Source organism: Aotus nancymaae, unplaced genomic scaffold (assembly GCF_030222135.1).
Source record: "Aotus nancymaae isolate 86718 unplaced genomic scaffold, 86718_ANA_hifiasm-v0.15.2.pri h1tg000012l, whole genome shotgun sequence".
NCBI lineage: Eukaryota > Metazoa > Chordata > Mammalia > Primates > Aotidae > Aotus > Aotus nancymaae.
Genome location: NW_026988423.1, coordinates 40228982 through 40365968, shown reverse-complemented (window position 1 = coordinate 40365968; position 136987 = coordinate 40228982). Strand labels below are relative to the sequence as shown.

The window sequence follows — 136987 nt, the reverse complement described above, 5'->3', positions numbered from 1 at the left end:
CTCAGTCTAAAATCTCCTGAAACTGAGAAGCAACTTCAGCAAAGTCTCAGGATATAAAATCAATGTGCAGAAATCACAAGCATTCCTATACACCAATAACAGACTAACAGAGGATCACATCATGAGTGAACTCCCATTCACAATTGCTACAAAGAGAATAAAATACCTATGAATACAACTAACAAAGGATGTAAAGGACCTCTTCAAGGAGAACTACAAACCACTGCTCAAAGAAATAAGAGAGGACACAAACAGATGGAGAAACATTCCACATTCATGGTTAGGAAGAATCAATATCGTGAAAATGACCATCCTGCCCAAAGTAATTTATAGATTCAATGCTATCTCCACCATGCTACCAATGACCTTCTTCACAGAACATGGAAAAAACCACCTTAAACTTCATATGGAACCAAAAGAGAGCCCGCATAGCCAAGACAATTCTAAGCAGAAAGAACAAAGCCAGAGGCATCACGCTACCTGACTTCAACCTATACTACAAGACTAAGTAATCAAAACAGCATGGTACTGGTACAAAAACAGAGATATAGACCAATGGAACAGAACAGAGGCTTCAGAAGCAAAACCACACATCTACAACCATCTGATCTTTGACAAACCTGACAAAACAAGCAATGGGGAAAGGATTCTATGTTTAATGAATGGTGTTGGGAAAACTGGCTAGCAGTGTGCAGAAAGCAGAAACTGTACCCCTTCCTGACACCTTACACTAAAATTAACTCCAGATGGATTAAAGACTTAAACATAAGACCTAATACCATAAAAACCCTAGAAGAAAACCTAGGCAAAACCATTCAGGACATAGGCATAGGCAAGGACTTCATGACTAAAACACCAAAAGCAATGGCAACAAAAGCCAAAATAGACAAATTGGACCTAATTAAACTTCAGAGCTTCTGTACAGGAAAAGAAACAATCATTAGAGTGAACCAGCAACCAACAGAATGGGAAAAAAATTTTGCCATCTACCCATCTGACAAAGGGCTAATATCCAGAATCTATGAATAACCAAAACAGATTTACAAGAAAAAAAACAAACAAACCCATCCAAAAGTGGGCAAAGGATATGAACAGATACTTTTCAAAAGAAGACATACATGAGGCCAACAAAAATATGAAAAAATGCTCATCATCACTGGTCATTAGAGAAACGCAAATCAAAACCATATTGAGATACCACCTCATGCCAGTTAGAATGGCGATCATTACAAAATCTGGAGACAACAGATGCTGGAGAGGATGTAGAGAAATAGGAACACTTTTACACTGTGTTTGGGAGTGTAAATTAGTTCAACCATCGTGGAAGACAGTGTGGTGATTCCTCAAAGACCTAGAAATATAAATTCCATTTGACCCAGCAAGCCCATTACTGGGTATATACTCAAAGGATTACAAATCATTCTATTATAAAGACATATGCACACATATGTTTACTGCAGCACTGTTTACACTAGCAAAGACCTGGAACCAACCCAAATGCCCATCAATGATAGATTGGACAAGGAAAATGTGGCATATATACACCATGGAATACTACGCAGCCATAAAAAAATGAGTCTGTGTCCTTTGTAGGGACATGAATAAATCTGGAAACCATCTTTCTCAGCAAACTGCCACAGAACAGAAAATCAAACATCACACGTTCTCACTCATAGGCGGGTGCTGAACAATGAGAACACATGGTCACTGTAAGGCCGGTTGCACGGATGCAGACCCCCCTCTCCACCTTCTTGTCAAAAGCTCGGACAAGCCGGGACAAGCTCAGGCAAGCTCAGACATGCTCAGGCTTTTTGCCTTCTCCCATGCTCACACAGCCTGACCTTCCCTTAAAAGAGCCCAGTATGCAAACAAGGTGTGGTAACCCTAGCATCTTAACAACCAATAGCAGCCAAGTCTTAATAACCAATAGCAGCCGAGTCTTAACAACCAATAACAGCCGAGTATTAACAACCAATAGCAGCCAAGTCTTAACAACCAATAGCAGCCAAGTCTTAACAACCAATAGCAGCCGAGTAATTCCAACCAACAACAAGCCAAGTCCTAGGTAAAGGCTTGTAACTTACCCAATAGCAGTCCTGCTCTCCCACAACCAATTGAGCTGTTTCACTCCCTATAAAACCCCCTGTCTGAGACGAGTCCATGCGACTTCTCTGACCCCTCCTGTCAAGCTGCAGAACCTCGTCCGGGAGCCTGAATAAATTCCTTCGCATCAGATCTTCTTGTGCTGGCCTCAGTTTCTTCACTTTAAACTTGGCGAGAACAGACCTTACAGTCACAGGGAGGGGAGCATCACACACTGGGGTCTGTTGGGGGGAATGGGGGGATAGTGGGGGTAGGGTAGTTGGGGAGGGATAACATGGGGAGAAATGCCAGATGTAGGTGATGGGGGATGGAGGCAGCAACCACATTGCCACGTATGTACCTATGCAGCAATCCTGCCTGTTCTGCACATGTACCCTAGAACCTAAAGTGCAATAATATATATATATATATTTAAAAATCAGCTGTGACTATTGAAGACAGAAACAGAAAAAAATAATAATTTGACAAAGTGAAAACAACAACAAAAAAAACAGTCGAGGGACTCCATGTTTGGATCCCTTCCACAAACACTCCCTTCGTGGAGGCCATCTTTCTCTCTCCTGGATTTCCCCTCTGGAGTCCCCTTCCAGGCACTCCGTTCATGGAAGCCTGCCTTCCCCTCCTAGACTCCATCTCTCTCTATTCCCTTCCACTCAGTGTGGAAGCTGCTTTCCTCTCCTGGATTCCATCTTTCTGGATTCTCTCACTTAGTGTGAGAGTTAGCTGTTTCTTTCTCCTTCTGTTTCTCTCTAAATAAATAAATAAATAAATCACTTTCTACAAACACTTTTGAGTCCAGCATTTACCGCGTACTGCACCGTGGTCCCCTTTCTCATCTTGAGGGCAGGAGGTCAAGAACCTGGAGAAACATCCTCTCAGGGGAGCTAAGGGCACCCTGAACCCCTGAACCCCAATATTACATTTTGGCAAGCCAGCCAGAAGAGGGGTACAACCAGGAAAGGGGAACAGTGAAAGAAGACTTCAAAATCCTAACACCGGCCCCATTCTGGTCTGTCTCTTTAAGAACACCTGAAGCTGCGCATCCAGGCAGGGCTGTGGAGAACCTTAGCAGCGGCGCCTCGGAGGCACGACCCAGCCCCTCTTAAGTGGTGTGGCCCCCCCCCCCCAGAATTAAAAGTGCAGTTTTTTACCTTCAGGCTCTCTCTCTGCTTTCCGTCTTCTTCTCTATCCTTTGGATATTATCTCTGGGACCAAAACCTGAGGGAGCCTGTGGGGCAGAGCAGGCAAGCACACCCCCAGGCCCTTCGCTCCTGGCCCAGGAACAGCCCAGCCCCGGGGCGGCTGCTGTGGGCCGGATTAAACAGCGGGGAGGGGCGAGGTACAACCGGAGCCTGCGGGGATCGGGGAGCGCGGCAGCCTGGCACCTGGCTCTGGCAGGCCTCTCCGGCATTCCCCAGTCCCAGACAGCAGGGTAAAAAGGCTCCCCAGGGCATTTGCCTGCCGGCCACGTGTCCCTGTGTGGGCAGTAGCTCGGGAATTGGCCCAGGCCTGCAAGTGGTTCTGGCGGGGTCAACATGGCAACCGGAAGCAGCGGGGGCGGGGAAACTGACGGCGGCCCAGCAGCGAACACGGCTTTGAAACTGACGCGGCAAGTGGCTGTTTTCCTCTGCAGGTGCATCTCTGAGGGAAAGGAAGCGGCCAAAGCGGCTGCTGGCCATCAGCCCCACCCACTTTTAGGCAGGCCACACCGCCTCAGGGCACAGCATTCTCAATCAAAATGCAGCTCAAGAAAGTTTTCTGCCTTCCTTTAATACAAGTGGCCTGTTTGCACAGGTGGTTAAGGTATAGGGCCTGCAACTGTAAGGTTGCTGGTTCAAATATCTTGTGGAGCCAATCTTGACTACGAAATTGGGGAAATTCAAAAGCTGAAGGCTATGGGACTTTGCGTTTGGTGTATAATTTGTCTTGTTTAGGGTTGGCTCTATCTCTCGCATAACTTTTCCATCTGGAAGATCATGGTTAAACCAGTTCCAGGCCCCAAATAGTCCATGGCAGGTCTCACAACCTTCAGAGCATTTTCCTGCAAGGGAAGATGGGTTAGGGGAGAGGAGGCCCGGGTCCTGAGGGTATTATTCCAGCCTCAACCATGTGGCCTGCCTTCTTTGAGCTGTGTGCTCTAATGGCCCCTCCCTAGAAGTTTACCCTTCTGGGGCAGTTTTATAAATTGGCCTGTGTAAATTGGACTTTTGCTGGGAAATATTGGTACCCATCTCCTGAGCCTCACTGGCCTCATTGGGGCTCATTGGTACATGACTTCCTAACCCAATAGCCCCTGTCTTTCCATGTCTGTGGTAGTGACTGGAGGTCATGCAGGCAGTGACAGTGGTCCTATGAGGCTGGTAGGTCATGACTCAAATCCAGTACGTAGGATGCCCTCTGATAAGATGGATCACGCACCTTGGGCACAGGAAATTTCAGGGTACTGACTGAAAGACGTTTCATTTCAGTACCAATTTTACCTGGGGGATGCCTCGGGTTGAAGCAGCTGTAATTTCTATAACCAGGGATGCGGGCATCCCTTGTGTTCAATTTCAGATGGGTGCTTCTATTCCCAAGCTCAAGTCCCCATTGAAGTGTATACTGGAAAATTGGGACCAGTGTGACACACAGTATTTAAGGAAGAAGTGGCTCATTTTTCTCTGTCAAACAGCATGGCCAAATTACCCTCTGCTGAAAGGAAAACCTAACCCCAAAGGGAAGGGAAGAAAACCCAACAGCTTTCCTAGTGTGACTGCGGGAGGCTTAAGGAAGTACACCTCCCTGTCACCAGACTCCATACAGGGTCAGTTAATACTAAAGGACAAGTTTATCACTTATTCAGCAGCAGATATCAGGAGGAAGCTCCAGAAGCTGGTTTGGGGCCAGAGCAGAGCCTAGAATCGTTACTGAACCAGGCAACCTCAGTGCTTTATAATAGAGGCCAGGAGGAACAGGCTGAAAGAAGTAGGAGAGATCAGCCTTAGTCATGGCTTTCAGGCAAGCAAACCCAGGGGCTCAAATGAGGGAAAGGCTTGGGTTAGCCACCAGCCTGGTAGAACTTGTTACCAGTGTGGTCTGAAAGGACATTTGATAAGAAATTGTCCCCAGAAGAATGGACCACAATCTCATCCATGCCCACTGTGCCAAGGGAATCACTGGAAAGCACCTTGTCCCAGGGGATGAAGGTTCCCAGGGCCTGAGGTATCTGATCAGATGATCCAATGGCAGGATTGAGGGTTCCTGGAACAAGTGCCAGCATGAGCCGTTACCCTCACAGAGCCCTGGGTAAAGCTGACCATAGAGGTCCAGGAAGTTAATCTTCTCCTGGACACTGCATGGCCTTCTCAGTGTTTCTCATTCTGTCCACTCCAATGGCAGTTAAGGTAGTGGAAATTAACTCATGGATTCATCACACTCGGCTGAAGCCTTGGATACCTCCTGAGGAAAGTCATAGACTTTCCACTCCGCAGCCTGAAGTTCTAGGAGACAACCCTTCGTGTCCCTGCGAGCCCTTAGAAGATCTACATCTGCTTCCAACAAGATCCCCAGGGAAATAACCACACATTAAGTCTAATTTATATCCTGGCATTAACAGGACTATAACCCTCAGCTTTGCTCTCTCTCGAACTCTGATTATCCTTTTCATAGTGGGAAGGGAATCTGTCTCTTCCTAGGAAAACTGCTGCTATGTTGTAAACCAGTTAAGTGTTGTTTTAAACATAGAACTCAGGAATCAATCAAACAAAGGGCTCAAGACCTTCAAGAACCTGGCTCTGTTCTCTTCCAGGCTCATTTGTAGCTATTCTATCTTTTTTGGCCTCTGGGCTTTTCATCTTTAACCACCTTGTCACATTTGTTTCTTATAGAACCATGAGGTCACAGATAATCCTGCTGCTGGAACCCCAGATGTCCTTGGCTCGTGGGCTCTATCGTGGACCCCTAGATCAACCTGCACCCCTGAAAGGCTCCCCTCTGGAGGAAACTTCAACTGCAGGGCCCCTTCTATGCCCTATTTCAGCAGGAACTAGTTAAAGAGGATCGACATCCCTAATTCCAACAGAAGTTGGGCCTTCCTGTTCAGATGGGGGGAATGAGGGAAGGTGTTATCATTCTGGGTCCACAAGGGGGCGTAGTTTTAAGGGCAAGAACCTCCCAGCACCATGCCCCACTCCCATCTCTCTCCATCTGGGAGATTTAAAGTTTATGTTTGAATTTCATGAGCATGGGAAGAAACTGAGTCAATCACTCCAGCGGAAGTTCTAAGGAACCCCTTTCATTGGCCAGCGGTCTTAGAGAAGGTGGGGGGTTCCTCCCAGGTTAAAAGTCCCCTTCTTCCACACCCCTTCGAACTCTGTGTTTGGGTCCCCTTCCACAAACACTCATGGAAGCCTGTCTTCCCCTCCTAGACTCCATCTCTCTCTGTTCCCTTCCACTCAGTGTGGAAGCTGCTTTCCTCTCCTGCATTCCATCTTTCTCGATTCTCTCATTCAGTGTGTTAGCTGTTTCTTTCTTTCTTTTTTTTTGACACAGAGTCTCACTCTGTCACCCAGGCTGGAGTGCAATGGCACGATCTCGGCTCACCGCCACCTCCGCCTCCCAGGTTCAAGCGATTCTCTTGCCTCAGCCTCCCAAGTACCTGGGATTACAGGCACGCACCACCATGCCCAGCTAATTTTTTGTATTTTTAGTAGAGATGGGGTTTCACCATGTTGACCAGGATGGTCTCGATCTCTTGACCTCGTGATCCACCTGCCTCGGCCTCCCAAAGTGCTGGCATTACAGGTGTGAGCCACCGCGCCCGGCCTGAAATGGGATTTTTATACACTATACCCCTCTCTTAATGCAGGAATTAAACATCTGCACAACCAAATTCTTCATAAGGGAGACATTCTGTCCAGATTCTTAGCCATGAGCCAAGGGTATTGGATACTTCTGCAACCTATGGGATAACAACAATTTGTATTAATAACTTGCAAAAATTTAGCCCAGACCTTCCATGCCTTGGTTTGTTCTTCATCTGTCTTTCCCCGACTCTTTTAATCAACATCGTATGTTGTTAGCTACCTTTTATGTCCTTATGCTCACAAGCCTCTGGTTAATTTCCCACTTATTCTTACATCTTCATGGGTTTTTATATTTGGCTTATGCAGATTGGCTGCAATTATTGCCTTTCATTCTGTCATTAGCAATTCTTTTTTTCTTGATAAGGCAGGGGAACCCAACCCCTTATGTTGGGCACATGTGTGATTTTCAGCCTCCTATTTCTTTTGTTGTTTTTAATTTTTTTTTAATGAGAGAAAGAAAGAAAGAGAAAGAAAAAGGGGGAGAGAGAACAGGATTCTTGCTCTATTGCCCGGGCTGGAATGCAATCTAAAAATAGGTGTTAAAAACCTCTTTTATGCTGATAATTGTGCTTAACAAAGGAGACAGGAAGGAATAAGGGAAGAAAATAACAAACAGCCAACCAATATTTCATTTAAGTCTGTGAAATGCTATGCAATTGCTGAGGAGTGATTTACTTCCAATTATGTAGTCACATTCAAAATAGGTGTAATATGATACTGAGAAAAATGTATGTTCTGTGGACCTGGGGTGGAGAATTCTATAAATATTCACTAAGTTTACTTATTCCAGGTCTAAGTTCAAATCATAGATGTCTCTATTAATTTTCTATGTCATTGATCCGTCGAATATTAACAACGTGGTGTCAAAATCTCCCGCTATTATTGTGCAGGAGTCCAGGTCTCTTTATAAGTCATCAAGAACTTGTCTTATGTATCTGGGTGCTCCTGTATTGGGTGCATACATATTTATAATCATCAACTCCTGTTGTTGCATTGATCCTTTTACTGTTATGCAATGTCCTTTGTTTCTTCTTTTCAAAATTTTTAAATATTTTGATATTTTTAAAAAATATGTATTTTTACTTTTTTTGATTTTTTCATTATATATGTATTATTTGTTTTATTTTTCTGTTGCTCTGTCACCCAGGCTCAGTGCAGTGGCATGATCTCAGCTCACTACAGCCTTGACCTCCCGGGCTTAAGTGATCCTCCCACCTCAACCTCCTAAGTAGTTTGGACTACAGGTGTGCACCACCACGACCAGCTAATTTTTGTATTTTTTTTTGTAGAGACAGGTTTCACCATGTTTCCCAGGCTGGGCTTGAACTCCTGAGCAAGCTCAAGCAATCTGCTCGCCTCAGCCTCTTAAAGTGCTGGGATTACAGGCATGAGCCACTCTGCCCGACCCAGGACCCTGGCCGAGGTTTCGTTCCATAGCTCTCAGCCATAGGATTCGCACAGTTCCAGCCCATAGTCTCATCCCAGCTTCAAAACACTCCAGCTTTGCTCTCTTTCAAAGACATCCAGGAAAGGGCTTGTCTTCTTTCTGGACTGTCTCCATCCAGATGTATGGGAAATGCCTTGAGAGAACAGGTATCTTGGGTACCTCCACGGGGACTTTCTTCCTCTGCACTGATGTGGGGGATGTGGGAGATGTGGGAAGGCTTGCTGTCTACCCTCAGACCCCAGCCAAGCTGGGTGTGCATGGCCTTCTCAGGGCTCAGCATGCAGGGCTCCAGGTGCAGGCTCCTTTTGGCGCTGCACAGCAGAATACAACTATCTTGTTCTCTTCTCCCATTCTTTTTCATTTGCCAACTGGGAAGCTCTCTATCAAGCCCAGGGGCTGCAGTGGGCAAGGGTGAACTGGTTTCGTCTAATCTGTGGTCTTCTAAACAGGTCACTTACACTTGGACTACAGCCTTTGAACGTAAAGCCCAACTGTGCATTGGTAATTGTGAAGCTGGGTGATGGGTCCTTGGGGGTTCATGACACTATTACTTCTACTCGTGTATGTGTTAGAAATTTTCTATGGTTAAAAAAAAAAAAAGGTTTGAGAAAAATTTCAAAAAGGTAAGAATTTGACCTACAGGTTCTCTAGGTTCCTTGTGAGAACATCCCTGATGGGTGCTTCGTGTCTGACCTGCCCGGACCCTCATAACTTGGACCCCAAGGCGCGACCGAATTAGACCAGATGAAAGAGGAGTTCAGGCTTTATTGGAGAGTCTCCGGGCGGACTGGACTCGTAATGGGGGAAGAGTCAGCAGTCTCGCACCGGCTTTCTTTGTTTGGCGGTTTTTATAGGGGTAGAAGGATTGGGGGAGTGGGAGAGCTGATTTGGCAGGTGGCAATGAGTCAGGTTGGCTGTCGGGGGGGTGGGGGGGATGTCTGCCGGGCGGGGAGCTTGTCGGGCTGGAAGTTACTGGAGAGCTGATGGGGCGGATGGTGATTGGTTCAGTTGGTTGCCCGGCCGGAAGGCTGCTGGAATCGGGCCGAGCCAAGGCAGTAGACAGAGTGAGATAAGGGACCCTCCTTGCGAGGGAGGAGGAGCTTTCGTCATCCAGAAGGCTGCTGGAATCGGGCCGAGCCAAGGCGGTGAGATAAGGAACCCTCCTTGCGAGGGAGGAGGGGCTTTCATCATCCGGAAGTTAGGCACTTTCCATGTGGCGGGGGCGGGGGGGGGTGCCCAAAGGTCCTCCACCAGACACTTCGTACCTAGATTTCTGAATGGGGGAGTCCAGGGCACAAATTAGGAAGTGTGCGTGTGTCTGTGCTTGTGTTTGTGTGTCTGTGTGTGTGCCTATCTGTATCTGTGTGTCTGTATGTGTGCTTGTGTGCATATCTGTGGCTGTGTGTCTATGTCTGTGTATCTGTGTGTCTGTCTGTGTCTGTGTATGTGTCTTTGTATATGTGTGTCTGCATGTGTATCTCTGTGTGTATCTGTGTGTCTCTGTATTTGCCTCTGCATGTCTCTGTATGTCTGTGTTTGTATCTGTGTGTATGTCTGTGTATCTGTACCTGTATGTCTCTGTGTGTGTGTATATCTGTGTGTCAGTGTGTGTTCTCTGTGTGTCTGTATATCTGTGTATGTGTGTATCTGCCTGTGTATATGTATCTGTAGGTGTTGATGTATGTTTGGTGTGCATCTCTGTGAATGTCTGTGTATCTGTGCCTGTATGTCTGTGTGACTCTATGTGTTTGTGTATCTGTGCCAGTGTGTACGTCTGAGTGTGTCTCTGTATTTGTGTGTGTCCTTTGTATGTCTCTCTGTATATTTGTGTGTCTGTGTGTTCTCTGTGTGTGTCTGTAACTCTGTGTGTGTTCTCTGTGTCTGTAAACTCTGTGTGTCTCTGTGTGTGTATCTCTGTGTGTGTGTCAGTGCCAGAACAGGCCCAGTGGAGCACCAGACAGGGCCCCTCTTCCTCCTGTCGCAGCCCAGCCTCTCCCCTGGCCCTGCCTGGCCCTGGCTGACTGCTCAGTGTCCTGGGGAATTGTTCTGAGTCCCTTCAGTCCCTGATTTAGTCCTTGGCCTGCAGGGCTGCCCCCAGCATGGCACTGGGCTTCTGTGTTTCTCACTCCCTCCTCCCAGGCCCCTCTTGGAGTCCTGCCTGCTCTCACCTCCCACCCTCTCTGTGTCCTTGCAGCACCGTCCCCTCTCCCATGGTGACTGTGGGCTATCTCTGTTCTGGAGCACCAGGGCCCTCTGGGAAGCATCTTTGCCCCTTGGCTTGATAGCCGATCAAGGACCCGGAACATTCAGAGCATGACGGGGCCTCCTCACCAGGCCTGCACCCGGAAGCCTCTGACCCATCCTGCGGGTGCTCTATCACGCGGAATCTGACCCTCCCGGAAGCCTGTGACGCCTCCTGCGGGTGCTCTATCACGCGGAATCTGACCCTCCCGGAAGCCTCTGACCCCACCTGCGGGTGCTCTATCACGCGGAATCTGACCCTCCCGGAAGCCTGTGACGCCTCCTGCGGGTGCTCTATCACGCGGAATCTGACCCTCCCGGAAGCCTCTGACCCCACCTGCGGGTGCTCTATCACGCGGAATCTGACCCTCCCGGAAGCCCGTGACGCCTCCTGCGGGTGCTCTATCACGTGGAATCTGACCCTCCCGGAAGCCTGTGACGCCTCCTGCGGGTGCTCTATCTCGTGGAATCTGACCCTCCCGGAAGCCTCTGACCCCTCCTGCGGGTGCTCTATCAAGTGGAATCTGACCCTTCCGGAAGCCTGTGACGCCTCCTGCGGGTGCTCTATCACGTGGAATCTGACCCACCCGGAAACCTCTGACGCCTCCTGCGAGTGCTCTATCACGTGGAATCTGACCCTCCCGGAAGCCTCTGACGCCTCCTGCGGGTGCTCTATCACGCGGAATCTGACCCACCAACCTGCCTCTGCCTCTCTGGCATTGTTGGCTGCTCCTTAAGTAGCCAGGCCCAGTCTTGTGGTCTCTAGGCAGCAGGGGCTGAGGGGTTTGTTGATAGTAGTGTATTTGGGTTCTCCAGAGAACCAGAACCAGTGGGGGTGTGTGTATACATATGCACACGTATGTACATACAGATACACTTATACAACAGATTAACTTATGGACTTGACTCATGTGACTACGGAAGCTAACCCAGTGTAGGCCATCAGGCTGGAGATGCAGGGAGCTGCTGATGCAGTCAAGGCTGAAGGCTTCGCTGCAGAATTCTTTTTGGCTCCAGGGAAGTTAGTCTTTTGTTCTATCCAGACCTTCAGCCGAGTGCAGGGTGATCTGTTTTACTCAAAGTCCATCTATTTAAATGTTAATCTCACCTGAAACACCTGCACAGAAACATCCAGAATCAATTTTCAGCACATTTCTTGGTACCAGGGCCCAGCTGACTTGACACCTACAATTCACACTAGAGCAGCCCTCGACTCCAGAGGCCAGTGCTGGTGGTAAGCACTGAAGCACAGATGGTGTGATGGGTCTCGGTGACCGGCAGGAGGGCCTTCTGGGTGGTCCCCTCTCTTGACGGTCTGCCATACTCCTGGGGCCACCCTCTATGTCCCAGACTGAAAGGACTCAGAACATTTTAGCATCCCCAAACAGATCTTAGCCAAATCACTCCACTGTGCTCCTTCGCTCTAAAATGGGAGCAGGAAATTGCCTCCGGGCTCCACAGTTTGCCTGGGTTTGGTCAATTCCAAGGCAAGGAACTAAGGTTAGCCCTCCCTCCAGAGGCTGCCTGGACGAATTCCTCTGGCGCTGTCCCTGAAGGCTCCTCTGTCAGCAGCTTATGAGTCTGTCCAGTCCTGCCTTCCACTTGCTGGCAGGCGCGGAGAAGTGAGAGCCACTGCAGCCACTTGCCCGTGTCCTTCGGGTGTTTTATGTGACTTCTGAAAGCCACTCGCATTAGCTCCAACTTTGATCTTCTTCCAGAGGGGTGGAAAGTTGTAGCGCTGCTGTGTCTGAGAAATCTGTATGTTTGCTGCTCTGGAGATGAGAGTTCATTGAGCAGGGACAGAGACTCCACTGATCCTTTCTAATCACAGGAGCCTCTGGCCTCGGACATGCTGGCCATGACTTGTCAATAATGAAGAGAATGGAAATCCAGATTGGAATGCCCTCACCCTGCTGCTTTTCCACTGTTTGGGTTTGTTGTTCCTGTTGCTTTATTTACACCCTGAAAAACCATATGCCCTACCTAGACAGCTGTTATTCACTTTCGGGACACTGTCTGGTGGCCTGTTAAGCTCCTGCCCAGAGCTAGGTGCTGGGAACATTGAGGCAAATTAGACACACAGGCAGCGCTGGTGGGGTCTAGTAGGCTCATGGGAGCAGACAGCCTCATGGCTCTGCCCCATCCCCAGGAGCCCATTTTGCCATCGCTGCTGTTGACATGGGACTTTCAATAGCCCACAGCAGCTGCTCCTCAGAGGACTGTTCTAGGGCAACTGGAGTCACTTCGCAAGGAGTTGTCTCAGAGTTTACGTTTCTGCCCTCCTTCTCCAGCCCCAGCTGCCATGAGGGCAGGCCATTCAGGTATGGGATCTGGAAGCACAGCCACTTACCTTAGGGTGGGACAATGCTGAGGCGTAGCTTACCCTCTTGAGTTCCCCTGGGGGGATCAGCCTGAAGCCAGTCTCTGCTTCAGTTTTGCTTGAGACCATTCCCTGGCTTGGATTCCTCCTCTTCTGGTCCTACCCACTTCCCCACCCCTGGCTCCCTCACCATCTTCCCTGGGAGAATATCCTTCATAAATCGCATGTGCGTGACATGACTCCTCCTCTCAAGGTTGGCTTTGGGGAAGTTTGTCCTGAGGCAGTCATAGAAATTTAGTCAGAAAAATATGAAACCATATAACTAAGTTTACGGGGTGCTGGGAGCACAGGTCAAGGACTTGTGTGTATGTGTATGTGTGTGTGTGTGTGAGAGAGAGACACACAGGGGAAGGTGTGTCAGGGAAGCTTTGGTTCTACCGTGATGCTCGTGGAGTGTTGCTGATGGTGGCGGTGCAGGAGCAGCTCAGCCTGCAGAGCCATGGCATTGGTGGTGCGTACACTGATGGCTTCAGGTACATACACTGATGGCTTCAGGTGCGTACACTGATGGCTTCAGGTGCATACACTGATGGCTTCAGGTGCTTGGAGGTGGTGGCAGAGGGTTCATCCCCAGATGGTTCTGTGCTATGTCTTGCTTGTGGTTCTGATTGTGCTTTTCTTCATCCTGTCCACCTATCTAGCTGCTTTCTCTAGCCTTTCCAGTAATTCTGTGAGCTCTCTGACATCCTCTTTCTGTTGCAACAAAGAGCCCTGCCTAGTCCTTGAGTCACAAGTTTGGAGAGGATGGAGGGAGGGGAAAGTGAGTTGCCTGTGAACAGGCACAGAGGTGTGAAAGGGCACCCTCTTGGGGAGCTGCAGGAGTTTGGCATTTCTGGGGATGGAGTTGGGGTGAGCTGGAGTGTCTACGTTCAGGTACTTGCATCAGTATCTGTGAATACTGGATATGGAGATTGATTTACACAGAGGTGTAAATCACAGCATCTCAAACTTATGGATGTCATAGTTTCATTTATTAGTCCCTGGCTGCCAAGGTTAGATCCACCTATATCTGCAAACCCAGAGGCTGATGGTCAGTTTAGACCTGAATCCTTAGCACTGGTCTCAGCCATCTCTGATGAACGCACGTCTTCATCAGGGATGGACAGGGCTGGCAGCCAGTGCAGAAGGGTCCCATGCACTCTGCTATGGAGATGGGACTAGGTTGTTTCAGTCACTCTTTGCTTCAAAATGTCATCCAGATGTGGATATAGGCCTTCGACACTTATGGACCTAAGCTCTTTGACTGTCTAATGCATTGCATGGACATTTCTATAACATCTTCTGCCTCTAACTACCTGGATACATGGATACAGTGCTAACAGTGGAGAAAGGATCTCCATTTATCTGAAATTCCAAGCTCTCTCACACAAGAGGAGCCAAGGCAAGGGGAGGAAAATGGGATATTAAGGACATATAAGGCATTATTACTGCATTAATGCAGAAGCTGACAATGATTACACTATGAAATTTACCTGGCAGCTCAGCAGGGAAATTGCAGCTAATTAATTTTGCCTGACTTTATGGAAGCCTCCTCGTTCTAATCCTCTCTCTGCTTTATGCCAGAACATGAATGAGGGGCCTGTGGATGGATATGTAATCTGTTACTTGCATTTTACCTGGGTATTCCACCACTTACAAAAAGTTAGCCAATTGGTGATTCAGTCTGTTTCTTTTGGGTTGAGTGTTTCCTTAGAATCATCCCTTTGTCATTCACTGAAAAGAAGCTTCCAGAAGTGGTTCCAATCTAGAACCAAAGAGTGGGTTCTTGGATCTTATAGAATTTAGGTCCAGGAGTGGTGGCTCATGCCTGTAACCCCCAAGTACTTTGGGAGGCAGAGGCAGATGGATCACTTGAGGTCAGCAGTTCAAGACCAGCCCGGCCAGCATGGTGAAACCCCATCTCTACTAAACATACAAAAATTAGCCAAGCATGGTGGTGTGCACCTGTAATTCCCAGCTACTCCAGAGGCTGAGGCAGGAGAATCTCTTGAAACCAGGAGGCAGAGGTTGCAGTGAGCAGAGATGGTGCCATTGCATTCCAGCCTGGGCGACAGAGTGGGACTGTCTCAAAAAAAAAAAAAGAAAGAAAGAAAGAAAAAAATTTGGGCCAGTCTGCAGTGCATAGCAAAAGCAACTTCATTAGGAAAGTAAAGGAATAAAAGAATAACTGCTCCATAGCAGCAAAAGATAACCACGTCTATGAAAAAAAAAAAAAAAAAAGAATAGCTACTCCATAGGTAGAGTAGCATGTCAGCTGCTCAGTAAAGGATAGTTAGTTATTGCTTGAGCATATGCCAAACAAGGGGTGGATCATTCAGGAGTTTTATAAGAAGGGGTGGGCAGTTTCCAGAAATGAGTGTTTCTCTTCTTTTTAGACCATTGAAGGTAACTTTCTGATGTTGGCATGGCATTTGTTAACTGGTGCTGGTGAGAATGTCTTTAGCATGCTAATGCATTATAACTAGTGTGTAACGATCTGTGAGGATAATCAGAGGTCACTTTCATTCCCATCTTGGTTCTGGTGCATTTTTGTGTGTTTGCTGCAAACCGTTTTATCAGCAAGGTCTTTGTGAACTGTGTCTTGTGCCAATGTCCTATTTATCTGGTGACTTAGAATGCCTAACCTCATGGAAATGCACTCCTGTAGCCCTATTTCACCCAGCACCTATTCCACATGCAGTTGCTCTGGTTCGCACACCTCTGACATGGCTACATTGTGCTGAAATGTGTCTGGACCAAACTGTAATGTGCTATAAAGGTAAAATACATGGTTACATTCAAAGATTTAGCTTCAAAAATGTATATGCTTTATAAACAATTACATATGAATCACATATTAAAATAATATTTTGGATATATTGGGCTGATTAAATTGTTACAATCAATTCCACCTATTTCTTTCATTTTTCTTTTGAGATAGAGTTGTTCTGTCACCAGGCTGGAGTGCAGTGGTGCGATCCCAGCTCACTGCAACCTCTGTCTTCCAAGGTCAAGCAATTCTTCTGCCTCAGCCTCCTGAGTAGCTGGGATTACAAGTGCCTGTCACCATGCCTGGCTAATTTTTTGTATTTTTAGTAGAGATGGGGTTTTGCCATGTTAGCCAGGCTGGTGTTGAACTCCTGACCTCAGGTGGTCCACCACCGTGGCCTCTCAAAGTGCTGGGATTACAGGTGTGAGCCACTGCACCCAGCCTACCTTTTTCTTTTTACTTTTTAACATTTGACTACTAGAAAATTCAAAGTTTACATGTGATTCATATTTTACTGCAGGGATTACCTCATTTTTGAAATTTCAGGCTGCCTGAACGTATTAGTCCATTTTCACACTGCTATAAACAAATACCTCAGACTGCGTGATTTTTTTAAAGGGTTTAATTGAATCACAGTTCTACAGGACTGAGGAACCCTCAGGAAACTTACAATCGTGACCATGAAGGAAGGTGAAGGGAAAGCAAGGCACATCTTACATGGTGGAAAAAGAGAGAGAATGGGGCCGGCACGGGGGGTGACATGCTGCATTTTTAAACCATCAGATATCTTGAGGGCTCCCTTACCATCACAAGAACAGCATGAGGATAATTCGCCCCAATGATCCAATCACTTCCCACCCGGTCCCTGCCCTGACACGTGGAAATTACCTTTTTTTTTTTTTTTTTTTGAGATGGAGTCTCACTCTGTAGCCCACGCTGGAGTGCGGTGGCATCATTTCAGCTCATTGCATCCTCCGCCTACCGGGTTCAAGCGATTCTTCTGCCTCAGCCTCCTGAGTAGCTGGGACCACAGGCAGCGCCTCCACACTGGCTAATTTTTCTATTTTTAGTACAGACCGAGTTTCACCATATTGGCCAGGCTGGTCTGAACCCCTGACCTCATGAGCCACCCTCCTGGGCCTCCCAAAGTGCTGGGATTACAGGCATGAGCCACCGTGCCCGGCCTGGAATTACAATTTTTTTTTTTGGAGACGGAGTTTCGCTCTTGTTACCCAGGCTGGAGTGCAATGGCGCGATCTCGGCTCACCGCAACCTCCGCTTCCTGGGTTCAGGCAATTCTCCTGCCTCAGCCTCTCGAGTAGCTGGGATTACAGGCATGTGCCACCATGCCCAGCTAATTTTTTGTATTTTCAGTAGAGACGGGGTTTCACCATGTTGACCACGATGGTCTCGATCTCTTGACCTCTTGATCCACCCGCCTTGGCCTCCCAAAGTGCTGGGATTACAGGCGTGAGCCACCGCGCCTGGCCTGGAATTACAATTTGAGATGAGATTTGGGGGGAGCCACAGAGCCAGATCATATTACTGCACAGGATCCGCAGCAAGGAAGGTCATAAAATTCGAAATTTTAAAATACTTGTCGTTATACTTTTTCAGTTTATGAAAAACTATATTACATATCATTTATAAATGTGTATGACCTCATACACAAGGTTAAACGCAAATACCCTCTGGGGTTGGCCTGGCTCAGATCAGGGAAGAAGCCTCCTGCTGTGAAGCGCAGCCCAGGCAGGGGTTCACTCAGCCCGGGGTCTGATCACATTCTCCACGGCTCAGGGCATGAAGGTGGGTCTTGAAACCTCACCCAATCAGGGCAGTGGATTAGAAACTGTGCAGTCAGGCGTGCGGCTGGAGAGAGGAGGACGCTTCCGTAACTTTGTGTGTCCCTTGTGATGCTCCCTATCCCGAGCTCTAGTTCCTCCCTGGCCTGCATCCCCTGCTCCTGGAGGCCAAGCCTCTGGGGCCCTGTGTCCTGCAGGTATTCGCAGGTTTATGGCTAAAGACCGGGACCGCGGAAGCTGAGAAACGGTGGGTGCTGGGCCTGTCACCGTGAGAGGGGGTGGGGGCCGGTCGGCACCGGCTGACAGGGGCTGCAGCAGGACACAAACTTTCTCGCAGTCAGCTCGAAGTCTGAGGACCCAGACCCTCGTTGGCGCAGCTCAGCTCTTAGGCCCCCAGAGCCGTAAGATGGTGCTGGGCAGGGACCCTGGGAGTTCTTTTCAGTCTGCAGCGGCTTCGCCCTGGACTGGAGCGCGCCCTGGGCAGCGCCTCGTCTCACCCACACTGTGCAGGGATGGGAAGGTCGTCTGGGGGGAATCCTGACTCGGGGTGCAGGATTCCTGAGTGGGAAGAGCTGTGGTCCCTGGGTCCATAGCTCCTCATTTTTACCTTTAGAAATGTATGGGAGTCCCCGTAAAAATATTAGAGAGTTTGATCGAAGTGTGATTCAGGAATCATAGCGCGCCCCGCTACGGTTCGCAAAGCAAATCGGGTAACTGGGTTGGCACAGTAAGTAGTTTCTTCACTTGTAAGAGCCAGGTGAATGTTCCTTGCTTATGCCGTCAGAGATTAATTGGCGGTCTCTGGGTGACTAGGCCTGGTTTTTTTTCTTCAATGTTGTAATTTCCAAGAAATGCATTTTTTTTTTTTTTTGAGACGGAGTTTCGCTCTTGATACCCAGGCTGGAGTGCAATGGCACGATCTCGGCTCACCGCAACCTCCGCCTCCTGGGTTCAGGCAATTCTCCTGCCTCAGCCTCCTGAGTAGCTGGGATTACAGGCACGCGCCACCGTGCCCAGCTAATTTTTTGTATTAGTAGAGACGGGGTTTCACCATGTTGACCAGGATGGTCTCGATCTCTTGACCTCGTGATCCACCTGCCTCGGCCTCCCAAAGTGCTGGGATTACAGGCTTGAGCCACCGCGCCCGGCCTTTTTTTTTTTTTTTTTTTTTTTAAAGAGGGAGTCTCGCTCTGTCACCCAGGCTGGTGGAGTGGAACCCACTGCAACCTCCACCTCCGGGTTCAAGCGACTGTCCCACCTCAGGCTCCCGAGTAGCTGGGATTACTGTTGTACCCAAGTGAGTCAAGGATGCGCCACCCTCTGAGAATGAATTATGAGTCCTTTATTAAGCCGGCGACCGAGAGTGGTAACGCCCAAAATTCTCTCGGCCCGAAGAAAAAATTAGCTGGTCCTTTATATAGTTTTAACAGCAACGGGGAAACCTAGCTGAAACAGAGTTTTCACAAAGGCAGAGTAAGCAAAAAGTTAAAAAGAAAAACTGATACATAAGAAATAAAACAAGGCCGGGCGCGGTGGCTCACGCCTGTAATCCCAGCACTTTGGGAGGCCGAGGCGGGTGGATCACGAGGTCAAGAGATCGAGACCATCGTGGTCAACATGGTGAAACCCTGTCTCTACTAAAAATACAAAAAATTAGCTGGGCACGGTGGTGCATGCCTGTAATCCCAGCTACTCAGGAGACTGAGGCAGGAAAATTGCCTGAACCCAGGAGGCGGAGGTTGCAGTGAGCCGAGATCGCGCCATTGCACTCCAGCCAGGGTGACAAGAGCGAAACTCCGTCTCAAATAAATAAATAAATAAATAAATAAATAAATAAATAAAACAGTGCCAGATGTGAGGAGCGCAGCTGTCATGGAAGGCACACAACTTAGGGATAAGGCGGCTCTGGGCGCTCACTGCAGCTGCGTTTCCAGGCTCTGCTGACACCACTTCACTCAGCCTTTTATCAACAAAGGCATTCCTGGGTGCCCAGAGTCAGCCTGACCTTGCTTTATCCTGTAGTTACATACTTAGTGGGGAGAAGGTTACTAAAATGAAGAAGCCAAGATGGCGTCTGTCTGGCTCAAGAAGCTAACATAAAGCCCGAACAGCTTTTAGCCAGGAAAAGGAGAGTTAGTTTTAGCTGGCAAAAAGCAGGTATCACATTACAGGCACTCACCACCACGCCCGGCTACATTTTATATTTTTAGTAGAGATGGAGTTTCACCATGTTGGCCAGGGTGGTCTTGAACTCCTGATCTGAAGTAATCTGCCCGTGCCCGTCTCCACCTCCCAAAGAGCTGGGATTACAGGCATGAGCCACCGTGCCCAGCCAGAAGAGATACATTTGAGTTAGATTTTTTTTTTTAAGTGAGAACCAAGAAAAATCAATCCACTTCAGTCTAATTGCCTGCTGTTTAAATATTTTTACAATCGACAGGAAACTGGTTTTCCCTTGCTTTTTTTTTTTTTTTTTTTTTTTTTTTTGAGACAGAGTCTGGCTCTGTCACCCAGGCTGGAGTGCAGTGGTGCCATCTCAGTTCACTGCAACCTCTGCCTTCTGGGTTCAAGTGATTCTCCTGCCTCAACCTCCTGAGTAGCTGGGATTATAGGCACCCACCACCACGCCCAACCAATTTTTGTATTTTTAGTATAGACAGAGTTTTGTCATGTTGCCCAGGCTGGTCTCAAACTTCTGGCCTCGAGATCTGTCCGCCTTTGCCTCTCAAAGTGCTGGGATTACAGGAATAAGCTATCATACCCAGCAGCATTTTTCAACTGTGTCATTTTTTTTTTTTTTTTTGAGATGGAGTCTCACTCTGTTGCCCAGGCTGTAGTGCAGTGGTGCAGTCTCACCTCATACAACATCTGCCTCCTGGGTTCAAGTGATTCTCCTGCCTCGGCCTCCTGAGTAGCTGGGATTACAGGCCTACACCACCATACCCAGCTAATTTTTGTATTTTTAGTAGAGACAGGGTTTCACCATGTTGGCCAGGCTGCTCTCAAACTCCTGACCTCAGGTATCCACTCACCTTGTCCTCCCAAATTGCTGGAATTAACAGGAGTGAGCCACCACACCCAGCCTCAACTGTGTCTTAAGCAGGGTCTGAAGTCAGCCTTCCTAGTCTCACAGGCTAACTCTGGCTTGTGGTAAAATATGAAATTTCCAGTTTTTTCTGACATTCCCAAATGCCAGCTTTTCTTTCTGACTCACATTATTATGTATTAGTCCTTCCTTGTGTGTGTTCAGAGACAGTAATTGCATTTTTTTAAAAGCATTAGATGATGTTTAGAAAGTGCCATTCAATGCTTTGTGAAAAGTCTCTTGTTTGTAAATATTTCACATAAGAAGAAAGCAGAGGCCGGTGCAGTGGCTCATGCCTGTAATCCTAGCACTTTAGGAGACCGAGGTGAGTGAATCCTTTGAGTCAGGAGTTGGAAACCAGCCTGGCCGACATGAAGAAACCCTGTCTCTGCTAAAAATACAAAAAAAAATTAGCTGGGCGTGGTGATGGGCACCTGTAATCCCAGCTACTCAGGAGGCTGAGGCAGGAGAATCGCTTGAACCCAGGAGATGGAGGTTGCAGTGAGCCGAGATCATGCCGCTGCACTCCAGCCTGGACAACAGGGCAAGACTCGGTCTCGAATTAAAAAAAAGGAAGCAGAGAGTAATCTTCTCACACTGCATTGTAAAAAGTCTTGTGAGTAATGTTTCTTCAGCCACACTTTAGGTTTTTCCTGCTTCTGGGTCTTAATACTGCTTGGGGATAAACCCAGATTCCCACCTGGCCGTGCCTGCTGGAGTGTCTAGTGAATATCATCCCTTGAGTTACTTTTTTAGAAAATACACACAGTATGAAATGTAGCCTTTTAAGAAGGCAAATGGGTGCCCTGGGGTGAGAGCAATCCCCTGGTATGCTCTCCCTGTAAACAGCGAACCCTCTGGGACATTAGAATTGTCTTTACCCAACTCAGCTTCCATTTCATGGAGCCACATGGCTGGTCAGCCAATCAGATGCTAGTACTGAGGAAAAATACAGAAGTTGTTTCTTCCCTCTGGATTCTGTCAGATTTGTGAAGGGAAAAACAAACTATCCCTAAAGACAAGAAAAACTGACCCCAATAAGATGGTGCAAGAATCTCAAAGTAATTGCACCTGGGGAACCCACTGAGGCACAGTGCAGTGTCTCCTGGAATGGGTGCCATTGAGCATTTCGGTGAGCAGGATGCACGTGGGAGACTCTCTCAAGTCACTGGATGGCTTGACTTGACACATGAGTCAGACGCGTCTGTGTTCCAATCAGCACTGCCTCTCGCTGGGTTTGTCACCTTGAAAAGATATTTTCACTTATTCTGACTTAAGTTTTAACTGCAAATTGCTTTTTATCAGTAGAGCTCAATATGTAAGAAAATATTTACAAAGGACATTAAAAGAGGTGAGTTTTAGGAAAAAATTGTCATGTATTCTATTTGTTAAACATTCATATTTATACTTTTTCAGAGTGAATGTAGAAATTTTATCAGGCGTGTTACTTTTTGGCTGCATGATTTCAAACAGTATTCTAAGGTTTAGCTTTGGGAATATTATCAAGGAAAGAATATAAAAAATGTTTCTTCCATTATCTTTTTAGGAAATAAATACATTTGCACAAGAAAATGTGGTAGATAACTGGGGAATTACAAGATTCATCAAAGCATTAGTTTCTCTTTCTGCAAAATTGATATGTGGCAGCAAATACCTCTGTTCCACAGCCTGTTATTCTTATTTTTGAGATGGAGTCTCACTCTGTCACCCAGGCTGGAGTGCAGTGGTGCAATCTGAGCTGACTGCAACCTCCACCTCCTGGTGTTCAAGCAATTCTCCTGCGTCAGCCTCCCGAGTAGCTGGGATTGCAGATGCCCACCACCGCGCTCAGCTAATTTTTTGTATTTTCATTAGAGATGGGATTTTGCTATGTTTGCCAGTTTGGTCTCAAACTCCTGACCTCAGGTGATCCACCCGCCTCAGCCTCTCAAAGTGTTGGGTTTACAGGCATGAGATGGAGAATTTTATTAATCACAGCTATTTGCCAGGATTATCTGTTTATCCTGTCTTTCCCAACCTCTTTTTTTTTTTTTTTTGTCTTATACATTTTTTCTTTTCCATTTGACTGTTTCTGGGTTGCATTTTTTTTGTGTGTGTGTGTGTATGTGATGGATTTTACTTTTTTTTTTTTTTAAAGAAAGAAAGAAAAAGAATAAAGAAGAGGAGGAAAAAGGAAGAGAAAGAGAGAGAGAGAATGGGAGTATTGCTTTCTTGCCCAGGCTAGAATGCAGTTTAGTAATGGGTATTGAAAACCTCTTTTATACCAATAATTATACTTGATGTAAACAGGAAGGAATAAGGGAAGAAAATAACAAACGAGCAGCCAACCAATATTTCATTTAAACCTATGAAATGCTATGCGATTACTGAGGAGTGATTTACTTCCAATTATGTAGTCACTTATGGAATAGGTGTGAGGTGGTAATGTATGTTTTATGTATTTGAAGTGGAGAGTTCTATAAATGTTTATTAAGTTTACTTGTTCCGGGTCTGAGTTCAAGTCCTGGATGTCCTTGTTAATTTTCTGTCTCGTTGATCTATAGAATCGTTAGCGCTTCTTGTTACATTGATCCTTTTGCCATTATGTAATGTCCTTCTTTGCCTCTTTTGCTCTTTGTTGCTTTAAAGTCTACTTTATCAGAGGCGAGAATTGCATCTCCTGCTTTTTATTTGTTTATTTTTACTCTCTGATTGGTTGATAAATCTTCCTCCTTCTCTTTGTTTTGAGTCTTTGTGTATCGTTGCATGTGAGATGGGTCTGGATGCAGCATACCGATGGGTTTTGGCTTTTTATCCAATTAGAATATATATAAGTTTAATACTGGCATTTGATGCTAGCTGGCTGTTTTGCCCATTAGTTAGTGTAAATTTTTCATTGTGTGAATGTTCTTTTCTTTTTGATATATTTTTGGAAAGGCTGATATTGGTTGTTCCTTTATATGTATAGTGCTTCTTTCAGAAGCTCTTGTAAAGCAGGCCTGGTGGTGGTGAACTCTCTAAGTACTTGTTTGTTCGCAAAAGATTTAATTTTTCCTTCGATTATAAAGCTTAGTTTGGCTGGATAGGAAATTCTGGGTTGAAAGTTCTTTTCTTTAAGGATGTTAAATATTGGTCCCCACTCTTTTCTGGCTTGTAGGGTTTCTGCTGAGAGATCTGCTGTAAGTCTGATAGGTTTCCCTTTATGGGTAACCTGACCTTTCTCTCTGGCTGCTCTTAGTATTTTCTCCTTCATTTCAACCCTAATAAATCTGGCAATTATGTGCCTTGGGGTTGGTCTTCTTGAAGAATATCTTTGTGGTGTTCTCTGTATTACCTGGAGTTGAATATTACCCTGCCTTGCCAGGTTGGGAAAATTTTCCTGAATGATATCCTGAAGAGTATTTTCCAACTTGGATTCATTCTCTTCATCACATTCAGGTACACCTATCAAATGTAAATTAGGTCTTTTCACATAGTCCCATATTTCCTGGAGACTTTGCTCATTCCTTTTCATCCTTTTTTCTCCAATCTTGTCTTCTCGTTTCATTTCACTGAGCTGGTTCTCGACTTCTGATATCCTTTCTTCTACTTGATCAATTCGACTATTTAAACTTGTGCATGCTTCGCGAAGTTCTCGTGTTGTGTTTTTCAGCTCTATCAATTCACTTATATTCCTCTCTAAATTGTCCATTCTCGTTAACATTTCATCAAACCTTTTTTCAAGGTTCTTAGTTTATTTGCATTGGGTTAGAACAAGTTCTTTTAATTCACAGAAGTTTCTTATCACCCACGTTTTGAAGCCTGCTTCTGTTATTGGAACACACTCATAATCTATTAAGCCTTGTTCCGTTACTGATGAGGAATTGCAATCCCTGTAGAGGGAGAGGCATTCTGATTTTGAGTATTCTCTGCCTTTTTACGCTGATTTCTTCCCTTCATTATATATTTATCCGTCTGTTGTCTTTGTAATTACCGACTTTCTAACTAGGTCTCTGAGCAGACGTCCAACTCGTTGATTCCCAGCGCTGAAATCTAAGCAGTCCACTGCGCTGGCCAAAATAGCGGTGTTAAGATTGATGGTGCTTTTCTGCCCGGGAATCTCCGGACTCTGCACCAAAAACTGGCACGCTAAGGCACCAGCAAAACCGCCGCGCTGGCCACAAGAGTCACCCTGGTGACCCGTGGGGCTCCTCTGCTGGGAATCTCCTGGTCCGTGAGCAACAAATATTCATCTGAAAGTGTGGCGTCCTCTCGTTCTCTGCGCTTTCACTGAGAGCTAGGAGCCCGAGCTGCTAGTGATCAGCCATCTTGGATCTCTCCTCTTACTTTTTTTTTTTTAAATTGCATTTTAGGTTTTGGGGTACATGTGAAGAACATGCAAGATTGTTGCATAGGTACACATGTGGCAGTGTGATTTGCTGCCTTCCTCCCCATCACCTATATCTGGCATTTCTCCCCATGCTATCTCTTCCCAACTCCCCACCCCCTGCTGTCCCTCCTCTATTTCCTCCCAACAGACCCCAGTGTGCAATGCTCCCCTCCCTGTCTCCATGTGTTCTCATTGTTCAACACCCACCTATGAGTGAGAACATGCAGTGTTTGATTTTCTGTTCTTGTGTCAAATTGCTGAGAATGATGGTTTCCAGGTTCATCCATGTCCCTACAAAGGACGCGAACTCATCGTTTTTGATGGCTGCATAATATTCCATGGTGTATATGTGCCACATTTTCCCTGTCCAGTCTATCATCAATGGGCATTTGGGTTGGTTCCAGGTCTTTGCTTTTGTAAACAGTGCTGCAATGAACATTTGTGTGCATGTGTCATTATAGTAAAACAATTTATAATCCTTTGGATATATACCCAGTAATGGGATTGCTAGGTCAAATGGAATTTCTATTTCTAGGTCCTTGAAGAATCGCCACACTGTCTTCCGCAATGGTTGAACTAATTTACACTCCCACCAACAGTGTAAAAGTGTTCCTATTTCTCCACATCCTCTCCAGCATCTGTTGTCTCCAGATTTTTTAATGATCGCCATTCCAACTGGCGTGAGATGTTATCTCAATGTAGTTTTGATTTGCATTTCTCTAATGACCAGTGATCATGAGCATTTTTTCATATGTTTGTTGGCCTCATATATGTCTTATTCTGTAAAGTGTCTGTTCATATCCTTCGCCCACTTTTGAATGGCTTGTTTGTTTTTTTCTTGTAAATCTGTTTTAGTTCTTTGTAAATTCTGGATATCAGCCCTTTGTCAGATGGGTAGATTGCAAAATTTTTTTCCCATTCTGTTGTTTGCCTATTCACTCTAATGAGTGTTTCTTTTGCTGTGCAGAAGCTGTGGAGTTTGATTAGGTCCCATTTGTCTATTTTGGCTTTTGTTGCCAATGCTTTTGGTGTTTTGGTCATGAAGTCCTTGCCTATGCCTTTGTCCTGAATGGTTTTGCCTAGATTTTCTTCTAGGGTTTTTATGGTGTTAGGTCTTATGTTTAAGTCTTTTATCCATCTGGAGTTAATTTTAGTGTAAGGTGTCAGGAAGGGGTCCAGTTTCTGCTTTCTGCACACTGCTAGCCAGTTTTCCCAACACCATTTATTAAACAGGGAATCCTTTCCTCATTGCTTGTTTTTGTCAGATTGGTCACAGATTAGATGGTTGTAGACGTGTGGTGTTGCCTCTGAGGCCTCTGAGGCCTCTGTTCTGTTCCATTGGTCTATATCTCTGTTTTTGTACCAGTACCATGCTGTTTTGATTACTGTAGCCTTGTAGTATAGTTTGAGGTCTGGTAGTGTAATGCCTCCAGCTTTGTTCTTTTTGCTTATAATTGACTTGGCTATGCGGGCTCTCTTTTGGTTCCAAATGAAGTTTAAGGTGGTTTTTTCCAGTTCTGTGAAGAAGGTCATTGGTAGCTTGATGGGGATAGCATTGAATCTGTAAATTACTTTGGGCAGTATGGCCATTTTCGAGGGTTGCATGTTTTATAGTAAACTGGTTAACATAAGTACAGGATTTTGCTGAATTCTGTGAGTATCTCTATCAAATTATTGAACTTGAGGGAGATCATGGGAGTCCTCAATTTACAGGCAGTAGCTCAGAAGCATAGATGGGTCCCTGGGATTTATGACAGGCATGTGCAGTAAGGGCAATATGGTGAGACTGAGCTGTGAATTATGGTCTGTGTTGACTCTGGGTGGTATCAGGATGAAAATGTCAGGCAAGTTGGTGTTAAAAAATTGCTTGATACCAGCCTGGTTAACATGGTGAAACCCTATCTCTACTAAAAATACAAAAATTAGCCAGGAGTGGTGGTGGGCACCTGTAATCCCAGCTACTTGGGAGGCTGAGGCAGGAGAATCACTTGAACCTGGGAGGTGGAGGTTGCAGTGAGCCAAGATTGTGCCATGGCACTCCAGCTTGGGTGACAGAGTGAGACTCTGTCTCCGAAAAAAAAAAGAAAAAGAAAAAGAAAATGCTTGATGTTTAGCAAACTCCACAGATTTGGTGTCAAAAAAGATGTTACTGAGGCCTGGCCTGGAGGGAAGTCTGGTGTCTGGTAAGGGGAGGCTCTGTCCTGCACACAGGCTGTCACACTGCAGTTTGTCCGGTGACTCTAGGTCTCCTCTCAGGGTGAAAGGGAACTAAAAACTTAGAGAAAAGGAATTGTGATAACACACCTTCTTTCACAGCTGCCACCACATGATTCTCATGCATTAGCTAACATACTCACTAGACATTGATGTGTCCACATTCCTCCTAGGACTAGGCATCACCCCCAAGAATTCCACCACAGCACCTTTGCTTTTACTGTTTCTTGCCAAAATCCCACCAAAGTGGCTGCAAGTTTCCTGGCATATCTCCAACCCCAGACACTGAATCTGCAGTAGCAACCTGTTTCCTCCACCAATGTAGGGTTCTGTACCACTTGACCACACATAGTCTAATCTGCCTGCAGAGACGTAGGAATACATTAGAGTACAGCTCCACATGGACCACTATCTGTAGCACAAGGTTTTTTTGTTTTGCTTTGTTTTTGAGATAGAGTCTTGCTCCGTCACCCAGGCCAGAGTGCAGTGGCACAATCTCGGCTCCCGGATACCTCTGCCTCCTGGGTTCAAGCAGTTCTCCTGCCTCAGCCTCCACAGTAGCTGGGATTACAGGCATGTGCCACCATGCCTGGCTAATTTTTGTATTTTTGGTAGAGATGGGGTTTCACCATGTTGGCCAGGCTGGTCTTGAACTCCTGACCTCAGGTGATCTGCTTGCCTCGGCCTCCCAAAGTGCTGGGATTACAGGCCTGAGCCACCATGCCCAGCTGAATTTTTTTTCTTTTATCTTTTATTTTAGGTTCAGGAGTACATGTGCGGGTTTGTTACATAGGTAAAATCATATCATGAAGTTTTTGTGTTTAGATTATTTTATCAATCCTGGTTTTCTTCATCCTCTGACGCTCCACCCTGAGCTGGGCCTCAGTGTCTGTGATTCTCTTACTTGCATCCACATGTCCTCATTATTTAGCTCCCACTTATACGTGACAACGTACAGTATTTGATTTTCTGTTCCTGCACTAGTTTTCTAAAAATAACAGTCTCCGGCTCCACCCATGTTGCTGCAAAGGACTTGACGTTCTTTCTTGTAGCTGCATCGTATTTCATGGTGTATACGTACCACATTTTCTTTGTGCAGTCTACCATTGAAGACATACAGGTTTCTATTTCTTGTTTTTGCTATTAGAATAGTGCTGTAAAACATATGCATGCATGTATCTTTAAGGTAGAATGACTTACATTCATTGGGTATATTCCCAATTGTAGAACTGCTGGGTCAAATGGTAGTTCTGTTTTCAGATTTTTGAAAAGTTGCCAAACTGCTTTTCTCAATTGTCAAACAAATTTATACCCTCACCAGCAGCATGTAAGCATTCTATTTCTCCACAACCTCACAGCATCTGTTTTTTGTTTTTTTACTTTTGAATCTGATTGTGTTTGTCTGAATTATTTCTTTTTTCTTCATTAGTCTAGTGTATTATCTCTTATTAATTTTTTCATAGTATCAACTTCTGGTTTTGTTGGACTTTTTTTTTTTTTTTTTTTTTTTGAAAAGGAGTTTTGCTCTTTTGCCCAACGTGGAGTGAAGTGGTGCAATCTTGGATCACTGCAACCTCTGTCTTCCAATTTCAAGTGTTTCTCTTGCCTCAGCCTCCTGAGTAGCTGAGATTACACGTGCCCACTAATTTTTGTATTTTTAATAGAGACAGGGTTTCACCACATTGGCCAGGCTGGTCTCGAACCCCTGACCTTGTAATCTGCTTGCCTCGGCCTCCCAAAGTGCTGGGATTACAGGCGTGAGCCATTGTGCCAGGCCCATTGAACTTTTTATAGTTATTTATGTCTCAACCTTGTTAATTTCAGCTCTGATTTTGGTTATTTTTGTATTTTGCTAGCTTTAAAGATGGTTTGCTCTTACTTTTGGAATTCTTTTAATGGTAACATTAGATTGTTAAATTGAGATCTTTCTAACTTTTTGATGTAGATGTGTAGTGTTATACATTTTATTCTTAACGCTGCCTTAGCTGTGACCCAGAGATTCTGGTATGTTGTATTTCAGCTCTAATTAGTTTCAAAATTTTTTTATTTCTGCCTTAATTTCGTTATTTACAAAATAGCCATTTGGAAGCTGGTTATTCAATTTTTATGTAATTGTATCGTTTTGGATGTTATTTTGTATTGAATTTTTATTCTATACATTTTCTTTTAAAATTAATGATAGAGAAATGTAAGAAATGAAAATGCTGTGCTCTTAATCTAAATGCTAAAAATAGTTCAACACTTAGTACCAACTTTCAGGGTGCCATAAAAATTAAATCACAAAATGTGTTATTTTCAGCACAGTGTTCTGTGACATGCTCCTGAGCACATAGTACTTGCTTAATAAACATGTTATTAGTACATGTGTACATTTCCCAAGTGCAGACTTACTCAGACACTGACGCCTTCTATTATCTCTGTAAACTTAAGCCAACAAAAATATAATATTTCAGGATGGAGATTGGTTGTCTTTATTTGTACCAGAAGTATTTGTATTGTGACAATTGTGGTGGGAGTAAGGGACTCTTTTTTGAGACAGAGTTTTGCACTGTCATCCAGGTTGGAGTGCAGTGGTGCGATCTCAGCTCACTGCAGCCTCCACCTCTGGGTTCAAGCGATTCTTCTGCCTCAGCTTTCTGAGTAGCTGGGATTACAGACTAGCACCACCACACCCAGTTGATTTTTTGTATTTTTAGTAGAGACGGGGTTTCACCACGTTGGCCAGGCTTGTCTCGAACTCCTGACTTCATGATTTGTCTGCCTCGGCCTCTCAAAGTGCTGGGATTACTGTCCTGAACCACCACACCCAGCCAGAAACTTATATTGTAATAGTTATGGAGATGCTCATTGTTCTCTCATTGCTTTTAAATCTTTTCAGTTATAAACAACAAAAATGGGTGAATGTATTCTGCAACTCTCAGTCTTTCTGCCCGTGAATGTGTGTCATGGTAGCAGGTGAATATGTTGTGTGTGAAAGGCATATTCTCAAGCTGCAGGTTTGATATGTCCAGAGCATCTTCTCTGAAAATACATTTCAGAGAAAGAGGAGGAAATGAAAAAAAAAATCACTTTTTCTCAGCTGAGCATGTTTGAGATCAAGAGCAGTGTCCACACTGCCTTTTGGAATGCCATGTGTTTGGAACTTGTGAATTTTAACTTCTCTGCTTGTGTTGTCTATCCCTAATGAGTTCATTTCAAATATTTTTTATTTTTGTGATAGTCAAGGGGTTCTGAAAAACATTTTCTATATACCGTAGTGCTCTACACATTATCTTCATCTGGGGTTCTGGTACGCCATGCAGAATACTCACCACAAATTTACGATCTGCAGAATTTAAATGTTCCCATTGTAGCTGTTGAACATGAGAAGGTATGGACACTCAAGATTTCTGTTGGGAAAACACAGTTGTCTTTGGATATGAGTGAAAAGTGAAACATGTCATGTTGAAGTTTCATCTGTGCGCTCTTTTAGTTCCATCCAGAACAGAATTTAGAAAGTGCTCGTTTAAACAGGATGGCATTTATTACCCAGAAAGTTCTAAAAAACTATTAGGAGATACTTACTCTCCAGGGCGCTAAAGAAAGACTACTTAAAATTGCTGTTAAAAATTACAGCACAGGGAAGTTATCTGTATCTTTAACTTTGTATAAAACTTACATTTCTTTATAATTAAATTTATGGCAGGCTTGGTAGCTCACATTTGTAATCCTAGCATTTTGGGAGGACAAGGCAGGTGGATCATGTGAGGTCAGTAGTTCAAGACCAGCCTGGCCAACATGGTGAAACCTCATCTCTACTTAAAAAACTACAAAAATTAGCTAGGCATGGTGGCACACACCTGTAATCCCAGCTACTCAGTAGGCTGAGGCTGGAGAATTGCTTGAACCCAGGAGGTGGAGATTGCAGTGAGCTGAGATCGCACCACTGTACTCCAGCCTGGGTGGCAGAGTGAGACTCTGTCTCAAAAAAAGGAATATATATATATATATATATATAAATACAAAATTATATATATAACTTTATACCTTTATTAAAAAGCCTATATATATAGTATATAATTTATATATATAATTATATATGATATATATAAATTATATATAATTTATATAATATGTATATTATATATAATTATATATCATATATATAACTATATATGATATATACATTATATATAATTATATATCATATATATGATATATAATTATGTATAATATGCAAAATAGTATATAATATATATATTATATATATAAAATTATAGCTGGGCGTGGTGGCTCAAGCCTGTAATCCCAGCACTTTGGGAGGCCGAGGCCGGTGGATCACAAGGTCAAGAGATCGAGACCATCCTGGTCAACATGGTGAAACCCCGTCTCTACTAAAAATACAAAAAAATTAGCTGGGCATAGTGGCACGTGCCTGTAATCCCAGCTACTCAGGAGGCTGAGACAGGAGAATTGCCTGAACCCAGGAGGTGGAGGTTGCAGTGAGCCGAGATCGGGCCATGGCACTCCAGCCTGGGTAACAAGAGTGAAACTCTGTCTAAAAAAAAAAAAAGACATAAAATTATATATAATATATATTATATTATTAAAAATTACATATAAAATTATATAATATATAATATATATAAAATTAGAATTATATATAAATGTATATAATTTTTATATAATTATATATATAAATATATATAATATACATATAATATATATTATATATATATAAAAGCTCTGGAATATAAAGAGAAATGAGATGCTAGCCAATTATTATATATATATAAGTTTTAGATTACAATTTACTTTTCTGAGAGGAGAGAAATATCACAGCAGTAAAGTTGTGTCTTGTGTGCACCAGCAGATAATAAAAATGTGTCCCAGTATCGTTGACAATAATTTTATTCACTTGGTTCAAGATCTCTCTAACATTTTTCCCACTATAGAGTTAATTATTATTCTCTTATTATGTACACTTAGGAAATTTACTAGCCAAAGTACATAAAACATCACATTTAATCTGGAAGCTGTCCTTCATTTTTTAGATGATTTTTGCATATATTTGTCTTTTAAAAATGAAGGCTCTTAGGTTTATTTACAGGTGAGAGAAACTGGGAAAAACCCAGACTCTGCCAACTACTGGATGTTTGACAAACTATTCTTACTAGGCTAGAAACATTGGTGAACTTGCTAGAAATTCAGAAACTCAGACTTTATCTCAAATCTTGTGAATCAAAATCTGCACAAGATCTCTAGTTTATGCACATATAAAGATTTTATAGGTATCTTCCAACTCTTCATGACTGTTCTGAGAAATATACATGACTTATTCTGTATGATGTAAATATAGCACTCAAAAATGGACATGTTGGGCTGGATAAGGTGGCTTACATCTGTAATCCCAGCACTTTGTGGGGGCCAAGGAGGGTGGATCACCTGATGTCAGGAGTTCAAGACCAGCCTGACCAATGTGGATAAATCCTGTTCCTACTAAAAATACAAAAATTAGCTAGGCATGGTGGCTCATGCCTGTAGTCCAAGCTACTTAGGAGACTGAGGCAGGAGAATCACTTGAACCTGGGAGGCAGAAGCTGCAGTGAGCCAAGATCACACCACTGCAGTCCAGCTTGGGCAACAGAATGAGACTCTGTTGAAAAAAAAGAAAAAAAGACATGTCCATGTTAATGCACTTAATTTTATAATTTATCATCCAGAAAATTGTCATATCTGCAGTGATATTGTGGATCTTATGCTATCCTCTTTTCTTAGAGTTGGAGAATACTTCTGTGTATGGTCACGTCGTAAGTGTTTGTGTGTTCATGAGTTTTTTTTTTTTTTTTTCAGGAACTGTTTACATTCAGAGATGTAGCCATAGAATTCTCTTTGGAGGAGTGGCAGTGCCTGGATTGTGCTCAGCAGAATTTATATAGAGATGTGATGTTAGAGAACTACAGAAACCTGGTCTCCCTGGGTGAGGATAAGTTCAATAACAATTCCTAATGTATTTCCTCTCTCTCTTTTCTAAGTTTTTTTTTTTTCGTAATTTCTGCTTTGCATGAATGAATTTTAGGTCTCTGATTTTAGTAAAATCTTGGGGATTCATTGGAGTAGAATAAATTCTTCAATATGTTTTGTCTTTACCTGAACTTTTCCCTTTCCTGAGCTTATTTATGTATCTTTTGCTCTAGGTTAGTGGCAATTTCAAAAATGTCGTAGCATAAAATATCATTGCTCACACCTTAGAATTCATTTACCACCATCAGTTTTTGATGCAGTAGTACTAAGTAGTGAAATTAAGGACCTACAAATTTAAAATATTTATTTTCTAAATATTTAGAAAGTTCTGTTATGAATCAGTATTAATTTTCTAGAACTTTCTATTATAGCTCCTTTACTAAGCATAATACTAGTTTGGTAATTAAAGAATTCAGCAAGATTTATGTTACTTTTTTTCCTTAATAAAACAGGTATTGCTGTCTCCAAGCTAGACTTGATCACCTGTCTGGAGCAAAACAAAGAGCCCTGTAATATAAAGAGAAATGAGATGGTAGCCAAGCACTCAGGTAGGTAAGAGCAAATGAAGCAGATGACACAGATGAGAGGTACAAAAGTCAAGGAGGAAGCCAGTCCTTAAAAAGTGGTCTGAGGAGCTGTGCTTCGATGGAGAGAGTTTCTGAGAAGCCCGAGTAATTTTTTTCTTTTGCTCTTGCATAGGGACACCTTCTGCCCCATGCTTTTAAATTCCTCTAAGGACTCTACTTTTGCTTCAGTAATCTTCCTTCAAGTTCACAGCCTGAGCCAAAGTTTGCTTTATGGCTTATAAGGGAATGCACAAACTAACTACTTTCCATTGCTTTTATGGACACACAAATATCTGCATATTTTTGAGAAACTCTGTGTTAAACCATTTTTAAAATTCTTTTTTTGCATCATATGTAAAATATGTGAGAATAGTAATTTCTGTTTCATTGGTGGTTGTCCATTTTTCTGCATGTGCCATTCTGTTTTTATTACTATAGCTTTGAAATATAGTTTAAAGTTTTTTTTTTTACAAATTTATTTTTTAATCTTTATGTATTAATTTATTTAGAGGCTGTGTTATGAGACTTGCTATGGGGTGATATGCAAGCAGAGTACCTCTTATGTCTTCATTTTACTATGTTGCATACTTTAGATATAGATACGTAGATGGAATTGCTGTATTTGATAATTTTATTTTTAATTATTTGAAGAACATTCATGATGTTTCTTATGATGGTTGCATACTTTTTTCTCATCAACAGCTTACATAGGTTTCAGTTTCTTTACATCATCAACATAGTTGGTGTTTTTTAAAAAAGTTATAGTGGTCATTCTAATTGATGTAAGATAATTTTGTTGTTTTGTATTATTATTTTGTTTTTCATGTTTCTATAAATTACTAACTTTGTGCAACTTTTCAAATGCTTCTTCCCATTTGTATATCTTTTTTCTTAAAATTTAGTTTATTTGTCCTTTTTTTTTTTTTTTTTCGAGATAGAGTTTTGCTCTTGTTGCCCAGGCTGGAGTGCAATGTCATGATCTCGGCTCACGACAACCTCTGACTCCCAGATTCAAATGATTCTTCTGCCTTAGTTTCCTGAGTAGCTGGGATTACAAGGATGTGCCACCATGCCCAGCTAATTTTATATTTTTAGTGGAGATGGGGTTTCTCCATGTTGGTCAGGCTGGTCTTGAACTTCTGCCCTCAGGTGATCTGCCCACCTCGGACTCCCAAAGTTTTGGGATTACACCACACCTGGCTCATTTGTCCATTTCTAAATCAAGTAATTCAATTATTGTTGTCTTGTTCTAGGAGTTTTTTTATATTCTCAGTGTTAACTCTTATCACATGTGCTTTTCAAATATTGTCACCCATTTCTTGGGTGGCACTGTCACACTAGTGTTTTCTTTGATTGCAGAAATTTTGTAGTTTAGTGCAGTTAAATTTGTCTGTTCTTCTTTTTGTTGCTCATGCATTTGTTGGCTTATCTAAGAAAATGGTGCCAAGACTAATGTCATGTCTTTCCACTATTTTTTTCTAAGAGTTTCATTAGTTATTTTTTTTCAGTCTAAGTGTTTTGTTTAAAATATTTTTGTATGTGATGCAATTAAAGCATCCAACTTCACTTTTTCAATGTAGATATCCAGTTTTCAACATTATCTGTTGATTTTTCTCTATTGTCTGCTCATAGAAACCTTGTGGCAGATTATTTGGTCATACACAGAAGAGTTCATTGCTGGCCCCCCTATTTTGCTTTATCATGTCTTTATCTGTCTTTGTGTGAATACCACATAGTTTTTGTTATTGTAGCTTTTTATTATGTTTTGAAATTATGGTGTTTTTCATGTGTGTTTCTCTAGATATAGTTGATAATAAAATTTTAAAATTTTAAAAATATTTAGTAATAAGTATACTTTTGGAATTTTGATACAGATTCCATTAAATTTGTTCACCACTGTGGCTTATATTGACATCTTAACAAATTATTATTTAAATATTTTGACCCTTGAGCAAAAATATTAAATTATTTGACCCCCATGCAAGAATACATTAAAGAGTGTGTTTATTTCCATATATTTTTTATTTGCCACTTTTACTTTTTTGTTTTAGTTTTATTCAGTTTTGGTTAGAAAACATACACTGTATCATTTTGCTCTTCCTAAACATACATTTTTTGAGACAGGGTTTCTCACTCTGTTGCCCAGACTGTAGTGCTGTAGCACAATCTTGGCTCACTGTAGCCTCAACCACTTGGACTCAAATAATCCTTCCACCTTGGCCTCCTGAGTGGCTGGCACTACAGACATACCCCACCATGACCAGCTAATTTTTAATTATTTGTAGAGACAGGGTCTTACTGTGTTTCTAAGGCTGGTATCAAACTTCTTGCCCCAAGTGATCCTTCCACCTTTGCCAAGCACACTGTTGGGATTATACCTGTGAGCTGCTGCACCTGGCTGATATTTTTAAATTTACTAAGACTTATATGTTCTAACAGAATACACCAGGTGCAAATAAGAATATTGTGTATCCACTCTGACTCCCAGATTGGGAGTTCTGGGAGTTCTTGACTGGAGAGTTCTGTACATGTCTGTTTAGCCTAGTTGGTCTATAATATGGTGTAGATGATTGTGCCCTCCATATCTCATGTTGAAATGTAATCTCCAATGTTGGATGTGGGGCCTAATGAGAGGTGTTTGCATCATGGGGACAAATCCGTCATGAATGACTTGGCACAATCCCCTTGGTAATCATAGAGTTCTCACCCTATTAATTCACATGAGAGCTGGTTGCCTAAAGGAACCTGGCTTCTCCACCTCACGCTTGCTTCGTCTTTCACCATGTGATATGTTAGTTTCTTTTTTGCCTTCCACTATAATTGTAAGCTTCCTCATATCCTCACAAGAAGCAGATGCTGGCATATACTTCTCGTAGTCTCCTGAACTGTGAACCAAAGAAACCTTTTTCTTTATAAATTACCCAGTCTCAGGTAGTATTTTATAGCAATGCAAAATGAATTCATATACAATATAATGTTCTTTAGGTTTTCTGTTTATTAATTGATTTATTTGAATTTTTTATTTATTATTGAAAGCGAGGTCTTAATGTTTATAATTTTATGTTGCTATTTTATTTCTTGCTTCATTTCTGTCAATATTTGTTTTACATATTTTGAAGCCCTGATGTATAATGCATATACAAATGGATAGACGTAATAGTTATAGATTCCTAGCAAATGAACTCATTTTACCATTATATAATATCAGTCTTTGTCTCATGCTAGTAATTGACTCATTCGGGTTAAAGGTCCAGTGATATGTCTCTACTAAAAATACAAAAAAATCAACTGGGCATGGTGGCATGCACCTGTAGTCCCAGTTACTCAGGAGGCTGTGGCAGGAGAATTGCTTGAGCCAGGCAGGCGGAGGCTGCAGTGAGCCGAGATCACACCACTGCACCCCAGCCTGGGTAACAGAGTGAGACTCCCTCTCAAAAAAAAAAAAAAAAAAATCTGACTTACACTTGTTTTTTTTTTTTCAATTTGTCCCAAGTGAAACCTAGCGATTTATATTTGAATTAAAAACCACATTTTAATGAATAATACAGAGTGAAAATTACCATCCAAATCGTAAAATGTAAGATTAAAAACAAAAATACAATTAAATAATCAAAAGGAATCTATATGAAAAAAATGCAGTAAAATGGACTTAAAAACAAAAATAAAACATGTTGACCTATAAAATATTAAATATTAGCATATATATATCAGAAAATAATTATTTAAGTAACTACAATTTTCGAATGTGACTGAAATTATGAAAATCTGGCATTTTACTGTCATGCATTGTATTACAGTACAATTTCACAAAACACGCATTATAAGAATTAACAAAAGACTAATGAAAATGCAACCTTTTAATTAGTAAGTATTCAAAAGATACTAGGCAAAGTTATTTATGTTATTAACATATTGGTACTATTACACAAAATATAAGATCTAAACATAATATTGCAAAGCAAAAAATATAATTATATATAAAATAAATATTGGAATTCAATTATATCATTATTTAGGTATAGGTGGAGAGAATAGAATAAAATACTAACTATACCTGTAATGGTGGTGCATGAATTACTTTTAACTCAGGAATAAAAGCTACAAGACAAAAGTATTAAAAATACATATAACTTCAATAATTAGATACACAATACAAAAATTGTAAAGTGTGATATAAGTCATGTATTGAAGAGAGTAAAACCGTTGAGTCTTTCTCTCTTTTTGAGACACAGTCTTGCTCTGTCTCCCAGGCTGGAGTGCAGTGGCGCGATCTCGGCTCACTGCAACCTCTGCCTCCTGAGTTCAAGCAATTCTGCCTCAGCCTCCCCTTGGGACTAAAGGCACCCACCACCACGCCTGGCTAATTTTTGTATTTTTAGTAGAGATGGGGCTTCAGCATATTGGCCAGGCTGGATTCAAGCTCCTGACCTCGTGATCCGCCTGCCTTAACCTCCCAAAGTGCTGGAATTACAGGCGTGAGCCACCAGAGTCTCTTTACACATAGAAGTTGAATTGTTATTATCTTAAGCTAGACTGTTAAAACAATGAGATCTTTTATGTCTCTTGGTAATTAAATGAAAATTTGTAGTACATACAAAAAAGATGAATCAAGCGGCTGGGTGTGGTGGCTCATGCCTGTAATCCCGACACTTTGGGAGGCCGAGGCGGGCAGATAACCTGAGGTTGGGAGTTCGAGACCAGCCTGACCAACATGGAGAAACCCCGTCTCTACTAAAAATACAAAAATTAGCCGTGCCTGGTGTGATGGGCACCTGTAGCCCAAGCTACTCCAGGAGGCTGAGGCAGGAGAATCTCTTGAACCCGGGAGGCAGAGGTTGTGGTGAGCTGAGATTTTGCCGCTGCACTCCAGCCTGGGTAACGAGAGCGAAACTCTGTCTCAAAAAAAAATAAAAATAAATAAACGTATCAGATTTCAAAATACAGAAAAGAAATAATGTCGATGAGACTAAAGACAAGATTCCCAGCTTCATAAACAGTCTAGCAATATCTAAATGAGAAGATTGACAAGTAAGTTGAATTCTCCACAGCTTCACTGGAGAGAATGAGCATGGGGGTTTCAGCAAGGTAAGTATATGGCCAGTGTCCAGTAACTGGTCTAGTGAGGGTAGAATCCCTAAAGTCCCTGTGAAATACAGTTATGCAACAGCCTAGCAGGAAAAACGTGGAACAACCCAGCAGATGCTATCAGGAATGAGTGAGCAGAATAGGGTCAGAGCCACAAAATTGAAGAAGGAGACAAAAACCGCAAGGGGCTCCTGCTCTGTAAATAGCAGCTGTGCCTGCATCAGGACCAGTGCTCTCAGACAGCTGCTGTGAGACGGCTGAGAGCATAGTGTCTTTGCAGCCACACACCAAACAGCAGTGCCTCTATAAACACAGGTCCCAAGACTCTCCTCTCCGTTAACCCTCATTTTAAAGTGATGGATAGGTTCATATTACAACATTGCCATTCAACACTTGTGGGCAAGGGTAATCAGACACGCTTACCTAAAGAGGGAACAAGGAGTAGGGTGAGAATACTGAGGGATGGAGGAGGGTTGCATGCACTTTGCCAAACAAACTGTCCCTACAACCCCTACTTTTCAGAAGAACAGAGCCGGCTGGCGGTGGCTCACACCTGTAATCCCAGCACTTTGGGAGGCCGAGATGGGTGGATCGTCTGAGGTCAGGAGTTCGAGACCAGCCTGGCCAACATGGTGAAATACTATCTCCACTAAATATAAAAAAAAATCAGCCAGGTGTGGTGGCAGGCACCTGTAATTCCCGCTACTAAGGAGGCTCAGGTGATCCACCTGCCTCGGCCTCCCAAAGTGCTGGGTTTACAAGTGTGAGCCACCATGCCCAGCCAAAAGTAAATGTTTCTGAGGACACAGGATTTTAGGGACATCAATTAGTAAGAGGCTACGTGGAAGCAGAAATGTTCCTGGGTGTTTCCACTATCTAGACAGAAAATTTCAACAGATCAGTCCCAGCAAGTTCAGTTACATCCCTGACTGCTTTAGGTGGAGTTTTCCAACTAAAGCAGAGATGTTAAACCTCAGAGGTTTCAAATGACCTCCAAATGATCCACACCTTGAAAGTTGCTCCCACAAAGCTATATAGGTGGAGCGCCATGTGTTCCAGAGAGAGCTGGTCACCATCTATATCTTTGAGACACTGGCCAGTCAGGTCTCAGGTGAGATGAGGCTCATGATTACACGTGTAAAATATCAAAACAATCATCACCTTTAGGTTGATTTTTGGAGGCCTAGCCTCTTCAATGGGTTGGTGAAAATGATTGGAGCTTTCTCCTCTGCTTTTAGCAGGTTCCCAGTAAGCCAATAGCTACTCCCCCTCATGTCTCAACTTCCACTTCCATGAAAAAGGGGTGAGGTTGACATTTTCACCAAACCACACCCGTCACCCACTGCAACGCTGAAGTTGTACACAGGTGGCCCAGGCAGCAAGTTTCTCCCAAACGCTGCTGAACTGGCGCTCTGCCTGGAGTAAGGGGAGGCCGGTGGCACGAAGTACAAGGTCTCAGGCAGGCATCGGGCCAGGTTCCGCAGTAGTTTAGAAAAGCAGGCGGCTCCCTGGGCTGCAGGAAACACCAGCGGGTAAGGATAAAGAGAGGAAGCCGAGCTGCTCAGCCGGAGGTGGGACCCCCTAGATTTGGGCAAAAGCGAGGTGTACTTCGAAGAGTCACACCCTTCTCACTGTCCAGCCCAGATTTATCCCTCATATCCCTCTCCAAACTCACTCCCCAAGGACAGGGGCAGCAGGGGATGAGCTGGCAGCCCTGCTTTGCTAGGTCCACATCACCCTGCCTCTCCCACCGAGCCCGGTGCCTGCTGGAATTGTAGTCCCGGAGCTAGGCTGCCAAAGAGCCGGGAGGCGGCAGAGAGACAACGCCCGCAAGCCCGGCGAGGTACGCAGCGCCCCGCCTCTCCTTATAAGGCTGTGCCCCCGAGCCCAGAATATGCTGGGATTGTAGTCCTGCAGTCCTGCAACCAAGGGACTAGGGGAGGTTGAGAGACTACAACTCCCAGAATGCATAGCGAGGCACGCACCGCCGCGTTTCCAGGGCTTCGCACCGCCCTCAGCCCTGCGCATGCTGGGATTGTATTACTGTCGCCTTACCGCCTACGGGCGAGGAGCAATTAAGAGACTACAGCCCCCAGGATGCACTGATGGCATCCTTTTGGACTCCGCGCCCCCTGCGCGTCTAGAGCGGGTACCCCCATGCGGAGGGGATCCTGGCTGTTCCCAAGTCTCGCGTGCCTGTCGGGAGCCAGCGCGGGCTGGGCAGCAGATCTCAACCTGTGACTGTGACGCGGCCCCTGCCCGAGATGCTGGCGTCTTGTGCGAAAGTTTGATTTTTCACACATCTGCAAGGGGCTGGGAGCTTTTCACATCGTGCTGTGGGTTGCAGTAGTTAGGTGTGCCCTCCCGCCGCTCCGCGTCCTTTCCCGCATCCGCGTCCTTTCCCGCATCCCTGCCCCTTCCTCTGTCCCGCGCCGCTGCTGATAGGCATCGTGCAGCCCCGCTGTAAAGGTGCAGCTAATGGCCCGCGGGCCTAGCGGCTCTCAAGCCTTTTGGGAGCCCCTGATGGGAGCTCCCTGGTAAGTGAAACCGTCAATTCATTGCCTAGAATTACAATATCCCACCTCGGGTATCTTTGCACTTGCCCCCGCAAAGCCACCTTTTCCTTTCTGTCTGGACTGTCACAAATCCTCCTCTGCAACCCAAGAACACCCTATTGGGTTTCCGGGCTGGCTGCGTGGCCTACACACGTGGGTCAGGCCGCTCGCAGGGATGCTCCTGCCACTGTAATAAAGAGGAGAAAACGTCACAGGAAAAAGGCCTGACTCCTTTATACGGTCAGGATACTCAGCCACACAGAGAAGGGACCCCTCTAAGCCACTTTGGGAGCCACATCTACCACCTCTGTGACTCCCGCACAGGCTGGTTCCCAGGAATCAGGTTTCCCGGTGTTAACTCGGGCCAAGACGACAAAACAGGACAGTTTGTTTTCCCCAAAGCTTTAGGCAAGTTTGTGTACCGAGGTCATGTACAATGTCTTTTTGCCCTGAATAGGGCTCCCTTAGAAACTCTTTTAAATATCTCTCTGGAACCACTTTTAGTAATTCGTAGTAATTTGCTGAAGGAGCGTAACAGTAATTATCTTAATTCATGTTTTTCTTTTAGTTTTTCAGATTAGGTAATTCATACTGTCCATTTCTGAAACTGAAGTATGCACAGCTTCAATTCTGTGCAGGGAGGATACAGCAGGAGAGAATATCCTGGGCACATCTTTCTGGAGAATCACTTTTACTACAAAATTTGTAAAAAACAAATTTATTTCCAAGGTAAGAGATTAAAACTCGGAAACAAGGCTAGAAAGTCTTCTGCCTTTAATAACACTTAGTCATCTCTGCCTCAGATATGAAACTTTCTCCAAGATAAAAAGTCTCAAAGATAATCTGTTTTCCATTATAAATAGTAAACATTCTTCATTATAAATAGTAAAAATTAGAAATCATAGAAAGCCAATCAAAAGCCCTGTCCTACCAGTTTTTAAAATCACAATATGGCCTGTTATGGTTTTACTTGGATTTTCTTTTTGGAATTTGTTGACTGCTTGGATATAAAAATTGGGGGTTTAACCGGTTTTTGCAAGTTTTCAGCTATTAGTTGTTACTTTCGTACTCGTTTAATTTTTCTGTCTCTTTACTCTCTTTCTGTGAACAATCTTCCCACAGATTAAGACTCTGTTTATTTTCTTCAAACTTTTTAAAACTTTTTTTTAGATTGAATAATTTCTATTGTTTTGTCTTTTTCTAATCTATGAATTAACCTAAAAGTACTATTTAAAAATATCATTATCTTTCTATTTGGTTCTTTTCAATAATGTGCGTTTCTCTGCTGAGATTCCACATGTATTTATTCATTATGAGAATGTTTTTTCTTCACCCCATTTAATAGCTGCTCTCAAATACTTGACTGCTGATAACAACATCTTGGACATTTTGGGGATAGCTTCTAATGTCTATGTTTTATCTTGTGTATGGATTACATGTTTGTGTTTTTCTCATGTTTCTTCAATTTTAAACTTTTATTTTAAAAACTATAAATAATACTTACAGAGACTCTGGATTCCATTGTATTCCTCTGAAGAATGTTGTTATTTTTCGAAGAGGGAGTTAATTTGGCTGGATTCAAATTTAAATACTGTTCTCCTTTTCATGGGCACAGCTAAAATTCGCATTCAGTTCTTATTCCCACGTATATCATATGTATGATATATAGAGGTGTGTTTCCATATAACAATATATGACATTGTATCCAGAATTTTGCTACCATCGTTTCCATATATAAAAAGCATTTCCCATGTTCTGAAACTGAAACTGTACCCATTAAACAACAGCTCCTTGTTACTCTCCCTCTGGCCTCTGGGGAACACTCTCCTATATGTTTCTATGGATTTAACTACTCTTAAGTACCACACATGAGAGGAATCATATAGTAATCATAAGAATTATAAAAACTGTATAACATGCTTATTAATTTTGAATAAAAACAGAGATCAGTAATACATGATGATTATAAATAAACAGATACATGAGAAAAAGGAATAGGCAGTGTGCATTATATTTATGACAATGGGGCCTCAAGTACCATAGCAGTGAATTTTCTGCCCCAGTCACAGGGCTGGTCAGTGGTGGAGCTGGGAGCTCATGCCTAGCCCAAATGTCACTGAGCCCTAAGGCACTTTGCTCCTGTTTGTCCAGGCACTCAGTGTCCCCTAAGATTCATCATGGCATGTTCTCCATGGCCTTGAGGGTGGTGTTCCTGACCTACTTGGATAAGAGATCCAGCTGGCAGGACAGGTTGTAGCTCCAGGACAGAGAGGCACATGTGAGGCTAGTAGAAGCCACACCCCAGGTCTCCTTCCCAGTGCCTCCCCAGCCGGAGTGCTGGGCCCCAGGGGTCACCATGCAGCAGGGCCTAACACTGATCAGGGAGCCATGGCCACAGGCTTTTGGCAGCTGGCCCAGAATAAATATTCTCCATGCCCTCTGCCAATCTGCCAGACCCTCACCTCTCAGTCTCACTGAGCCACTCCATTAACTGGAAGCAGACCCAAAATCGCTCCACAGGCCGAAGGTGATAATTGTTGACAGCCAGCCAAAGCAGCTGCATCTCCTGGAGAACTCTGATCTCCTGCAGGTAAAGGGAAGGACAAGTGGAGGATGTGGGTAGGAGGGTCCAGGGGACAGGCTTTGAATGGACACCCAAAAATGGGTACTCATCCTCATCACCACCCAGTGACACTGGGTGTTGCCTCCATCCTGGGCATATTTTCCAGTTATCTGGTGATGGTAGACCCTGCCAGAAAGGATTATATGGATGTGAGTGAGCCTGGGATGGGCAGGGCTGGAACCAGGATCCTGAGACTTGAGATCTTAAGAGAATCTAGGACTACACCCTTAGATCTCAGCACTTGGCAAACCTCCTCCCATGAGAGCCTCACTGCTCCCTCTGTGAGTTGAGACATCAGGTTTCTCTTGCCTATGAATGTTGAAGACTCCACACCAGCCACCAGTCCCTGTTCCCTGAGTGGTGAAACTGCGGAGCCGCCTGCTTGCGAAGCTCAGTGAGGTTTGTCCTGAGCTGGACTCAGACTCTCCCTCAGGTGGTGCCAATGGAAGGAGAGTAAATTTCCTACTAATCGGGCCTGGGTGAAAGATGTTGAAGGGACCTTGTGGGAAAGAGGGAATGGGCTGGTTTCTGGGGGCTTTCCTCTTAAGGGCCTCTTCCTCTCTCTAATGCCACGCAGCCCCAACCAGTTTTCAGAGTTGGATATAGACAGCCCCTCCTCCAGGAATTGTTTTTTTATTTCTGTCCCCTACTCACACCCTCCATTGTGATTGGTCTCCTTCTGTGTGGACCAGAGCTTTTCAATAAATCTAAGATGCAGAGGATGGAATCTAAATCTGAGATTGCAGAGGCTCCATCCTCTGCAATCTTAGATTTATTGAAAAGGTTACTTTGGGAGGCCGAGGCGGGTGGATCACGAGGTCAAGAGATCGAGACCATCCTGGTCAACATGGTGAAACCCCGTCTCTACTAAAAATACAAAAATTAGCTGGGCATGGTGGCGCGTGCCTGTAATCCCAGCTACTCAGGAGGCTGAGGCAGGAGAATTGCCTGAACCCAGGAGGCGGAGGTTGCAGTGAGCCGAGATCGCGCCATTGCACTCCAGCCTGGGTAACAAGAGCGAAACTCCGTCTCAAAAAAAAAAAAAGGTTAAGTGGGCACAGTGGCTCATGCCGGTAATCCCAGCACGTTAGGAGGCCGAGGCGGGTCAATCACTTGAGGTCAGGAGTTTGAGACCAGCTTGGCTAACATGGTGAAACCCTTCTCTACCAAAAATATAAAAAATTAGTTGGGTGCGGTAGCACATGCCTGTAATCCCAGCTACTCAGGAGGCTGAGGCAGGAGAATCCCTTAAACCTGGGAGGTGGAGGTTGCAGTGAGCGGAGATAGCGCCATTGCACTCCAGCCTGGGTGACAGAGTGAGATTCTAATTTAAAAAAAAAAAGGTAGCTACACAGAGTATCCTCCCAGCTCTCCCCTGATGATGCCCCAGCTGCTCACCTTCCTTTTCTTTCTGGGTGTTATTCGCATTTCCCTGGAAGTCAGATAGGCAATGTTCATCAGAAAGGCCCCTTAGACTGTGACTGAGTCTCCTCCTACTCCCATGAGACTGCATGCATTACTCCAGGGCCACCAGGGTCAGGGATGTGCATAAGCAGGACTTGCGCCTGCATCAGATTCTGGGTTTTAAAGAAAGGGACAATGGGAACTGAGGCTCAGGGACCTCCCGCCCCAACCCTCTCTGATGACAGACAGAAAAACTGAGACCTTGTGTTAAAAAAGTGCTCAGCCATATACGAGCTGCCTGCCCTTGGAAAGGCCTAAGTTTACTCTCCTTCCTGACGGAGAGTCTGAGTCCAGCTCAGGACAAACCTTACTGAGCTTCGCAAGCAGGCAGCTCTGCAGTTCACCACTCAGAGAACGGGGACTGGTGGCTGGTGTGGAGTCTTCAACATTCATAGGCAAGAGAAACCTGATGCCTCAACTCACAGAGGCAGCAGTGAGGCTCTCATGGGAGGAGGTTTGCCAGGTGCTGAGATCTAAGGGTGTAGTCCTAGATTCTCTTCTCTCAAGTCTCAGGATCCTGGTTCCAGCCCTGCCCATCCCAGGCTCACTCACATCCATATAATCCTTTCTGGCAGGGTCTACCATCACCAGATAACTGGAAAGTATGCCCAGGATGGAGGCAACACCCAGTGCCATTGGGTGGTGATGAGGATGAGTACCCATTTTTGGGTGTCCATTCAAAGCCTGTCCCCTGAAATCTCATAAGCCCCTGTCTCCTGGACCCTCCTACTCAGATCTTCCACTTGAAAAAGCCAAATACACTCAGCTGCCTCTCCCCAACTCTCTCCCCTTGTACATGGCCTCCAAAAACATGGTTAACTCTGTGGTGAGATTTTAACAAGTCACAATGTTATGTGGTCCCTGGCCCCACCATTTCCCAAATCCACTCAGCCCAGCTGTTCTAGGCCTTTACTCTGATTCTTTCTCTTATAGAGGCATTTCAGGGACTGTTGCCAAAGGAGCGAAGGGCTGGGGCAAAAAGGCCCCTTGCTCTTTAGATGTGTAGGCCTCCAGCTGGGAGGGAGGAGCTCCTCCCCATCGCAGGGACACTGCTTTTTTGCTGCTTTAGTCTCATCTGGGCTCTCTGTGGTTTCCTTCTCCAGGGTGGCCAACTTGAATGTCTTCACCTGCCAGAGTCAAGGAAAAGGTCAGTAAGACTATGCTCCCTTTACACAGTTACGTCCCAGTTACTCCCCAGTTACACTGACCTGGTACCTGGATAACTGGTGAGTAAGCTGGTCCAGTGTTCCCACCACCTCCAGTAAGCTCTGATTCTAGATTCATTCCCTGCTCCAACACATACTGTGTGTGCAGCCTTGGGCCTGCAGCCAGGCCTCCCTGAAACTGTTTTCTCAACTTGAAGTGTGATGGGAACCACACTTGCCTCACTGGGCCTCGTGAGGTCTCAGTTATATGTGGCTGTTACCATTGTTCTCGCCATCATTGCTCTCAAAAAGAGCCAGGTGCAAGCATTCTCAAATTGCTGTTCTCTGAGGCACATCATTACCCTATGAGGTTCATCATCCCTACATTATTTTATATAAGAAAACAGAGGCCTCAAGAGGGCAGTAGACTTGCCCAGGGCCCTAAAGAAGAGGCTGGCTCCTCCCTGCACCGGGAGGCCCTGTCCTGGCTGACTTTACCCCACAGCCCCGCACCATCCCTGACTAGGGTCGCATCTTAATTCCCTATGCTTGTTCAGGTCCTCAGGCAGGCTCAGCTTTATTGAGAAAGAGAGTGTTTTGGGAGGCCTGGGTGAGTGGTGCCTCTAACCAATTTGCTAGGCCCTCACCTATCAGTCTTACTGAGCCACTCCATTTAATTGGAAGCAGACCCAAAATTGTTTCACAGAGTGAAGGTGATAATTGTCTGCAGCCAGCTGGTGCATCTCCTGCAGGACATTTCTCTCTTGCAGCTAAAGGGAAAGACAGGATGCTGACAGGGCCTGCAGCATGCATATAACTATAATTCAGAAAGTTATACACACACACACACATACACACACACACACACACACTATAATCAGAAAGTGATATAATCTTGTACGCAAGGTTAAATACAAATGTCCCTCAGGCAGGGACAAGCCTCCAGCACAGGGAGAAATCCCTGCCTGAAAATGCTGCAGCCCAAAACCTGTCACTCTTACCTCATTCAGCCCGTTGTCTGATTACATCGCCTGTCACTCAGGGTCTAAATGGGTGGGGCCTGGAGCCCCAGCCAATCAGTGGCGCTAGCGTAAAAACTGTCCAATCAGATGCGCAGCTAGAGAGGAAGAGGCGGCTTCTTCAACATGGCGGGGCCTTTGTCTCCTGGCTCCTGGGCTCTGAGCCCAGTTCGCGGCTCCACTGTTCCGTCTCCTCGGCTCCCGGAGCTCTTTGGTGAGTCTACTATAGCTCCTGTTATCCTGTGACCTGCAGGGACTGGGAGACCCCTAGGGAGAACTACGGAACATCTGGAGGCTGGGAAATGGTGAGTGTGCGGGGTGGGTGTCCCGAGAAGGGGGAAGAGGCCGTTTAAATCCGGCAGGAACCGGCTGCGGTGGGGTCTGGGCCTTCTCGTGGCCAGCTCTGGAGTCTGCAGCTCCGAGTCCCCGTGAGCACAGCTCCGTCCTCACTTTCTTCCGCTGCAGATTAGGGGCTGAGCCAGCAGCCAAAACCCGAGCGTCTTGCTTTGTCCGTAAGCGCGAATTTCTCCCCAGCCCAGAGCCCTTTCTGGGCACCTCTGTGCCGCAACCCCGAGTCTCCTCCAGATTGTGAGGGACGATGGGAGGGCCGTAAGAGGAGAATCCTCGTTTAGGGTCTGGAGTTCCTCCGTAGAAGAAGCAGTGGGCTGTGGGGTCCCCAGTCCCTCCTTTCTCCTTTGAAAAATTATGGCTTTTTTTTTTTTTTTTTTTTTTTTGACAGTGTCTCTCTGTTTAGGCTCACTGCAGCCTCCACCTCCCGGGCTCAGATGATCCTCCCACCCGAGTCCCCCAAGTAGCTAGGACTAGAGGCATGCACCACCACGCCTGTTTGTTTTTGTTTGTTTGTTTGTTTGTTTTTTGGTAAAGATGCGTTTTTGCCCTGTTGCCCAGGTTGGTTTCGAACTCCTGAGCTCAGGTGATCCGGCCGCCTGGGACCTCCTAAAATACGGTTTACATGCATGAGCCACCGCAGTAGCGTAAATTGAAGCGTCTTTAGGATATAGTTTGGATGTGTTTTCCAGCCCAAATCTCCTATTTCAATGTAATCACCATGTTGGAGGTGGGGCCTAATGGAAGGTGATTGGATTATGGGTGCAGATTTCTCATGAGTAGTTTATAATCATTCCTCTTGGTATTGTCCTGTCAATAGTGAGTGAGTTCCCTGAAGTCCTTATCATTTAAAAGTGTATAGCACCCCCTTGCCTTTTTGTTTTCAAGCTTCTGTTTCACTTCACCATCCACCATTCTGGGTGGGGCCTCCTCAGAAGCAGATGCTAGTGTTATATGCTTTTTGCACAGCCTGTGGAACCATGAGCCAATTAATCCTCTTTCTTATATATTACCCAGTTTGAGGTATTTATAGTAATGCCGGAACCGATTAATGCAAACAGTTTATTTGCACAAACAGCAATTTATGAATCAGAGAACACTCAGCAATGGTTTGTTGTTTGGGGACTCAAAGGAGGGACTTGGAACAAAAGGCTTTTGTAAGAGGTATGAGGAAGCAAATCAGATTCAGTTTGATTGGTTACAGTTACTTATTGCATTTCCACCCATCCAGTGGAAATGTCCTGGTTATGTAACTAGAGCTTTATTGGCAGCTTGTGGTTGGTTAAGCCTAAGTTTTTTTTTTTTTCCTCAAAGTCAGTAATTTTCAAGAAATTACTTCGTGGTAGTTAGGTTTCCTTAGGCAGAATCCCGAGCACCATGGCCACTTCAGCCTAATTGCCAGTTCTTTAATTATTTTAATGCTCCACAGGGTTGTTGGTTTTCTCTGCATTTGTCAAACGTTTGGCAAGCAGGGTCTCAAATCCATGACTGTCCTCCCAGCCTAACTGTTCTAGGGACTGTAGAAAATTCTAAATTTCCAATTTCTTTCTCACATTCCCAAATGCCAACTATCCCTTTCAAAATCACATTATCAACTGTTAGTCCTTTATTTAATTTTAAAACAGATGTGACATTTTGTTTATTTTTGTTTAACAGGGTGATAGGTACCTTTTTTTTAATATATTTGTCTCTTTGTGAACATTGACAGGAAAGCAAAGAGCAATCACCCGACACTCCGATGTAAAGTCTCTCTGCATCTCCTTTCATATTCTCTAGGCACACACGCCTTACCAGAACGTCTTTGAAACCTTTGCAGGATAATGTGTCCTCAGCCACTCTCCTGTTTTTTCCTGGTTCCAAGGTATTAGAACTTTCTGGGGGATAATACAAGATACTCACAAGGACCATGTCTCTTGTAGTGTCTAGCAAACATTAGTCATCTTTCAGAGAAGAGCCTGAGGTATTGGGTGGAGCCTCTCAGAGGAACAGCTGGATGCCTTCGTTCTGAGAGCAGTTTCCTGATATACCCTTCCTCTAAAAAGCTAACTACTTTAACATTACTTTTCCCCCTCAACCTTAGCTTTCGTTTCTTGCAGACACATTGGTGGTCAGTCAATCAGGTGCTGGTATTGAGGGGAAAAGGCACAAATGCATCTTGCCCTCTGGTTTCTCTCAGGCTTGTGAAGGAGAATAGCTATCCCAAAGTATAGGAAAGACTCACCCTAGTGAGGTAGTATATAAATTTGCAAAGCAAAATACACATTCACCACACAAGGGGCAAGTGCAGTGTCTTTTGAAAGAATGGTGATCAAGTACTTTAGTGAGCAGAACGGGGGTGGGAGAATCTCTCAAGTGATTGACACATGAGTGTAATACATGTGTGTTCCAGTCAGCACTGCTTCTCCCTGTGTTTGTCACCTTGAATATATATGTTCACATATTTTCAGCTTCAGTTTTTCCTTAATTGTATAATGGATTTTATTATTAGAGCTGAAAGAGTAAAAACAAAGCCAAATTTTTTTCTAAGAGAAAAGAGGTAGATTTCAGGGAAAAAATAGTTTATATTCCATTGGTTAAAAATTCTCATTTATCTTTTATATTTTGAACAGTGAGTATAGGAAGATTCTGAGGTCTGTTCTATTTTAGCATGATTTCAAACAGAATCCCAGGGCTTAGCTTTGGGAGGGCTACCTGGGAAAAGACATAGAGAAAATGTCTCTTTCATTATGGCTGTGGAAAAATAAATACATTTCTACAAGAAAGTGTGGTAGATTAACACGTAAATTGCAAACATTCATGAAAACATCAGTTTCTGTCTTATGCAGGGTGGATAATTTGTGACAGTGGGCAACTCATTATTTTTTAGAAAAATTTCTACTTTATTGGAAGTATTTATGTGTACACAGTAAAAGGGTATTTGCCACCATACATTCTATCTTTGCTCAGGTAATATATATTCTTGTGTTATTATATTATTAGTATTAAAGCTAATTTTAAGGAAACCTTATAAACAGATGTAAATCTCAGTCAGCATTGACCAAACAAGGTAAGATTTCTATAAACCTTTTATAACCTTTTAAAATTTTATTCTTTCTCCAACTTTCCATATCCATTACGTTTACCTCATTTTCTTTATATTTTATTCTTTAAATGTTATGCATCCTTTAACCTCTAAACTCAGCAGAATTGCCTTTTCTTTAAGAAATCACATCCTCATGTCTATTTCTAAAATAATTTTTTTCACCAAGAAACACATTTTCTTTGTACACTCTGTATGTAAACTTGTTTCTCTCCTTAACAGTAGTTATTATCTTAGCCAGAATTTTAGTGTTTAGTAATCTTAATTTATAATGAAAGCCTGAGAAGTAAGCAATTTTAACTCTTAATCATGCACTAAAAATTTATAAATACTATTTCATAATTTTTAGAAACATTGGATTTTAAATGAAATCATTGTTAACGTGGAGTAGGACATACTAACATGTTAAAATGCTAAGATATTAATTTTTAAATGTAAGTTTAATCTAAATATCTTTGGTTTCTTCACAGAAACCAAAGATATTTAGATTAAACTTAAACCAAGGATATTTAGATTAAACTTAAATTTAAAAATTAATATCTTAGCATTTTATCCTATTTGGAGATAATCTAGATGTTTAATCAATAACCATCATTTAATGTAGCTTAGCAACAATCTAAGAGTATAGTTTCCATAAAGATTTGAGAAACCATTTAACCACGTTACAAAACATTTAGTACTGTAAGTTTATAAACTTTTGTCCCATTTACATCTGTTTTATTTATCCTTAACAATTATTTTTTACAAAATCTTATGAAACATTACACTAATCCACTCATCGGAAGTTAAACTTTCTATTATCCATTTTTATACTGCTGTGTTGGGCAGGTATCATAAAAGCAATAAACTTAAATATATGCGTATTTTGCTGAGAAGTCAGAAGACATTTTTTTTTTTATTAAACCAACAATATTAAATTAGTCCTATTTACCAAAAGATTTACTCAATTCACATGTTCTTGAAAAATATTGGGCTTTTTTTTTTTTTTTAAGATTCGTGGGCATTTATTTTTAAGTTAATTCAGTACCATGTGATAATACATAAAGGTATTTATAGACATATTCATACATGTAGACACACATAACTTACTCATGTTTTTATCTAAAAACCCTAGAGAGGCTGTTCATTGTAAAAGGGAGTAGAGCTTCAGACCTCAAAAAAACCTGTTTACCCACAATGGGGCTTCATGAGGAAAAACAGAGGTACCGTGCCAAAGAAAGAGAAGCCTGTGGTGCTTTATCTGTGTTCTTCAAGGGGTCCCAGGCTGCTAGAAGTTTCCTTTAGGTTTCCTCCATAGTGACAAAAGGTTTTAGGTAGAGGATGAGACAGATAGAAGTAAATGGAAGAATTAATTCTAGAGGAGATAGTTTGAGAAGATTTTGTTTTCCAGAAAGCCAGTAAAGTTTTATATTATCTTTGGCAAAAATCATGTCAGCAAGAGAAGAAACAGGCATGTAGAGATACCAGTTTAGGGATAAAATTCAGTTGACTAAAGACCTTATATGGGAAAACCATAGGCCTCAAATTTTTATTTGTATATATACATATATATATGTGTATATATATACACACACACATATATATATATAATTGACATTCAGATGAATGTCAGCTTTAAATATATAGACTTTGTAGAGCTTTTAAATTTTTTTAAATTAGATTTTACCTAGGTAAATAGAAGACAGACATTACTTGCATTTTTCCTTCTAAAATTTACATCAAGAAGGAATTTTGGAGATGGAGCATTTTTGTTTACTCGAGATCTGTGGTAATCACTATTTAAAGCTCTTTCTCTTTGAAATTTTTGAGTAAACAGTTTTCTTTTTTCCAAACCACAGTATATGGTTTTATTTAGTTCGGAGAGAAGCCTAAACAAACAAAACAACAAGAGTTTCTGTTACACTCTGAATATAAACTGAAATTTTAAATTAAAGGCATGCCTGAACTAGTGACTGCAAACCAACACAAACATTCATGAGTCCAAATCCAAGAAATCCTGTGTGGCTTTAAAACTTCAGAGAAAGAACAAAAAATTACAGCTCTTTTATAATGAAAACTTCTCTTAAGAACAGCTTACTGCACGTGGGGTGCAACTGTATTTTCAGACCATGTTTTCTAGTGTTTTGGCTTTTTAGCTTACCGTGTGCCCACAAAGGCCAGACACAAGATTTTATGAAATGTTTGGTAAAACAGGAGAACAAAAGCTGTCTGTGGGAGTAGAGAAGTTTACAAATGTGTACTCCAAAAAGTTGAGTAAAAACAATAAAATAATAAAACAAATAAATTATTAGTTAATTATTATGTATATAATGGTTTTTGTCTAAGCTAGAGATACTCACTGAGAAATAAAATTTTGAGGTTTGGTCTAAAAAAACTTCAGTTTTTTTTCCAGTTTGATCTCAGAGGGAATGCTGTTTTGCTAATTCTGTGGATGTTAGCATTTCAAATACATAGTAAGATTTACATCTCAGAGACTGAAAAAGACTGGAAAAAGTTAATGTATTGTAAATCCTGCAGCAAGTCAAACAGGCAGTTTACACATCTAAAAGGTTTTTTTTTTTTTTTTTGAGGAAGTAAAAGAACTCTCTTAAAATATATTTTGAATTCTCTTATTAGAATTTAGCCAGGCAAAACAAAGAAGGCCTTTCATTAAATTTCATTCTCAAACCTACCTTTTCCAATTGTACATGGAAATTTAATTTAGAAATGTCAAAAGCCCTTCATTTTTGCCATTGCATATTGGAGGTCGTCTGAAGTCATGTTCCATTTACCCAGGCATTTGCAAGATGAAGCTTTGTAGATGTTATACATAAGTTCAGCTTATGTTTCTAAGGGATGTTACCTAGAAGGAAAAGCATGGTTTTGATTATGAGTTTTCCATAATTAAGAAACTTTTAAGGGCCGGGCGTGGTGGGTCAAGCCTGTAATCCCAGCACTTTGGGAGGCCGAGGCGGGTGGATCACGAGGTCAAGAGATCGAGACCATCCTGGTCAACATGGTGAAACCCCGTCTCTACTAATACAAAAAATTAGCTGGGCATGGTGGCGTGTGCCTGTAATCCCAGCTACTCAGGAGGCTGAGGCAGGAGAATTGCCTGAACCCAGGAGGCGGAGGTTGCGGTGAGCCGAGATCGCGCCATTGCACTCCAGCCTGGGTAACAAGAGCGAAACTCCGTCTCAAAAAAAAAAAAAAGAAACTTTTCAAAGGTGATCAAGGCCAGAACAGTATACCAGGTCTAAGTGTGCTGCATATGAGCATTACTCTTTAAGGTGTCACCCAAGAGTTAATGATTATAGTGCTGGGTGAGCAATGCTTACCCAGCTTACCCATCCAGCTTACCCTTCCAGCTTAGCTAAAAGTCTCTGCAGGTGTTTTTCTTTTAGGCAGACCCTATAAGACTGGTACATATCATTGAAAATCATCCTAACACCTCTACAAAGTCTCTAGTTGCCTAGAGCATCCAAATGAGTGAGATAAAACAATTGCCTTTTCTCTTTGGAATGAGAGAATTCACTCTTATGCATGTTTTAGTTTGAAGCTAACAGGAACTGGTCACAAATAAAAATTCAAGTTCAAATTAGAAGCAGTAGAAAACAGCTGTGTTTTTTAAAACATGTTACCTAATTTTAGACCAAAAAAAGTAAAACCACCAATGCTAGACTGCCAATATTATGACCCAGATTCTCTATCCTGAGACAAAAGCAGAAAAAGCAGTTAAAAAAAAATTGAAATTGAAATCGCCTGACTTTAGCCAAAAATGGAAATCTTTTTTCTAGAATAAGAACAGCTTTTTGGAGTTTTAAGGTTTGACTTCTCTGCTGGTTTTTGGACTTGCATGGGATGTGTAGTCCCTTTGTTTTGGCCAATTTTCTCCAGTTTGGAGTGGCTGTATTTACCCAGTGCCTTTCCCCCATTGTATATAGGAAGTAACTGTGTTGCTTTTTGATTTTACAGGCTCATAGGCAGAAGGAACTTGCCTTGTCTTGAATGAGATTTTGGACTGTGGAATTTTGCGTTAATGCTGAAATGAGTTGAGACTCTGGGAGACTGTTGGGAAGGCATGATTGATCATGATAGGTGAGGATAGGAGATTTGGGAGGAGCAAGGGGCAGAATGTTGTGGTTTGGCTGTGTCCCCACCCAGATCTCATCTTGAATTTCCACATATTGTAGGAGGGACCTGGTGGGAGGTAATTGAATCATGGAGGCAAGTCTTTTCCATGCTGTTCTCCTGATAGCAAATAAGTCTCATGAGATCTGATAGTTTTAAAAAGAGAAGTTTTCCTGCACATGTATTTTTTTTGTTTAGCCTGCCACCATCTGTGTAAGCTGTGACTTGTTGCTTCTTTTTTTTCTTTTATTATTTTATTCCTTCTTTTTTAAAATTTATTTATTTTACTTTAGGTGCATACTATATCTGGCATTTCTCCTCATGTTATCCCTCCCCACCCCCCCCACACACTGCTGTCTCTCCCTTGCCCCCTCAACTGCCCCCAGTGTGTGATGCACCTCTCCCTGAGTCCATGTATTCTAGTTGTTCAACACCCACCTATGAGTGAGAACATGCCGTGTTTGGCTTTCTGTTCTTGTGTCAGTTTGCTGAGAATGATGGTTTCCAGATTCATCCATTGCCGTGTTTGGCTTTCTGTTCTTGTGTCAGTTTGCTGAGAATGATGGTTTCCAGATTCATCCATTGTCCCTACAAAGGACATGAACTCATTGTTTTTTATGGCTGCATAGTATTCCATGGTGTATATGTGCCACATTTTCTTTGTCCAGTCTATCATTGATGGGCATTTGGGTTAGTTCCAGGTCTTCGCTATTGTACACAGGGCTGCAGTGAACATACGTGTGCATATGTCTTTATAGTACAACGATTTATAGTTCTTTGGGTATGTACTCAGTAATGGGATTGCTGGGTCAAATGGAATTTATATTTCTGGATCCTTGAGAAATCACCACACTGTCTTCCACAATGGTTGAACTAATTTACACTCCCACCAACTGTGTAAGAGTATTCCTATTTCTCCACATCCTCTCCAGCATCTGCTGTCTCCAGATTTTTTAATGATTGCCATTCTAACTGGCATCAGATGATATCTCAGTGTGGTTTTGATTTGCATTTCTCTAATGACCAGTGATGATGAGTATTTTTTCATATGTTTGTTGGCCTCATATATGTCTTCTTTTGAAAAGTGTCTGTTCATATCCTTCTCCCACTTTTGAATGGGTTTGTTTGTTTTTTTCTTGTAAATCTGTTTTAGTTCTTTGTAGATTCTGGATATTAGCCCTTTGTCAAATGGGTAGATTGCAAAAATTTTTTCCCATTCTGTTGGTTGCCGATTCACTGTAATGATTGTTTCTTTTCCTGTATAGAAGCTCTGGAGTTTAATTAGATCCCATTTGTCTAGGCTTTTATTGCCATTGCTTTTGGTGTTTTACTCATGAAGTTCTTGCCTATGCCTATGTCCTGGATGGTTTTGCCTACATTTTCTTCTAGTGTTTTTATGGTGTTAGGTTTTATGTTTAAATATTTGAGCCATCTGGAGTTAATTTTAGTGTAAGGTGACAGGTAGGGGTCCAGTTTCTGCTTTCTGCACATTGCTAGCCAGTTTTCCCAACACCATTTATTAAACATGGAGTCCTTTCCCCATTGCTTATTTTTGCCGGGTTTGTCAAAGATCAGATGGTTGTAGATGTGTGGTGTTTCTTCTGGGGTCTCTGTTCTGTTCCATTGGTCTATATCTCTGTTTTGGTACCAGTACCATGCTGTTTTCATTACTGTAGCCTTGTAGTATAGTTTGCAGTCCGGCAGTGTGATGCCTCCGGCTTTGTTCTTTTTGCCTAGAATTGTCTTGGCTATGCGGGGCCTTTTGTGATTCCATATGATGTTTAAAGTGGTTTTTTCCAGTTCTGTGAAGAAGGTCATTGGTAGCTTGATGGTGATAGTGTTGAATCTGTAAATTACTTTGGGCAGTATGGCCATTTTCATGATACTGATTCTTCCTAACCATGAACGTGGAATGTTTCTCCATCTGTTTGTGTCCTCTCTTATTTCTTTGAGCATTGGTTTGTAGTTCTCCTTGAAGAGGTCCTTTACATCCTTTGTTAGTTGTATTCCTAGGTATTTTATTCTTTTTGTAGCAATTGTGAATGGGAGTTCACTCTTGATTTGGCTGTTTGTCTGTGATTGGTATATAGGAATGCTTATGATTTCTGCACATTGATTTTGTATCCTGAGACTTTGCTGAAGTTGCTTATCAGTTTGAGAAGATTTTGAGTTGAGACAATGGGGTCTTCTAGATGTACAATCATGTCATCTGCAAATAGAGACAGTTTGACTTCCTCCTTTCCTAATTGAATACCCTTTATTTCTTTTTCTTGCCTGATTGCTCTGGGTAGAACTTCCGATACTATGTTGAATAGGAGTGGTGAGAGAGGGTATCCTTGTCTAGTGCCTGATGTCAAAGGGATTTCTTCCAGCTTTTGCCCGTTCAGTATGATATTGGCTGTAGGTTTGTCATAAGTAGCTTTTATCATTTTATGATATGTTCCATCAATACCTAGTTTATTGAGAGTTTTTAGCATGAAGGTCTGTTGACTTTTGTTGAAGGCCTTCTCTGCATCTATTTAGATAATCATGTGGTTTTTGTCTTTGGTTCTGTTTATGTGATGGATTACATTTATGGATTTGCGTATGTTGAACCAGCCTTGCATCCCTGGGATGAAGCCTACTTGGTCGTGATGGATAAGCTTCTTGATGTGCTGTTGCAATCTGTTAGCCAGTACTTTATTGAAGATTTTTGTGTCAATATTCATCATGGATATTGGCCTGAAATTATCTTTTTTAGTTGAGTCTCTGCCTGGTTTTGGTATGAGGATGATTTTAGTCTCATAAAATGAGTTAGGGAGGATTCCCTCCTTTTGTATTGTCTGATACAGTTTCAGAAGGAATGGAACCAGCTCCTCTATGTACATCTGGTAGAATTTGGCTGTGAACCCGTTTGGACCTGGACTTTTTTTGGTTGGTAGGCTATTGATTGCTGCCTCTACTTCAGCCCTTGTTGTTGGTCTATTCAGGGTTTCAACTTCATCCTGGTTTTGTCTTGGTAGAGTACAAGTGTCTAGGAATTTATCAATTTCTTCCTGGTTTACTGGTTTATGTGCATAGAGTTGTTTGTAGTAATCTCTGATGGTAGTTTGTGTTTCTGTGGATCAATGGTGATATCCCCTTTATCATATTTTATTGCATCTATTTGATTCTTTACCCTTTTCTTTTTTATTAATCTGGCTAGTGGTCTATTTTGTTGATCTTTTCAAAAAACCAGCTCCTGGATTGATTGATTTTTTTTTTTTGAAGGGTTTTTTTTGTGTCTCTATCTCCTGCAGTTCTGCTCTGATCTTAGTTATTTCTTGTCTTCTGCTAGCTTTTGAGTTTTTTTGGATCTTGCTCCTCTAGCTCTTTCAATTTTGATGATAGGGTGTCGATTTTAGATCTTTCCTCTCTTCTCTGGTGGGCATTTATTGCTACAAATTTCCATCTTAACACTGCTTTACAGGTGTCCCAGAGATTCTGGTAAGTTGTGTCTTTATTCTGGTTGGTTTCAAAGAACATCTTTATTTCTGCCTTCATTTCATTGTTTATCCAGTTGACACTCGATAAGCAAGTTGTTCAGTTTCCAAGTGGTTGTGCGGGTTTGAGTGTGTTTCTTGATCCTGAGTTCTAGTCTAATTGCGCTGTGGTCTGATAGACAGTTTGTTATGATTTCTGTTCTTTTGCATTCGCTGAGGAGTGATTTGCTTCCAATGATGTGGTCAATTTTAGAGTAAGTGCAATGTGGTGCTGAGAAAAATGTATATTCTCTGGATTTAGGGTGGAGCATTCTGTATATGTCTATTAGGTCTGCTTGGTCCAGCTCTGCATTCAAGTCCTGCATATCCTTGTTAATTTTCTGTCTTGCTGATCTGTCTAATATTGACAGTGGAGTGTTGAAGTCTCCCACTGTTATTGTGTGGGAGCGTAAGTCTCGTTTTAGGTTGTTAAGAACTTGCTTTATGTATCTGGGTGCTCCTGTGTTGGGTGCGTATATATTTAGGATAGTTAGCTCTTTTTGTTGGATTGATCCTTTTACCATTATTTAGTGTCCTCCTTTGTCTGTTTTGATCTTTGTTGGTTTGAAGTCCATTTTATCAGAGACTAGGATTGCAACCCCCTGCTTTTTTTGTTCTCCATTTGCTTGGTAAATCTTCTTCCATCCCTTTATTTTGAGTCTATGTGTGTCTTTGTATGTGAGATGGGTTTCCTGAATACAGCACACCGATGGGTTTTGACTTTTTATCCAGTTTGCCAGTCTGTGTCTTTTGATTGGGGCATCTAGGCCATTTACATTCAATGCTAATATTGTTATGCGTGAATTTGATCCTGCCATTTTGTTACTGGCTGGTTTTCTTTCCCGTTAGTTGACTCATTTTCTTCATTGCATTTTTGGTCTTTGCCAACTGGTTTGCTTTTGCAGTGACTGGTACTTGTTCCTTTCCGTGCTTATTGTTTCTTTCAGGAGCTCTTGTAGGGCAGGTCTGGTGGTGACAAAATCTCTCAATAATTGCTTGTCCATAAGGGATTGTATTTCTCCTTCACTTATGAAGCTTAGTTTGGCTGGATATGAAATTCTGGGTTGAAAGTTCTTTTCTTTAAGGATGTTGAATATTGGCCCCCACTCTCTTCTGGCTTGTAGGGTTTCTGCCAAGGATCTGCTGTGAGTCTGATGGGCTTCCTCTGTGGGTGACCTGACCTTTCTCTCTGGCTGCCCTTAGCATTTTTTCCTTCATTTCAACTCTGGTGAATCTGAAGATTATGTGTCTTGGGGTTGCTCTTCTTGAGGAATATCTTTGTGGAGTTCTCTGTATTTCTTGAATTTGAAATTTGGACTGCCTTGCTAGGCTTAGGAAGTTCTCCTGGATAATATCCTGGAGCATGTTTTCCAGCTTGGATTCATTCTCTCCATCATATTCAGGTACACCAATCAAGTGTAGATTAGGTCTTTTCACATAATCCCATATTTCTTGGAGGCTTTGTTCATTTCTTTTCACTCTTTTTTCCTCTCATCTTGCCTTCTGTTTTTATTTCATTGAGTTGATCTTCAATGTCTGATATCCTTCTGCTTGATTGATTTGGCTATTAAAACTTGTGTTTGCTTCACGTAGTTCTCATGCTGTGTTTTTCAACTCCATCAACTTGTTTATGTTCTTCTCTAAGCTGGTTATTCTAGGTAGCATTTAATCTAACCTTTTTTCAGAGTTTCTGATTTCTTTGCATTGAGTTAGAACATGTTCCTTTAACTCAGAAAAGTTTGTTATTATCCATCTTCTGAAACCTGTTTCTGTCAATTCATCACACTCCTTGGTGAAGTTGTGATCCTATGTTGTTGAGGAGTTGTGATCCCTTGAAGGAGAAGAGGTGTTCTGGTCTTTGATGGTTTCATCTTTTTTGCAGTGGTTTTTTCCCATCTTTGTGGATTTACCTGGCTGTGTTTTCAGGGAGATGCTTGATGAGGACGCTTATCTGCCTGTGGAGGTGCTACTTGACTTGTTCCTTCTTGCATCCCACCATAATTGTGAGGCCTCCCCAGCCATGTGGAACTGTAAGTCCAGGTAAACCTTTTTCTTCTATAAATTTCCCAGTCTCAGGTATGCCTTTATCAGCAGCATGAAAACACACTAATACAGGGAGTTGGTGGGACATGACTGTTTCCTCATTCCTGTGCCTCAGGGCCTAATAATTTAGAGGTTGCTCACATTAATCAGATAAAAAAAGTTGTATCTTACTTCTCATTGTTAATAGATTATGTATATCCAGTGCAGGGTGGAAGCAGTAGGAGGAGAAGTCTGTCTTGGAACACCCACCTAGGCATAAATACATGAGCTGCCAGGCCCTGTGGAGGCGGCACATATGTACAGCAGGCATTAGTCTATGCAGAGACTCTCCCAGTAAGTAGCTGTTTTGGGCTGGCTTCTGCTTGTGAGGAAAGCCTTGCCCTGGATGCCCACCATGTCTGAAAGCAAACCTCAGCTTCTGGTTGGTGTATGCAGTGAAAGAAAGACTTATCTTCAGGTTTGTTCTCCAAAGGGGAGAAAGATGAGGTTGCTTAGAACTTCAGGAACTGAACTTGCTGGGGTGGAGACCAAAATACGTTTCTTACTATAATCATGTTCTCACACTGACACAACGCTTTATAATATGCTGTGACCAAGGCTTTATACAGACACACAGAGGTCTTTCTCTTCTATCTTAATGGCTGCTGAGTGTTCTAATAAGATGGTGGCATGAGATTATTCACTTTGTGCCCTATAAATAAACATAGCTGCTCTGTTACTTTGCTGTGACCCATAAAGTCACAGGGAATAACCTCTGAAGTATTTCTCTAATGTTTTTAAAGCTCTGTTGCATGGTATGGTCATAGAATTGAGTTACCAGGATTCAAAGTTAATGCTTAGTTATTTTGTATATTCTCTTCTAATTTGATTACACAGGAATGTCTGTTTTTTACAGCATCACTAAATATTGTGGAATTTTCTTACAATTGAGAGGTAAAAATATGTATCTCTGTGTAATCTTAGTGTATATTTCTATTTTTATATTATTTTCAAATTTATGAGCCAACCGTCTTTATTCATCAAATTTTTGTCTGTTGTGTTAAATACCTAAAATTATGTTAAAATCGATGTCTCTAGGATGTTACCTTTTTTTTTTTTTTGAGGTGAAATCTCACTCTGTCACCCAGACTGGAGTGCAGTGGCGTGATCTCAGCTCACTGCAACCTCCAGTTCCTGGGTTCAAGCGATTCTCCTGCCTCAGCCTCCTGAGTAGCTGGGATTACAGGTGCACCACCACGTCTGGCCAATTTTTGTATCTTTACTAGAGATGAGGTTTTCACCATGTTGGTCAGGCTGGTCTTGAACTCTTGACCTCGTGATCTGCCTACTTCAGCCTCCCAAAGTGCTGGGATTACAAGTGTGAGCCACCACACCTGGCCACAAAATTTTTAAGGTTTTTTTTTTTTTTGTCTTTTAAAGTCTTTTAAGGTTGTTCTTTTATGTTTTTTACATGTCTCTTTAAAATTTTATCCTATATGTATTTATTGTAGTTTTGGTAATGTCATCTTCACCCCATTATATTTGCTAAATTATTTATCGGTTTTCTATATGGAAGTTATTAAAAATAACATGGTAAAATATGCATAACATAGAATTTATCATTTTAATCCATTGTTAAGTGTACATAGACCGGGCACGGTGGCTCACGCCTATAATCCCAGCACTTTGGGAGGCTGAGGGGGTGGATCACGAGGTTAGGCGTTTGAGACCAGCCTGGACAATATGGTGAAACCCCATCTCTAATAAATAATACAAAAAAAAAATTAGCTGGGCGGGCCAGGCACGGTGGCTCACGCCTGTAATCCCAGCACTTTGGGAGGCCGAGGCGGGTGGATCATGAGGTCAAGAGATCGAGACCATCCTGGTCAACATGGTGAAACCCCGTCTCTACTAAAAATACAAAAAATTAGCTGGGCATGGTGGCGCATGCCTGTAATCCCAGCTACTCAGGAGGCTGAGGCAGGAGAATTGCCTGAACCCAGGAGGCGGAGGTTGCGGTGAGCCGAGATCGCGTCATTGCACTCCAGCCTGGGTAACAAGAGCGAAACTGCGTCTCAAAAAAAAAAAAAAAAATTAGCCAGGCATGTTGGCATGCACCTGTAGTCCCAGCTAGTCAGGAGGCTGAGGCAGGAGAATTGCTTAAATCTGGGAGTCGGAGGTTGCAGTGAGCCGAGATCATGCCACTACACTCCAGCCTGGGCCACAGTGAGACTCCATCTCAAAAAAAAATAAAGAAAATTTTATAACCAATATGCAGAAAGCCTTCTCAATTTCCAGGTTAATTTAGGATAAACTATATATGACAAATTATGCTGTTAAGTCTTCTACTTCAAGACTAAATATGGTGATTTTTATTTCTGCTTTTGTAATCTCTTAGCAGATTGCCTGTGATGCATATCAAATTTAGGTTTAATTATGTAATAAAACAGTTTTCTTTTCTGCCACTTTAGAGCGTCTCTGAGGTTGAAGTTTTGTTTTTAATTACGTTGTTCCAAACCCTACAGAATTACCAGACAGGATATAAACACATGAGATACACACAGGCTTTAGTTCAGAGAGGCTTTTCTCTCTTTGGCTTGCCCCCAGATCTGCAGGCAGAATATTTCTCTGCCTGTTTGTGGTACACAGTCCCTTCCAGAGCAGTTCAACCAGATTTCTAGAAAAATAGCTTCAACAGCACAGCAATCAGCCATTCTAGCTCCGTCTTTCAATGCACTTGGCATCTTCAGACCTGAAAGTAATTCAAACACCGTAGGATCCTGAATCTCACGTTTTGTAAATTTTTTTTTTTTTTCAAAAAATGAACTTTTCATTATGTTTATCTTTTGAATTTTTTGTTTTGTATTCATTTATTTCTGCTGTAATTTTTATTTTTTTCCTTCTAATTTTTGGTTTGTTCTTTTCTAGTTCTATGTGCTATATCAATAGTTTATTTAGAGATTTTAAAAAAACTTTTTGATGTAGGCACTTACTGCTATAAACCTTCTTAGTACTTCTTTCACTGTATTTATAGTTTTGTTATGTTTTTTCATTTGTTTCAAGAACATTTAAATTTTTTAAAATTTCTTTGTTGGCCCACTAGTCTTTCAGGAGCATATTTTAAATTCTGTGTGTTTTTATAATTTCTGTTAGTGATTTCTAGTTTTATTCTGTTAACATCAGAGAAAATACTTGATATAATTTTATTTCGGGGGAGATTAAGAGTTACTTTGTGACCTAACATACGGTCTATCCTTGAGAATAACCCAGGGGCTGAAGTGTAGAATTAGTATTCTGTAGCTTGTTGATACATATACATTGCTTGATAAATATCTATTAGGTCTATTTGATGCATAGTGCAAATTAAGTCCAATGTTTATTTGTTGATTTTAGTATCTGGATAATCTATCTCCTGCTGACAGTGGGTTTCTTGAACTCTCTAGCTATGATTGTATTGGGGTTGATCTCTCTCTCTTTAGCTCTAATACTTGCTTCATATATCTGAGTTCTCCAGTGTTAGGTGCATATAAATTTACAATTGTTATATTCTCTTGCTGAATTGACCACTTTATTATAATAACTTTTGTTGTCTCTTTTTATAGTTTTTGTCTTGAAATCTGTTTTGTTTAATATAAGTATAGCTATTCCTGCTCTTTTCTGGTTTCCATTTGCATGGAATATCTTTTTCTATCTTTTTATTTTCAGTCGTTCTCTGTCTTTACAGGTGAGTGTGTGTCTTGTAGAAAACAGACTGTTTGAAAAAACTGCAGTTGTTTTTTGTTTGTTTGTTTATTTTACCCATTTGGCCAATTTACGTCTTTTAATTGGGGAGTTAATTTATAGTCAGTGTTATTATTAATAAGTAAAGACTTATGTCTGCCATTCTATTATCTAATTTCTTGTTTTGTGATCTTTTTTTCTCTCCTCTCTTCCATTTGTCCTGTCTTTCTTTTAGTAAAGATGATTTTATCTAATGGTATGTTTTAATTTTTTGATTTTATGTATGTGTGTCTATCATAGGTTTTTTTTAAAATTCGAGGTTACAAAGGCTTGCAAATAAGATCTTATAACCTATTATTTTAAACTGATGGCAACACTTACTGTAAAAATGAACAAACAAAAAAGCAAAGAGAAAACTAGTAAAAACTACAGTTTATCTCCCAACTTTTTAACATTTTGTTTTTATTTATATCTTATTATACTGTCTATGTCTTAATCTTGTTGTAGTTAGTATTTTTAGTAACTATAACAGCCTCAAAATTAGAAATATAAGAGTTATGGCCTTAAAAAGGAGGTAAAGAGTTATTATTTTTAATAATAGTTATAGACTAATCTTTTAGTCTTCTCAAAATATAAATTGTTTACACACCACATTTACATGCTAGAAAATTTTGTGTTTGTGTCCTTGATATTACCAGTGAGTTCTGTACCAGATGTTTTCTTGTTGCTCATTAAGCTCATTAATGTCCTGTTCTTTTAGACTGAAGAACTGCCTTTAACATTTTTTGTAGGACAGATCAAGGGGTATTAACAAAATGTCTCAGCTTGTTTGTCAGTTTTGTGGGTTTTTTTTTCCATGGTTGAAGGATATTTTTGCCTAATGTGTTATTTTAGGGTAAAAGTTTTTTCCTTTCATAAAGTATGTCATGTCACCATTTCCTGGCCTGTAAGATTTCCACTGAAGAGTCCACTGTCAGATATATTGTTGCTTCTTTGAATGTTACTTGTTTCTTTTCTCTTGCTGCGTTAAGAATCCTTTATCTTTGACCTTGACTTGTTTCTTTTCTCTTGCTGCTTTTAGAATCCTTTATCTTTGACCTTTGAGAGTTTTATAATTAAAGATGTTCAGGTAGTCATTTTTAAGTGAATTGTGGTTGGTATTCTATAACCTTTTTGTATTTGAATATTAATATGTTTTTTTTTTGGTATTCTATAACTTTCTTGTATTCGAATATTAATTTTTTTTTTTTTTTTTTTTTTTAGGTATGGGAAGTTCTCATTATCTCTTTGATTAAACATTTTACCCAGAACTTTTTCTCTACCTCCTCTTTAAGGCCATAACTCTTAGAGTTGCCCTCTCGAGGCTTTTTTTTTTGGTCTCATCTGATTGTATTTTTTTCAAATAGCCTGTGTTCAAACTCATAATTCTTCTTCTTGATCAGTTCTGCTGTTTAGAGACTTTGATGCATTCTTCAGTGTCATCTGAATTTTCAGCATGAGAATTTTTGCTTGATTCTTCAAAATGATTTTAATAAATTTGTTTATTGGATTAGATTGCGAATTTCTTTTTTTGTTGTTGTTATTTTGAATTTTGCTGAGCTTTTTTGAAAATAGCTATTTTGAATTTCCTGTCTGAAAGCTTACGTATCTCTGTCACTCAGGATTTGCACACTAGTGCCTTATTTAGTTCATTTAATGGGGTTGTGTTTTCCTGAATAGTCTCGATTTTTGTGGATGTTCATTGATGTCTGGGCGTTAATGAGTTAGGTATTTATTTTAGTCTTTGCATTCTGGGCTGTTTAATACCTGTTCTTCTTAGAAAGGCTTTCCAAGTATTCAAAGGGAATTGAGTGTTGTAATCTAAGCCTTTGGACATTGCAGTCATAGCTGCATTAGGGGACATCCCAACCTGAATAACACTGTGGTGCTTGCAGGCTTGTAGAGGTACCACTTTGCTGGTCTTGGTAAGATCCAAGAGAGTCTCTGGGTTAGATTACCAGGCAGACTCTTTTCCTTTTCTTTCTTTCTTTCTTTCTTTCTTTTTTTTTTTACTATCTGCCAGATAAATGGAATCTCTCTCTCTCTCCATGCTGAGCTGCCTGGAACCAGGGCCGGTGTAACACAAGTACCCCTGTGGCCACCATCACTAGGACTACACTAAGTCAGACCCAAAGCCAGCATGGGACTGGGTCTCACATAAGGTCCACAGTGACACCACCTAGCTACTGCTGATGCTCATTCAAGACCCAAGTCTCTTCAGTCAGGAGGCGATGAATGCAGCCAGCCTCATGTCCTTTCCTTCAGGGCAGTGAGCTCTGTTACCCACCCTGGGCTGGGGGTAGCAAAATGCAATTTGGTAGCAAGAACATGTCATTTGGTAGCAAGAACAGAATAGGGCACCTTAGGAATCGAATCTACTTGGTGCCCTATTCTCCTGTGGCTTAGCTGACACTGAGGCTGTGAGACATCCTTTCTACTCTTTTCTCAAGCATAAGAAGCCACTCCCCATTTCCATCACCACCCAGAGCCCACAGCAAGTATTGCCAGGCTACTGCTGGTATACCCTGAAGACCCAAGGATCTTCAGTCAGCTTGTGGTGAACTCTGCCAGATCTTTTGCTTCAGGGCAATGGGTTCTTCTCTGGCCCAGGGTGGTTCCAGAAATGTCATCCAGGAGCCAAGACCTGAAATCAGAGACCTCAGGTCCATCTTGTTACTGCTACCCCACTGTGGCCAAGCTGGTAATCAGGCTTCCAGACAAAGTCCCCTGTACTCTTCCCTCTCTTCCTCAAGCAGGAGTGTCCCCACATGGCTGCCACAGCTTGGATTGCACTGCACTGGGTCTCGGCCCACAAGGGCTGCAGCAAGTACTACCTGGTTACTGCTGATGTTTATTCTAGGCCCACGGGCCCTTTAGTCAGCAGGTGTTGAATCCTCTCAGAGCTGATCCTTCCCTTCAAGGCAGCGTGTTCTCTTCCGGCCCAGGCTATGTCTCAGAACTGTCACCCAAAAACTAAGCCCTAGAACGGCGGCCTCAGCACTTACTCTGGTACTCTATTCTACTGTGGCTGAGATGATATCCAAGTTCCAGGACAGAGTCTTTACTCTTCTCTCCCCTCTCCTCAGCTGTGAACTGCACTGCCTGTGCCTGGGGTCAGGGGGAGGCATGCACTCTCTTGGCCATCCCATTTGGCATCTCAGAAGATCACATGTACTTCAAGCTTTCTGACTCTGAGCCTAGCAAAGCCCCAGGATTTGCCCAGGAATTGCAGTCCCAGTGGCTTAGACTGCCTTTCAAGTTTATTTAGATCCCCAGAGTGCTTTAGACCATGGTGGTGGGGCTACATGAAACTCAGGTTTTGACCACTGAAATGGACACTTTCTCTCAACTAGGCTAGTCTGAGTGCTCCCGCTGTGGGCACTGGCTGAACTCTGCCCCATGTTGCTTTCTGCTATGACAGGCAGCACAGAGTTTTACTGCATAGTCTCATGATCACTGCACTCTCCCTTCTGTAAGCACACAAATTCTCTCTCTCTGCCATGTTGCACTTCCAGGGAATGGAGGAGGGGTGCTGTTGGCAGGTAACAGCTTTCTTTTTTACCCTCTTTAGTGCCTCTTGATGTGATGCTAAAACTTGGTACTGTAATCACTCCCCAGAGTTTTGGTTGTTATGAAGACGTTTCTTATTTGGATAGTCATTCTGTTTGGTTTTATCTGGGGGTTGGTTGCTGGACGGTGCTATTTAGTCTTCTTGCTCCACTTCCCCCCGGCAGCTATGTTGTTTGAATTAAGTGCCACATGCGAGGCTAAGGTGAGCCCGGGGTTAACCACAGTGCTTTCAGATTTTCAGATACATTTATCAGAGGTGAGTGTAGCTTTAGTTCCTAATGATGAAGATCATAGAGACTGCTCTGTTTGGGTTTGGTAGGGTTAGATCGGTGCAGCCCATATTCCCATTGCTGCAGTAGAAATTGCTGGCATCTGTGGCAGAGAAGGGCAACTGAATGTCGGAAAGGGGAAACTCAAATTTTGGTTTTTATGTAGGACTTTACTGGTTGTGAACCTCTCCTGTGATAAAGGACACACAATGGCAGTCTTTATCTGCAATTCTAGGTCTTTCTGCCTGTGGGTATGGTGGTTTCAAGGGAAGGAGTTTTGCTGATGCTTCAAAGACATATTCTCAAGAAACAGGTGTAATTTGTGCAGATAATCACACCCAGAAAAGGAAATTAGGAGAAAAAGAAAAAAATGGCTTATTCTGAGGTGAATGTGTCTCAGGTCAGAGATTGTGTCCACTTTTTCTTCTGAAATATGTGTGTAGAACTTGCAAATGTTTACTTCTCAACTTACGAAGTTCTTGCCTAATCAGTTCAACTCCTTTTTCACCTTTTATTCTCATGATAGTCAAGGGGCTCTGAGAAATGCTTTTTCCTTATATGTCAGAGCCTTCTCTCTATTCTCTACATTCCAGCTTTTAATACACCATGAAAAAATTGTCACCATGAATTTATAACCTGTAATATTCCAAATGTTTCTTTTGTGGCTGACAAACATAGAAAGCTGTGAATGCCCAAGATTCCTGTTTGAGATGGGATAGGTTCTTGGTTATCAGTGAAGAAAGAGATCATGTACTATTTAGTTTACATTAAATCTATGCAAAACTGCTTATAAAAATGCACATTTAATGAGAATGGTATTTATCACCCAGGATAAATCAGAAAGTTCTGAATAAAAAGTAATTAGAAGAGACTCCCTCTCTAGGATGCTAAAGCAAGGAAATAAGAGAGGACACAAACAAATGGAAAAAAATTCCATGCTCATGGATAGAAAGAATCAGTATTGTGAAAATGGCCACACTGCCTGAAGTAATTTATAAATTCAATGCTATTTTCCATTAACCTACCATTGATTTTCTTTGCAGAATTAGAAAATGACTACTTTAAATTTCACATGGAATTAAAAAAAGAGCTCATATAGCCAAAACAATCCTAAGCAAAAAGAACAAAGCTTGAAGTGTCATGCTACCTGGCTTCAAATTATACTACAAGGCTACGGTAACAAAAACAGAATGGTACTACTACCAAAATAGATATATAGACCAATGGACCAGAAAAGAGGCCTAAGAAATAACCAGACATCTACAATCATCTGATCTTTGACAAACCTGACAAAAACAAGAAATGGGGAAAGGATTCTCTATTTAGTAAACGGTGCTGGGAAAACTGACTAGCCACATGCAGAAACCAGAAACTGGACCCCTTCCTTATACCTTGTACAAAAATTAACTCAAGATGGATTAGAGACTTAAATGTAAAACCTAAAACCTTGAAAACCTAAAACCGTGAAAACCTAGGCAATACTATTCAGGGCATAGACACGGAGAAAGCCTTTATGACTAAAACACCAAAAGCAATGGCAACAAAAGCCAGAATTGACAAATGGGATTTAATTAAACTAAAGAGCTTCTGCACAGCAAAATAAACTATCATCAAAGAGAACAGGCAGCCTACAGAATAGGAGAAAATTTTTTCCTATCCATCTGACAAAAAGCTAATATCCAGAATCTACAAGAAACTTAAACAAATTTACAAGAAAAAAACAACCCCATCAAAAAGTGGGCAAAGGATACAAACAGACTCTTCTCAAAAGAAGACATTTATGCGGCCCACAAACATGACAAAAAGCTCATCATCACTGGTCATTAGAGAAATGCCAATCAAAACCACATTGGTCAGTAAACAGAGGGATCCAAGATGGCTGAATAGGAACAGCTCTGAAGTTCAGTTCCCAGTGAGAGTGGTGCAGAGGGTGAGTGCTCACCCCATTTCCAAACAAGTTTTCACTGCCCACAGACCAGGAGATCCTGGGCTGAAAAGCGCCACAAGTTTTCAGCATGGCATTTTCAGCCGGTGCTGTGCCTGCCACACAGAAACTCACAAAAGTCTAGGCTGCCTTTTCGGCTGGTGCCCGGAGTGCCTGGGAGACAGAGCCGCCCATTTAACTGAAAGGAAAGGGGCTAAGACCAGGGAGCCAGGGGATCTGGCTCGGCAGATACCACCCCCACAAAACAAGCAGTCCGAAACGCTCTGGATTGAGAGTTTCACAGCAAGCACAGTTGGACCCAGGACCGTCCAGCTCAGTGTGGGGAATGGTGTCCCCCACTACTGAGGCAGTTCACACAGCAACTGGGCAGAGCCTGCGGCAGCTCAGCAACACCTCTGCTGGCAGACTGTGACTAGACTACTCCGTGTGGGGCAGGGCATCTATGAAAAAAGGCAGCAGCACAACAGGGACTTACAAATAAAGCTGACCTTCCTAGAACAGAGCACCTGGGAAAAGATGCAGTTATGAGTTCAGCTGCAGCAGACTTAAATGTACCTGCCCAGCAGCTCTGCATGGAACAGTGGACCTCCCAGCACAGCACTTGAGCTCTTGTAAGGGACAGACTAGACTGCCTCTTCAAGCAGCTCCTGACCCCCGTATACCCAAAGAGACACCTCATAAAGGAGAGCTCAGGCTGACATCTGGTGGGTACCCTTCTGGGACGAGGATAGCAGAGGAAGAAACCTGTAGCACCCCTTGCTGTTCTGCAGCCCCTGCAGCCGATACACAGGTTAGCAGGGTCTGGAGTGGACCTCCAGTGGTCCTGCAGCAGAGAAGCCTGATTGTTAGAAGGAAAACTAAGAAGCAGAAAGAAATAGCTTCGACATCTACAAAAAGGACATCCACTCAGAGAGCCCATCCAAAAGTCACCAACTCTAAAGACCACAGATAGATAAAACCACTAAGATGGGAAGAAACCAGCGCAAAAAGGAGGAAAACAAAAACCAGAACACCTCTCCTTCTCCAGGGTATCACAACTCCTCACCAGCTAGGGATCAAAGATGGATGGAGAATGAATCCGATGAATTGACAGAAACAGGCTTCAGAAGGTGGATAATAACAAACTTCTCAGAGCTAAAAGAACATGTTCTAACCCAATGCAAAGAAACTAAGAACCTAGAAAAAAGGTTAGATGAGATGCTAACTAGGATAAACAGCTTAGAGAAGAATATAAACGACTTAATGGAGCTGAAAAACACAGCACGAGAACTTCACGAAGCATACACGGGTTTCAGTAGCTGAATCGACCAAGCAGAAGAAAGGATATCAGAGATTGAAAATCAACTCAATGAAATAAAATGAGAAGGCAAGAATAGAGAAAAAAGAGTGAAAAGAAATGAACAAAGCCTCCAAGAAATATGAGATTATGTGAAAAGACCTAATCTACGTTTGATAGGTGTACCTGAATGTGACGGGGAGAATGAATCCAAGCTGGAAAATACTCTTCAAGATATTATCCAGAAAAACTTCCCCAACCCAGCAGGGCAGGCCAATATTCAAGTCCAAGAATTACAGAGAACACCACAAATATATTCTTCAAGAAGAGCAACCCCAAGGCGCATAATCGTCAGATACACCAGGGTTGAAATGAAGGAAAAAATGCTAAGGGCAGCCAGAGAGAAAGTTCGGGTTACCCACAAAGGGAAGCCTATCAGACTCACAGCAGATCTCTTGACAGAGACCCTACAAGCCAGAAGAGAGTGGGGGCCAATATTCAACACCCTTAAAGGAAAGAACTTTCAACCCAGAATTTCATATCCAGCCAAACTAAGCTTCATAAGTGAAGGAGAAATAAAATCCCTTACGGACAAGCAATTATTGAGAGATTTTGTCACCACTAGGCCTGCCTTACAGGAGTTTCTGAAAGAAGCACTAAACAAGAAAAGTAGCAACCAGTACCAGCCACTCCAAAAACATAGCAAATGGTAAAGAGCATCAACACAATGAAGAAAATGTGTCAACTAACAGGCAAAACATCCAGCTAGCATCAAAATGGCAGGATCAAATCACACATAACAATATTAACCTTAAATGCAAATGGGCTAAATGCCCCAATCAAAAGACACAGACTGGCAAACTGGCAAATTGGATTAAAATTCAAAACCCATTGGTGTGCTGTATTCAGGAAACCCATCTCACGTGCAAGGACACACATAGGCTCAAAATAAAGGGATGGAGGAAGTTTTATCAAGCAAGTGGAGAGCCAAAAAAAAAGGTGTTGCAATCCTAATCTCTGATAAAATAGACTTTATACTAACAAAGATCAAAAGAGACAAAGAAGGGCATTACATAATGGTAAAAGGATCAATGCATCAAGAAGAGTTAAGGATCCTAAATATATATGCACCCAATACAGGAGCACCCAGGTACATAAAGCAAGTTGTTGACCTACAAAGAGACTTAGACTCCCACACAATAATAGTGGGAGACTTTAACACCCTGCTATCAATATTAGATCAATGAGACAGAAAATTAACGGGTTATACAGGACTTGAACTCAGAGAAATGCAAATCAAAACCACATTGAGATACCACTTCATGCCAGTTAGAATGGTGGTGATCATTACAAAATCTGGAAACAACAGATGCTGGAGAGGATGTGGAGAAATAGGAACACTTTTACACTGTTGGTGGGAGTGTAAACTAGTTCAACCATTGGGGAAGACAGTGTGGCAATTCCTCAAGGACCTAGAAATAGAAATCCCATTTGACCCAGCAATCCCATTACTGAGTATATACCCAAAGGATTATAAATCATTGTGTTAAAGGACACATGTACACGAATGTTCATAGTGGCCCTGTTTACAATAGCAAAGACCTGGAACCAACCTAAATGCCCATCAACAATAGACTGGACAAGGAAACTGTAGCACATATATACCATGGAATACTATGCAGCCATAAGAAACGAGGAGTTTGTGTCCTTTGTAGGGACATGGATGCATCTGGAAACCATCATTCTCAGCAAACTGACGCAAGAACAGAAAATCAAACACTGCATGTTCTCACTCATAGGTGGGTGTTGAACAATGAGAACACATGGACTTAGGGAGGGGAGCATCACACACTGGGGTCTGTTGAGGGGGCCAAGGGAGGGATGGGGGGTGGGGAGGTTGGGAGGGATAACACGGGGAGAAATGCCAGATGTAGGTGACAGAGGGATGGAGGCAGCAAACCACATTGATGTGTGTACCTATACAACAATCCTGCATAATCTGCACATGTACCCCAGAACCTATAGTACAATTTAAAAAAGGAAACATGCTGGCGAGGATGTGGAGAAATAGGAACACTTTTACACTGTTGTTAGGAGTGTAAATTAATTCAACCATTGTGGAAGACAGTGTGGCGATTCCTCAAGGATCTAGAACCAGAAATACCATTTGACCTAGCAATCCCGTTTTAGGGTATATACCCAAAGGATTATAAATTGTTCTATAAAGACACATGCACATGTGTGTTCATTGTAGCACTATTCACAGTAGCAGACTTGGAACCAACCCAAGTGCCCATCAGTGATAGACTGGATAAAGAAAATATGGCACATATACACCATGGAATACAATGCAGCTATAAAAAAGAAAATGTGGCACATATACACCATGGAATACTACGCAGCCATAAAAAACGATGAGTTCATGTTCTTTGCAGGGACATGGATGAAGCTGGAAGCCATCATTCTCAGCAAACTAACACAGGAACAGAAAACCAAACAGCATGTTCTTACTCATAAGTGGAATTTGAACAATGAGAACACATGGACACAGGGAGGGGAACGTCACGCACCGGAGCCTGTCAGGGGATGGGGGGGAAAGAGGGTGGAGAGCATTAGGACAAATACCTAATGCATTTGGGGCTTAAAACCTAGATGACGGGTTGATAGGTGCAGCAAACCACCATGACACGTGTATACCTATGTAACAAACCTGCATGTTCTGCACATGTATCCCAGAACTTAAAATTTTTTGAAATGAAGTTTAACCAAAAAAGAGTTATATAAATCATTAGAAATTACAGAACATGGGAAGTATTTATAGCTTAAATTTTTGCTTAAAACTGATGTTTCTTTATGACAAGACAGATTAAGTTGACCCTTTTTTGTGTTAATGTTTATAATAGCACAGTAGTGTTGTGTCCTTTGATTAATCAGCACATGATACAAATATCTTTTAATAGAGTTGATCTTATTTACTTGGTAAATATGCTCTCTGACATGTTTTTTCACTCGTTTTTCTCTTTATTATTAATAGGTACCTTGAGGAGTTTGATCAAGTGTTATGCAAAAACAAGATTAAGCCACATTTAATCTGATAGCTCTTCTTTCTTCTTATTTTCTCTTTGCATATAGCTTGCTCTGAAAAATGAAGCCTCTCATCTTTCTTTACTGGTCAAATAAGCTAAAAACCTATGCTGTGCCACTTACTGAATTTTTGACAAAATACTCTTCTGCCAGAAGCAATGATACCACTGGCAAACTTCTCAGAAATTTGGAGACTCAGGCTTTACCCTAGATTTTCAGAGTCAAAAGCTATGTCTTAACGATGTCCTGTTTGTTGCTGTACACAATAAGGTTAGAGAAGTATCCTTACTCACCATGAAGTTTCCATATGGGAACTATAGACAGCTTATCTTGTATTATGTAAATACAGCATTAAGAAATGTACATACCTGTATTAATGTTCTTTATTTTATACTGTATTATCAAAAAAAGTGTTGCATATACACTGGTTTCATGATCTTATGCCATCTTTTCTTAGTGTTAAAGATACACTACAGAATATTTCTGTCCTAGGAAGTATCCTACTGGATAACGGCAGTAACTCATATAAGTCAGAACTACCTCTCTTTACTCTCATTTTACCTGATGTCAAGTCAAGAATTCTTTCTGTGGCCACTTGGTAAATATGTTTTGTTTTTCAGGGAGTGTTAACATTCAGGGATGTGGCCATAGAATTCTCCCCAGAAGAGTGGGAATGCCTGGACTCTGCTCAGCAGCATTTGTATAGGGATGTGATGTTAGAGAACTACAGAAACCTGGTCTCCTTGGGTGAGAATAACTTCAATATACAACTCATATTCTACATTAAATATTTTATTTTTTTGTTTTTTGTTTTGGAGGTTCTGCTTTGCATAAATGAGTTTCAGAATCCTGCTTCAAAAAGAAAAAATACTGGGTATCTGTTGAGATAGAAAATATAATCTTGAAGGTGCTTCATCTTAACATTAATCTTTCCCTTTTTTGAGCTCATCTGCATATCTCAGTCTAAATTAATGGTAATATCAGAAATTTAGTAGCCTAAAATATTGTTACACCTAAAAATGCAATTTTCACAACTGATTTTTGGTTCAGTATTACTGAGTAGTAGAGCTAAGAACCCACAAATTTAAAATACTTTCTAAATATTCCGAAGTTTCTGTTAGGAAATAGATTGGGATTAATTTTCTGCAGCCTTCTACAATGTTCTCTCTTCTCTACCGAGCACAGTAATAGACTGGTAATCGGATTATCCTAGCAAGAGTCATGTTATTTTTTTCTAATAAAACAGGTCTTGCTATCTTTAAGCCAGACTTGATTACCTGTCTGGAGCAAAGAAAAGAGCCCTGGAATTTGAAGAAACAGGAGACACTAGCCAAATACCCAGGTAGGTGGGAGTGAATGAAGCAAATGACACAAATGATGTCCTAATGTCAAGGAGGAAGCCAGACATTTTAACATGCCTCCAGAACCTTTCCTCCTATGGAAATCGTTTCTGAGAAGCCTGCATTTTTTTTGGTCCTATTCTTGTGAATTTTCTAAGCACTGTACTTCCCCTTTAGTAGTATGTGGGTTTTTTTTGTTTTGTTTTATCTTTTTGGTTTTTTTTTGAGTTCACAGTGATCATGAAAGCATTTTTCGTGGCTTAAAAGAAAATGTGTGATTTGACTGCTTTTCCATTGCTTTGGGGGAAACAGCAATATCTGTATTTTTGAGAAACTCTATATTTTAAACCATTTTTAAAGTTCTCTTTCTGGATACTGTCAGTGTAAGTTTTGGTGATATTACATTTTGGATCAGAAATCCCAGGAACACCACAAAAAGATGTATGCTTCCTGGTTTATAATTTTCTATTCTATGGAGTCTTCAAATGTGATTTTACAGAAATTTATATGTCAAAACACTAAGCATCTCTGTAAATGAAACAAACTGTAAAATTGTGTTACTTCAAAATGTTATTCTTTTCATATAAACAAATGTTGGTAAATATGGCCAAATTCCTCAACTGTAATATAGTTCAATTTGTCTACTTCATACATTTATTAACTATACTGTGTCACTGGGGAGCTGAAAACATTGCTGAGTACAGATTAAACTCTCAATTTTAACTTCATTTTAAATGACATCATGTTGTAATTTTATTTAGTAAAAGACTTACTATGACTGTCATTCATAAGTATATATGTAAATGTGTATATATAAAATATATATACATATATATACAATCCCAGTAATGTGAATTTTTTCACAAATTATTGAATACCTATATATTGTATACAATGTATTTTATATGTGTATACATAATGAACAAATACATTACATACTTACCTTTTTTGTAGTGAGAACAATTAAGATCTCAGCAGATTTTCAGCATACATAACAGTATTACTTTCTATAGTCATAAAGCTATACCTTAGGTTACCATAACTCACTTGTCTTACAACTGAAAATTTGTACTATTTGAACAATATATCCCACTTTCCCCACCTCCAGGGCCTAGCACCCACCTCTATAATTTCTTCTAGGAGTCCAACCTTACTATATTCTCCATAGAAGTAAGATCATACAGTATTTGCCTTTCTGTTTCTGTCATGTTTCACTTAGTGTAATGTCATCTAGGTCCATGTTGTAGAAATGTCAGGGTTTTATTATTTATTATGGCTGAATAATATTTTGTATATATACTATGTTTTCTTTGTGCAGTCAGTTTTTACAAATACTTCAGATTGTTTTTTATATCTAATCAATTGTGAAAAATACCTCAGTGAACATGGAGGTGTAGGTATTTCTTTGAGATAGTAAGTTTGCTGTATATACAGAAATGAGATAGCTGAATTGTATAGTAGTACTATTAAAATTTTTTCAAAGGAACCTGTATACTGGTTTTCGTAATGTCTCTAAAAAATAGCCCGTCACCAAGGGTGTACAGCATTTCTTGTCTTAAATATATTCTTGCCAATACTTCTTAGAAGTCTTCTTTTTGATACTAGCAATCCTCACAGGTATAAAGTCTTATTATGAATTTAATGTGTGTCTGCCAGATTGGTGACATTGAGCACCTTTCTATATACCTGTTGTCCAATTGTGTGTTTTCATTAGTAAACGTTTCTTCGGTCCTTGGCTTATTTTTAAATCTTCTTATTACTATTATTATTATTATAGTTGTTGTCTTTTATTTGTATGAGTTTATTATTTTTGATACCATTTACTAAATATGGTTTTCTTACTCTTTTTTTCTTGGTTGTGCAGAAGCATTTGAGTTTGATACACTTTAGTTTGTTTATATTTGCTTTTATTGCTGTACTTTTGCTGTCATATCCAAAAATTCATTTTTAAGACCAATATTAAGGTTTCTATGTTTTCTTTTAAGATTATTAAGAATTTATGTCATACATTAGAGTCCTCATTTTATATATAATTTTTAAATATAGTATGAGAAAAATGGTCAATTTTATTCTTTTACTTGTGGGTATTCAGTTTTCCCAGTCCCAAGCATGGAAGAGACTGTACTTTCTGCATTGTGTATTCTCGGTGTCAAAGATTAGTTGGTCTTACATGGATGGATTTGTTTCTGGGCTCTCTGTTCTGCTCCACTGACACTGGTGTGTATTTTTATGCACAGATAATTTTGTTTTATTACAATAGTCTTCAAATGTCGTTTAAAATCAGGAAGTATAAAGCTTTGTTTTTAATCCTCAAAACTGCTTTGGCTATTCAGTTTCTTGCAATTTCATATAAATCTTAAGATTGCATTTTCTATTACTTTGAAAATTTTAGTAAAATTTTAATGGGCATTTATTGAGTCTAAATTTTCTAATTTTATAGACTGATTTCAGCAGGTTAAAATCTTCTCTTGGGTCAGTTAGCTGATAGACTCCTTTTGCAGTGAAGAGGGGTTATATTAGATCACATGGTTGCTTCTTGATCTGTTGTGGAGTTTGCCTTTAGTCGGCTTGTTACCAGTAGCCTGGGTAGTTGTTAATCGTCCCTTATTTCTGGGCAGACTGAATTGCCTTTAGGACTTTGATCTGTAGGGCCAGCACTAGGGCAGTATTCTGCAGTAGGGTTGGTATATGGTGGGCCTGATATGAGGTCTATGGATGAGTGTGTTTCTTACTGAGGCAGGATTTCCCCAGGTCATTCTGTAGGAACCTAGTTTGGCAGAACTGGCCACAACTGTGACTATCAGTGCTGAAACTGAGTCACCTGAACTGTTTCAGAGAGCACAGTAAAGGCCAAGGGCTGCAGACCTACCGCTGTAACCACAAATAGGCATCTTTCTCTGGGTCTCTGGATGTGCAGAACCACTCCTAGACTGTGGCTGGAGGGAACTTGAGATGGTTATGAAGTGACTGCAAAATTTTAAGTGGAGTCAAAATAGGTGAACCATTTCTTGGTCTGTAGCCAAAACCAAGGGTTTTCAAGTTTGCTACCTGAATGAGAGCTTGCCTTTTCAAAATGACTCCAGTCAGTCTTTAGCTCTAGCAGGTTTTATTTTATTTATTTATTTACTTATTTTTATTTTTTCGAGACGGAGTTTCGCTCTTGTTACCCAGGCTGGAGTGCAATGGCGTGATCTTGGCTCACCGCAACCTCCGCCTCCTGGGTTCAGGCAGTTCTCCTGCCTCAGCCTCCTGAGTAGCTGGGACTACAGGCACGCACCACCATGCCCAGCTAATTTTTGTATTTTTAGTAGAGACGGGGTTTCACCATGTTGACCAGGATGGTCTCGATCTCTTGACCTCGTGATCCACCCGCCTTGGCCTCCCAAAGTGCTGGGATTACAGGCGTGAGCCACTGCACCCGGCCCTCTAGCAGGTTTTAAAACTCTCTCCCTGAAAAACAGAATTACTATCATAAAGGTCTCTTCTTTGAGAAGAGGTCTCACCATATCACCCAGGCTGGTCTCAAACTCTTGGCCTAAAATGATTCTTCCGCTTCAGCCTACCAAATTGCTAGGTTTGCAGGTGGGAGTGACCATGTCTGTCAACATAATGGACTTCATGTAGTATTTCTTATAGGACTGTTCTAGGGGTAATTATGAACACCCTTAATTTTCATATTTGAAAGTCTTTATTTTTTTATTTTTAAAGTAAATTTCTCCCAGATTGCATTATCTGACAAAGATGTCAAAATAATGATACTAAGTATGCTCAATAATTAAAATAGAACAAAAACAAAAAAAGAACACAGTAGAAATTGTGCAGTATTTTCATTACCTTGAACTTTGGGAAGTTCTTAGTCCTTTTTTTCTTCAAATAACCTCTCTACGACTTTTCCTCTGCAGTCTTCTTCAAAGACTACTTTCATGAATATATTGGTCTCATTCATGGTATCTAATAAGTTACATATACCATGTTGATGTTTTTCTTTTTTTTTCTTATGACTCAATATTTATAAATAATATATCTTTAGTTTTCTGATTATTGTTTCTGGTCATTAATTCTGTTGTGATTCTACAAAATTTTTCAAGTTTTTTTTGTTCCACAATTTCTAGTGGTTTTTTTTTCTTTGTTCTATTTTTTTATTGAGCATACTTAGTATTATTTTGACATCTTTGTCAAATAATGCAAAGATTTTTTCTTAAGAATTGAGTTTTGAAAATTTATTTCTTCAAGTGGGGTATGTTTACTGTCTTTTTTTTTTATGTCATGTGATCCTTTTATAAAATTTGGAAACCTAAAAACAGCCATCTAATCTAATATTTAAAGACTCGCTTAAATAGTGGCTGTAGCAATGAGCCAGGCTATAGATTGTTCAGTGCTTCACAAATGTGTTCTCAGTTGTGTTTTCTAGCAGATACAAACTGTAATTCTCATTACTCCGTCATTTACATATTAAGGGAGACAGACTCTATTAATTGGACCGTCTCCTATAATTTCAGAACTTTAAACAGACCCACTCACTGTTCTACATCTCTTCTGAGAGTAATACTAGGAGTTGTGTTTTACGTAACCCAATTGCTGTTGAGGGAAAGAAAGGTTGGTAAGTCTTTAAGCTAGACTTGGTTACGTTCTGCAGCATAGAAAATATTACTGGAATGTGAATGGAGTGGACAGAATAGCCATGCACTCAGATAGGTATGAATGGTTTAGCAGATAACACATGTGGAAGGTCCAAAGGTGAAGGAGAAAACAAGAGTTGAAAATGTGCATTTGGGAGGCTGTTCTCCAATGAAATTGATTCTTGAAAAGCCTCTTACTGTCATGGAGGAAAATTTGTTGATGTATGCTTATTAGGCTTTTGAGTTTTCTAAGTCTTTCATCCATTTAATAATCTGCTGGTGCATTCACAGTGAAAACAGATTCCTCTTTTCATGCTGTAAGGATCTAAATAATCTAACTCCTCTTCTATTGCTTTGAGGGATCTGGAAAATTTGTGCAAATTTTTGGAGACCACTATGTTAAACTGTTTCAAAAAATCTGTGCCTTATGTTAGACATCTGTGAGAGGAGTAGGTGAGACGTTGAGATTTGGTTAAGAGATTTGACAGAGGCCAGGGACAGATGTCATATGTTTTCTGTTTTATAATTTCCAGTCAAGTGATAATACAAAAAATGAAAGTGAGAACTTTTATCAGAGCACTGATTAAGTACAAGAAAATCTAAACATGTATTTCACTTCAAAGGTATCTTTTTCTTAGTAGGAACTAAGCTTAGAAATTTAAATGCTGTATGACAAATGCCTCTATTTGTTGAATAGTTGATTTTATCTACTCACCTCACAATTCCTAAAAACACTAATACCATAGATTACTTAGAACACTGTCCAGCATATAAATTCCAAATTGTTACCTATTTATTAATAACTTTTTTAATAATTATATCTTCTTTACTATGATTACTAGGGCTATGTCCTATATATTTTTTCTTTCTGATTTACTGTATATCAACTATGCCTGTAATCAGAAGTTCTGAGGTAATGTGCTCAGATGTATGTGTTACATAAAATGTGAATTAATAGGCACACCACATATATTTAAATCTTTGATTTCTATGTCTAAGTTTACGGCATACAAAACGTTATTAGTATTTTTCTCAACTTTTCTCAAACCTTGTCTACATGATCATATAAATTTATTTCTAATTGTTCATTTTATTTTATACAATATTGTACTGTATTTATGTTGTTTATATTATTTAGTGATGTAATGCTTTGCTTTGCTTCCAAAGGTTGGCTTATTGCCTTTACATTTTGTGCAAAAATAGCAGTTGTATGTTAATGACATAATATGTCTAGTATTATTTAAATGCTTATTTCTTCATACATTCTCATCAAAGCTTTTAATAAATGTTTGTAATGCATTTTCTATAAAATGTTACCGCTTTCACTGTATACTAGTGATTCAAACTTTATTGTCTTCAGTAGCAATGATATGAAATCAACCAAGTTTCCCATCAGTGGTGGATTGGATAAAGAATATGTGGTATCTATACACCATGAAATACTACTTAGCCCCCCAGAATTTTCTTTGTAGCAACATTGGTGCAGCTGAAACCATTTTTTTAAGTAAATTAATGCAAAAACAGTCAAATACTGTGTGTTCTTACTTAAAAGGGAGAGCTAGATATTGGGTATACATGCATATAAAGATGAAAACAATAGATGTTGGGGACTACTAGAGGAGGAAGGGGGAAAGAGACAAGGCCAGAAAAGCTACCTATTGGGTACTACGCTGTCTACCTGAGTAGTAGTAGCAGTACCCTAAACCTGAGCGGTACCTAATACACCCACGTAACAACCCTAGACATGTAGCCACTGAATCTATAAGAAAAGGTGAAATTAAACAAAAATGCCAAAATACGTTCTCTTTATAAATGTGCAGTCACAGTTAAAATGCATGGCTATCTAGAATAATTACTTTTTAGTGTACATTACGTTGATTCAATATTTTTGGTTAATTTTTTTTTGTTAAATTTTGTTCAACCATTTTATATTTTAGTGGCTTGTGTTTTAGAGTAAGCTATTTCACATTAATTTGTGTTTTTAGTTTTTATGTATTGTAATTTTGTATACCAAAATTCAACTCTGTGTGCATTAAAATAATGTTTGGACAGAAGTCAGATATGAATCAGCCTTATACATACTGCCAATATAATTATTCCTGTTTGTTTGCCCATGTAAATATTACCCCTATTTTATGACGTGTATACTTGCTTTTTGTTTGTTTAGTAGTCAATATTGTTTTATTCTCAATTTTAAAAAATACAAGGGCCAGATGTGGTGGCTCACACCTGTAATCCCTGCACTTTGGAGGGTGAGGCGGGTGGATCACCTGAGGTCTCAGGTGGATCACCTGAGAAGTTCCAGACCAGCCTGATCAACATGGCAAAACCCTGTCTCTAGTAAAAATACACAATTAGCTAGGTGTGGTATTGCACACCTCTAATCCCAGCTACTCCCAGAGGCTGAGGCAGGAGAATTGCTTGAAATCGAAAGGTGGAAGTTGCAGTGAGCCAAGATTGCACCACAGCACTCCAGCCTGGGTAACAAGAGCAAAACTCTATCTGGAAAAAAAAAAAAAAAAAGCATAGCAAAATTTGTAATCTTTAATATTTTCAATTATGTAGTTCAGCTTTGTTAAATATCTTGACATTGTTAGCAACATATCTTTAGAACATTCTTATTTTTGTAAAAGAAATACGCTATACAAATGAATCCACTACTCATTTTTCCCATTGTCTGACCCGTTACACACATCATTCTATTTTTAAGGATGTAACTACATTAGCTATTCCATGTAAATAGATTCATACAGTATTTTTTTGTTTGTGGCTGGCTTATTAAATTTAGCATGATGTCTTCAAAATTTTTCTTTATAATATTAGATTTCCTGCTTTTTAAAAGCTGTTTAATATTCCATTTTTTTGTATTTAAAATTATATTCATTCATTTGGTAAGGAGAGTTTAAATTGCTTTTGCCTATTGGCTTTTGTGGATAATGCTGCAATGTGGTGTGCAAATAACTCACTTGACCATATATTAAAGAGTTTCTATCTGTACTGCATTCTGTTTTATTACTTTGATGTTCTGCCTTTTTACCAGTACCAAAGTGCTTTGATTGGTGTAGGTTTGTTTTGTGTTTGGAAATTATTAAGTGTAATCCTTTCAATATTTTTCTTCTTAAAGATTGTTGAGATTGTCAGGCTTTTCATGGTCCCTTGAGATCTTAAGTAATTTTGTTGGATTTTTTTCTATTTTTGGAAAAGGAAAATTTTAAATTGAAAAGGTTGTGTTGAATGTGTGGGTCACTCTAAGCAGCATGGACGTCTTCTCAATATTATGGTCTTCCAACCCTTGAAAAAGTGCATGCTCAAAAGTATGTTGTTTAATTTTTATATTTTTTGAATTTTTCAGCTTTTCTTCTGTAACTGATTTCTAGTTTCATTCTATTTAGGCCATAATTGTTTGTAAAATTTTAATTAAAAAAAATTGTTAAGACTTGTTTTATGGTATCACAGGTAGTCCATCTAGGAAAATGTATGATGACCTGTTGGAAAGAAAGTGTATTCTGCTGTCTGTATACATTTGTTAGGTATAATTATAGGGCATTCAAGTTTTTTGTTTCCATATTGATTTTCTGTCTCGCTTTATTATTACTGAAAGTGGGATATTGATGTATCCTTTCATTATTATATTGCTGTCTATTTCTGCTTCAATTCTGTCAATGTTTGCTTTATGTGTTTGGGAAAACTAATGTCAGACATATTTATAGGTTCTCAGTGAATGAACCCTCTTACTATAATTGAATGTCTTACTTGTGTCTTGTGAAGTTTGACTTAAAGTAAATTATATGAAATATGACAGCTTTTGACTTGATAAGCCTCTTCTCACTTGGTTAACACTTGCATGTGTGTTTTTCATCCTGCCATTTTCAGTCAGTTTTTTTTTTATTAGATCTGAAGTGAGTCTTTTGAAGTTATAACATAGTTAGATCTTGATATAGATCATGATATAGTTAGTTTTATTTTCATTTTGAAGGATACTTTTACTGGATATAGTATTCTTGCTTAGACTTTTTTTTAGTGTTTTAACTATGTCATCCTCCTCCCTTTTTGCCTGAAAGATTTATGTTTATAAATTTACTGGTAATCTTGCAGAAACATGCATAAAAATGACATCATCTCTTTTTTCTTCCTGCATTTCAGATTCTCTTCTTGTCTGTGACTTTCAAAACGTCGTTTATGTTGTGTGTTGTTAGAAATCTCTTTGTGTTAATCTTAGTTGAAATTTGCCAAGCTACTTGATTTTCTTATAGGTTTTACTAATGTTGAAGTGCATGTTAGTCTTGTTTGGTACTTCTACAATTTTTTTGTGTGTGTGCTTTTTATCGATGGTTTCATTTTTGTTATTTCATTTTGTTTTATTTCCATTTTACTCATTGAGCATTATTGAGATGCCAATTTTGGTTTTTTAGGATTTTAATAGATCTAGACTTTAATTCAGATTGTCGTAGGTAATTTTTACATCTTTTTTTTTTGGAGACGGAGTTTCGCTCGTTACCCAGGCTCGAGTGCAATGGCGCAATCTCGGCTCACTGCAACCTCTGCCTCCTGGGTTCAGGCAGTTCTCCTGCCTCAGCCTCCTGAGTAGCTGGGATTACAGGCATGCGCCTCCATACCCAGCTAATTTTTTGTATTTTTAGTAAAGACGGGGTTTCACCATGTTGACCAAGATGGTCTCGATCTCTTGACCTCGTGATCCACCCGCCTCGGCCTCCCAAAGTGCTTGGATTACAGGCATGAGCCACCGCGCCCGGCCTACATCTTTTTTTTATAATTTCTAGATAGCCCTTTTTATCTTTGAACCATATTATCTTGATGTTTTGTATATGTTGTAATCTTAGGTTGCAATTTGTATAATAAAAAACCACATGTCAATTTTTAAGTGGCTCTTCTCTGGGGGAATATGATACCAATTTTTTAGACTAGAGATTCTTGGAGTCTCTCAAGCTTGTTCTATGGATGTTTTTTCTGGGCTTGTGTGTTTTTTAGTTAAAAAAGATTCCCCATTTTTTAAAATTCTTTTTTTTTTTTTTTGATTCAGTCTTGTTGCCCAGACTGGAGTGCAATGGCGTGTTCTTGGCTCAGCACAACCTCCACCTCCCAGGTTCAAACAATTCTTCTGCCTCAGCCTCCAGAGTAGTTGGGATTACAGGTGCCTGGCACCATACCTGGATAATTTTTGTATTTTTATTAGAGATGAGATTTTACCATGTTGATCTGGCTGGTCTTAAACTTCTGACCTCAGGTGATCTGCCCGCCTCAGCCTCCCAAAGTACTGGGATTACTGGCATGAAGCACCACTCCTGGCCATTCCCCATGTTTCTTATTGAGGTACTGTAGTCTCTTGCTGTACCCATTATCTGTCTATGATACTGAAGTGTTTCTTTTCTTGTAATGGTCATTTACCTTTGGTCTCAACTGTCCAAAACTGTCAAAGTATACTACTTTTCCTTTCAACACTGTCATGGAATATAGGAATTAATCTTTGGTAAGATCTCAAAAAGTCAGAAGCATGGACACGTGGCACTATTTTATTTATTTTTGGAGGGGGATTACAGGAGTTGGGAGTCTATTTAAAGTCATCATGGGATGAAGAATGGCTGTGGTGGGTAAATATGAAATATTTTTATTACACTTTTATATGATTCTTGGCAGTTTGCTCATTTGGGGTGCTGTAAATGCTTTACTGGTTCTTAGACTTATCACAAAGGTATTTTGGTCGGTATATTTCTGTTAAGTTTATATGTCTATAAAGGAATTAGAACCTGAGGTATTTTATTGTGTCACCTTGTAAATGTGTTTTGTATAATTTTATATTTGTAAAGTGTATGTGCCTGAGTCTAATAAGGGAGAAATTTTATTGTTCTTTTTTTTTTCCCCCAGCTAGCTCTTTTCATTTTACTGCAGAGATATTGCCGGAGCACGACATAAAAGATTCATTTCAAAAAGTGATTCTGAGAAAATATAGAAGCTGTGACCTTAATAATTTACATTTAAAGGAAAACTACCAAAGTGTGGCTAATTGCAAGGGACAGAAAAACAGTTATAATGGCCTTCATCAATGTTTGCCAACTACCCATAGGAAAACCTGTCAGTATAATAAATGTGGCAAAGCTTTTGAGTTGTACTCAATCTTCACTGAACGTAAGAAAATTTTTAGCAGAGAGAAATACTACAAATGTGAAGAATGGGGCAAGGACTATAGGTTGTTCTCAGATTTTACTAGAAATAAGAGAATTCATACTGCAGAGAGATGCTACAAATGTGAAGAATGTGGCAAAGCCTTTAAAAAGTTTTCAAACCTTACTGAACATAAGCGAGTTCATACTGGGGAGAAACCCTACAAATGTGAGGAATGTGGAAAATCTTTTAAGTGGTTCTCGGCCCTGAGTAAACATAAGATAATTCATACTGGAAAGAAACCCTACATCTGTGAAGAATGTGGCAAAGCCTTTACCTGCTCCTCAACGCTTATTAACCACAAGATAATTCATATGGAAGAGAGACCTTACAAATGTGAAGAATGTGGCAAAGCCTTTAAAAAGTTTTCAAACCTTACTGAACATAAGAGAGTTCATACTGGGGAGAAACCCTACCAATGTGAGGAATGTGGCAAAACCTTTACCTGCTCCTCAACCCTTATTAAACACAAGAGAAATCATACTGGAGACAGACCCTACAAATGTGAAGAATGTGGCAAAGGCTTTAAGTGCTTCTCAGACCTTACTAATCATAAGAGAATTCATACTGGAGAGAAACCCTACAAATGTGAAGAATGTAACAAATCCTATAGGTGGTTCTCAGACCTTGCTAAACATAAGATTATTCATACTGGAGAGAAACCCTACACATGTAATGAATGTGGAAAATCTTTTAAGTGGTTCTCGGCCCTGAGTAAACATAAGAGAATTCATACTGGAGAGAAACCCTACATCTGTGAAGAATGTGGCAAAGCCTTTACCCGCTCCTCAACGCTTATTAACCACAAGAGAATTCATATGGAAGAGAGACCTTACAAATGTGAAGAATGTGGCAAAACTTTTAAGTGCTTCTCAGACCTTACTAATCATAAGAGAATTCACACTGGAGAGAAACCCTACAAATGTGAAGAATGTGGCAAGGCATCGAGCTGGTTCTCACACCTCATTAGACATAAGAGAATTCATACTAGAGAGAAGCTCCACAAGTGTTAAAAATGTGGAAAAGTCTTTAACAAGTCATTATATTGTGTTCAACATCAGAGATTTAATATAAATGTAAAATCTGTTGAAGAACATTTACTATCTTGGAGGATCTCTTAAGAACTTGCTTCATAACGTGAGTGCTTTTGTGTTGGGTGCATATGTAGCCCTTTACTATTATGCAATGCCCTTGTCTTTTTTTTTTTCCTTTTTCTAATTTATGTTGATTTAAAGTCTGTGTTTTCAGAAACTAGAATTGTGACCCCTCCTTTTTTTCCATTTTCTATTTGCTTAGCAGATTTTTCTTTTTCCCTTTATTTTGAACTTATTTAAGATGGGTGTCTCAATTACAGCATACCAGTAGATCTTGATTCTTTATTCAGCTTGCTACTCTGTTATTTAATTGGGGCACTTAGTCCATTTACATTTAAGGTTAGTATTCATATGTGTGGATTTGATTTTGTCATTATGATCTTAACCTGGCTATTTTACACATTTGTATATGTTGTTGCCTTGTACTAATGTCAGTGGTTTGTGTACTTTAGTGTGTTTTTGTAGTGACTGGTAATAGTCTTTTTCTCATTTAGTGCTTTCTTCAGAAGCTCCTGTAAAGCAGGTCTTAGGGTAACAGATTTCCTCAGCATTTGCTTGCCTGAATAGGATCATATTTATTTTTTACTTGTGAAGCTTTGGCTGGTTATGAAATTCTGGGTTGGAACTGATTTCAGCTGAAAGGTTTGTTGTTTGATGGGCCTTTTTTTTTTAGAGGTGACCTGGTCTCTCTATCTGCCTTTAACATATATATATTTTTTCATTTTGACTTTGGAGAATCTCATGATTATGTCTTGGGGATGACCTTCTCGTTGGTTAGGGTTAGGGGTTCTCCACATTTCCTGCATTTGAACATTGGCCTCTCTATCTAGGTTGGGGAAGTTCTCATTGATGATATCCTCAAATAGTATTTCAAGTTGTTTTTATTCTCCCCATTGCTTTCAGGCACTCTCTTTAATCAGATTTGGTTTCTTTATATAATCCCATATTTTTTAGAGGTTTCATTCATTCCTCTTTATCTATTTATTTTTCACTATTGTTGTCTGTCTTATTTCAGAAAGTAAGTTTTCAAGCTCTGAGATTCTTTCCTCTGCTTGGCCTATTCTGCTGTTAATACTTGTGATTACATTATAAAGTTTTTGTATTGTGTTTTTCAGCTCTATCAGGTTGGCCACATTTTTCTCCAGACTGGCTGTTTTTTTTCTGTCCATTTCTGTAATTTTTTTCTCCCTTCCTTACATTGAGTTGCAACTTTTGTAGCTCATTGAAGTTTGTTTCTATTCATATTCTGAATTCTACTTCTGTCATCTTAGGCCTTGCCGGAAACGTAATTTGGTCATTTGGATGAAAGAAATCATTCTGGCTTTTTGTGTTTTCAACATTTTTGCACTAATTTTGTCTTTGCAGGAATATCTTTGAGGTTGCTGACCTTTGGGGTTTGGGTTTTTTTAATCCTATTTGATTGTCTTGGGTATTTGTGGTACAAAGTGGATTCAGCTGACAGGTTTTGTTCTTGGGAGGATTTTTTTGTTTTGTTTTGTTTTTGTGGTGGTGGTGGTGGCCATGGTGTGGGGCGACCAATGCTCAGCTCACAACTCAGAGGCTGTATACTTTATTTATGGGGGACGTGTATTGAGCCCCAACTGTGTTCTCTGATTCCTTGAGATTTGGAGTCTGCCACTCTGGGACTAAGGTACCACAGTTGCGGTAGAGCACAGGTGGATATGGGGTTTCTGCCTGTCTTTGGGCATTCTCCTCAGTGGCAGATGCAAAGCCGCTGGGAGGGGAGTGGGGGGAGGTACCTGCTGGAGACTGTGTGCTGTTGCACTAAAGGTGCTGGGGACAGGATGCTGGCCAGTGAAGGTTTTGATACCTTCTCTGTGCCCCCCAAGAAGGAATGATTGTTCAGTGTGTGAGAAGATACGCTGTTCTCCACACAGTGTTAGCACAAAGGCAGGGGTGGGACTTCCTCTCTGCTCACCAAAGCTTCATCTATAATGGCAGTTGCTGTGATTGGCAGGGGCATACTGTGTTCCCATTTGCTGGTGGGGCAAGCAAAGCCAAACCCTCCTTTGTAAACATGTGCCAGGAAAGTAACATGAGGAGGTGCCATGGTCTTGGAGAATGCTGCAGTATGGGGAAGAAACGTGGGCTGGTGCAGTCATAGGGGCTGACTTGCTGGAGCTCTTCATGGGTCAGGCATGGTCCATCAGTGCAGATGCTGTGGTATGGGCTCTCAAGGTACCTGAGACTGCCCTAGTAAGCATCTGTGGCCACACTGGGTCTCTGGGAGAGGCCAGCAGACCAAACAGTGCTCAGTTGGACCAGCTTTTTCTGATTTGCAAAACCATCTTGCAGAAATTAGGTCCAGCAGTTCCCCTAGGGCTAAAGTCTCTTATGGGACAAAGTTGAACCTAGAGAAATGGCCATCACTGGTCACAGTTTACTACAGATGCTCTTGCACTGAACCCTGTGGGCACCATATGAGCTGGTTGCTGCTCCACCTCTTTGTTTGTCATCTGGGGGCTGCAGCAATCTCTCTGCAGTCAGCCCAGGATTGAGGATCTGTGCTTTGTTCCGAGTTAGGGGTTCACTGTTTGGTAATGAGTAGTGGGTAATTTGTGGGATCCATGGAGGATGGATGGGCCTCCTCCTCTCCTTGGGTAAACTTGCTTGAGGTATGAATAAGGCACTTAGTGTTTTGGATTTTTTATTAGTCTGATGGTAGCAAGGACAGTTCTATAGGGGCAGTGGCAGAAGTATTTTCAGTTTCTCCTGGAGGCTCTGTCCCCGGAGCTGCTAAGTTGCTTCTGGCTCAGTAGCTCTGGCAATGATTGGCTACTGGCCTAGGCCTGGAGAACCTGCTCAGTGAGAATATATGAGAACAGACACTCATGTAAGTCTGGCCACTTTTCTGAAGGGCTGCTGCAGTATGCTGTTCTCCACTGCAGTTTGTAGTCACCTCAGATTTTCCAGTGCCTGAGGTCATCACCAGTGAATGCTGCAAAACAGCAACAATGGCAGCCTTCCTTTTTCTCTGGGAGCTCTATCCCAGGGAGGCATAGACCTGTTTCCAGCCCGAAAGCACCTGTAGGAGGTAGCTGGAAACCCCTGTTGAAAGGTCTTACCCAGTGAGGAGAACATAACTGGGGACCTACTTAAGAAAGCAGTCTAACCATATCTTTAAAGGACGGCATTGCTGTCCACCTTCCGTTTATTTGGATGCTCTAAAGCCAGAAGGTTGGAACAGCTAAGTCACACAAACAGCAAAAATGGCAGCTTGCTCTTCCCTCTAGGAACTATATCCCAAAGAGATTTCAAAATTTTATCAACCAAAGAGCACTGGTGGTGGGAGCTAGAGACCCTGGTTGGGAAGTCCTCTCCAGTGAGGAGGAACAGGACTGGGGATTTGCTTTAACAGACAGCTTGGTCATGTCTTTTTAGAGCACCTGTACTGTGCTGGGAGAGCCCTTTCTGCCCCCAGCTTGGGCTCTTTAAAGCCTGAAGGCTGGAATGGCTAAGTTGCCGAAGCAGCAAAGATGGTGGCCCACTTCTTTTTTTGGTAGCTCCATTTCAGGGAGGTGCAGTGCTGCTGCCAATGGTTGACTGGAATTCTAAGCCAGTAGTTCACTGTGGAAGTGGGTCCTACAGACCGTCACTGCTCAGACCCCTGGATCCCACCTCTTTCCTATGGATATGTACAGGGTTGTAACCTGCTGTGCTGGAGTTGCAGCTACTTTTTCTGGGAAGCCAGAGTATCTAAGGCTCTTGAATCGCTGCACAGGCCTGAGCAGCTTCTTTGCTGAGACTCCATGAAGCTGTGTGTGTTAAACTGAAGGCCTTGGTGAAGTGGGTTCATGAGGTTATCTCCTCACTTGAGGGTTGCAAAGATCTATGGGAGAATTATGGGTTCCCAGGGTCACACATGCACTCACTACTTTACTGGGTGGGGAGGTTCCATTGGTTCCATGTTCCCGGGTGGCCCATTGTTCTGCCTTGCTTTACTCTATTCTCCCTAAGTTGCTTCTTTGATTAGTCCAAATGCAAGTACCTGGATGTTTTAGTTGAAGGTGCTGTATTTATGCATACCTTGCATTCCTCTCTATGAGAACTACATAGTCTAGCTGCTTCTAGTCAGCAATTTTGATCACTTTCTTGTAAAAGGAACCTACTTTTTTATATTAAAATAATTTAATACATTTTCAAAAGCAAATATTGATGTAATTTAACTCTTACATTTAATGCTGTATCTTCATTTCTAGAATTTATGTGAAAGAATATGGTCAATGGTTGCCACATCAGAGTTAATGAGAGGTTCTTCTAGATTAAATGGACAAAGTTTTATACCCTTCCATGGAAGAGTAAGAAAACTGAAATCTAAGATACGTGAAGAAATTATAAGTGGAAAGGCCACTTAGTGGTTAGTTTACAACAGTATCATAAATGACAGGATGAGAGGAGTGTGGTAAGTGATCAGGGTAATATTCTGCATAGTAAGAGAATTTGAATTTTAGAAGGAAATTTGCTTTACCATTTGCAAATTAAGGTAACTAAAATACAGTGAAGTTCCAAATGCCTTTTTAATGCAATGTGTTAACTTAATTTTTCATAAACTAAAATTATTGTGTTAAGGCTATTTTACATTGAATGTGTATCTTGCCACTGATGCTAACTTATCCCAACTTACCCAAGATTGTAGATAACAGATGGTAACAATATACTATTGGGTGACAGTGGAAATAACCTCTCTCCTGATTCCTTTGTCAGAGGTCTTTAACTTAAAATAATTTGGAAAATATGGTTTCTACAACTTATATTTTTGTTTTCCTTGTAACTACAGGTGATTATGGTGGTTGTAATGAAGATTATATGAGTATAATGGAGCTGTGTTTCTGAATTCTGAACAACTGTTTACAAAATTTTATCTTTTGTTGAACATATAACTTTGCTAAACACACACAGATTTTTAGTTTTGATTTACATGGATTTAAATAACATGTATCACTGTAAAGTAAACTTTAGGTATAACAGATTTATAAAGAAAGTAATCATATTTGTTTATAGTTGTATGCCTACTTTGAGAAGAAAAATATTAGAATAAAACAATTTTACAAGTGTTGATAACTTAGCAGCAAACCAGAAACTTCAGATATTTTGAAAGCAAATCTATTAAGTTCACTTAACTGAAATGTTATTGCTCCTGGCTTAGAGTCATCTTGTGTAAATTCTCTTTTTTGTTGTTGTTTGTTTGCCTGTTTCTCACCATAGACATAATAATTTTATTTTTGTCTAATTTTATAAAGCATTTTGTATAATCCCTCAGATTATGAAAGTGATAGTTTAATGATATTCACAAAATAATTTTCACACTTGAATAATTTCAGTGCATGTTATTTCGTATGTTTAATATTTTGTTTCAATTAGAGAATGCTGTGTAATCCAATTTTCATTCAGTTATTGTTTACTTTATAAAATTGACATAATTGAGTATTAAATTTATTAGATCAATTTATTCAAGTAAACAGTTGAACATTTAAAAAGTCATTAGTTCTTTTTGGCATATATATGAAGTAAAGACAGTATTAGCTATGTAATAGAAGCTACATAATTAGAAATACTGTTTTTGAAATTAATCTGTGGTCTCAGGTGAAAAATTGAAAATACCTGTGGTGAAGAAATGAAATTAATTCTGCATATGAAGAGAGCATAATTGTACCTGTGCTGCATAGTTAACTCTCACAATTGAAACCAGATGAAGAGATGAACATTCTAGCAAGAGTAAGTGAAAACCTTGTATAATTTTCAGATGATTTTTCTACAATTAAACATATACTGAGAGGTAGAGAGCAAGGCTGTGCAGTCTAACCTGGAATTGCTGACATATGTTAAGAAAGTGCACCACAGATATCGAAATGTAAAATTCCTTGAACTCTTTTCATTTAGAGTAACAAAATATGGTTTTAGTCTTCCTGCTCTATATTCTGGCTTAGACAGAATTATCAAGCCATTTTCTAGATTTTTGTTTTTTTTGATGGAATCTCTGTCACCCAGGCTGGAGTGCAGTGACACAATCTTGGCTTACTGCAACCTCCGCCTCCTAGGTTCAAGCGATTCTCCTGCCTCAGCAGACTTCAGGTGCCTGCCACCACACCCGGCTAATTTTTGTATTTTTAGTAGAGACAGGGTTGCACTGTGTTAGCTGGGATGGTCTTGATCTCCGGACCTCGTGATCCTACCCACCTTGGCCTCCCAAATTGCTAGGAATACAGACATAAGCCACTGCACCCAGCCTTGATTCTAGATCTTGACACAGCACATCTTCAACTTCTGTACTGTCTCTGAGGATAGAAAAGCTGGGTGATATGGAAGAATAAAACCAGTCATTTGTTACAACCCAAGGAGGTTTTATTTCTGCCTATTGTCCTAGGCTGTGAGAAGTGTAGTTCTGGCAGACATTGCTGGAAGGTCAAAGTGGGAAACAAGCCTAAATAAAAACTTGGTGTGTGTCAAGGCTGGCTTCTTAGAAACTGGCAGGATCCGCCTTCAATTCTGGGTAGATTTTGGGCAGTTGGGTGATATGGAAAGAGTGGTATGTTGCATCAGGCCCTAAGAGTACCCGGCGTCTGCCAGTAGTAGTAAAACCCAGTAAGATTTGTATTTTTTTGGACTATAAATCAGGAGATTTAAAAAATATAAATGATAGGCTTGTTCTGTATATTCTTAATGATTCACAAGAACTGCTTGGCCTTATTTCTATATTGAAGCAGATTCTGAATGCCTTAAAATCTGTTCATTATCAAATACTGAAAGATAAAAAACAAGTAAATGAATGTTTTAGTTTTTATAGGTAATTCAGCCAGTGTATTTTTTTCTCCTAAATTTTTGGCAACTATAAAAGCATGTTCATAATATCTCTTTCATAGATACTGTGAACATCAATTGTGTTGATCTCTAAGATATTTGAGAATTACATTACCCAACATATCCAATACAATGTTTTTAAGTTGCCTATTTAAAAATTCTGTCAAATTTGAATTGCATACCTAGCTAAATTTTTTTAAGATTGAGGATAAGATGTAAAATAATTCATACAAGTAATATAAAGTAAGTTTACTTACTAAGAAATTTAATTACATTTTAAATAGATTGCTTTCATTTGTTAATATTTGTGTCACTTTTTTTTAAGATTTTGCCTCTAAAACAGGTAACAATTTGAACAAAGAACAAAACAAAATTCAATGATTGGCATAAAAATAAATGGTTTGTATGATGCCCTAATTAAAATGATATAAAGCATAAAAATCTTAATAATTGTTTTTACACTTTTTTGGGCAAAAGGAACCCTGAAGTAGTAATGTGCAGAAAATACCGTTAACTGTCCTCTTGAGACTCTTTTACTGATTTTGCCACTTAGACTCCAGCACAGGCCCAGGGTTCCCTAGGTATTTCTTTCAGGAGAACATCTAATGGAAATGAAGCAGAAGACGGTGGTGCAGGTTGCAGAAAGAGTGGGCTCTTCTTGGAAGTCGAGGAAGGGGCTATGGGCACCATCCTAAAAAGTGGTCCTGGAGTTTCAGTGAGGCCTCCTGCCTGCAGGGGTCTCACGGGGTCTTGAGGAGGCCAGCCTAGGTGCTCTGTCCTGTCCCCGGCCCTCGAGTCCTGCCTCACCTGCTATCTTTTTTCACAAAGAAAGCAGATGGCACCCCTCTCCCCCAATGCAGCCCCACTAGAGGAAGGAGATCAAGAGAGTCAAGGCCCAAGCCCATCTTGGCACATTAAGTGACTTACTGATGAACTAGTCAATAAGTTAGAGCAGAATGTGCTGCTGTAATCTCCTGAGATCACATTCTAGGAGGAAACCTGAGTGGCCCCTGCCTGAGGGTTTGCACTGGAGGAAGGATGGACAGGACACCAGGGCTTCAATGAGCATGTGCCCCTAGTCAACCTGGAGAGACATGGGCTTGGCAAGAGGAGGCAATAAGAGTGGCATACAGCAGACATGCTGAGCTGTCAGATGGACACAGAGGGGTAGGAATGAAGAGTCCCTGAGGGGTGAGCCCTCTCAGGACCCTGAACTCAGTCCAGAGATCCCCAGCCTTTTGAAGCACAGGCTTGTACCTGGAGCTGCAGGGTGGGTGCTGTGCAGTAGCCAGGTAAAAGTGGGGTGAGCAGTCACTGAAGGGCTTTCATGGCCCTTCCTTTTTTTTTTTTTTTTTTTTTTTTTTTTTTGATGAACAAATTGAGCCCCCAGAGCCACAAGCCAAGAAGGGCAAAGCACTGGGCTTAAGCATCACCTTTTATCTTCACTGGCTTCCATAAGCCTCAGACCTCCCTGAGCTTGCCTTGTAGAACAAGATCCCTCTCTTGTGAGTAGGCACAGAAGCAACCCGTCTTGTGTGGTAACCCCACCCACGATCACTTTTGTGGGCCCACCTGCGTCTCCTCACTCCACTGTGAAACCCAAATGGAATTCCAGAATCCAGAATGCACATTTGGTTCTAGAACCAGAGTTCACCCAAGCAGAGCTGAAGTGGGCCAATTAATTCCATGGCACAAGGTCCAAATTAGAGAACTGACTTGACTGTTAAGCTGCAGCCAGGCAGTGTGTGTACTGTTCCAAGCAGGTCCCATTCTATTCCTGCCTCAAATTATTTCACCTGCAACTTGTCATTTGTGCCAGCTCTTTCTCTAACCCACACATCCTATGGTTTTTGAGATTCCTCTGAAGACTGCATGAGCCAAGCATTAAGGGTCACAGTGCTCTAGTCTACTCAGGCGGTGTCAGAAAGAGAGCTCTCTCAACCTACCTTGACACTTAAGAGTTATGTCTAAATAATACCAGTTCTAGGTGGAGGGCTGTCATACCCAGACTCTTCTCTGGTCTCCATGCCAAAAGATAGGTTAAAATGACAAGGAAAATAAGGCACAGACCTGGCAGTTCTGTCTTTTAAAGGGCAGCCTCAGCCTGGTCACCTTGAACCACAATTTCAGGGTCTGGTCCTGCATGTCCCATCTTGGAAAATAGTGAAACTGGGGTCCCAGGATATCATGGTCCAATGAAAATCTGGAGAACGGGCATCTCAGCAGCCTATACACACCCAGTCACACCCGGAACAGGAACAGACCCTACCAACTAAGAAGCCATCTCATTACCTAAGACAACTGTACCAGCAATATGCACACATATCAGGCCCTTTAGATAAACTGTCAACCCAACAATTCAAGAAAAAGCAAAATCTTTTCAAATCTACTGTCCCAGGAAGAACCTCCACTTCCAAGCTAAAAAATCTAGTGGCCAACCTGGAGATTATTCTTTATCGGTGGACAATATCTGAGATCCTGGTCTGTCCCATCCTGTGGTATGGGACACAGGCCACACGGGATTGAAGCCCTTCCTTTTTTGTTAAAGGAAGGCTGACAGGTGAAAGGGTCAGAAAACAAGTGCTACATTAAATGCTGTACAAACTGCATGCTTTTTGTAAGTGGACGTGGTTATCCTAACCCCATTGACACTGGACTTTCTCTGCTCTATGTAAGTCTCCAGTAGAACTCCCTATCTCATTCACTGGTTCTTAGTCTGTTTTTGACATCTTTAACCTGGTACCATTTTCTTGGAAATGGAATTTGACACAACTTACCCCATAGTAAAGAAGGATTTCAGGTTCTGCTCAGTATGCTTCAAAACTCACCAAGGCATGCTGTAGAAAGATGCAGTTGTTCTCTTTACCACTTTTCATCCAGGCCTCTTCCTTAGATGTACAATCAGTGAAATACTAAGAAAGATGAACAAGAAATTGTTTTCTGAAGCAAGATGAATGCCAGAATAGGTGGTGACCACTTGGAAAGCAAAAAGGAGCATTCTTCTCCTGTGTGCAGCCCCAACTTCTGTCATCACTTTCTGGCTTCAGTAATAGGTTTTGAGCTCCATCCTGCCTCTGGAGAAACCGTGGGCCCTGGGAGTTAAACATCTTCACTTAATCCTGGTGGAACAAAACTTTCTCTTGACACATATGACCTCTGTGATCGTGAGCTTCTAAGCAAACTGGACAGTGCACAACCAGAAAACCCATGAAAGTGAGATGAGTGGGTCTGAGGAAAACAATTTCCCACTTTTTCCCTCGGCGAGTTCAAACAACTGTGGTGGTGGACAAATATGCAGAAGAGGACAGCATACTGTAGCTCCTCATCATGTGAGTTTACCACCAAGAGTTTTTAATCCTAGCTGTGAGAACTCCAAATTAAATTTCACTGTGCATATGTTAATGACTGATCGCACAACATTTTTTCTATCATACTGAGGTGTCTTCACTGAGGATTTTCCCATTGAACATTGATAAAGACTGGAAAAGGAAAATAGCAACTCCATGAAATCATTAAAGTGGAGAAATGTTCATCTCATATCATTAGCATTTTTGTACATATTTGCATGTATATCTACCCATAAAACTGATATTTTCACAATTATATGTCAAGTTTAAAAACATACATACTTTTTGGCCCCACATGGTGGCTCACACCTGTAATCCCAGCACTTTGGAAGGCTGAGGTGGGTGGATCGCTTGAGGTCAGGAGTTCAAAACCAGCCTGGAAAACATGGTGAAACCCTGTCTGTACTAAAAATGGGGGGGGAAAAGCACGTGGTGGCGGGTACCTGTAATTCCAGCTACTTGGGAGGCTGAGGCAGGAGAATCACTTGAACCTAGGAGCCAGAGGTTGCACTGAGCTGATATTGTGCCATTGCACTGCAGCCTAGGTGACACAGCAAGACACTGTCAAAAACGAGTATTTTTTATGTTTTAACAACAAAAAGACACATATGGTCCAGACATGCCCTGATGGAATGAAGTGGTTGTGGAGTTTGCCCTGGGAAAGAAGAGTTGGTATCTTCGATTTTGTGTGGGGAATCCATCAGGACACAAAGAGGCAGTCAGGACCTTGGCCTAGCAACACTGAGGCTTGCAGGGGCCTTCTGAAAGCAGCAGAAATGGCCCATGACACTGAATGCTAGATGGGCCTGTAACAATGAAATATCTGCCCAGGGATCTTAGCAGTCCTACTAGGAGGCCCTGACAGTACCCTGGATTGGAGACTCCTTGGGTTAGAGTGGCTGCCAGAGAGCCTCAACAAACAAGAGTCTTGATCACTATGGCTGGGCCAATTTAAAATAGAAAAATAAAGTCAAAAAAAAATTAAAAATAAAGTAATTGAAAAATAAGGTTAAACTGAAAATAGAAAACTAAGGAGAAATGTAATATCAGTAAAAATAAATGATAATACAGCAAAATTAAGAGAAAATAATTTACAATTAAGTTAAAATTTTAAGAATGAGAAAATAAAAATATGCAGGGATATGAATAAAAAAATGTTACAAACAAAATACAAATTGGAGAACATTTGACAGAATTTAATAAAAATGAAATTAATAAAAGTGCAAATAAAAAGAAAATGACAAATATACAGACAAATAAAAGGATAATCTACAAAACATTTCATCCTGCAATAGCATAATAGATAATATTTGTAATTACATATGGCATGTTTTCTTTTTTTGTGGAGATGGGGTTTCACCATGTTGGCCAGGATGGTCTCAATTTCTAGACTTCGTGATCTGCCCGCCTCAGCCTCCCAAAGTGCTGGGATTGCAGGCGTGAGCCACTGTGCCCAGCTTACATATGGCACTTTCTCTAAGATAGGCACACTACTAAGCTAGGTTGCAAGTTTTAGCATATTTAAACAGATGGTATTCACAAAAGTATTATTTCTGACTATAATAAAATATGTTAAAAACCAGAAGAAAACTAGCATTTCTGCTTATATGTGAAAACTGGACAGATTCTTTAGATGTTAATGGTATTCGAAATGATCTACAGATCAATGAGATCTCTTTTAAAAAGCCAATGGTACTTTTTGCAGAAGTACTAAAATATTCCACAGTGTTTGAGTCAATATTTAGCTGTGTCACCCAGGCTGGAGTGCAGTGTCATAATCATGGCTCACTGTAGCTTTGACCTCTCAAGCTCAATTGATCCTCAAATTTACAAGTAGATGGAACTGCAGGTCTATGCCACCATACTCAGCAAGTTTTTATATTTTTTTGTAGATACAGGGTTTCACCATATTGCCCAGGCTGGTCTCAAACTTCTGTGCTCAAGCAATCCACTTTCCAAAGTTCTGGGATTACAGAAGTGAGGCACCAAATATTGCCCTATAATTTTTATAAACACTCAAAAATCACAAGTAGCCAAACCACCTGGGAAAAAAAAAAATAAAGCCAGAGCTATAATTTTTATTTCAAAACATATTGCAAAGTTACAGTAATCAAAACATGCTAGCATAAAGACAAAAATGAATGTTGAAACAGATAAGAGAAACCAGAAAGAAACCCACATGCATATACTTAGCTTAAATGAGAGTTCCAAATCCTCATGTTGCAGAACTTTCTCTTTACTTCAGCAAAATTGGGTTCTTGTCACATGACTAGAAAGATTAGGCTCAGGGACACTCTGAAGAATGAATAGAGTTGATTCAGTTAAAAAAAAAAAAAAATTTCAACAAAGTGGGTTGGAGTCCTGTTTACAGGCCCCCACCTCCCAGACTGATAACAGAGGATCACAAAGGAATTGAAGAGGCCAGGCTATGGCTCCACTCCCTTCCCCCAGTTTTCAGGTGCACATTATTCAGAATCAGATGGGAAAAGGCAGACTTTATCTGGGACCAGTAGTCTGGTTTTTCAGCCTTCAGGCTGTTTAAGACTTGAAGGCAAGGTTTCGCCCAGGACCCTTAGCTGTTTCCTCACTCTGTTATTTCCCCCTCTAAAGAAGTACATCTAACTGCTGTTAGAATAAGGATAAGGATGAGGACCAAATTGACCAAACCTACTTTTACGTGCTTCTTGCTGACAGGGGACACTGTTTTGGAAAAATGGCAGTCAGATCTCTAAGAGGCCTATGTGTCCCCAGTAAAAGGGCCATTGTCCGAGGCTCTGGTTGCATGACTATTTGAAGTCTGGTAGCCTGCAAGTAAGAAGAATCGAACTGGGTTATAAAAAAATAAGTATTGAAATGAAACAAGGGGAAGGTGGCAAGGACAGTTGCAAAATTCCAAGGCATTTTACCAGTTTCATAGGGAGAGGGAGCCCAATTGGAATAAAAACAGCAACAGCACCTTTTATCCTTTGCCAGCACATCGGCCTTCTGGGTTCTTTTCCTCTGAGTTCGATCCTAAGCCAACCAGTCTAAGGTTTGGGAAATTATCTCTCAACCTTGGAGGATGCATCCAAGGAGAGTGTCTTATAGTATGGAGACATGATTAGCTATCTGTAAAGAGAGAACAGAGGAGAAAAAAGGAAAAAAGTAAGCAGTTTTTTTCAAACAAGTCCAATAGTTCAGAATGCATTTGAAAGGGGTATAGACTGAAGATGAATGGCTACTCACCGAGAGGGAGTGCAGCAGGTGTCCTTGGCTGCTTTCTCTTCCTAGCAAATACCCAGGCTATGTTGAGAGATGGAAGAATGTATTCTTCCTTCCATGCTTGTATCCCTGAGTCCCAGTGATTGTGACAGGGTGCCACCCATGTTAACAGGGAGGCCTGTTGGGGAGCAGAAATATCTGCTTTTACCCATATATGTGCTATCTCCCCTGCTGTCACTAGGAGTTCAATAGACCTCATTTATTCTATGGATACTCACATGGTCTTTATCCATGAAATGGGAGGCTTGGCTTAATCAGCTGGAATTAGTCATGCCCACCTGCATTGTGCCTTTTAACCTTCATTATCATCTGCCTCTGGATTGCTCAGATTCAGTATTCTTTTCTAGGACTTCAACTTAAAGCTTGGAATTCGGGTTGGGACAAAAATGTGTCTCAGGGGATTACATGAGCTGAATGCTAAGGTGAAGCTGTGGAAGTGAGTCCTCTTTCCACAAGGGAGAGAAAATAATGTCTGTGACCCACCTAGATAACTAGTGGCTGTAGTTATGCTTGCTAAGATTTGGGTGGGCACCTTATTCCCATCGCTTTGCAGAATTTGCAGGATAATTGCCCAGAACTAGAATATTAATCTAGATTTTTACATTACCCATCTCTATTTCTTCTGAGCTGCAGTTGAAGACTGCTAGTTGGTTCACAGGAATAAGCAGGGTTGGTCTAAAATGCAGGCAAAAACTGTAGTGAGTTTGGAATTTAATGACAAATGTATAGTAAGTTTTGAGACATAATCTTTCCTATCCAGTCTTTTTTCTTAAAAACAAATCATGATAGGACTGACTTGTTTGTGAAACTTTAGTCTTACATGGCCTGATTACTTGCATAAGGTACAGCAAGAATAATTATTTCTACATAGGTCTTTTTCATTGGCTTTGAAGGAACTCTGTTCCACAAGAAATTTCAGGTAGGACTTTCTCAAGTCAAGTCCGGCCATGGGTTTGTACCATCAAATACTTGTAATTTGGGCCATTCTCTCCTCTTATGATCCCAAGATAAACTTGGAGCTCCTGGGCCTGTCAGAAAGTGTTATTTTTTACTTACCACAGATCAGAAACCCTGCACAACAACTGTGTAGATGAGGTATGAAGCCAGTTTTTCCAAGGGGCATTGATTGGCTCGGCAAGTTGAGCTTCTCCTTAAAGGGAAGCATACCATTTCAGTCAATACCTTGGTAAAACAACCAGTTTCTCCAACTGTGTTTTGTTGCAAAAAAAAAAAAAAAAAAAGGATTACTATTGCACAGATGCAAACAACTGTATTACCATAAGATAAGAATACTCATAACTGTTTTTCAAATTCTGGAGAAGCTGGGCAGAGAGAGACAAACATGCTCCAAATTTTGTTCACAGGAGTACACCTTACTCAAATATTAAAGGTTGTAAATAGCTCAAAATAAATTTCCTTGACTCTGGCAATTTCTGATTACAAGAATCAGTAATGTTACAAGCAAAAGTCAGAAAGATTACTTCAGTTTTCTATTAGTCCAGTCCATTCAGTTAACTCTTGTTTTGTTTGATATTCATGAACATTTTAGATTTTCATGAGTCCTGTATGTTTTTCCTCTATTCCAATGTCACAAGCTCCAAAGCTATCAGAAGCCTGAATTTGAGAGTACTTGTTAAAGTTCTATTACTGAATAAAAGCCATTATTTGAAAAAAATCTAAACAAGACAGCAATTGTCTGTGTATAAAATGTTCAGGGTAGTTACAGTCAGAAACATGATTGACAAAAATTTTTGGTTATTTCTGTGGTTTACAGTAACTTAACAACCTTAATTGTGGTTGAAAGCATATACTTCACTTTGGGAGGCCGAGGCGGGTGGATCACGAGGTCAAGAGATCGAGACCATCTTGGTCAACATGGTGAAACCCCGTCTCTACTAATACAAAAAAAAAACAAAAATTAGCTGGGCATGGTGGCGCGTGCCTGTAATCCCAGCTACTCAGGAGGCTGAGGCAGGAGAATTGCCTGAACCCAGGAGGCGGAGATTGCGGTGAGCCGAGATCGCGCCATTGCGCTCCAGCCTGGGTATCAAGAGCGAAACTCCGTCTCAAAAAAAAAAAAAAAAAAAAAAAAAAAAAAAAAAAAAGAAAGCATATACTTCAGACATTAGAATTTTAGAAATTCCATATAACTTTGGAACATGTATTATTCACCAAAATATCTAAGAATAGTGAACGCCATTTTGGCAATTCCATGTAACTAAACGTGATAAAATTCTGTTTACCTTTTTTGTGGATACTCCAGGAGTCCTCTTTAGCATCCAAAAGCCAGAAATTAGGAAAGACAATTTTGTAACTAAAGTTTGATTTTGAGAAGAATGTTACATATTAGGGGTTTAAAACACTTGATATTATAAAGTTTCAGATTACCATAAATTACTTATTTAACCAAAATGATTGTTCAGAAATGTAGAAAGCAAAAACCTTTTGTAATTTACTAATTTTGCAAAAGAACAGATTTGTGCCTTAAGAATACCTTGTTGTGCTTTTATTTCAGTGCTCAATTTACAAAAAAAGACCCGTATAATACCTTTTTGAATGTAATGTTCATACACAGAATTTCTTTGGCAAGATTTATTTTTACAGTCCTTCCACAACTTATTTAAACTTTTAGCTTTATCTTATCTAATTCAAAAAAATTGTTTGACCCTAGGCAAGAATGTATATTTCCATGCCTTCTTATAGTCTTTTATTAAAAACACATTTTACTCCTTACACACCTCATATGTAAATCTTCCAGTGGCTTCAATTACATGTTATAATGGTAACTTCTAGCAATTTTAACTTTAAAGTCAAACCAGATAAATTGTTTTAATTATGTGCTAGGTGCAGCCCCTTTCAGTATAATTGAGGGTGTGGTTCATTGCATATATCCTCAGGCCTTACCAATTGTGAAGCAAAGTAAAACTGTTCTCAAAAACAAACAAAAAGCAGTTTGTAACCTTAAAACATTTAGCAAACCTAGTATCTGACCTGCATAATTTAATCCACGTACTCATATATTGAAGACATTTGTGTTTTACCAGTTATTTTCAAAGCTGTTTTTATTTCTCAAAGATTAAAGTCATGTGAACTAAAACAGCTTTTATGTTCCCTTCAGAAAATATTTTATCCAAATGCTTATCAATTTTTTTTTTTTTTTTTTTTTGAGACAGAGTGTCGCTCTTGTTACCCAGGCTGGAGTGCAATGGCGCCATCTCGGCTCACCGCAACCTCTGCCTCCTGGGTTCAGGCAATTCTTCTGCCTCAGCCTCCTGAGTAGCTGGGATTACAGGCACGCACCACCGTGCCCAGCTAATTTTTTGTATTTTTAGTAGAGATGGGGTTTCACCATGTTAACCAGGATGGTCTCGATCTCTTGACCTCGTGATCCACCCGCCTCGGCCTCCCAAAGTGTCAATCTTTAAGTAAACTTTTTAGAGCTCATTTTTTATAGACATCACACACAAAACACTTATATGATTATTCAGGCAGAAGAAAACCCAACAGCCATAAGATTTTTTTATTTGCCGTTTCCTGATTGAATTACTGGCCTCTCATGCGTACATTAGAGTGACTGGATAACATGAAGCAAAAGAACTCAGTTGGCGGAGAAAAAACTTCTCCCAGCAAAAGAAGATCCCAGAAGAGAAAAACGTAATATAAAGGTCTTTTAAATATTGCTATAAGTTGGATATCCATTTTAATTAAGTTGAGCATTCTTTTAAGAAAATCCTTTTAAATTCTATATTACCTGACTCTAGCAGTACCAAGCAGCCAATATTTTTGGCTTTCAAATTTTACCAAAGATAACTTATCAGGTTCTGTGAGGAAAAAAAACTTAAAAGTCAGTTTGTGAAGGGGAAGAGAATCAGCAAATGGCAACTGTTACACGCTGATATGAAACCAGAAGGGACTCATTCCCTAAGCCAGGATTAGACCTATGACACCATTGTAAGACCTATGACACCAAAAGAAAACATTGCCATGTGGTTACAGGTCATACTCCTAAAAACTAAACAAGATGGAGGTCTGCAGCAAAATTTCCTACCAGTCATAGAGAATGACATACAAAGCATGCCAGACCGGCCACAGCTCAAGCCCAACCTCACAAATACACTTTCACAATTAAAACTCTACAAAAAAAATAAACAGTGATTGTTGGGGTCCTAGCCCAGCAAAACATTTTATAAGAAAAAAAAATATTTTGCTTAAAAGTAAACTGATGACATAATGAGAAAATTTTTTAAAAAGGCTTACGTGTAGGGCAGGAAAGAAAATATTCCTAAGCAAGCAAATGGGTTTCTTCAACAGAGAGAAAAACTTAATTGCTGTTGGATGAGACTTGATCCCTTGGATGGTGAAGGTGAAGGCACCAAGAATGCCTGACATTTTCCAGCCCAGGGGAGATGGGGATGAGGAGCCACGATTCAACTGTCCATTCCATATGTCCCTGAGGCTGTTGGGGTGGGGTGGTACAGTTTCCTCTACCCTCGGGAGAGGCCCAAGGATGAAAAGACTTACAAACAAAAGAGAAAATAATTTTTTGCTTTACATTTTACCCTTCCTCAAGCTCCATATCTAGACACTGAAATGTTATAGAACTTTCTCATTCATTCAGCTAAACCCAGGATCTTGTCACATGAGCAGGAATGAATAGGCTAATAGACACACTGAATAGTGAAGAGTAACGTTTATTGGGCAAAAAGAAAGAAAAAAAAAAACTCAGCAAAGTGAGAGTGACTCTTGCTAACAGGCCCCTACCTCACAGATTAATGAACACCACGTCACCACATAGCAACTGAAGAGTCCAGGCTCAAAATGGGTAAATTTCCATGACGCCACCTCCTTTTCCAAGTGCACAGGTGGGCATTATTCATAAAGAAACAGGAAAGGGGGAGCTTCATCTGAAACCAGCAGTCCAGTTTTTCAGCCTTCAGGCTGGTTTAGACTTGAAGGTGGAGTTTTGCCCAGGACCCTTGACTGTCTCCTGTCTCCATCACTCAAAATGAGAAAAGAACAGTCTCTTTAACAAATGGGAGAATACTGAATGTTCAAATGATAAAAAATAAAGTTAAATCTTACCACAAGTGTGAACTTAAAATGAAGTGAGACATACTTTTTATAGCTGTTATAATTTTTTCTTGAATTTCTTTTTGAGATGGCTTATTCTTGGCATGTAAAAATGCTCCTACTAATTTTTGTATGTTAATTTGGTATTCTACCACTTTATTGAATTTCTTTATTAATTCTCAAGATTTTTAGTGTAGTATTTAAGTTTTGCTATCGAGACGTGATCGGCAAACGGAGATAATTTGACTTTCTCCTTTTTTATTTGGGTATCTTTTATTTCTTTCTCTTGCATAAATGATCTGGCTGGGACTTCCAGTACTCTGTTGAATAAAAGTGGTTAAAGGAGACATCATTGTCTTGTTTCACATCTTAAATAAAAATCTTTCTTTTTTTGTTGTTCAGTGTGATATCAGCTATTGATTTGTCACATTTTGGCTTAACTGCGTTGAGGTACACCTGATGGTACTCTTCCCAGGTTTATGTTTCAAGGAGAGCATTATGGCATATCAGTTGTTTCAAACACAAAGGCATGTTACATTTTTGCAAATGCTTTTTCTGCATCTAGAATAAAAAATAAAGGTGTCTAGCAGTAAACTTAATTTAAAAGATAAATACTCTCTACACTGCAAATTATAAAACATTGATTAAAATACTAAAAAATATAAAATATTTGAGAGATGTTTTTTGTTCTTGAGTTATAAAAAATATTGATAAAATGGCTATGCTACTCAAGGCAATCTACAGAGTCAATGTAAAGTCTACAAAAACACTTTTTTCACAGAAATAGAAAAAACAGTCCTAAAATTTATAGGGAACCAAAAAATCACCTAAATAGCCAAAATAAACCTGTAAAAAAAAGAACAAAGCTGAAAGCATCAAACTACCTGACTTCAAAATATACTGCAAAGCTATAACAAGCAAAATTGCATGATACTGACAGAAAACACATAGACTGACGTATCCAATGATCCCAGTAATAAATTCATAAACCTATAGCCAAGTATTTCTTAAGTTGTTTAGAACACACATTTTTTGTTTAAAGACAATCTTTTAAATGAATGGTACTAGGAAAATTGATTATTTGAATGCAGAGGAATACAGCTAGGTGCCTACCTGTTACCATATTAAAACAACTTAAAAATAAATAGAAGATTTAAATTAAAACTCAAACTTATGAAACTATTTCAATAAAACATAGAGAAATTCTTTATCAAATAAGACAGGAAAATAAATATCAAATAAGACCTCAAAAGCATGGGCAACAAAAGCAAAAGCAGACAAGTGAAACTACCAGAATATATATATATAAAAAATTACATAGCAAAAATAAATTAACAGAGTGAAGAGACAACTTACAGTGTGGGAAAATATATTTGCAAAATATATGTATGACAAGGGATAAACAATGTATAACAAAATAACAAAAAATAACAATTTAGTAAATAGGCACAAGACTTTAAGTCACATTTATCCAAAAAAGACATACAAGTGGCCAAGTACATGCAAAGATGCTCAACATTAATTATGAGAAAAATGTAAATCAATAATAAAACACTAAACCACACCAGTTAAAATGACCATAATCAGAAATGATATGACTCCCTTGCTGGCCCTTTCAACAGGAGGGATTTTGATGTATCTCTGGGCATATCATTTAGGTGATATGACTTTCCTCTTCTGCCTGGACACTGCCCACAGGAGACATTGTGCTATACATGTGAGCGAAGGCTTTAAGTTATACAACCTTTCTTGAAACTTGCCTACAAGGAGAATATTAGAATGTTTCTCCTCAGCATTTAGGTTTTATGGCTGTCATGCCTGTTTCATTACCACAGAGTGAAATTTGAGATATATCTAGGCACAACTTACAGCCATGATAATGACTCTCATATGTGGACCCCACAACTAAGACTAACTTTGACTCTTGTAACTTGCTTTAGAAACATGAGTGATGTCTTAGATCTCTTTCTGGTTAAAAGGTTAAAGAAAATTATAAGAGCCTCAGATATTTTATAAAGGCCTTGACTTGTACAGAGAGTGTCATCACAGAACCTGACAGAAAGGTGAAATTGTGAGTCTCATATGCACACCCAACTGACAGTAAAGACTGTCACCATCTCACATATATAAAGCCAACTGTCACACATGAAAACAGGACAGGTGTGGTATTGTAAATCTCTTTTCTGGAATGTTCTGTCAGTGTGATGGTGATACAAATCTTTGCTGAGCATGTGTGTGATTTGCCACTCCAGATTGGTTCCAGCTCACATATGGAATTGTAATCTGGACCTGGGCCAACATTTAGGTGATGTGACCCTCCTGCCTTGGCCCTTTTTTCAGTAAGAATTGTGACATTTCACTGGATCAAACACACAGGTGATGTTACATTCTTGCCGGGGCCATGCCCACAGACATCATTGTGACATATTGTGCTATAGCTGGCCTAGAGCCAGAACCTGAGCAACGCCATTTTATAAGACAAAGCTGTGTCTCCAAAAATGAGTTATAATAACTGCCCCATTCTCCTTGCAATAACTGCTGACTTGGTTTCTGTAAATAAGACTGCTAGTCTGCTCTGGCTAATGTCCACCAGGTGAAGTTGTTTACCTTTCTCATCAGTAACTGATAGAATTGCTGGCCTTTGCTTATCAGAATGCACAGCCCAAGCTAATCTCATCTTGGCCCCTGTGAACTAAGATCTGTAATTTCCACCGGTACCCAAACCATATGTAAACTAACGTTTATCTTGACTTTTGTGGGTACCCAATATGTAAACTAATGTTTGTCTTGACTTTTGTGAATCATTTATGTAGCAATTTAAGTGACAATAAGCCCCGGAGCCCTCGGAATGTCCGGAGGCCCCCACCCCCGTCCCTGCCCAGGAGATGATTTACAGAATCCACCAGCCCTCGGAATGTCTGGGGCCCGTTGATCCCCCTCCCCGCTCCTCAACCCCACTCCCAAGGTGGTCTTTCGGGCATAAAAAGCCTTGACACTCTCCCCTCGGGGCCGCGGGTTAGAGAGACGTGAGTCCTCCGCGGTCGCCGGCAATAAAGACCCTGCAATTTGGCATACTTTTGTCTTGGTGAATTATTTTAATCTCGCATCCCAATACTACAATATCACTATGTCCACCACCTAGGTGATGTAAGTCTCCTCTCTGGAATGGGCCCTGAACACGGGGTGATAGTGACATATGGCTAGGCCAGGCACACAGGTGATGGTAATCTTTTGCCAGGACTATGTTTCAAGGAGGGAATTGTGACATGTCTCTCGGTCTACACCCTAGGTGATGTGATTCAATGCTTGGGTTTCACCCACATAGAGCACTGTGACGTAAAGTTAAACCTGCACCAAGCTGATGTAACTCTTTCACCTTGGTTCTGTCATAAGGGAGCCTTGCAACATATCTCAGGACCTAGCATCCAGGTGATGTGGCTCTTCTGCCTGGTTTCTGCCCATGTGTTATATTGTGACATAAAACATATACCTAAAGAAGCATCTAGATGATACAACCCTCCTTTTCTACCTGAGTCCAGCTGACTGGGGACATTGGGACATATCTCTGAGACCATGACCTAAGTGATATGACTCTCTTCCCCTACCTGGGCCTTTAAAATGGTGGGATTTTGACATACTACTGAGCCTAGTGTTTAGGTCATGTGACTCTTACTTTTTTTCTGAACCACGCCTACAAAACTTTTTTTTGACCTGTTGGAGCCAGATGATGTTACTCTTCTGCCTGAGTCCTGAATAAAGAAGGAATTATTGAATACTCGTGGGCCCAGCACCCTGATGATGCTACTGTCCTGCCTGTGCCATAGCCACAGAGAGTGTTTTGACATATTTTTGGCCCATTCTGTGGGTGTTTTGACTCTCATCTCTTGTCTAAGTTTTTTCACCTGTGGAATTTTGTCATATTGCTGGGTCCAGCACCCAGTTAATGTGACCCTCCTTTCTAGGTTCTGCCTAGAGATGGCATTGTGACATTGTGCTTGCCACATCACCTAAGTGATGTTAATCTTTGCTCTAATTTTTTGCCCACAAATGGGATTATGACATATACCTTACTTTAGTTCACAGGCATGATGATCAAACTTATATTGGGATTCAGCCAATAGAAGATATTTTGTCTCTCATCCCAAGGCTTCGGGCAATAGGTAAAATCCTGGGTTGCATATTTCTACAAAGCTCACAGAAGTTTACAACACAAACTGATATTGTATAAATTCCTTGGGTGGTACAGAGTTTCATAAAAAGGTCCATCAAAAAGTTAAAATGATGACGCTCAATTACACATCCAGGTGAATGTAATAGTTGTCACCATCCCAACTTTACAAAGTCCACTGTTGAGGTACTGAGGCTAACAAATGAAAGAAGTATAAAGATGGAATTATGATGCTCATATGTAGATCTGGCCACCAGTGCGATTGTGACCCATTTTTGGAAACAGCTCACAGGCATAAAAATGGGCCTCACTCCTGAACTCAGCCTAAATGAGGTTGACTATCATACCAGGGTTTAAGGCACTATATAAGATTGTGAGTCCACATGAGCATGTGGGCCTCAGAGTAGTTTGCAACTCTCATGCGTGCTGTATAAAGCCCTCAGATGTTGGAAAGGGTGTCATATGATAGCCCAGCCCAAATATGACACTGTGACTCTCATATGCACACCAAACTAACAGATAAAGATGTCACCCTCAGAGATGAGGAGATTGTGTGATATCACTCTGCCTAGTACCCAGGTGTTAAAACTTTTGCTTAAATTATTTCTTATGTCTGTATTGTGACATATCGTTGGGTCAGAATCATTTTTTTTTTTTTTTCTGAGATAGAGTTTCACTCTTGTTGCCCAGGCTGGAGTGCAATGGGGTGATCTCGGCTCACTGCAACCTCCACCTCCTGGGTTCAAGTGATTCTCCTGCTTCAGCCTCCCAAGTAGCTGGGATTACAGATATGCACCACCACGCCCAGCTAATTTTTTGTATTTTTAGTAGAGACAGAGTTTCTCCATATTGATCAGGCTGGTCTGGAACTCCTGACCTCAAGTGATCTGCCTGTCTTGGTATCCCAAAGTGCTGGGATTACAGGTATGAGCCATCGTGCCCAGCCCAGGTCCTGCAATACTAGGAGTAATATCATCCTCTCCCTACCTGGATATTAGGAACACTATGACAGGGAGGGTGCACACTTTCTGCAATGTTGGGAGTAATATCATCCTCTCCCTCCTGGTTATTACAAAGAATATCTCCTGGGGGTGTACACCCCTTGCGATATTTGGAGTAATATAATCCTATTCTGCCTTAGATATTAGGAAGAATATCACAGGTGGGGTGTACATCCCCCGAGATACTGGCAGTAATATTATTCTCTTCTAATATCTAATATTAGAAGAGATATCTAATATCCCCCAGGATATTAGAAACGGTACGCTTGCTGTGATATTGGCAGTAATATCATCTTCTCTGCCTCCAGATATTAAAAACAATATCACAGGGGTGGTGTACTATGATATTCAGAATAATATCTTTTTTCCCCCTGGATATAGGAAACAATATCACAGGGGGTGGGGTTGTGCACCCCCTGTGATATTGAAAGTATTATCTTTTTCTCCCCCCCAGATATTAGAAATAGTATCACAGGGTGTTGTGCATCATGCAATATTGGGAGTAATAATATCTGCCCCTCTAAATGTTAGGAACAATATCACAGGGATAGTGTTTACCCCCTGTGATATTGGGAAGAATATCATTTTCTCTCCCTCTGGATGTAAGAAACAATATCACAGGAAGGGTGTGTACCCACTGCGATATTGAAAATAATATCATTTTCTCCACCCCTAGATATTAGAAATGGTGTCACAGGAAAGTTGTGCATCCTCTGTGATGTTGGGAGTAATATAATCCTCTCCCCACCCTGGATATTAGGAACAATATCACAAGAAGGGTGTACACTCCCTGCGATGTTGAGAGTAATATCATTTTCTCTCCCTATGGGTATAAGGAACAGTATCACAGGTGGGAGTGTACACCTCTTGCGATATTGGAAGTAATATCATCCTCTCCTGACCTGGATATTAGAAACAACATCAAAGAAAGTGTGTACACCCCACGCGATTTTGAGAGTAATATAAGCCTGTCCTTCCCTAGATATTAAAAAAAAATCATAGGGGTGCACAGCCCTTTGATATTGGGCGTGGTATCATCCTCTTTCCCCTGAATATTAGAAACAATAGCAATGGGGGAATGTACGTCCCCTGCGATATTGGGAGTAATATCATTCTCTTTCCTCCTGGATGTTAGGAACAATATCACAGGGGATGTAACCCCTCTGTGATATTTGGACTAATATCATACTCTCCCACCCTGCTTATTAGAAACAATATATGGAGATAAAATATCATCTTTCCCCCTGAATATTAGAAACAATATCACCTGAAGGGTGTACACCCTTGTGATATTGGGAGTAATACCATCCTCTCCTTCACTGGATATTAGAAATAATATCATGGTGGGTTTGTATGCCCCTTGTAATATTGGGAGTCATATCATTCTCTCCTCCTTTGTAAAAACAGTATCAATCAAGCAGCTCCCTGACAACACAGCCAGGCAAACCCACAAAGATGGGAAAATACCACTGCAAAAAAGATGAAACCATCAAAGACCAGAACACCTCTTCTCCTTCAAGGGATCACAACTCCTCAACAACACAGGATCACATCATGACTGAGAAGGAGTGTGACAAATTGACAGAAACAGGCTTCAGAAGATGGATAATAACAAACTTTTCTGAGTTAAAGAAACATGTTCTAACTCAATGCAAAGAAACCAAAAACCTTTAAAAAAGGTTAGACAAAATGCTAACTAGAATAACCAGCTTAGAGAAGAACATAAACGACTTGATGGAGTTGAAAAACACAGCATGAGAACTATGTGAACCAAACACAAGTTTTAATAGCCAAATCAATCAAGCAGAAGGATATCAGACACTGAAGATCAACTCAATGAAATAGAGAAGGCAAGATGAGAGAAAAAAGAGTGAAAAGAAATGAACAAAGCCTCCAAGAAATATGGGATTATGTGAAAAGACCTAATCTACGCTTGATCAGTGTACCTGAATATGATGGGGAGAATGAATCCAAGCTGGAAAACACACTCCAGGATATTATCCAGGAGAACTTCCCAAGCCTAGCAAGGCAGTCCAAATTTCAAATTCAAGAAATACAGAGAACTCCACAAAGATATTCCTCAAGAAGTGTAACCCCAAGGCACATAATCATCAGATTCACCAGGGTTGAATTGAAGGAAAAAATGCTAAGGGCAGTCAGAGAGAAAGGTCAGATCACCCACAGAGGAAGCCCATCAGACTCACAGCCATGTCTTGGCAGAAACCCAAGAAGCCAGAAGAGAGTGGGGGCCAATATTCAACAACTTTAAAGAAAGGAACTTTCAACCCAGAATCTCGTATCCAGCCAAACTAAGCTTCATAAGTGAAGGAGAAATAAAATCCTTTATGGACAAGCATTTACTTAGAGATTTTGTCACCACCAGACCTGTCCTACAAGAGCCCCTGAAAGAAACACTAAGCATGGAAAGGAACAAGTACTAGTCACTGCAAAAGCAAACCAGTTGACAAAGACCAAAAATGCAATGAAGAAAATGAGTCAACTAACGGGAAAGAAAACCAGCCAGTAACAAAATGGCAGGATCAAATTCACACATAACAATAGTAACATTGAATGTAAATGGCCTAAATGCCCCAATCAAAAGACTCAGACTGGCAAACTGGATAAAAAGTCAAAACCCATCGGTGTGCTGTATTCAGGAAACCCATCTCATATACAAAGACACACATAGACTCAAAATAAAGGAATGGAAGAAGATTTACCAAGCAAATGGAGAACAAAAAAGAGCAGGGGTTGCAATCCTAGTCTCTGATAAAATGGACTTCAAACCAACAAAGATCAAAAGAGACAAAGAAGGACACTACATAATGGTAAAAGGATCAATCCAACAAAAAGAGCTAACTATCCTAAATATATACGCACCCAACACAGGAGCATCCAGATACATAAAGCAAGTTCTTAACGACCTAAAACAAGATTTAGACTCCCACACAATAATAGTGGGAGACTTCAACACTCCACTGTCAATATTAGACAGATCAATGAGACAGAAAATTAACAAGAATATCCAGGACTTGAATGCAGAGCTGGACCAAGCGGATCTAATAGACATATACAGAACTCTCCACCCCAAATCCAGAGAATATACATTTTTCTCAGCACCACATTGCACTTACTGTAAAATTGACCACATCATTGGAAGCAAATGACTCCTCAGCAAATGCAAAAGAATGGAAATCATAACAAACTGTCTATCAGACCACAGCACAATCAGACTAGAACTAAAGATTAAGAAACACTCAAACCCACACAACCACTGGGAAACTAAAAAACTTGCTTCTGAGTGTCAACTGGATAAACAATTAAATGAAAGAGGAAAGAAAGATGTTCTTCAAAACCAATTAGAATGAAGACACAACTTACCAGAATCTCTGGGACACCTTTAAAACAGTGTCGAGAGGGAAATTTATAGCAATAAATGCCCACCAGAGAAGAGAGGAAAGATCTAAAATCGACACCCTATCATCAAAATTGAAAGAGCCAGAGGAGGAAGATAAAAAAAACTCAAAAGCTAGCAGAAAACAAGAAATAACTAAGATCAGAGCAAAACTGAAGGAGATAGAGACACAAAAAAACTCTTCAAAAATTCAATTAATCCAGGAGCTGGTTTTTTGAAAAGATCAACAAAATAGACCACTAGCTAGATTAATAAAAAAGAAAAAGGAGAAGAATAAAATAGATGCAATAAAAAATGATAAAGGGGATATCACCAATGATCCCACAAAAATACCAACTACCGTCAGAGATTACTACAATCGGCTCTATGCATATAAACCAGTAAACAGGAAGAAATGGATAAATTCCTAGACACTTGTACTCCACCAAGTCTAAACCAGGAGGAAGTTGAAACCATGAATAGACCAATAACAAGGGCTGAAGTACAGGCAGCAATCAATAGACTACCAACCAAAAAAAGTCCAAGTCCAGACAGGTTCACAGCCGAATTCTACCAGATGTACATAGAGGAGCTGGTTCCATTCCTTCTGAAACTGTATCAAACAATACAAAAGGAGGGAATTCTCCCTAACTCATTTTATGAGACCAAAATCATCCTGATACCAAAACCAGGCAGAGACTCAACTAAAAAAGAAAACTTCAGGCCAATATCCATGATGAACATCGACACAAAAATCTTCAATAAAATACTGGCATACAGATTGCAACAGCACATCAAGAAGCTTATCCATGACGATTAAGTAGGCTTCATCCCAGGGATGCAAGGCTGGTTCAACATATGCAAATCCATAAATGTAATCCATCACATAAACAGAACCAAAGACAAAAACCACATGATTATCTAAATAGATGCAGAGAAGGCCTTCAACAAAAGTCAACAGACCTTCATGCTAAAAACTCTCAATAAACTAGATATTGATGGAATGTATCATAAAATGATAAAAGCTATATATGACAAACCTACAACCAATATCATACTGAATGGGCAAAAGCTGGAAGAAATCCCTTTGACATCAGGCACTAGACAAGGATACCCTCTCTCACCACTCCTATTCAATATAGTATTGGAAGTTCTAGCCAGAGCAATCAGGCAAGAAAAAGAAATAAAGAGTATTCAATTAGGAAAGGAGGAAGTCAAACTGTCTTTATTTGCAGATGACATGATTGTATATGTCATACATACAATAGAAGACCCCATTGTCTCAACCCAAAATCTTCTAAAACTGATAAGCAACTTCAGTAAAGTCTCAGGATACAAAATCAATGTTCAGAAATCACAAACATTCTTATACACCAACAAAAGACTTAAAGAGAGCCAAATGAAGAGTGAACTACCATTCTCAATTGCTAGAAAAAAATAAAATACCTAGGAATACAACTAACAAAGGATGTAAAGGACCTCTTCAAGGAGAACCCTGCTCAATGAAATAAGAAAGGACACAAACAGATGGAAAAACATTCCATGCTCATGGTTAGGAAGAATCAATATCATGAAAATGGCCATACTGCCCAAAGTAATCTATAAATTCAATGCTATCCCCATCAAGCTACCACTGAACTTCTTCACAGAACTGGAAAAAAACACTTTAAACTTTATATGGAATCACAAAAGACCCCACATAGACAAGACAATCCTAGGCAAAAAGAACAAAGCTGGAGGCAACACACTGCTGGACTTCAAACTATACTACAAGGCTACAGTAATCAAAACAATATGGTACTGGTATGAAAACAGAGACATAAACCAATGGAACAGAACAGAGACCCCAGAAGAAACACCACAATCTACAACCATCAGATTTTTGACAAAACTGACAAAAACAAGCAATGGGGAAAGGACTCCATGTTTAATAAATGATGTTGGGGAAACTGGCTAGCATGTGCTAAAAGCAGAAACTGGACACCTACCTGTCACCTTACACTAAATTTAACTCCAGATGAATTAAAGATTTAAACATAAAACCTAACACCATAAAAACATTAGAAGAAAATGTAGGCAAAACCATCCAGGACAAGGCAAGGACTTCATGACTAAAACACCAAAAGCAATGGCAATAAAAGCCAAAATAGACAAATGACATCTTATTAAGATTCAGAGCTTCTGTACAGCAAAAGAAACCATCATTAGAGTGAATCGGCAACCAACAGAATGGGAAAAAGTATTTGCAATCTACCCAGCTGACGAAGGGCTAATATTCAGAATCTACAAAGAACTAAAACAGATTTACAAGAAAAAAAAACAACAAGCCCATTCAAAAGTGGGTGAAGGATATGAACAGACACTTTTCAAAAGAAGACATATATGATGCCAACAAACATATGAAAAATGCTCATATCACTGGTCATTAGAGAAATGCAAATCAAAACCACATTGAGATATCATCTGATGCCAGTTAGAATGGTGATCATTAAAAAATCTGGAGATAGCAGATGCTGGAGAGGATGTGGAGATATAGGAATACTCTTACACAGTTGGTGGGAGTGTAAATTAGTTCAACCACTGTGGAAGACAGTGTGGCAATTTATCAAGGATCTAGAAATAGAAATTCCATTTCACCCAGCAATCCCATTACTGAGCATATACCCAAAGAACTATAAATCGTTCTACTATAAAGACACATGCACACGTATGTTCATTGAAGCCCTTTGTACAAAAGCAAAGACCTGGAACCAACCCAAATACCCATCAATGATAGACTGGACAAAGAAAGTGTGACACATATACTCCATGGAATACTATGCAGCCATAAATGATGATGAGTTCGTGTCCTTTGTAGGGACATGGATGAATCTGGAAACCATCATTCTCATCAAACTGATACAAGAACAGAAAGCCAAACACGTGTTCTCAGTCACAGGTGGGTGTTGAACAAGGAGAACACATGGACTCAGGGAGAGGAGCTTCACACACTGGGGGCAGTTGGGGGGGTAGGGGAGAGACAGCAGAGTGTGGGGAGGGAGGATAGGGTGGGGAGGGATAACATGGGGAGAAATGCCAGATATAGTATGCACCTAAAGTTAAATAAATAAATTTGGGGGGTGACTTCCAAGATGGCTGATTAGGAGCAGCTCAGGATTGCAGCTCCCAGCAAAAGTGCAGAGGGTGAGTGAATGTCACATTTCCAGATGGACTTTTATTGCCCACAGACCAGGAGATTCCCAGGTGGAGGAGCCCCATGGGTTGCCAGCGCAGCTATTTTGGCTGGTACAGTGGGTCTCTGCACAAAATACATGGGTCTGGGTGCTGTTTTAGCTGATGACTGGAGCTCCTGGGAGACAGAGTCACTCATTCAACTAATAAAAAGGGACTGAAACAGGGAGCCAGGCCAGGAGATTCCCAGCCAAAAAGGCACCATGAATCTCTGTGCAGCTGTTTCAGCCAGCGCAGTGGGTCACCGCATGGGAACTCACACAGATCCCGGCGCCTTTTCAACAGGCAACTGGAGTGCCTGGGAGATAGGGTCACCCATACAACTGAAAAAAAAGGGGACTGAAACAGGGAGCCAGGCCAGGAGATTTCTGGGCAAAAAAGCACCATGAGCCCCAGTGTGGCTGTTTCAGCCGGCTCAGAGTGTCTCTACAGAAAATCTCACACAAATCCGGATGCCTTTTCAACTGGTGACTGGAATGTCTGGGAGACAGAGTCACCCATTCAACTGAAAAAAAGGGGAATGAAACAGGGAGCTAGGCCAGGAGATTCCCCAGTGAAAAAGTGCCATGAGTCTCCAGTGGCTGTTTCAGCTGGCGTAGCTGGTCTACGCACAAGAAATCACACAAATCTGGACGCTGTTTAAACTGGTGACTGGGGTGCCTGGGAGACAGAGTTGCCCATTCAACTGAAAAAAAAAATGGGGGTCTGAGGCAGGGAGCCAGGTGATCAGGCACAACCTGTCCCACCCCCATAAAAAACAGCAATCTGAAATTCTCTGGATTGAGAGTGTCACAGCAAGCACAGCTGAACCCGGGATGGTCCAGCTCCATGGGGGGTGGGTGTCCACCATTACCAAGGCAGTCCACCATTACTGAGGTATCTCCCAGTGCTGAGGCAGCCCACCATTGCTGAGGCAGTCCACCATTACAGAGGTGGTCCACCATTGCTGAGGCAGTTCCAACTATACCTCTATAAACAAGACTGCAGGGAAGTTCATACGGCAGCTGGGCAGAGCCCACAGCAGCTCAGCAAAGCCTCTGCAGGCAGACTGTGACTAGGCTGCCTCCTCACTGGGCAGGGCAGCCCTGCAAAAAGGCAGTAGCATGACAGAAACTTATAAATAAAGCCCTAACTCCCCAGGACAGAGCACCTGGGGAGAAAAAAAGGTGTTTATGAGTTCTGCTGCAGCAGACTTAAATGTACCTGCCCAGCAGCTCTGAATGGAGCAATGGAACTCACAGCTCAGCACCTGAGCTCCTATAAAGGACAGACTGTCTCCTCAAGCAGCTCCCTGACCCTGTATATCCAAAGAGTCACCTCATAAAGGAGCTCTCAGACTGACATCTGGCGGGATTACTTCTGGGACAAAGATAGCAGAAGAAGAAACTGGCAGCAACCCTTACTGTTATGCAGCTGCTGCAGGTGGTCCCCAGGCAAGCAGGTCCTGGAGTGGACCTCAGCAGTCCTACAGCAGAGGTGCCTGACTGTTAGAAGGAAAACTAAGAAACAGAAAGAAATAACTTCACCATCAACAAACTAGATATCCACTCAGATACCCAATCTGAAAGTCAACAACTACAAAGATGATAGGTAGATAAATCTACAAAGATGGGAAGAAACTAATGCAAAAAAGATGAAAACACCCAAAACCAGAACGCCTCTCCTCCTCCAAGGGATCACAATTCCTCAGCGGCAAGGAAACAAGGCTGGATGGAGATTGAGTCTGAAGAATTGACAGAAACAAGCTTCAGAAGGTGGGTAATAAGAAACCTCTGAGATAAAATAACATGTTCTAACTCAATGCAAAGAAACTAAGAACCTTGAAAAAAGGTTTGATGAAATGCTAATGAGAATAAACAGCTTAGAGAGGAATATAAGTGAAATGATGGAGCTGAAAACACAACACGAGAACTTCGTGAAGCATACACAAGTTTCAACAGCTGGACTGACCAAGCAGAAGAAAGGATATCAGAGGTTGAAGATCAACTCAATGAAATAAAATGACAAGGCCAGATTAGAGAAAAAAAGGTGAAAAGGAATGAACAAAGTCTCCAAGAAATATAGGATTATGTGAAAAGACCTAATCTACATTTGATAGGTGTACATGCATGTAATGGAGAGAATGAATCCAAGCTGGGAAATAGTCTTTAGGATATTATCCAGGAAAATTTCCCCAACCTAGCAAGTTAGGCCAATATTCAAGTTCGGGAAATACAGAGAACACCACAATGATATTCCTCAAGGATAGGAACCCCAAGGCACATAATCTTCAGATTCATCAGGGTTGAAATGAGAAAATGCTAAGGGCAGCCAGAGAGAAAGGTCAGGTTATCCACAAAGGGAAGCCGATCAAACCCACAGCAGATCTCTCAGCAGAAACCCTACGAGCCAGAAGAGAGTGGGGGCCAATATTCAACATACTTAAAGAAAAGAACTTTCAACCCAGAATTTCATAACCAGCCAAGCTAAGCTTCATAAGCGAAGGAGAAATAAAATCCTTTATGAACAAGCAATTACTCAGAGATTTCATCACCATCAGGCCTGCTTTACAGAAGCTCCTGAAAGAGGCACTAAACATAGAAAGGAACAACCAGTACCAGCCACTCCAAAAACATACCAAATGGTAAAGAGCATTGACACAATGAAGAAACTGCATTAAGTAATGGACAAAACAGCCAGCTAGCATCAAAATGGCAGGATCAAATTCACACATAACAATATTAACCCTAAATGTAAATGAGCTAAAGGCCCCAATTAAAAGATACAGACTGGCAAATGGGATAAAAAGTCAAAACCCATTGGTGTGCTGTATCCAGGAAACCCATCTCACATGGAATGATACACATAGGCTCAAAATAAAGGGATGGAGGGAGATTTACCAAGCAAATGGAGAACAAAAAAAATTAGGAGTTGCAATCCTAGTTTCTGATAAAATAGAGTTTAAACCAATGAAGATCAAAAGAGACAAAGAAGGATATTATGTAATGGTAAAAGGATCAATGCAACAAGAAGAGCTAACTATCCTAAATGTATACCCACCCAATACAGGAGCACCCGGATACATAAAGCAAATTCTTAATGACTTACAAAGAGACTTAGATTCCCACACAATAATAGTGGGAGACTTTAACACTCCACTGTCATTATTAGGCAGATCAACCAGACAGAAAATTAACAAGGATATCCAGGACTTGAACTCAGACCTGTAACAAGCAAACCTAATAGACATTTACAGAACTCTCCACCCCAAATCCACAGAATATACATTTTTCTTGGCACATCACACCTACTCTAAAAATGACCACAAAATTGCAAGTAAATCACTCCTCAGCAAATGCAAAAGAATGGAAATCACAACAAACAGTCTCTCAGACCACAGTGCAATCAAGTTAGAACTTAGAATTCAGAAACTAAATCAGAACTGCACAACTTTATGGAAACTGAACAACTGGCTCTTGAATGTTGACTGGATAAACAATGAAATGAAGGCAGAAATAAAGATGTTCTTTGAAACGAATGAGAATAAAGACCCAACATACCAGAATCTCTGGGACACATTTAAAGCAGTGTCTAGAGGTAAATATATAGCAATAAATGCCTACATGAGCAGTAAGGAAAGATCTAAAATTGACACCCTATCATCAAAATTGAAAGAGCTAGAGGAGCAAGATCAAAACAACTTAAAACCTAGCAGAAGACAAGAAATAACTAAGATCAGAGCAGAACTGAAGGAGACAGAGACACAAAAATCCCTTCAAAAAATCAATATATCCAGGAGCTGGTTTTTTGAAAAGATCAATAAAATAGACAGACCACTAGCCAGATTAATAAAAAAGAAAAGAGAGAATAATCAAATGATGCAATAAAAAATGATAAAGGGGATATCACCACAAATTCCTCAGAAATACAAACCACCATCAGAGATTACTACAAAAAACTCTATTCATGTAAACCAGTAAACCTGGAAGAAACAGATAAATTCCTGGACATTTGCATCCTCCCAAGCCTAAACCAGGAAGAAGTCAAAACCCTGAATAGACCAATAACAATGGCTGAAGTTGAGGCAGCAATTAATAGCCTACCACCCAAAAAAAGCCCAGGTGCAGATGGGTTCACAGCCAACTTCTACCAGACATACAAAGAGGAGATGGTACCACTCCTTCTGAAACTATTCCAAACAATACAAAAAGAGGAAATCCTTCCCAAATAATTTTATGTGACCAACATCATCCTGATACCAAAACCCGAGACAGACTCAACAAGAAAACAAAACTTCAGGCCAATATCCATGACGAACATAGATGCCAAAATCTTCAATAAAATACTGGCAAACCTATTGCAACAGCACATCAAAAAGCTTATCCACCATGATCAAGTAGGCTTCATGCTGGGGATGCAAGGCTGGTTCAACATACACCAGTCTATAAATGTAATTCACCACATAAACAGAACCAAAGACAAAAACCACATGATTATCTCAATTGATGCAGAGAAGGCATTTGACAAAATTCAGCAGCCTTTATGTTAAAAACTCTCAATAAACTAGATATCAAAGGAACATATCTTAAAATAATAAAAGCTATTTATGACAAACCCACAGCCAATATTATACTGAATGGGCAAAAACTGAAAGCATTCCCTTTGAAATCTGGCACTAGATAAGGATGCCCTCTCTCACCACTCCCATTCAACATAGTATTGGAAGTTCTAGCCAGAGCAATCAGGCAAGAAAAAGAAATAAAGGGTATTCAATTAGGAAAGGAGGAAGCCAAACTGTCTCTATTTGCAGATGACATGATTGTATATTTAGGAGACCCCACTGCCTCAGCCCAAAATCTCCTGAAACTGATAAGCAACTTCAGCAAAGTCTCAGGATACAGAATCAATGTGCAGAAATCACAAGCATTCCTAAGACTTAAAGAGAGCCAAATCAAGAATGAACTGCCATTCACAATTGTTACAAAGAAAATAAAATACCTAGGAGTAAAACTAACGAATGATGTAAAGGACCTCTTCACGGAGAACTATAAACCACTGCTCAAGGAAATAAGAGAGGACACAAACAGATGGAGAAACATTCCATGCTCATGGTTAGGAAGAATCAATATTGTGAAAATGGCCATACTGCACAAAGTAATTTACAGGTTCAATGCTATCCCTATCAAATTACCAATGACCTTCTTCACAGAACTGGAAAAACCACCTTAAACTTCATATGGAAACAAAAGAGAGCCCACATAGCCAAGCCAATTCTAAGCAAAAAGAACAAAGCTGGAGGCATCACGCTACCTGATTTCAAACTATACTACAAGGCTACAGTAATCAAAACAGCATGGTACTGGTACCAAAATAGAGATATAGACCAATGGAACAGAACAGAGGCCTCAGAAGCAATGCCACACATCTACAACCATCCCATCTTTGACAAACCTGACAAAAACAAGCAATGGGGAAATGATTCCCTGTTTAATAAATGGTATTGGGATAACTGGCTAGCAGTATGCAGAAAGCAGAAACTGAACCCCTTACTGACACCTTACACTAAAATTAACACCAGATGTATTAAAGACTTAAACATAAGACCTAACACCATAAAAACTCTAGAAGAAAACCTAGGCAAAACCATTCAGGACATAGGCATAGGCAAGGAATTCATGACTAAAACACCAAAAGCATTGGCAACAAAAGTTAAAATAGACAAATGGGATCTAATCAAACTCCAGAGCTTCTGTACAGGAAAAGAAACAATCATTAGAATGAACCAGTAACCAACAGAACGGGAAAAAATTTTTGCAATCTACCCATCTGACAAAGGGCTAATATCCAGAACCTACAAAGAACTAAAACAGATTTACAAGAAAAAAACAAACAATCCCATTGAAAAGTGGGCAAAGGATATGAACAGACACTTCAAAAGAAGACATATATGAGGCCAACGAACATATGAAAAAATGCTCATTATCACTGGTCATTAGAGAAATGCAAATCAAAACTACATTGAGATACCATCTCATGCCAGTTAGAATGGCAATCATTAAAACATCTGGAGACAACAGATGCTGGAGAGGATGTGGAGAAATAGGAACACTTTTACACTGTTGGTGGGTGTGTAAATTAGTTCAACCATTGTGGAAGACAGTGTGGCAATTCCTCAAGGACCTAGAAACAGAAATTCCATTTGACCCAGCAATCCCATTACTGGGTATATATCCAAAGGATTATAAATCGTTCTACTATAAGGACACATGCACACGAATGTTCATTGCAGCACAGTTTACAATAGCAAAGACCTGAAACCAACCCAAATGTCCATTGATGATAGACTGGACAGGGAAACTGTAGCACATATACACCATGGAATATTATGCAGCCATAAAAAATGATGAGTTCATGTCCTTTGTAGGGACGTGGATGAACCTGGAAACCATCATTCTCAGCAAACTGCCATGAGAACAGAAAATCAAACACTGCATGTTCTCACTCTTAGGCATGTGTTGAACAATGAGAACACATGGACACAAGGAGGGGAGCATCACACACTGGGGTCTGTTGGGGGGAACTAGGGGAGACAGTGGGGGGTGGGGAGTTGGGGAGGGATAGCATGGGGAGAAATGCCAGATATAGGTGAAGGGGAGGAAGGCAGCAAATCACACTGCCATGTGTGTACCTATGCAATAATCTTGCATGTTCTTCACATGTACCCCAAAACCTAAAATGCAATAAAAAAACTAGCATAGACAGACAATAATAGACACAGACCCACAGGCCAGATAGTAGGCTTATTAGACACAGGTTATAGATTTCTGCAGGGAGCTAGAAATATTAAAATTACTAATTACTGAATGTGTTGTTTAGTAATTAATTTAGCCAATCAGCTAATTTACTAATTACTGAAAATTATATGTCTGAAAAAGAACCAGAATGTAGTAGAAATATATGGCAGAAAAGGCCACTTAACACCCATCTTTTAGACAGTTCTCTTAGCAGATTAGGGATAGAAGGGCACTTCCTGGCCAGGTGTGTAGTCCCAGCTACTCAGGAGGCTGAGGCAGGGGAATCACTTGAACCCAGCAGGCAGAGGTTGCAGTGAGCTGGTATCATGCTACTGCACTCCATCCTGGGCAACACAGCGAGACTCCATCTCATAAGAATAAATAGCAGGGCACGGTGGCTCACACCTGTAATTCCAGCACTTTGGGAGGCCGAGGTGGGTGGATCACTTGAGGTCAAGAGTTGGAGACTAGCCTGGCCATGCCCCATCTCTACTAAAAATACAGACATTAGCTGGGTGTGGTGGCAGGCATCTGTAATCTCAGCTGCTCGGGAGGCTGAGGCAGAATTGCTTGATCCCAGGAGGCAGAGGTTGCAGTGAGCCACCGCACTCCAGCATGGTGACAGAGTGAGACCTCATCTCAAAAAAATTACTAAAAATTAAATAAAGTCCATCTTTTAAACAGTTCTCCTGGCAGATGAGGGATAGAAGAGCGCTTCCTTACCCTGTAGCTCTGTGTCCAGTCTGTGCCCTTGCCCACCACACTTGAGGGAAAACTGTGGAGCAGCCTCCACTGCAGGCTGCACTGAAGATCCCACCCACACAGTGAGAGTTCCCTTTAGCCTGCGCTTTGGGTTGGAGTGTCCCGAGCTCTCAATGCATCACGTGCTAAGGTTTCACCCTCCCCTTGGCTGGGAAGTATGTCCTGGTCTTCTGTCTCCAGGGTGCTGGTGGCAGAGCCTGACATGAGGTGAGTGCTCCACAGATGCTCGTTCAATTTCCTAGGAACTCAGCAGGCTGGGCCTACCACCACTGCCTGCAAAGGCCTGGCAGGTGTAGAGACTCATCGACCCATGCCTGCTGCTCTTATGGAAAGGGGAGAGGGAGATGGGTGGGAGTGGATGGAAAGTTGTCCTTTTAATAAGGAGGGCCAGGGGCTGTAATAGGCCCCAGCATAATTTATCTCAGGAAACAGCAGGGGCCCCTCCCCTCTGGGGCCCACAGCCTGGCCTTACTTCTCTTCTCTCTTCCTTACAGTTTTAGATTTCATCTAAGCCAGCGCTAGGCTGCCAAGACATCAAACTCCACCTTCTATTCTAATTCCAGCTCCTTGACTAGGGCAAGATTCTTGGCTAGGACAGAATAACCAGCATGGAATGTGGGAAACTCAGAACCATGTGTGCTTCAAATGCAGGGAAGAAGATCTGTTTGCCATTGCACTCAAAATACTTCTGAGGACATCAAACTCCCACTGGTCTGGGTAATCCTCCCCCTTCCTCCACATCTCCACTGTAAACCAAGAGACAGCATGGCCAGCAAGTCCCAGCCCTGCAGAGAGAGCTCTACCCGGCTCCTGTTCATGCCCAAGATATTTATTCACTCATTCAACAGCCATGTGGGAAGCCACCGCTTCAGAATGCTGACTGTGTCAACGGGGACACGAAGCCAGGTTCTCAGTTGCCTGGTCCTGGCTTTCCCTGCCTGATCAAGGGGTTTCCTAGAGAGCTGCTCTCTTTGGGGTAGACACACTGGAACTGAACGCTTTGGAGGGCCTCTGTTTTGGTGGGGGCACCTGTGAACACAGGCCCCCAGGCTACAGCATTCAAAGTTTTTAACTTTCTTTTTGAACATAACCTTTTCCTTTGAGTTTTCAACTTAAAAATAAAGCTAGCAGAATCCAAGAATGTGTCTCTGGATTTCTGGGGCTGATCATCCACTCAGGAGATGGGGAGACGTGGGCAACTATGGGATCTTCTCACTAATAGAGGGTGCCCTCGAGCCCTCTTTGGGCTGAGACTTTGGTAGGAGATTGTAGGGTCCAGATTCCAGAGCAAAGGACCAGGTGTCAGCCACGGGGACTGAGGCAAGCTGAAGGCCAGATGCCAGACTTTGCTGTCGCTGGCCTCCCCACCCATGAATCCCTGGTGCACAGCAGGTGCTAGATGAAGTTTAGAAGAAAGAACTCCAGGGTAAATGGGAACGAGAAGGTTGGTCCTCCACATTCCCATGCTGGAGGGAAGAGAAGGGAGGGTGGCTGGGATCTGAGTGTTTGCTATGGTTACAACCTAAAGACCCTGGAGCCTGGCCAGGCACGGTGGCTCATGCCTGTAATCCCAGCACGCCTGTAATCCCAGCACTTTGGGAGGCAGAGGCAGGTGGATCACGAGGTGAAGAGATCGATACCATCCTGGCCAACATGGTGAAACCCCGTCTCTACTAAAAATACAACAATAATTAGCTGGGTGTGGTGGCATATGTCTACAGTCCCAGCTACCTGGGAGGCTGAGGCAGGAGAATTGCTTGAACCCAGGAGGTGGAGGTTGCAGTGAGCCAAGATTGTGCCACTGCACTCCAGCCTGGTGCCTGGTGATAGAGCGAGACTGTCTCAAAAGAAAAAAGACCCTGGAGCCCAGGCACTGCTCCAAGTGCCTTGAAAGATGTTTGATCTTAAGCCTTACAATAGTCCAATGAGGAAAGGATGACCTCCTTAATGAGGGAAGAAACAAAGGCTCAGAGAGTTGAGGGCATTCCCCCAAGGTCATATAACCTACAAACGCCCAGGATGGTGCTGATGCAGCCCTGTCTGCCTCCCAATGCTGCCCAAGCTCAATCACCCCCCACCACTTCTGCTTTTGCAATAATAGCCTTATGCCACATATTCTACCAGTTACTTTATGAACGGAAGTCAAGTAAACTTTAGCCATATCCCAAGCCATAATAGGGAGCTCCTGTTCAAAATATCCTGTCAATCAGGTCATGCAAGATCAGAAATGCACCCACAGCTGCTGTGCTAGCCTAGGAATATGAGTGAAGAGACAACTCACAAAGCAAAGCAAATCATGGGTGTGCAGGGGGCCCTGAGCAATTCAGAGGCAGAGTCAACTAGAGTGTGCAGCCCCCTGACCTGCTGGTTTCCCAATATGCTTAGTGGATCCACGATGTTGGGTCCACTAAGGAAATGCAGAAGCCTTCCCTTCCTGCCTCCCACACTCTGTGGGTCAAGTATTTACCAAAAACACAGCAGTGGACTGGACACCAGCAGAGACACAAAGAGGGAAAAACATTCTCCCTTCTCAAGGCAGGTTGGACAACATCAATATTTTGCAGTTAGGATGTGCGGGTGGGGTGTGTGTGCATGCCCAGAATCAAGACAAACAGATGAGAGAGGGAATGATTCCAGCAGAAAGACCAGTAAATATTCACATCTACAATGTACACTGAACTGCAGTGTAGACAACACAGCAAGGCTCTGTCTCTACAGAAAATTTAAAAATTAGCCGGGCATGGTGGCGTGTGCCTGTAGCGTCAGCTACCCAGGAGGCTGAGGTGGGAAGATCACTTGAGCCCAGGAGTTTAAAATTACAATAAACTGTGATCACATCACTGCACTCCAGCCTGGGCATCAGAGCAAGGCCCTATCTCTAAAACAAAACAAGACAAGACATTTACATAAAAATCAATGTATGAAAATCCAAAATAAAATATCAGCAAATAAACCCCACTGGGGCTTAAAAAAATTTACCTAAACGAAGTGAGACTTATACAGTGTGAAAAGGATGGCTCAAAATTAGAACATCTTTTCATTTATATGAATATGTTAAAAATCATCATCATAGATGTTGAAAAGGCATTTGATGAAATTTACTACAAAATTTATAAAATGAACTTATCAAATTATAAAGAGGGATACTTCCTTAAATTACACACAATAGATGAAATTACACCCAGACATACACCCGTCAATGCAAAGCCCAGCATCATTTGTAAGGGATGGAAGCAATAGAAGCTTCCATCAACCTTTGGAACAAAAGAATGCCCTCTGTTACCGCTATTATTTTGGAGGCCCTAGCTGATGAAACTAGGCAAGGAGGAAAGTAAGACATTAAAGAAAAAGCACTTTGGGAGGCTGAGGCGGGTGGATCACGAGGTCAAGAGATCGAGACCATCCTGGTCAACATGGTGAAACCCCATCTCTACTAAAGATACAAAAAATTAGCTGGGCATGGTGGCGTGTGCCTGTAATCCCAGCTACTCAGGAGGCTGAGGCAGGAGAATTGCCTGAACCCAGGAGGCGGAGGTTGCAGTGAGCCGAGATCGCGCCATTGCACTCCAGCCTGGGTAACGAGCGAAACTATATCTCAAAAAAAAAAAAAAAAAGAAAAAAGAAAAAAGAAAAAGCAGAAGGTGAAATAGTTATATTTACTCTGAAAAATGAGGGAGATGGATTTTGCTAAGGAGTTAGGTACAAAAGTGACATACTAAACAGCCTCTTTTTCTTAATTTTTAAACTATACAGATGGGGCTGGGCACAGCTCATGCCTGTAATCCCAGCACTTTGGGAGACCAAGGCAGGTGGATTTCTTGAGGCCAGGAGTTCAATACCAGCCTGGCCAACATGACAAAACCCTGACTTTACTAATAATACAAAAATTAGCTGGGTGTGGTGAAACACACCTGTCATACCAGGTACTCGGGAGGCTGATGCATGAGAATTGCTTGAACTTGGGAGGTGGAGGTTGCAGTGAGCTGAAATCACACCAGCACACTCCAGCCTAGGTGAGAGAGAAAGACCCTGTCTCAAAAAAAAAAAAAAAAAATAGAGATGGGGGTCTTACTATGCTGCCCAGGCTGGTATCAAACTCCTGAGCTGAAGCAATCCTTCTGCCTCAGTCTCCCAAAGTGCTGGGATTACAGGCCTGAGCCCCATGCCTGGCCTCAGACAGTCTTCGCATATACAAACAAGCAGTTAGAAAAGAGAAGAAAACATCCCATTTGCAACAGCACACCCCCAAAAACCAAAACTCTCAGAAATAAACATGCAAAATATGCACACACAATCCATATGAAGAAATCTTTCAATGAAACAGTTTGAACGCAAAGAAAGCCATGCTGCATATGTTATTGAGAAAGGTTCAACATTAAAAAGATGTCATGGCCAGATGTGGTGGCTCACACCTGTAATCCCAGCACTTTGGAAGGCCAAGGTGGGCAGACCACAAGGTCAGGAGTTCAAGGCCAGCCTGAGCAGCATAGCTGCTTGAAAGCATAGTTTGCTTGAAAACCCTGTCTCTACTAAAAATACAAAAAAATTAGCTGGGCATGGTGGCCTGCATTTGTAGTCCCAGCTACTCAAGAGGCTGAGGCAGAACAACTGCTTGAACCTGGCCGGCAGAGGTTGCAGTGAGCCGAGATTGCACCACTGCACTCCAGCCTGGGTGACAGAGTGAGACTCCATCTCAAAGAACAAACAAACAAAAATGTCGCTATGAATATCAAGTGGCAGTGTGTGGAAGTGGAGCCTTCACACATGCTGGGGGAACAGAAGACAGCATGGCCACTCCAAAATAGAGTTTGGGTAAATATAAATTTACCTATGGAGCTAGATGCGGTGGCTCAGGTCTGTAATCTCAGTATTTTGGGAAGCCAAGGTGGGTAGATCACCTGAAGTCAGCAGTTCAAGACCAAGCTTGGCCAAGATGGTGAAACCCCATCTCTACTAAAAATACAAAAGAAAAATAAAATGCCCAATGTCGTGGCAGGTGCCTGTAATCCCAGCTACACAGGAGGCTAAGGCAGGAAAATCACTTGAAACTGGAAGGCAGAGGTTGCAGTGAGCTGAGATTATGCCACTGCACTCCAGCCTGGGTGACAGAGCAAGACTCTGTCTCAAAAAACAAAAAAATTAGTTAGCTGTAGTGGCGCATGCCTGTAATCCTAGCTACTAGGGTGGCTGAGACATAAGAATCACTTGAACCTGGGAGGTGTAGGTTGCAGTGAGTCAAGATCATGCCACTGCACTCCAGCTTGGGCAACTGAGTGAGACTGTCTCCAAACAAATAAATAAATAAAAATAAAGTGTCAGCATCAGTGGCTCTTTGTATACTCACAGAATGGTGCATCCATCACCACAATCAGTTTTAGAACATTTTCATTTGCCCAACAAGGAACCCTGTTATCCCTAGTCATCAGCCCTCCCAATTCTTCCTTCCACCCCCAGCACTACGTAAACAGTAATCTGCTCCCTGTCTCTCTGGATTTTCCCATCTGGGCATTTACTATAAATGGGATCATACAATATGTGGCCCTTGGTGACTGGGCTACTTGGACTTGGCATAAAGTGTCAGGCTCACCCACTTGCAGCCCATGTCTGTGCTTCATTCCTTTTCACTGCCTTATTGCCCAAGTGGTGTCATAAGCACTGCAGGTGAACTGCGAAAAGTTGGGGTGTGTGTTGTAATCCCTAGAACAATTGCTAAAGAAAGCATATATAGCTAAAAACATAGAGGAAAAAGATACAGCCAAAAAGCCACCAGAGATGAAAGGATACGTGAAGAATCACTCCATTCATCCAAAAGGCGGCAGGAAAGGAGGAACAAAAAACAAAAGAGAAATAGGCCAGGCACGCTGCTCACTACTAACAATACACACAAAAATTAGCGAGGCATAGTGGTGCACACCTGTAATCCAGCCACTCAGGAGGCTGAGGCAGGAGAATCGCCTGGATCTGGGAGGCGGAGATTGCAGTGAGCCGAGATCACATCACTGCGCTCCAGCCTGGGCAACAGAGCAAGACTGTCTCAAAAAGAAAAAAAAAAACAAAAAACCCAAATGCCATACATTAGAAATTCCACTGAACCATAAGTGAACTAAACACTCCAAGTGAAAGTGAGATAGTGAGACTGAATTTTAAGAAACAAAAACATGACCCACCTATATAATGTGTAGAAGAGGAACCCTTTAAATACAAAAACACAGCTAAGGTGAAAACAGCAGGATGTAAGCATTAGTTATAAGAAAGCTCTATTAACATCAGATAAATAGGTAAGTAATATGTGGGCTTCCTACTTTTTTGATGGAACAATTAAAAACTGAGAATATGAGATCGGTGCAGTGGCTCAGGCCTGTTATCCTAGCACTTTGCAAGGCCGAGGCGGGCATATCGCCTGAGGTCAGGAGTTCAAGACCAGCCTGGCCAACATGATGAAACCCTGTCTCTACTAAAAATACAAAAAATAACCAGGCACGATGGCAGGTGCCTTTAACCCCAACAACTCAGGAGCCTGAGGTGGGAGAATGGCTTGAATCTGGGAGGTATAGGTTGCAGTGAGCCGAGATCACGCCATATACTCCAGCCTGGTGACAGAGTGAGATGCCATCTCAAAAACAAACAAACAAAGAAACAAAACAGAGAACGGTACACTTTAAATTGCTGCATTTTGTGGTATGTGAATTACATGTCAATTTCTTAAAAGACTGGTAGGAGAAGGAAGGCACTGCGAATGATATTTTGGTTTCTTAATTAAACAAGAGATTTCTTCCTCTCTCCCCAAAAAACGTCCTCTTTCAGTTTCTGCAAACTTCCTCCTTCCCTCCCCTATCCATCCACCCAGAGGAACTTTTATCTGTTCCCATGCAAACAGATTAAAGGCCTTTGTGCCTTTGTTTGTCTTTTAATTTGAGGCCTGGTAGGTAAATTAGAGGTCCCAAGTCAAGAAAGAGACCTCCCAGAGCCCTGTTCCATCTAAGTGTCCCACGCCCATGACTCACTTTACCCCATAACATGCTTCCCCTCCGGTTTACCATCTGGAAGAAAGAATAAACTTATTTTTCTTATTCACCAATAATTTATATAAACCAAAAATTATGAACCAGGGTGTCCTTAGCAACCTGACCTCATTCTCTTCAAATACCAATTGCTCTCCAGTAAAGGGATTGTCTTTCCAGACAACATAAATTCACTTGGAAATCTCACTTAAGACAGAAAAGTTAAGGTCTTCAAAAGTTTGCTGTGGGCAAAGCATTTGCAGGAATGCATGGGGCTGAAGGTCAAAGGCAAAGAAAAGAGGGCACCAATTCTTTCATCCTGATTTCATTTGTCCTTGTACACCCATGGTTAGTGATTAGTAAGGTCACCTGGCAGTGACAAAAATCTGCTTTTGAAGGTTTTTATTTTTATTTTTTGGGGAGAGACAGAGTCTTATTCTGTGGCCCAGGCGGGAGTGCAGTGGCACAATCTCAGCTCTTTGCAATCTCTGTCTCATGGATTCAAGAGATTCTCCTGCTTCAGCCTCCTGAGTAGCTGGGATTACAGACACCCATCACCATACCTGGCTAATTTTTGTGTTTTTAGTATAGGTGGTGTTTCACTGTGTTGTCCAAACTGGTCTCAAACTCTCACAGGTGAAACACCATGTGATCTGCCCACCTCAACCTCCCAAAGTGCTGGGATTACAGGCGTGAGCCACCTTGCCTGGCCAGGTCAATTTTCCCTAACAGAAGTAACAAAACAAGTATAATCCAAAAATCACAGATATATCAAAAATTTTAAAACAGTGTTGGAGGCCAGGGGCAGTGGCTCATGAGTGTAATCTCAACACCTTGGGAAGCCAAGACAGGAGGATCACTCGAGACCAAGAGTTCAAGGCCATCCTGACCAACACAGTGAGACCTCGTATCTATAAAACATTTTTTAGTGATACTGGAAAATGCTAACTTGGGTAGTGACAGTTTCAATGCATCATTGCCTGACCTTCTGGGTTTTGCTCTGAACCTTGCGACAGATGATTAACTCAGGTGTCCAAGCTCAGGGACTTCCTGTTGTACAGAGATGATGCTCCCTGGAGCACCCTGCCCCAATCCACCTCCTTCAACTTGTCCCAGTGTATCATATTTGGCCCAGACCAGGACAAGCCCCGCTCATGTCATCAGCCTTGCCTGAGCCAATGGCCTAGAAAAGATCCCCATCAACCCCCTCAAAGGGCAGGGTGACTGAGTTCACCTACATGGTGCAAGCCAGCTGCCTGCCTTGCACTGTCTCTGGGTCAGTGTACAAACTAAACAGCCAGGGCCCCGTGCTCAGAAGTGTCCCTAACCCCTGCTTGAATGCTCTGCTGCTTGAATCTTTTTTTTTTTCTTTTTTTTGAGACAGTCTCACACTGATGCCCAGGCTGGAGTGCAATGGCATGATCTTGGCTCACTGAAACCTCCACATCTCAGGTTCAAGTGATTCTCTCCCTCAGCCTCCTGAGTAGCTGGGATTACAGGTGCCCACCACCATGCCCAGCTAAGTTCTATATTTTTAATAGAGACAGGGTTTCACCATGTTGGACAGGCCGGTCTTGAACTCCTGACCTCGTGATCCATCTGCCTTGGCCTCCCAAAGTGCTGGGATTACAGACATGAGCCACTGCGCCCAGCCCACTTTAATCTTAATTTCTGAGAATTATTGATTTTCATTTTGTGCTGATCCCTGTAAATTAAGTAGCAGTTCCTACTTCAGAGCCACTTAATGAAAGTTCTTGGGTGGCTGGAGTAGGCCAGGATTTAAAGTAAGGGGCTGGCCAGGCACAGAGCCCCTCCAACAGGGAGGCCTTTCCCTTGCTCTAAAGCAACCCTCTCAGAGCCATTTCCTAACGGAGCCTGAAATAGCCTGGTGACCTGCCCTCAACTGTTTTAATCACTGGCTGTCCCCCTCTTCAAGAGCAGGTGCATTTCACATAAGTGCATAATTAATACTAACACGGGGGGCTGTGCCCATGGCCTGGGGTCCTGTCATGGGCATTCTGTGTTTGGGGTCCCTGGGAGGCAGAGGACCCAGATCTGTCCTTAGAGTATGACAATAGATCACTCTACAGTGGCCTGTCCTGAGCAGGATGAGATCCAGCAACCCTCTCGGTCAATGCCGGAACATCTCCCAGGCATGAGCAACCGTGCATTTGAAGGATGGTTGGCAGCACTTGGCAGTGGGCCAGCTGCACCTCAGTGGCTCTGGCAGTTCAAAGCCACAACCCAGCCAACTCACCCTGGGCTCCAAGCAGCCTGGCTAACTGGGAACAGCCATTCCCAGCTGCACTCAGGCATCTGAAAGACGCTTCCTTTCCCACAAAGCCTCTTGCAGGGTTTCAGGAGGGAAGTGAAAATAGTGAGGGGAAGCCACAAACCCATATAACTGATAGCATCACCTCTTGGTCCATGGGGGTCGGGGGAGGGCGCTTCCCATGTTGAATTTCATCCTGAAGCCACCCTGGTGGGGGTAGAGGCAATGCCATTTACTCCATCTCACAAACAACACTGCATCAATCCCCAAAGAGACAAAGCCAGGGACTGAGGTGTCTGCAGATCCTGGCCTAGTGTAGCCTGTGTGATCACACCACACTTATCATCAGACAGTTCTGGACCCTCTGCTGTGAGAGCATCACCATTGGCCATCTCCTTCTCCTGTTTGAGTCTCAAACTCTGCCTCTGGAACCTTGTTTCCAAGGCTAAGTTTCCAGCCAGAACAAGTGCCCCTGCCATAGCCAGGAAGGCTGAGGACAGACAGGGTCTTTGCTCCCCTAGACAGAGCTGGCGATGACTGAAGGACCCTCAGATGCAGGCAGAGCCTTTGTCCTTTTTTGTCACTGTGCTGACCACCTTGGGAGCTGATTCTGCTCCCTAAATGTTCTGGGAACACTGAAGGCCCCCCACACTGCAAAAAGGATTAAGTCAACTGAGATGGGACATGTTTTTCCAATTAGTTATAAACCACCCATGTTGGAGTTTCTGCAAAACTGATTGGTTGCTTTCCCATTACCCAAGATTCCTCATTCTTTCATTCTGCATAAATAATTTCACAAGGTTTTCAAGTAAATTTGGTACTAAAGGCCCATGATCATGGAATAAGCAGGCTGCTCACAGTAAAATCCTGAAGCCCAAGTCTTCTCTTCCATGTGCCATGCTATGAGAAAGGAGATGGAAAGTAACTTCCACCTACCAAACTTCCCTACCTCAGGCTTCCTAAGATGCACATCAACAGGTGCAATGGCATTTGTGTTGGGATATGCATTTTACTACATATGTGCATCTTTAAAAAGATTTTTCCCGGCCAGGCGAGGTGGCTCATGCCTGTAATCCCAGCACTTTGGGAGGCTGAAGTGGGCAGATCACAAGGTCAAGAGATCAATACCATCCTGGCCAACATGATGAAACCCCATCTCTACTAAAAAATACAAAAATTAGCTGGGCATGGTGGCACGTGCCTGAAGTCCCAGCTACTCAGGAAGCTGAGGCAGGAGAATTGCTTGAACCCAGGAGGCGGAGGTTGCAGTGAGCTGGGATCATGCTACTGCACTCCAGCCTGGCAACAGAGCATGATTCCATGTCAAAAGAGTAAAAAAATTTCCCACTGACATTTATTTCTCATGCCAAGTCGGTGCCTGCCAGCAAACGGGAGACCAAGATCCCAGAGCCAACGTGTTCACTCTCCTTAAAGGGCTGTGACACCAGCCAGAGAGGTAGAGAATGTGGTAAAGGCAGGAAAACACCATCTCACACTTAGGAAGATAGAAGAGGTCTCGCAATGGGCAGGGCAGCCCTGGGAGAGGGTGACTCATAATAGCAGGAATAAACATTACAGCAAGTGCATCAACACATGGGAGGAATTTAACAAGGCTGTTCTTTTTTTTTTTATGATGGAGTCTTGCTTTGTCACCCAGGCTGAAGGGCAGTGGTGGGATCTCGGCTCACTGCAATCTCCACCTCCTAGGTTCAAGCGATTCTCTTGCCTCAGCCTCCTAAGTAGCCGGGATTACAGGCATGGGTCACCACATCTGGCTAGTTTTTTGTATTTTTAGTAGAGATGGGATTTCTCCATGTTGGTCAGGCTGGTCTTGAACTCCTGACCTCAGATGATCTGCGTGCCTTGGCCTCCCAAAGTGCTGGGATTACAGGTGTGAGCCACTGCACCCGGCCAATACATTTGTTTTTTTAAGCTCCTAAGTTTGTGGCAATTCATTACGCAACATTACCAGCTCTGACCGGAGGTCTCAACACCAATCCTGGCTGTCATACCTATGGAA

At 41.3% G+C, this 136987-nt stretch overlaps 2 protein-coding genes and 1 pseudogene across 6 annotated transcripts; all 3 read left to right on the top strand.

Annotated features, from left to right (window-relative positions):
• Nucleotides 1–28404: 28404 nt before the first annotated feature.
• On the top strand, nucleotides 28405–40119 carry LOC105715023 (zinc finger protein 722-like). Its single transcript, XM_064375295.1, has 6 exons — nucleotides 28405–28422; nucleotides 30434–30583; nucleotides 33046–33172; nucleotides 33669–33764; nucleotides 34878–34931; nucleotides 40109–40119. The coding sequence occupies exons 1-6, from the start codon at nucleotides 28405–28407 to the stop codon at nucleotides 40117–40119; spliced, it is 456 nt and encodes a 151-aa protein (XP_064231365.1).
• Nucleotides 40120–47790: 7671 nt separating this feature from the next.
• On the top strand, nucleotides 47791–103404 carry LOC105714964 (zinc finger protein 736-like). 5 transcript variants are annotated; one of them, XM_064375597.1, is made up of 4 exons: nucleotides 47803–47887; nucleotides 75256–75382; nucleotides 75882–75977; nucleotides 86478–103404. In XM_064375597.1, the coding sequence occupies exons 2-4, from the start codon at nucleotides 75349–75351 to the stop codon at nucleotides 87785–87787; spliced, it is 1440 nt and encodes a 479-aa protein (XP_064231667.1). In that variant the 5' UTR covers nucleotides 47803–47887; nucleotides 75256–75348; the 3' UTR covers nucleotides 87788–103404. The 5 variants fall into 5 exon arrangements, with proteins under 5 accessions (XP_064231669.1, XP_064231667.1, XP_064231665.1 ...); XM_064375595.1 differs by lacking the exon at nucleotides 47803–47887 and adding an exon at nucleotides 47904–47978; XM_064375596.1 differs by lacking the exon at nucleotides 47803–47887 and adding an exon at nucleotides 60544–60750.
• LOC105715024 (tripartite motif-containing protein 60-like) lies at nucleotides 89951–106766 on the top strand (annotated as a pseudogene).
• The last annotated feature ends 30221 nt before the right edge of the window (nucleotides 106767–136987 follow it).

Excerpts from the sequence above, each read along its gene's own strand:
- LOC105715023 (XM_064375295.1), top strand. Across the intron at positions 30,584-33,045 it reads TAGCTGTTGAACATGAGAAG|GAACTGTTTACATTCAGAGA; the intron begins GTATGGACACTC and ends TTTTTTTTTCAG. Across the intron at positions 33,765-34,877 it reads GATGGTAGCCAAGCACTCAG|TGGAGATGGGGTTTCTCCAT; the intron begins GTAGGTAAGAGC and ends TTATATTTTTAG.
- LOC105714964 (XM_064375595.1), top strand. Across the intron at positions 75,383-75,881 it reads CAGAAACCTGGTCTCCTTGG|GTCTTGCTATCTTTAAGCCA; the intron begins GTGAGAATAACT and ends CTAATAAAACAG. Across the intron at positions 75,978-86,477 it reads GACACTAGCCAAATACCCAG|CTAGCTCTTTTCATTTTACT; the intron begins GTAGGTGGGAGT and ends TTTTTCCCCCAG.